Source organism: Acanthochromis polyacanthus, chromosome 9 (genome assembly GCF_021347895.1).
Source record: "Acanthochromis polyacanthus isolate Apoly-LR-REF ecotype Palm Island chromosome 9, KAUST_Apoly_ChrSc, whole genome shotgun sequence".
Taxonomy (NCBI): Eukaryota; Metazoa; Chordata; class Actinopteri; family Pomacentridae; genus Acanthochromis; species Acanthochromis polyacanthus.
The window spans coordinates 32,088,024-32,232,202 of NC_067121.1; the positions used below are offsets into that span (position 1 = coordinate 32,088,024).

At 40.8% G+C, this 144,179-nt stretch overlaps 6 protein-coding genes across 6 annotated transcripts; 4 read left to right on the forward strand and 2 right to left on the reverse strand.

The window, feature by feature from the left end:
- The first annotated feature begins 1,576 nt into the window (after nt 1-1,576).
- fggy (FGGY carbohydrate kinase domain containing) lies at nt 1,577-17,157 on the forward strand. The gene is made up of 16 exons (XM_022193496.2): nt 1,577-1,706; nt 1,971-2,164; nt 3,659-3,770; nt 5,159-5,310; nt 5,569-5,657; nt 6,045-6,160; nt 6,261-6,389; nt 8,353-8,456; nt 10,649-10,756; nt 11,779-11,840; nt 12,209-12,371; nt 12,996-13,070; nt 13,207-13,327; nt 14,538-14,632; nt 16,191-16,252; nt 16,672-17,157. Exons 2-16 carry the CDS (start codon nt 1,982-1,984, stop codon nt 16,751-16,753), a joined length of 1,653 nt encoding a protein of 550 aa, XP_022049188.2. The 5' UTR covers nt 1,577-1,706; nt 1,971-1,981; the 3' UTR covers nt 16,754-17,157.
- A 435-nt stretch (nt 17,158-17,592) lies between these two features.
- Nucleotides 17,593-23,444, reverse strand: LOC110950745 (peroxiredoxin-6-like). The gene is made up of 6 exons (XM_022193501.2): nt 23,334-23,444; nt 22,879-23,006; nt 20,761-20,917; nt 18,803-18,952; nt 18,547-18,693; nt 17,593-18,407 (listed from the first exon to the last, which is right to left on the reverse strand). Exons 2-6 carry the CDS (start codon nt 22,968-22,970, stop codon nt 18,279-18,281), a joined length of 675 nt encoding a protein of 224 aa, XP_022049193.1. The 5' UTR covers nt 22,971-23,006; nt 23,334-23,444; the 3' UTR covers nt 17,593-18,278.
- A 31-nt stretch (nt 23,445-23,475) lies between these two features.
- On the forward strand, nt 23,476-27,692 carry LOC110950744 (polyisoprenoid diphosphate/phosphate phosphohydrolase PLPP6-like). Its single transcript, XM_022193500.2, has 2 exons — nt 23,476-23,938; nt 26,958-27,692. The coding sequence occupies exons 1-2, from the start codon at nt 23,560-23,562 to the stop codon at nt 27,383-27,385; spliced, it is 807 nt and encodes a 268-aa protein (XP_022049192.1). The 5' UTR covers nt 23,476-23,559; the 3' UTR covers nt 27,386-27,692.
- Nucleotides 27,693-29,746: 2,054 nt separating this feature from the next.
- On the reverse strand, nt 29,747-34,727 carry LOC110950726 (myocilin-like). The gene is made up of 3 exons (XM_022193473.2): nt 32,105-34,727; nt 30,972-31,076; nt 29,747-30,867 (listed from the first exon to the last, which is right to left on the reverse strand). Exons 1-3 carry the CDS (start codon nt 32,586-32,588, stop codon nt 30,074-30,076), a joined length of 1,383 nt encoding a protein of 460 aa, XP_022049165.2. The 5' UTR covers nt 32,589-34,727; the 3' UTR covers nt 29,747-30,073.
- Nucleotides 34,728-44,028: 9,301 nt separating this feature from the next.
- On the forward strand, nt 44,029-71,413 carry dnm3b (dynamin 3b). Its single transcript, XM_022193495.2, has 21 exons — nt 44,029-44,360; nt 44,851-45,282; nt 47,903-47,976; nt 48,196-48,345; nt 50,180-50,383; nt 51,346-51,444; nt 52,477-52,637; nt 53,003-53,145; nt 53,313-53,448; nt 54,541-54,608; nt 55,272-55,410; nt 55,572-55,658; nt 56,755-56,825; nt 57,020-57,074; nt 58,611-58,724; nt 62,740-62,849; nt 64,207-64,321; nt 67,188-67,352; nt 67,625-67,860; nt 68,005-68,178; nt 69,707-71,413. Exons 2-21 carry the CDS (start codon nt 45,122-45,124, stop codon nt 69,747-69,749), a joined length of 2,505 nt encoding a protein of 834 aa, XP_022049187.1. The 5' UTR covers nt 44,029-44,360; nt 44,851-45,121; the 3' UTR covers nt 69,750-71,413.
- A 3,376-nt stretch (nt 71,414-74,789) lies between these two features.
- LOC110950738 (SUN domain-containing ossification factor-like) lies at nt 74,790-94,874 on the forward strand. Its single transcript, XM_022193493.2, is given in 28 exon segments — nt 74,790-75,070; nt 78,787-78,901; nt 79,374-79,493; nt 79,780-80,000; nt 80,185-80,292; nt 80,418-80,559; nt 80,647-80,764; nt 80,930-81,054; nt 81,148-81,215; nt 81,315-81,422; nt 83,705-83,810; nt 84,242-84,262; nt 84,740-84,795; nt 85,799-85,881; nt 86,180-86,245; nt 86,349-86,414; nt 86,897-86,987; nt 89,078-89,430; nt 89,433-90,426; nt 90,542-90,629; nt 92,847-92,951; nt 93,339-93,371; nt 93,373-93,469; nt 93,472-93,496; nt 93,808-93,899; nt 94,023-94,078; nt 94,184-94,588; nt 94,590-94,874. Coding segments are annotated over 28 exon segments (3,978 nt in total). The 5' UTR covers nt 74,790-75,005; the 3' UTR covers nt 94,641-94,874.
- The last annotated feature ends 49,305 nt before the right edge of the window (nt 94,875-144,179 follow it).

Below are 144,179 nucleotides of genomic sequence, written 5' to 3' on the forward strand. Positions count from 1 at the left end.
TTTTCTTTTTCTGTTCTTTGATGACAATAACTTTCTGAGCCCCTCTCTGTCTGTACACCTGTGTAAAGACCCACCAAGGAGTATTTTCCTATCAAACTACCACCGTGCCCCGGCCGTGCTTCCTGTTTCTCTGTCAGCTTTTCCCCTGTGCTGACCCGACGGGGTCGCCTTTAGATAACATTGCTTTCCTCTTCCCTGCCTGGGCCAGCTGTTTCCACTGCATGCAGTTTTCTAATCAGGAGCTGGTTCTGCCGGCCTCCCAACAGGCCCTGCTTTTGTTGTACAGAGGTGGGACAGTGCAGGGTCTATGGAAACACCTCCACCCCTTCATGAGAGAAAAACACAGAGAAAAGCTATATGTGCTTGTGTTGATGTATCAACAGGGAGAAGTTATGAATCCCTCCAGGCCTGAGGACACACACATACTGAGGCTCTGAGAGCAGCGAGAGAGACAGATGAGATTTCAAACACTGTCCGTGCACTGTTTGTCGAAGACCATCTGTTTCTTCCTGTCCTGCTGCTTGATTTTTCTCTGTTCCCCATCTCTGCTGATCATTCCTGGTCCAAACACGCTGATCACAGTCAGCGCCGCTTCCTTTGGACAGCTGTTTATCTCCTCTAAGTAAAGAAAACAATATAAAGACAAGGTGGAATGCAGTGTAGAAAGTTTGGCAGATCAGTTCTAAACATGTTTTTAATGGCAAGTCAGCAAGTTCGCTCCTTCCAACGAAGCCTGTTTTGCAAACTGATTAACTGCAAATTTGCATGTGAATATGCAGCCTAAATGATAAAGTCAGCTAAAATGACAAAAAAAAAACATCATGTAGAAAACTAAGTTGTTCAGTGCAACTGAAGACCACACATGCTCTAAAAAAATGTTTTTTTAAACAGTTTTTGATTGTAATTTTGTAAAAGAATTTCACTTAGTTTTTTTTCTGAATCTTCTTATTCTGCTAAAGACAGGTAACAACAAGTAAAATGACAAAAACGTTATTAATTTACATGTTAACCCTAAAAACCAGACCAAAACTATCAATAATCAAAATCGGTTTGTTTACAAATGGTTATTCTATTACAACGCCTGAAAATTACATTTCCAATAGAATTACAGTTTTGCTGTATGTAACTCCTTCTGTGAAAAACAAATCTGTTAAATAAACCCTGAAAATCTGGCAGCAAACTGCGAAAAACACACATTAAAAATAGTAAAATATGGTACATTGAAAAACTGTGAAAATAACGGCAAATGTCTGTACAATACTGATGTTTTTAGCTGACTCAATACAGTAAAATAGTGTAGTTTTCTTCATGCTTTCTACTGATTTTTTTTTTTTTACAGTGCATGTCACCCTATTTGCACAAATGCTCAAGACAAAATGGCAATTTGTAGATAGTACAATTACTGTTAATATATTTACGTTAATCTTTTAACTATCAGTATTTTCTAATCTGGGTTCTTCAAAGATTTAAAACGATAGAAAACAAAAAATAGACGGATGTAAACCCACATCTTTCTGCTGAACAAGGTTTTTGCCTTACTTCGGCTTTCATACGACTCTGGAGAAAAAACGCGGCTGTATCCCTTTTGGCCGCTCTCGCCTGCCGTCCCAGCCACCGTCTCCAACTCTCACAAAGTACGCCGCTCAGAAACTTAAAACGATAAAAACTCAATGTTTTCTGCTCTGAAATAAGAATTTAACAATTAGGTAAGTTCGGAGGTTTAGCATTAGTTGATGTATTAACGCCCATTGTGTTTAAATATGTCTGTTTGGTCTATTTTAAATGTTATTCAATGTAAATCACTGGGGTGCACTGTTATCTTCAGCCTTCAATGGAGGGCAGGAGGGTGAAAAGAATGAACAGAAATCACTTCCTTTCAGCGATATTGTCCGTTGAATCAATTTAACCTGCTAAATATCGATACTGTCAGCGCAACCCGGTTAATAATTAACCCGGTTGTCTCCATTCAGCTGGCGTCCTCATGGCAGAGCGGTTCTATGTCGGGGTGGATGTGGGCACCGCCAGTGTCAGAGCCGCCCTGGTGACCAGAGACGGTCAGCTGAGGAGGACGGCCGAGGAGCCCATCAGCATCTGGGAACCCCAGTCCGACCACTATGTCCAGTCCTCCACGGAGATATGGGACAAATGCTGCAAGGTGGTCAAGGTAGGATGACCTCAGGGTGGTTCGGTCAGGTTGCACAAATGGATTAATCATTTATCTTTCAGTTTTAGCCAGTTATTTCAAATAGTTTTAGATAACTGTTCATTGCTTTTACATACAGTGTACAACAGAAGAGAGCAAATGTGCAAAGTCACTTAAGTTTCAAATAATTTAACATTTTTTCACCTTACAATAATTACATTATTTCTTAGCAGACCGGTAGGGTATTAAATATTACCCAAAATTGGCAATGAACATTTTAGATTTGCTGTATGACAAATATGGGACCCAGAGTCAATGCAACAGAAGTCAGTGCACCTTTCTTTACTGAGAAAGTCTTTTATTTTTTCATTACCCTCATATCCAACTTTATTTTGATGACAAAATTAATCCTCCTCAGCATGGGTATCATGAAAGTTGCATGAATTTCTGGAGAAATGTATCTTCTACATTCTTTAGTGCTTATTTTTTTCCACTGATCTGTGCTGTGTTTTTCTCTCACTTTCTTCTACATAAGGGTTATTATTATTATTTATTTAGTTAGTTGTGTTTTATTTTTTTGCTCACTTTCTTCTATATTTGTTTTTTATATGTATATAATTTTTGTTTATTTTATTTATTTTTTGGCTCATTTCTTTCTATATTTGATTATATATATATATATATATATATATATATATATAGTTTGTTTGTTTTACTTCATTTCTTTTGCTTAGTTTTTTCTATACTTGTGTCTTACAGGGTTAAAAATGCTCAATTTGGGTGGCATTCTTAGCCAAAGCCAGGACAGTTTTCTTTTTTTCCTTCTTTAGAAACTGTTATTTGAATCCGTCAGTGTAGTTGGGATCATTTTTTCTTAAATATTCCTTTTCTCCCAAGTTTCTGCAGATTGGAAGTCATCCTGTCAGCCAGTATTTGGGTTCATCCACCGGCATTTATGGAGTCTTCCTGAACAACTTTTGCACTCATGTAGCGCCATTTCACTACACTCCCACCTCTGTGCTTCACTGTCAGGATTATGCATTCACTGTGGTAGTTTTAGCTAAGTTTAAACAAAACATGCCAAACAAATTTATCTTGGTCTCATCTGACCAGAGAATGCACTCCTAATGTACATCTGGCCTCTTTATGCATTCTTTTAAAAAGGGAGGAATGGGTTTTCTTATTTTTAATGTTTTTAATTGTTGTAAAGCACTTTGTGTTGCATGTTTAAAACCGTATGAAAAGTGCTCTGTCTATAAATAAAGTTGATTGATTCAGTACGTTTATCCAACTGTTAATTTCTCAGCTACGTGTCCATGTACCACCTGGCTGAGAATCACAGGGTTCATTCTCATTATTGTAATCATGTAACACACAATGTATGCTGAACTGTGATGCAGTAACTGCTAATGGATTCATGCGTGCCCTCTTCCAGTTACTCCACAGACATTAGCTAGAGTGTGTGAGCACAGAGCAGTGATTTTTTTTTTGGACTGTACTGTGTATTTGTTGCAGAAAGTTATCGATGGTGTGAAGAGCAGCCAGGTTCGGGGGATTGGCTTTGATGCCACCTGCTCCCTCGTGGTTTTGGACCAAAGCTTCCAGCCTGTGCCAGTCAGTCAGGATGGTAGGTGATTCATTTCATTCCATTTTGAGGCATCTGACCTGAATACTGCGTTTATGTACACTTATAAACACATTTTGGGTTATTGAGGATAGAACTGATTATAACTTTGAAATGCTGATTTAATTCAGGTGTTTGTTTTTTTTATACATTTTGATAAGAAAGCCTCCAGTTAGATTGACAATGTGCATTTTGTCGTTTACTTATATTTGATTAGCAATTCTTTTTATCCGAAAAAGTTGGTAAGGGTAATTGTTTTACCTTGCTGACATGTTTCAACTACGTCTGCAGTCTTCCTAAGAGCGTCAGCCGACATGTGCACGTCCGTCCGTCCATACGTACGTACGCATTTCGTTTCCGGAGCATATCTCAGAAACTACTTGAGGGATTTCATTCATATTGCACGCAGGCCATCTCTATATAGTATAGATGTGCCTTTTGGGGTGTATGACCTTGACCTGATTTTCAAGGTCATAGTGAGGCACTCCAAATATTTTTTTGTTTCCGGATCATATCTCACAAACTACTTGAGGGATTTCATTCATATTGCGCACACTAAGCCTGTTGTAATGTAGATGTGCCTTTCGGGGTGTATGACCTTGACCTGACTGTTTTTTTTTGTTTTTTTTATTTGTAGTGAAGATGTATCATTTTGTAGGTGTATCTTCCAGTATATATTATTATTTCTTGCACTTAGAGGTACTATAAGGCGGGGGATGTTTTAAGCGGAGCGTGTTTATTTTTTATCAGGTGACCGGTCTGACAAATCTGTCAGAATCTGTCAAACAAGCCAGCCTACACCCTCCCTCAGCCTACACCCTCTCGCACACCTGGGATTCCATCCTCCAGAGAGTACTGGACATTGGGGGGTGTGGCCGGTCTGACAAATTCTGACAGATCTGTCAGACCAGTCACCTGATAAAAAAGGACACGTCATCACACGTTGAATGACGCTCTGAGGTAAAAACATGTCAGCAAGGTAAAATAATGACCCTTACTAACTTTGTCGGATGAAAACAATTGCTATTCAAATCCTCCAGTTGTTGAGTTTTGCTTGGAAAAATTGCCTTTGTGTAATGTAATGTCATACTTTATTGATCCTTTGAGGTATGTTCCCCTCCTCCACGGTGAGATCGAAGGTCAGGATCAGCTGCAGAGTAGAAGCCTGAAGCTGCTAGTGATTCATGTTTTTTCTAATTAAGCAAGATGGACTCAAAAGCCATCGACAGATACTAAAATACTCCTGCTAAAGTAGATGATTATTTTCGGTTGAGATAATATCACTGAACTTGCTTGTATAGTCACTTAATAGGCCAAATAAAACTAAACATCACTGCATATTTGCCGTCAGTGATGTCAGACATTCACCCTTCCTCTCCTGGCTTTCCCAGGTGACAGCCAAAGGAACGTGGTGATGTGGATGGACCATCGTGCTGCAGAACAGGCTGCTCGGATAACAAACACAGGCCACGGGGTCCTGAGCAGGGTGGGAGGGGTCATGTCACCAGAGATGCAACCCCCAAAGCTGCTGTGGCTCAAAGAGGTGAGAGGTGAGGAGGTCGCCACCACACCACAGATCTCTGCGTGCTTTATTGTCGCTCTTTTTTACTGGCCAGTCAACGTGTACCTGGGGTTGTTTACTTGTTTTTCAGTCTTCCATGCCTTTTCCTTGGGAGGCAGCTGATGGATAGATTCTTGAGAACACATTGCCAAGTGCTTTAGTACACCAGTAGATACACGTGCTGTCATGACCCGTTAATCAGGTGTTTATTTCCACACGTTGCTCTCATCTTTTCATCAGAATCTGAAGGAAAGCTGCTGGAACAAAGCCGCACACTTTTTTGATCTACCAGACTTCTTGTCTTGGAAGGCAACAGACTCTCTAACAAGGTGAGCCTTGTTGGATGATGTTATTATGGCTGCGGTAGATCTTTTTAACCCATATCTGTCAGATCTTGTTTGCAAGTAATTAAAATAAGACTTAAAAAGGTTTCAGCGCTGACAAGTTAGCTACACAATCCTGCTGCTATTACCAATATATTTGCTTATGTACTATTGTGCTGTCATATAGAAATGCAGTTCTTCAATCTAATATCTGTTTAAAGGAAAGAATCTGTTATCTGTAGCAGCGTATTCATTGTAATGTGTCCTTTATCACGGACAAAGTGTTTTTGATACTGAGACCATAACAAGATACTTTTAACTTGTCTGAATAGATATGAAAAGTGTGTTTTTGTTAAGTATCATGTTACTGTACTATTTTGCACTGTCCCTCAGGTCTTTGTGTACTCTGGTGTGTAAATGGACGTACTGCCCTCCAGAAGGATGGGATGCCAGCTTTTGGACCAGCATTGGCCTGGAGGACCTTCTGGAAAATAACTTTTGCAAAATAGGTCAGAGAATCAGACCGTTTAATACTCGTCTTTTAGTTCAAACATGCTTTTAAACGAAGTCTTCTTTAATTTTTTAAACTGTGGCCTTTTCGTCCTCCAGGCAGTGCGTCATGCTCTCCAGGAAGTCCACTAGGAGACGGTCTCACTCAGGAGGCAGCGGCAGATTTGGGTTTGGACCCTGGAATTGCAGTCGGTGCTTCTCTGATCGATGCTCATGCTGGAGGTTTAGGTATTACACAGTTACCAGGAGACGAAAGTCTTCTCTTGGCATCAGTAAACTGACTTTGCCTCGTATATAACAAGGAGGCATAAAGTCGAATGTAGCAGCAATCAGTTAATCGATTTTTTTGTCACTTGTTACATTAATCGCCAGCTATTTTGAGGATGAATTATGTTTGAGTAATTATTTACGAAAGAAAGTCAATATTCTCTAATTCCAGCCTCTTAAATTTACATATTCTCTGATTTGTTTGATCTTCTGTGAGAGTAAACTGAATGTTTTTTGGTTGTGGACGAACATACAGATTTGAGGACGTCATGTTGGACTTTGGGAAACATTTATCCACGTTTTTCCACCATATTCTCAGCAGATTAATCAAAAATAAAATAATCACTGATTGTAGCCCAGGTGTAATATTGTTGATACGTTTTGTTTCAAAAGTTGACATTTTAGTCCAACACAGAGCACCGGGAACGTCAGAATAGAAAAGCTAGTGAGAAAAAATACAACACTGAACATTTCTGAGCACTCACATTTTTGCATTTCTTGTGTGCAAGTTTCAAGTTTTAACCTTGAAATTTCTCCTCAGCAAAGCAATTTGAAAGCGCATAAACATATCTAGATAGGTTGTTATCAGTCTAGCCATTATAATTAAAGATTTTTGAAACACAAATCTAAGTTTGCAAGTGATGGTGGTGCCAGATGAAAGGCCCGTGGTTCACCAAATTCTTACTGGAGTCATTTAAAGTTTACCAGCTCTAATGTCAGCTGTCACATTAGAAATAAAGCAGCTGCAGTCAGGGTACACTGAGTGGTAAAATAAACATTTTAACTAACATGATTGAAAGTTTTCCTCGCTGAGATTTTTACCGGGAAAAAAATGTTTATTCTTCTCAAAGCTTCTCATTACAACAACCTGGTTCTCTTGACTCTTCTTTGTACACGGAGAAGATTCACATGTTGCATCAAACACCTTCTTTTATGGAAGCAAAACACAAAACCTGGTGAAGAAAACCTGAGTTAGAAAGAAGAAACTGATACCCATTGTATCTGATTTTAGGTTTTGTTGAGCCAGCTTACACAAAGAAAGCCTGGATCTGTTGAACTTGCTTCACCCTGCAGAGGAAGTTGATGAGACTTGATCCACCAACGCAGTGATCAGCAGAGCCACAAATCAGTAGAATATCATGTTCTAAACCAAAAAATATACAAACTGATGGAAAAACTAATGAATCAAGTGTTACCACTGTTCTTAAATGAACAAATATATATCCTAGTGTAGCTTTAAACTTAATGAATGAAGATGGGAATGGCATAATAGAAATGGTTGACATGATAAAAATCTGCAACTCGGATTTAAACATTTTTGACCTATCAGGAAACTCCCAACTTGAATATTTCTGGTGAAGATTAAATTTAAAAAAGGTAGTTTTAGAGTTTACTGTATCCACCAGCACCTTGTTGGCTTCAGGGTAGCAGGAGGCCATTCTCTGGCTCAGAAATCCGAACCATCTGGTTTAGTTCTGCGAGGTAAACTGCTCATGAACCCTGGCCTCCGACCTGCAGCCGTAACCTCTGCCAATCACACATTGTTGCATCAGTCAGAGGTTAAAACACTCTGCACTGTTAGTTGTTGTCCATGTCACAGTGATGTACACCCCTGGCCTCTGCATCTACACTAACCTCCAACCTTAAACTCAAACCAGCTTCACAAACATTTTCCCAGCAGTTAGTGTCACTGCTAAATTCTACGTGAAGGTTAGGAAACGACTTCAAAAGAGTTTAAATATTCGGATCTGCAAATCATTTTGATTATTCCCCGATGGGGCTCCAACAGCAGTTTGGAAACTTTCTTTTAGCTAAAACCAAAAAAAGTCTTCATTATGACACTGAATTTTTCTCCTCTGCACAAAATAAACACTTGATAGTGACTAAGTGTAATGAAAATGTAGCATTTCTTTGCTCATTCCAGGTGTGATAGGTGCTGATGTGACTGGTTTTCAGCTGCCCTGTGAGAACCAGCCGATCACCTCACGCATGGCGATGATCTGTGGGACGTCATCCTGCCACATGGCGGTGAGCTGCATTTAACCTGATTTTAATCTTTTTTGAAAAATACTCCTAAAATTAGCAACAACTTTTCCTCTTTTGCATTTCACTGGAACATACACCCATCAGGCATAACATTATGACCACCTGCCTAATATTGTGTTGGTTTCCTTTATGCTACTAAAACTCCTCTGACCCAGTGGGGCATCGACACAGAACCTCTGGGGATGTCCTCTGGCACCAGTAAATTCTGTGGGTTGCAGGATGGGACCTACCTCGATCAGATTTATCCTGGTACATCCACAGATGCTCAAGAAGATTTGGATCTAGGTAGTATTGTACCCGGGTGAACACCTTAGCTGTGTCGTGTTCCCAGGGCCACTCCTGAGGAGTTTTTGCAACGTGTTGAGGTGCATTGTCCTGCTGAGGGGGAAACTAGTATCAAGGACTGTTACTGACAAGGGGGGTTACTTGACCTGCAGTGTTTAGGTAGGTGGTACAAGTCAAACATCCACATGAATGTCAGCAGAGCACTGCATTAGAACAAGATGTTGTTCACTTCACCTGTCAGTGGTCATGATGTTCTGGCTGATCTGTTTACGTTTAACCAAACTACGTGCGTCAACATGGATGTGGTGTGAACTGTGTGTGACCTTTCTTATTCCTACACACTATCACTCTATGATTAATGTGAAACTTCCTATGATTCATCCTTTACACACAACATCTGTTTCTGAAGAGAGACTTAGTGACTCTGAGGTGACATCCTAATACACACATAAACTCTCTCTACGCTGTTTTAACTGGTCGGCTAAATTAGCTTTCTAAATAATGCTGATGACAGAAACGCTGAATTTTTTCCACTCATCTCATTTTTACATTTGTTGCATTTTGTGTTAATTTTTTAAAATGTATATAGACTTAAATGTGGAATATGTCACTCTAAACCCCTACACTTCTCGTCAAATTCAAAGTCTCAACTAAAATCTGCTAGCTGTACATTCTGTGACCAATCCCAACAACATTATTCCGGCATGTCATCTGCACAGGACAAGAGGAAAAGAAGATAGTGGTGAGATGACTAGCTAAATATCAACAGTCTTCCTCCTGAATTGCAGACTCTACCTTTAAATTTCTTGTCTATGCAGGGCTAATAGCAGTGGGGATCAGCAGGGAAGCTAAGTTTTAGCATATCCTGTTGATCTAGCAGCTTCCATTTTAAGCTGTAGCCTAGCCTAGCCGCGCTAGACAACCCACGGCAACGAATTTAATTCTCTGCCAGGGTGGGTCTAGTTACCCTCCGTAAGGCTTGAGGTTGGATGCTCCTAAAACTGGCCGGACCAATCACCATGAAGTGTAGAGTCAGAAGGCGGGCGTAACTAAGTGACGACAGAGGCGCGACGATTCTGACAGAAACAACCGGAAACAACTAGCCTAGCCGCGCTAGACAACCCACGGCAACGAATTTAATTCTCTGCCAGGGTCGACAACAAAAACGACAACAGTCGTTGAGCTCCATTAGCACCGACTCTGAATAATCTTTCTGTTAACATGTCTGTAATATACTTGAGCTTCACCCATTGACTGTATAAATAAGGCTTCACCGAACTACCGCGTCCTCTGATTTCCGGCGCTCTAGGAGCCTATTCGTTGCGCTGATTGGTTGTATACCTACCCAATTGCTGCAGAGTGGTTTGATAGACAACCTTTTAGCCCGCCTCCCTCCCTGTCGAGCATTCCTAGACCTTTGCGTCTTCAGTGCATGGGTCTAGCACGGCTAGGCTAGGTGTAGCCTGCAATTTTGGAGAAATTTCACTGTAATTCTGCTCAGTAGCGTATTTCGATAGTCAGCATTTGACAGGTTTACCATTCCTCTGACTCGCATCTCCTGTCCTCTTCTCTTTTCCCCTGCACTGTGCACAAGCTCAAACATGCTCAAGACACGTTGGAGTCCTCTTGCGTAGATCGAGCTGAGTCACTTTGTTTCCTGTTGACAGAGCCAGAGCCTTGTACGAACTGTGGATTTTGTTTCAGCACACACACGAAACTGACAGCTAGCATGCTGTGAAGAGATATTCACTGAGTTTGATTTAAAAAGTGTATTAAATTAAAATAAGATATTGTACCTTTTAATTTTTTATGTTACCTCTTTAGTGATGTGCATGCCATCTATGAAAACTAAGTAAACCGTGTTCATGTTTCACCGTCATGTGCATCAGATCAGTGAGCGGCCTCTGTTTGTGCCTGGAGTGTGGGGACCCTGTTTGTCTGCTATGGTGCCTGACATGTGGCTCAACGAGGGCGGACAGAGTGCTACAGGAAGGCTGGTCAGTCCACTGTCAACATTGTTTTGACCTGAACTATGTGCAGAATTCACAGAATTCGCAGAGAACTATATGCAAATACACATGAAAATGTGGACTTTAGCATGCACACACACCAGAGATCACCCAAATAAAATCAACACGTCCGGCCAAATAAATAGTAAACCTGAAAGCAGTTTTTCTCCTCCGCTGTAAATATTTGGCTTTTATATGTCTACAAAAATATACCAAATTTACACATTAATGAGGAACATGAAAGTCAAATTGTTGTCTTTTTTTTTTAAAAAAATGTAGGGTAGCTTTTTTGTAAAAGACTTTGTTTAAATCTGCTCTAGTTTTCTTTAATCTTCACATTTCATTAGAGAGAGTGAAATGGATCATTGCCAAGCCTTTAATGCAAATCGAAATTTTATCCTCCTAAAGCTTGAGTTATGATTTTGGGTGCATTTTTAGTTTTCCTGTTGCTAGTTTTTAGTAGGACCTGACGATTACAAAAACTAAACATTGTCTTTAAGCAGGAAGTAGTTTTGGAATTAAGTGGTATCTTAATGTGGTTGTAGCTTGAGAATAGCTTGGTTTTTTTTTCTACAATTTGTCAAATTTGTATCGCATTTTAAGCTACAAACTTTCTTAAGCATAGCCAAGCAAAATTCAACTCTGAAATTTGTGTCTTTTTCCACCGGCATCCTGTTTACCACTAATTAATGTATGGAGCTTTTTGTAACAGTAGATGGAACAAAAACTGAGGACAATAAATCTAAGTTAAACTAAATTAAGCTTGTTGTGCAGCATATTCAAAATATAATGTTCTTAAATGAGGATGCAAGGCCTAACTGGTTTCTGACTTCTCGAATATGATTTTCTCTTGAATTTTTAACTGTTTGTTCAACACAAAAGCAAACATTTTTGACTTTTTTATGGATTACCTCAGTTAATCAGCAGTTGCAACCTCACAAGACTTCGTGTCATCATAGTGCCGTCTGTCGTCTTTCTCCATTTAAATATATTGCCCTGTCCTCCTACAGATCGACCACGTGGTGAAGGGCCACGCCGCCTACAGTCAGCTCCAGGAAAAGGCCCAGCAGAGGTCAGCTGAAGCATTTACTGCTGCTATTCCCAAAACTGGTTTAGCACAGCTGTCATACCCGTCAGCTTGCTGGATCAGCTGGCATTCAATAATGTTAAGTAAGCTTTAGTAAGATTAGAAGCTCAGTAATGTTGAGCATTCCCCAAGGCTTAGCTATTCTTTAGGAGAAGGCATTATTTAATTATATATTTACTTAACAATTGAAGCATTGCTACAGTCAATGCTCACCGGTTGACATTGAATATTGCATTACCGAGCCACCGTTACTGCTTTCCCTGCCATGACAAGTCAAACTATCTTCAATGAATGAGTTCTCTGTCATTTCTGTTAGTGTCCATGCTACAACATGTTTTATTTTGCCTTCCCAGAGCTCCTTTTACTGGTGAGAATATCTACAGCTACCTGAACAGCCACTTGAGCTTGATGGCTAGCTCTGATTCTGCTGTCGATCTGCTGGGATCCAGTCTTCACGTTTGGCCGGACTTCCACGGAAACAGGTCGCCGCTGGCTGACCCCACTTTGAAAGGCATGGTGAGAACTGAACAGGACTTACACTACACTGTAATATTGTGATGGCAGTGATCTTGACTTTTGACTGAAGTTTAAGTGTATGCTTACGACAAATTTAAAGACATTTTTCAAGGAATTCCTGAGATATTGCGTTCACGATTAAACTGACAATTAACCCTACCAACAAAACCAAACTCCACAAGGTGCCACATTCAGACCAGAGCTAAATTCTGACTGTATAACAAAATATCGCAGTTTGATTCTTTTTGTGCTGATGTTGTATAACTTTCATTAGCATTTCATAGACAAGATTTTCCAGTCCCTCGTGAAACAACCTGAAAAAGACACAGACTTTTCGGAACTTAAAATGAAAGCGTCACAGTTAAGGGTTTAATCAGTAGAGTTAAAGTCATTAAACTGAATTCTGTGTTCAGTATTTTAATTATTGTTGCCACACTGTATCTGCAAATCCAGGAAGCAGGAAGGAGTTCTGGTGATTATTGTTTTGACTGAATCACCGGTGATTTGAGACCGAAGCAGACTTTCAAAGTCAGCTTTTCTTTCACCAACCCTTCACTGACACTCTTCTGGTTGTTATTCACCCCCAAGACATTTTAGTGTGATTGACTCATCTCTGTTCTGCAGGTGGTCGGACTGTCTCTCTCCCAAACCCTGGATGACTTGGCTCTGCTCTATTTGGCCACGATTCAAGCCCTTGCTGTAAGTCCGATGTGGTTTCTGTTTCAAATGACTTCCTCTGTGTCACACTGATCTCCTACGAGCTTTAAGTACAAAAGGAGGTTGTGTTTGTTGTCTTGTAACCCTATTCCTCCCGCGCTGTCTGCTGTGGTTTCAGCTCGGTACGCTTCATATTCTGGAGGCCATGAAAGAGGCAGGACATGACATCAGAACCCTCTTCCTGTGTGGAGGGTTGAGCAAAAACCCGCTGTTTGTACAGATTCACGCCAACGCTACAGGTAGGAAACACCAGTAACTGATGGCATCATTTATTGTTTTATAGCCACAGTAAGATAAAATATTTTCATTTCCACGTGTTTCTGCTACTATTTGATGAATTTTACCAAATGTAGTCAATTTTATTTAAGCAGCCAAACATGACAAATCAAAAATTAGCCTCAAGGAGCTTTACAATCTGTTCAACACAAAACAGAAACACTTCCCCAAACTCCTTGTTTAACTTGAAAGCCACAAAACAAGCAAACAGCAAAGGAAGAGCAGTCATGTAACAGATGTGTGTGCAAAAATGATCAGCATAGTAGATTTACAGCATGGACAAGCAATGATAATATTAACATATATCAAATCAAATCAACTTTATTTATATGGCACTTTTCATACAAAACAGTAACACAAAGTCCCTCACAGAGGATAAAAACAAGAACACCACAATATAAAACACTATGGAAAAACCCGAAACCTCCCACCCCCTACAAATACACACACAGATACACAATCACATATACATTCTCACACATATGTAGACATACGAACAGACATACAGACCCACACATACAAACATACCAACATACACACACCCACATACACCATCTGTCCGTAAGAGATATAGAAGAGACATGGCTAGGCACCGAAATCCAAGGTGAGGAAGAAGCTACCTTTGGGGGCCACGCACACCGAGAGGAGTCATGGACCATGACTGGACCAGAATCAACTCCAGGTGTGGTAGGCCCCCAGGAGGAAACACTGGAAAATCGAGGGACTAAAACAGTAAAACAAATAAATTAAAAATAAATAAAAGGTATGGAAGCTAAAACTGAGGATAAAACAATAGGATGTATAAAGTAAAAATTTATATATAAAATAGTAATAAAAAATGGAAGAATAGAGGTCAGCTTAAGGAATTATAAAAAGTTAAAATGAGTCAGTTAAAAGCCTGACTGCAGATGAAAATTAGCTTAAAGCTATCTCTGGTACAATGCATCAAATGGAACCATTTATGTTTAATATTGTACATGGTCCCTTCTTAAATAAACTCAGAAAGAAAAAAAAATTAAAAAGATGGGTCTTGAGCCTCTTTTTAAAAACATCAACGATCTTCCAGACACATTGGACTCCCCCTATTGAGGCCTGGAAATAGGACAAGATGAAACTTTGATGAATCTCCTATGAAAGCATTAACACACTGGGTGTTTTCGATCTCCTTCCCAGGACTGCCTGTAGTTTTGCCAGACCAGATGGAGGCTGTGTTAGTGGGAGCAGCAGTCCTGGGTGCATGCGCATCACAGGACTACAGCAACATACAGGTAGAAAGACACGCAGACTCACACACACCATAAAGGGCTTAAGCAGAGGAGGTTTTTGTGATTTCATACATTGTTTTGGTTAAAACTGATTTATCTATGAGCTCGGCTGCACACAGACCAGCTTATATACGTTTTTAAAATATTCACATGGGAATGTTGTTACACTTTGGTGTAACAACTTTGTTGGTGGTTCAAGGTGGTGAAAATGACCGTAAGAGTAGAAAATTCTTTGTTTTTAGACATATTGGATTTTGTCCCAATATATATTCCACAAAACTCAAAATTCTGTGTTTGTAGTTGTTTGTTGTGTGATAATAGCATCAATTTTTTATACAGTAACTTGAATGACATTAACCAGCATAACTGTGAAACATATTCAGTGAGAGAAGAGGTACTGTTTGCTATTTTATAATCCGAACTACATTTTGATTTAGGCATGTTGTATTTAACAGCCTCACAAAAACAGAAAATGTTTGTACTTCATATGTTGTGAGTGTAAAGGTTTTGCAGTTAAACAGAAAATAGACTGAAGTAGTTAAGTTTAAATAGTTGCATGTTGCAAATTGAGGTGCATTTTCTGTCTGTCTGCTATGAAATGAGGTTTGAATTCAAAGATAATGACCCAACTAAGAAGAGCAGAGGTGGAGATGTCCTGACTTTTAGGTTGTAGCTTCAAAATACACCAAACTGAGTAGCATCGTTCATTAGACTGCTGCTGTCTCTTTAATTTAAACTTCCCACATTTGAGACTTATTGTTAAATGTTTGCTCCTCAGACTTTTAGTCCGTAATAATGCGATGAAATTACCAGGGTTATCTTCTCAGCATTCCAGTGTGAACCACAGAAGATGTTAACTGTTAACAGACTGTGTAGTACTCTTGAGCTAAACGTAATGGGCAAAGTTAGTGCTGTGCGCCTTACAAAATATTTTAAATCCATTTGAAGTTGATATTTAACTGTATATTGACATATATCCTGTATGCAGAGGGAGTTTGGAATTATTTTGGAGTCCACTACAACACAGCTAAAGGTCAAGCTATGTTCACCTCACACCATCCAGATCACAGATTCACTGACTCAGTGCCTCCATCTGCTGGGTGGAACCACAGTCCAGAGTCTGAAGGCCGCGACGGCTGGCTTCTGTTACAAACAAGAACCCGATCGCAATGCGTTTAAGACACAGAGTGGATTAATGTTTTGGCGGGTCAAGTCATCCTCTCTTGGTGTCTCAGCACCAGAACTCGTAGCAGCCTTTAAGCTCGATATACTAAAAATAAGATGTTATTATTTGGACTTGGCTGCACCTGTCAGCCCATTTTCGGCCATAAATACAACAGCCAGTTGTTGTGTCTGATCCTCTGAGCTGCACACAGACAACCGGCTGGATTTTGTAGGTTTAGACGGCAGAGCACTGCATTAATCATAAACTCTGCCACACCAAAACCGCTGCTGCTGTTGGCTCCTGTTCATAGTTATAAGTAGGTCACAGCCGATCTCAAACCCAGTGTGCATAACATTATTTATTGAAGAATATGTGTCTTTGCAATTTATGTTTTAGGAGGCGATGGAGAAAATGGCAAAAGTGGGGAAAGTTGTTCAGCCCGATCCTGAAGTCCAGAGGTGAGACAGAGGCGCCGTGTGGGATGTTAATGTAAACGGGTCAAAAATGGATGAGGTTCAATGTATTGTTTTAACAATTTTATGAAAAAGGAAGTTAGTTTTTCAGCTACACGGCTTTTATTCTTTCTTAGCATTAATATATTGCCTGCGTCTTCATTTTCAATGTAAGATAGACAGCATTGCTCTTAGATGTACAAAATGAGGTATATCTACATTTTTTTAAGTTTATTTTTCTCTGTTCAGTTTACTTTTCTATTAATTTAAAATGAGAGCAAAATTTATGGTATTAAACTAATATTTCTGCAGTAAAGGTCAGGTTATGAGACAACTGAATGTTTTATTACAGTGAAACCTGAAACCTACAATATGCATCAAATGTGTGTAATCATTTTCTGCATCTGATTCCTTTTTTTCCCCAGCTTCTATGAGAGAAAGTACAAAGTGTTCCTGCAGCTGTTCTCCCACCAGAGGGAGTACCAGGCCCTCATGAACCACAGATGACAGAGCTGGAAGTGACTCTCTGTGACGGTGAAGACACTGGAAACGAGAGCAGACGTCTTAACCTTGCTGCTCATCCGCACACAATTAATGTCCCTTATGTTTGATTTTGATAAATAACTATCCCAGAAAACCCAAAGGGGGCAGTTTTCTGACTTGGAGCATCTATCAAGGGGCTTGGTTGGTTCTAAATATATTGTCAAGATCAAATATGCAGGATTTAAAAATGCTTGGCAGATGACCGCCGATAAGACCTGTTGGGTGTTTGTCTGCTTCACATTGAACAGGAACAAATGCAGCAGCATCAACAACAGCTGACTCAGTGTTTGACTTCCAAAATCAAACACCATCATTCATTGTCATCTTCAAATGCATTCCTAATAAATATTTCAAATGATAAAACGCTGCCTTTCTGTGTCACACCTGCCTAATGTGTTTGGATGTATAATTCAGTGTGCTTGGGTGAGATTCATTTTTAAACTGTTGGTCCCTTTGTTCTCTCCCTTCACTGTATTTTATCCCACAGTATCCTGTTTGTATCACCTCCGCTGTCCTTAAACTCTCCTGTCTGCTGCTCACAGAGACGAGCCTGTTGCCGGCCTTTTCCCCGACATCAAAGTTGATAAGCTCTCCGCTGATGCCGCCGACCCGATGAGCTGGGAACGCCAAATCCTGCACAGCTGAGTTAACACTTCAAACAGAACCAACTTATGATAGAGAGGAGAGCCAAAGCTAACAGACTTCATCAAGGAGTTCCTGAGCAGCGGCGTCCAGAAGCCAGGACAGGGCAAGTGCAAATGTTAGTTTATTGTTTTCTGGAAGTGAATTATGAATCTTCTGTCTTTGGGACGGAAAACATAAAGCTTTTATTGTCCACTGAAGTGAATCATTAGAATACAGGTACAAAAAAACCAAGAACTTCATTGAAATGATCGAGTTTGTCCAATCACTTCATCAGTAAATCACAGTTTTTTGGTAATAGACAATTGTACAAGTATTAAATAATGCAAATGGACCCTTAATGTGTTAAATAATGAAGTAAATCTGGCAAGGAAATAGTTTTCTTTGCTCAAAATACATGAACTGTAAACCACTTGTGCTTGCACTGCATCAAAAAATGGATGAAAAGTGTAAACAATGTATAAGATAGTGGGAAATATTTGAACCAAAATGGTGTCAGTGTTACAAAATACGAGCTTATTCTGCCACACCTTCACTCATACTCATTTCTATGTTCTTTAAATATTAAAAAAATGATTTTCTCAACCACTTTTTCCATACTTTCCTGGGGCAAATACACACATTGCTGCCACTTTTATTGTTGTAGCTGTACTGCACTGCTGTAAAATATATAAATTAGAATAATCCTACTTAGATATTATTATTCATTTCCATTCATTCTGACTGAGTCACCCCTTTGATTTCTGCAAATAGGAAGGAAACCCAGCAGTATTCATGGACTGTAAGACTGAAAACCGCTGGATTAAGTCCAGAAGTGAGTGTTGAACATCAGTGTACTCTGCCTGTCTTATGACTGGGGTGTGTAGCGCAGGTACTTCTTGCCTGAGGGCAGGTCTTTGGTGTAGACGCCAGCTGGGAACGAAGCGGCCGCCTCCTCTTCGGACATGCTGGGAGGAACCATCACACAGTCTCCAGGCTGGAAGAAACGCACACATAGAACAGAAAGAAAAGGCTATTCTTCATGGCAACAGGTCAGTTTTTGTCCCTATTATCTGTCCAGTCAGCTGTTGGAGTAATTGGTGCCAACTGAGGTCACTTTCAAATGTGTGACATACCTTCCAGTCGGCGGGCGTGGCCACTCGTCTCCCTGCTGTGAGCTGGAGTGAATCCACCACCCGCAGGATCTCGTCAAAATTGCGTCCTGTGGTGGCCGGGTAGAGCAGCGACAGTCTCAGCCGTTTGTCAGGGCCAATAATAAACACCTACGCAAATAAAGGAGGGAGAGATGGCAGCTCAGCCGGCTAAAATCTCTGTAGGGATGAGTAGAGATGAGACAGAAGTTTTAAAATTCTGTGTGTTTGTGACTCTCACACAGCGGGCAGTGAGTGGAAGGCCATCTTTGTCCTTCTCGTCTGGGTCTAGCATGCCCAAGGCGACTGCCAGCTCCCGTTTGCTGTCCGCTATGATGGGAAAGGGCAGCGAGCAGCAGGACGACTCCTCACAGTTGTACGCCAGAATGTCCTGCCAGATAAAAGAACAGGCACAGTCCTCAGTTAGCTATGCAAAGCAAGCTGGTGCGCTCTTTGTGCAAATAGCACTGATCAGCTAAAACCTTAAAACAAATATTGTTACAGGAGGCACCTGTTTAGAAGTGGGATATAGTAGGCAGCATGAGCACAGTCAGTTCTTGAAGCTGATATTTTGGAAGGAAACAGGAAAAATGAACAGTAACTGTGATAAAGGCCAAATTATGATGGTTAGATAACTGGATCAGATCATCTCCAGAACAGCAGGTCTTGTGGGGTGGCAGTCACTAATCTTGAGTGGTGAACAAGTGACAGAGTTGTGGGTGCCCGAGACTCTGTGATCCACTTTGGGAGTGATGGCTGGCCTTGGTGGTCTGATCCCAAAGAAGAGCTGCTGTAGCACAAACTGCTGAAAGTCTTGTTGTTGCTTGGATAGCATTAAGATTGTTCTATCGTAGCATGATCTTAATGATAAGATTATGCAGAAAGCTGCACATCAGCGTTCTGTATAACAGCAGATACACAATTTTCTGTGTATGGGGCTGTGTTGCTGCAGACCAGTTCACAGTGCCCATATTGACCTCCTGTTCACCACCCAAAATGTCTACAATGGACGCATGAGCATTGGGACTGGACTATGGATCAATGGAAGAAGGTGGTCTGGTCTAAAGAAATACATACATATGTGTTGTTTAACTGGAGAAGAGATGGCAACAGGATGCACTGTAAAGCAGAAGAGGCAGTGCAATGCTCTGCAGAGAAACCTTGAGTCCTGGCATTCATATGGGGGCTACTTTGACACCTAGCTAAAGAGTTGCGGATCATGTACACCCCTCCATGGCACCAGTATTCCCTGGTGCCAGTGGTCTCTTTTAGCTACATTACAAACATTGTCAAGGGATTATTTGAAGAACTTGTCCAAGAGTTCAGTGTTGACTTTACCTCTAAATTCCCCAGTTCTAAATCCAATCAAGCATCAGTAGGATGTGCTAGAAAAACAAACTTATTCATGGTGGGTTCATCTTGCAACTTCCAGACTTGACCATGTTAGTGCCTGACACCACAGGATACCTTCAGAAATTTTGTGAAGTTCAAGCTTCGATGGGTCAGAGCTGTCCGGGTGGCAGGAAAGGGACCTACAAAGTATCAGGCAAGTGGTTTGTAATGTTGTGGGTGCTACATGTACATCTGTTCTCAGTGAAGGGATGCTTACATCAGGAACAATGCAAATGAAACATACTGTCATGTTAAATGCAATCAAGATGTGGATGGACACAACATCGCATTTAGTAAACATGATTTGCCAAGAGTATCAGCACAACTTTGACACATTAGTATTTGCTAAAAATCATAGAGTTTGTGCAACAAAGACCTCAGACAGTAAAACTATTTGCATGTTGGCGCTGTGAACTTCCCCAAAGGCAAATAAAATAACTATAGTTGATGTAGTCAAATCTTAAAAGAATCAGCATAGCAGAGGCTGAACTATCCTGACTTTTAGCTTCTGATTTAACACAAGTTTAAAAACACAAAATCCTACAGTTCTGTGATGCCAACTCAGTCATGTACAGACCATCTCTCCACATCTTTCAAAGTTTGACTTACTAATCCATTTCATTTGGCTTGCAAATCACCAGAGGCATGCTTACTGGACTGTTTCCTGCAAAGTCAAGGATCACTACCTATCAGCTGTGATGTCAGTACTCCTATATATCACCAACTGCACGGCCGTGTTCATTCAAAACACTCCAAAATACTTTAGAGATTCGTTTACAAGAACCTCTGATGATGCAGTTATAGCACCTTGGTCCAGCCATGGTGATCTTCCAGGCAGTCGATGGACAAGGCGATCAGTTTGACGTTGCGTTTGCTGAACTCATCGCTCAGTCTGGCAGCTCGGCCCAACTCTGTGGTGCACACAGGGGTGTAGTCTTTGGGGTGAGAGAAGAGGATTCCCCATCTGGGATATAAAAAAGAGAGACATTAGTGAAGCTGTGCATAGACACTCTATAACAGGGGTGTCAAACATGCGGCGCGTGGGTCAAAACCGGCCCTCCAGAGGGTCCAATCCGGCCCAAGTCAAGTGTAAAAATTACAGAGAAGACATTAACTGCAAATTCTAAATTTGTAAAACTATAAACTTTAAACAGTTCCTAGGAAATGACAAGTTGTTTTGATCATACAGTCAAATACGAGATTGCTCATTGTTCTTTTGTCATTTTGTGTCTTGTTTTTGTAATATTTTGTCTTGTTTTTGTTGTTTTATCATTTGTCTCATGCTTTTGTTGTTTTCTCGCTTTTGTCGTTTTTTGTCTCACTTGTGTCGTTTGTCTAATTTTTGTCGCTTTGTAACTTGTCTAATTTTTGTCTTTTTTTGCTTTGTTTCGTGTTTGTGTCATTTTTTTGTCATTTCGTTTCTCGCTTTTGCCATTTTGTCTTATTTTTGTCAGTTTTTGTCTCATTTTTGTCGTATTTTGTCCTGTTTTTGTTGTTTTTTGTCTTTTTTTTGTCTGACATTTGTCACTTGTCTCGTGTTTTTGTCATTTTGCTTCTCATTTTTGTTGTTTTGTGTTTCCTTTTTGTCTCGCTTGTGTTTTTGTCTTACTTTTGTCATTTTGTGTTTTGCTTTATTCATTGTTTTCTGTGTTGTTTTTGTCGCTTTGTGTCTTGTTTTTGTGACGTTTGTCCATTTTTTGGTCACTTTGTAACTTTTTTTTTTCTAATTTTTTGTTTTCAGGTTGTTCATAATGTTTTGTAAAAAGATAATTCCTTAAATGTGAACATTTGTACAATGTAGTTTTTTGCACTAAAACAAAGGAAAACTTTGAAGTTGTCATTATTTAAAGGGTATTATGCTGTGATTTTACTGGTCCAGCCGCTGAACTAAGATGGGTTTGACACCCCTGCTCTGTAAGATTTCCCCATCAGGTTTCATTCTGATTCTGTTGTCTCTCACCTAAAACAGCTAACACTTCGACACTGTTCATTGTGGCTGTTGTTTTGTTGCATAATAGGACGCGGTTAAATGTGGGTCTGATGCCAAACTGACAGGATGTGACCTGAGAGTCAAAAATGAAGACAAAGGGGCGCCTTTTTTCCTGAGTTCAGAGGTGTGAATGTGTGCACCAACACTGTGGCTGGAATTGTAGGTCTCTAGCCTGATTTGCTCGGCTGACTAACTGTTTTAGTATCTAACAAACATCTGTGGATCTGGTAACTGATCTAGCAGACTGCCCTCTAGAAAGCAATTCAGGGAATTTATTCCCACCACATCATTAAATTAAAATAATGAACGAAAGGGAAACATTTTTTGGGGGGCTTGGTTGACCTAATAGCGTAATAATTGCATCCACTTAACATTGTGTGTAATTTAATGTCAAATTTCTGGGTTAGCTGTTTTACAACTAAATTTAAGTTGAGCCAACTTAATGAAATTGGCATGACAACTGATTTTTTTTCTTAACTGAGTTCAAGTCCACTGTCTTAACATGCCTGAATAATTTCAGCCAGTTAAGACTGATAATGACAAATGCCTTTAATTTTGAGGGTAAGCGAATTTACCCAACTTAATGTAGTTTGCTGGTTGAACATAATTTCATTAGAAGTTGCCAGAAGTTAAAAAGGTTAATGCAGACTTTTTTTTTGATTAGCCAAACCATACTTTTTAAGAGTATAGATTAATTTCTCCATTCATCCACCACATTATAAAAATATTTCTAATCCACAATGCCATGATTACACGTTTATGGCTTTAGATGTTAGGCGCAGCTTTTTTTTCTAAAGCAGAAGCAACAAAAGCGGTAACAGGAACTGTGCGCACGCATCCGAGCTTCCTTCTTTCCTCAGCCTCTCTGTGCTACCTGAATTCTGGTTTCTAAATCGGTATACACACAGAAATCAATCATCAATGAGTTTACTTACGAGTCACCGAAAAATTCATGGAGTTTAATTGTCCCTTGTGTGGTTTCTGCCTCGAAATCAGGAAATACATCTCCGAGCAGCAGCCCCGGCATACTGTGACCGTGGAGGTGTTCGTCCGTTTAGCAGCTCTGATGACAGACAGCGTCAGATAAAAAGGAGGCGGAACGTCCCTCTAAACAGGCTACAAAAGCGTCACCTGCACAGGACTTCATGATACACCCAGCTGACGTGCATATAGTGTGGCGCGTTCAGGTGGCGCTGGAAGCATTTGGCGCACTTGGCACAGGTTATCCAAACGATTTTACGCACGGATTTAGAGAGTTTATTGATAAGTAAAAGTCTGATCATTTACTCTAAAATATTTTATCTATGCACTTCATAATGGAAATAGATGAGCAAAATGGACCAGCATTGTAGAGTAGAGGTAAATTAGTTTGAGAAGTGATATTTCTTACCCAAATGAAGTTTCCTGTTGGAGTTTGCACGTTTTTCGAGAAAACAGACCCGCAATTCCTTTTTAAGATGCACAATTTCGCGGAGTATTTTTAGTCACATGACAAGAGCAGTCCAGTTCTAAACTGGTAACATTTTAACCCCTAAAGGGGCTTCAGTTTGCAGGATGGCTTGCCTCTGAGCGCAGCAGGATTCAGGTGGCAGATAAAGAAAGTTTGTCGAACGAAAATGTCCTCACCGGGGTCCAGACGGAACAGTTGCCGTGCAGCTGTGTGTGGAAGCCGGGCATCATCCGAGTGCCACAACCGTCGCCGGAGCTCCAGTTGTTCTTACTTTTCCTCCGGAGCGCAACCTGAAGACTTTTCCGTCAGTCTGAGCCAGCCGATATTTACGATAACGCTCCGGTTTTTGCTGGCGATCGATCTGTGGCTGTCCAAGCGGCTCGGAGTGTGCGCCTGTGAGGAGTCTGCGTGGGGCTCCTTAAGGCCCTTGGTGCGCCTGGTGGAGTTCTCCGGACACAGCTTCCCGTGGCTCGTCGGCACCGTGTACACTATGCTGCGTGGAGACAGCGTGGAGGAGCAGGAGCTCATGCTGAATCTGGCTCTGGGTGAGTGAATCTTTCGCTTTATATTTGCACAATTAGTTTGGTATGTGAAGGGCAGACTCAGTGTTGGCCTGGAATTCATTTTCTGCGTTAATCAAAACCACATTTCTAAATCAAGATCCATAGATAAACTAATTTTCACCGTTTTTTTTTTTAGCCATTTCTTTCAGCACTATCGTTCCATTTTTGCCACTCTCCTTGTAGATTAAGCATTACATAGCACAACAGTCTTATGTGCAATTAAAAATATCCAAAGTTCTTAGTCTGATGCCGTCTGTTGTTTGTGCATCTTTATATTTGTCTCCGCATGCCGATGCGTTATTACGCACATTTGTGCCAATTCCAAAGTGAAGCCTTTGGCAGCCATAGGTAGCTCTGCTGAGGTCCTGGTCAAGGCTGAATAATGTTAATGGCTATTGAAATAGAACAACATAACAGACCAGAACTGCGTCAGTCCATCCAGGAGTCCAATACTGCCTTAGCAGGACGGTGTGGTGTTTGTGCGCCCCAGTGATCGAGAAACAGCAACACTGCAGCGATGGAAAGTTTTCTTCTTTGAGCTGCAGCTGATACATGTGACAGGGTTGATGACTTATTTGCACGTGTGGACTGAAAGTTTGTGAATCCTATGGTATTTCGTAAATATTGCTACCAAAATGTGACATAGAACATAAGCACATTATCACACAAGTCCTAAAAGTAGATAGAGAACCCAATAAAACAAATGAAGCATTTTTTTGATATTCAGAAATGTGTTTGTCTGTGCTACATCTACAGATCAGAAGAAAAAAAATACCTGTTTGTTAAATGAAATAGGTCATAGCAGTGACTGAAAACATCTGACTCAAATGTGACCTTAGAATTAACGGCTTACTTCACCCACACACAGAGAGGTAGAATATTAGATCATTTTTCTAAGGAAATAAATGATCAGGTGAAGTAGTTTTGTCTCATTTGCTTTTTCTGGCTTCTCTTTGTCTTCTTTTCAGACTTGTATGAAAGTCTGATGATGATTTAGGTTGTATTTTCACTGAAAAAAGCTTCAGCTGTATTTGTTGACTTGCAGCTTTGAGATCAAGTGCTGCGTTGTTCTATTGTCTGCTGCTGTGGTGAAATACCACTGCTATAGGCTGACACTATGTTTTGGAAATACTGTAAATAGTATAGCTCAGCTGGATGCTATATGGGCCAATCAGACACTAATGAGGTCAAGGGTTTCATTTCATTTCATGAGAGAATTGTTTTCCAGGGCAGTGCAGTGAGTGAAATATTGCTTTTGTTCCATTGCATTAAGGTTGTATATAAAGAGTTCAGCTTTAACATATGCTACCAGTCAGAAGTTTGGACACACCTCCTCATTCAATGCTTTTTATTATTAATGTAGTATTTTCTTCATTGTAGATTAATACTGAAGATTAACACTTTCTTGTTTGCGACATAATTCTGTATATATTCTTTTATAGTGTTGATGTCTTCTGTATTAATCTGCAATGTACAAAATAGTTCAATACAAACCATTGAATAAGAAGGTGTGTCCGTGAAATAGTGTTGAAGACCGCTTTCTAATCAGGCATGTTTTATTGATGCTTTGTGTAATATATAATTTATTTTAATTGCATTTTCCAGCGCAGTCCTTCCTTTATCATTATTTTTGTTCTTTATTTCATTAATGATTGTGATTATTGTTAAAGGTAATTTCATCAGTGACTTGGTTGTGAAGTAAAAACTCATAATTCAATGTTTAGAACTATTTTTACCAAACAGAAATGAAAGACAGTAACCTTTTTAATAAAAGTTCTAATCAATGGCTTATACCTGAAGAAAACATGAATAAGAATAACCTTAAATACAATTTTTGGCTGCAACTTACGCACCATTTATATGTATGTCTGAATAATAAGCGACAAAGAGTTTTACATTTATGCTCAGACCAGTGGAAAGTTGCTAAATTAACAACTCGGTCCTAAATCTGATGAGATGCAAACTAATCTGAGTACGGAACCAAGAGCAGCAATGCTTGCAATCATTTTTTAAATGCCATTATCTTAACATCACAAGCTAAAAATGTTATTATCTTGAGATAACAAAACTCACTTTCTCGTGATAATGTGTTAAATCCTGTCATTATCTTGAGAAAGCAAAAGACCAAATTATCTTGAGAGATAATGTACCCACAAGTAAATGACTTTAATAACTGGAGAACTCAAAACTGAGTGTCGGATTAATTTGATCGCACCTGATTTCAGCCTTAACCCATAAGAACCCAGACCTATTTTTCCTTAAAGGAAAATTATGTGGGATATACCACTGACCAAGTGGACCACCTAGACTGGGGCACTCAAAGTGCTTGTTATACTGGTGTCACCGTGGGTTCTTATGGGTTAAAGATCACAGTCATGACTGTCAACAGTCTCAGCAGGATCACAGAAGAGCTCTTGCCTGTGAAGTTGCAGCCGAGTCACCTCCTCCTCAAAAACACTGATCTAAATGTTAGCTCTCATACAAAGACACAATGCAGTTTCTGCCTGCGTTTGAACCTGACTGGAGTACTGTCTGATGAGAACTCCTTGATGTTACATTTTCAGCTTAAATCAGTTGCTGTAGTTGTCAAAATGTGGGCTGCATGGCGGCTCAGTTGTTAGCACCGACGCCTCATAGCTAGAAGATCTTTCTGTGTGGAGTTTGCATGTTGTCCTTGTGCATGCGTGGGTTTGCTTCAGCTTCCTCCTACAGTCCAAAAACATGCTGAGGTTAACTGATAATTCTAAATTGTCCGTAGCTGTGAATTTGAATGTGATTGTCTCATAGTTGTCAGAATGCCTAGTATGCCTCCTGGGCATGGTACTTCTGATTTTTTGAGAAACAAAGAGGAAATTAGCTTTTGTTTTCTCAATATAATAGCATAAAAAAATGCAATCATGGCTGTTTTTGCCTTCCGTATCTGTAAGCCACTCGATTAGAATAGACCAGCTTCTGGTCCAAATTGAAACCAACATTGCTTTTCTCTTTTTGCACCTCACAGCTCTGGTTTTGGACCTGCTGCTCGTCCGACTTGTGAAGACAATGGTCAGGCGTCGAAGGCCATCCCAGAACCGCTCTGACATCCTTTCCGCCTTCTTCGTGGAGCGCTACTCCTTCCCATCGGGCCACGCTTCGAGGGCGGCCATGTTGGCTCGCTTCTTCCTCGCCCAGCTGGTGGACACGGCCTCCATGCGGGTCCTGGTGGTGGGCTGGGCCGCCCTGGTGAGCCTGAGCCGACTGCTGCTCGCCAGGCACTATGTGACAGACGTGGGCTTTGGCCTGGCTATGGGCTACTGCCAGTACAGCCTGGTGGAAAGGTTGTGGGTGACTTGGGACTGCCTGCAGGACCTGCTGTTCCTGCCACTGAGAGAGAGACTCAACTGGGCTTACAGCGGACTCTGGATGGTGGATTGGAAACATTTAGGTTAGGTGGAGGCGTGTGTCGACCTGTGTGGGGAAAATGTGTAGCATGAGCGTGGTGTGTGTGTGATTCAGAAATCTCCCGCTTCTATAAAAAGTAGCCCTTTTTATTATTAGATTACAGTCATTCTAGTTATATTTCTTGATTTCTATCAGTTTTACATGTATTTGTTTGCATTCTGTCTTGTTTTTTTCTATGCAGCTTGTTTACACAGTAGTGATTGATTGATGATGCATGGACTTAATCTCACCAGGCTAAATGACTATTTTTTATATCTGTATATACAAAGCCAATTAAAGAAAGCTGTGTGTCTTTCACATGTGTCTTACTGAGTTTTTGGCTGAGTATGAATGCTTAAATTCATGTATGATAGTAAGGCCGCTGTGCTTCCTTGCAGACTGGGAGTTTCACCTGTTTTTTTTTTTTTTTTTTTGTGGTTTCACACTTAACTGTCACAATCTAGAATAGCCACTATATTTGTGGTTACACCATTGAGGAAGTCATCTCACACTCACCCAAGTTTCCACCAGCTGCTGCTGAGTCTCCTGACTGTCATTATACTCTAATACACACCATCTCGTCTTACAGTGTTGATAAACTGCGCTGCCACCACCTCCTTTTTTATCATACCGATGCCACTTCCAAAATAAACTATGCTAACACTAAGCATATGTTTGTTATGTTTATTATGTTAAAGAGGCCAAGAGATGACTCGGTTGCGCAAATTGACGCATGTGAGTCTTGTCAATGAAGCTGAAATGTTGCATGAAAAATGCAGATGCAGCCAGCTGTCCCCAGAGGGCAGTCTTTAATATTATTATGGCTGCACGTGGCAGTATATGAGCTGTAAGCTTGGAATAAGGACACTGGATGTGGACTCACAGTTATTAATTTGTTTGCCATAATGCAGATTTGCTCAGGAGTGGGTTTGAACAACCCAATAACTATGAAATACAAACATAAAGCAGTGTTTGAAGGCTTGATGCTTCTCAGATTTAGTCCTATTTCACTGACAGTGTGTGTATCCAAGCATGTCGGGTGCCAGTTCTTTGTTCTTCGGGTGAATAACTGGTTGAACGGCATGTTCAGTTTGTCTGCTGGTTCGCTCCAGTGTTTTAAACTACAACAACAAGGTCAATGGAAATCAGTTTTTTGCCCAGGAGAATATAAAAGAATATATTTTACATTTCACAGTGTAGCGGCTGCAAATAAAGCAGTTTGCGTGTTTGAAAAATATTTACCTTCCGTCTGAGCAGTTAATGTTCTCTGAAAAGAGGTGGACATGAATTATTCTTAAAAAATCTCGTCTGAGTTACAAGTCATTTGATAAGATGCGATGATATGTAGCACCTTATGCAATACCAGTGCGGGTAAATTAAGGAAAAATGACAGAAAAGGATGCATAAAAGAATAAACATTCCTCTGTATTCTGAGCACCTTCATCGACCTCTTACTTACTTATTCAATATATGTTTTCTAATTTGATCTTTTATTGACATGACTCCAAAAATGTGTACATGCTACCTGTGGAATTTCCATTTTATTAGTCAGTGTTGTAGCTTCTTCATTAAGGATGATTTGCTTTAGTCACAAAAGATAATGAAGCCGCATTTGCGATAGGAAGTATATCGATTTAAAGAGTCTGACTTCCTTCTGCAAAATTCAAGCTCCACTTCGAAATTCAGAGGTCGGAGTCAGGCCTGTTCAATAGCAGCTGTCAGAGGAGCAGACTTGGATGGAAAATGCTGCAAAGCATTCTGGTTGTTGTAGGATGTTCTCCTTTTAAACAATATGGACTAACACTGCTGGCTCTCTCTCTTTTCTCAGATCGCAAACTTTCCACTAAATGGCTTGCCTCGAGTAGGAAAATTCCTCTTTAATGGTGCTGCCTGTAAATGAATCTGTAGGTCCAAGCTGATTCTCTTTCTTACCTTGATTCTAAACAGTTGAGTCTCACACACATTTCTGGGTCAAGTGTTGACACACAGGGTCAAAGGTTGGAGACTTTTGCTACAGACCTGCCACAAGCTCAGTGGCTCATATGCAGTTTTTATTATTCAGCCTTGTGCATTTAGTAGGTATTGTTTGATGCTTTGTGCTACATTTGGTGCCCTCATGTGGTCTAGTCGGGCCATATTTATGAAATGATAAAGCATTAAGTAGGATACTAAGTCTGTTGGAACAATGTTTTGGAGAAATTCTCTGTTTTGGTGTCATCCAAATAAGCTTAATCAACCTCTAGAATTTAATATTTTTGATACCTAGTGTGCCTCTGTCACTTTTGAACTTCACATTGTCATTGTGAGTTTATCAGGTAGTGTAATATTATTTTTATTATTAACCCAGTGACACAAACAAGCAAAAGTATGTTACTTTTTCAACATTTTATTGAGAACTTAAATAACACGAACATTTATTAACAGATTACAAAAATTATTCGGCCATTGCATCATGGTTACAGTTTAGAATTACTGAGATCAGCACGGACTCTTATCATACAGCAACACAAATCTGTTTTATGAATATTTCTTGTCATCACATATCTTATTTACAATATTAATTAAAAAAATGATTTTGTAGTTCTAAAACACACAGATATGACAGTCTTGCAATAATCTGACCAACTGAAATAATTACGCATTTCATCTCTTTTTCTTGTTCTTGCATCAGCACAGTCCTGTAAGCAGCAGTCATCTTCAGCTGCTGGCTCTGCCCAGTCTGACGTCATAGGTGACCATGTGGTAGTTGTCCCAGGCGAACAGCTTCCTCTGGGCGTGGTTGTAGTCCACCATGCTGTTGTAGCGGTACTTGTTCTTGAAGGGCACGGACACAGCTTTTCCCACGCTGGTCGCTGTGTCAAACACGTAGTTGATGGTGGTGTTGGGTGCCGTGTAGCTGGCCACCGTGTACAAGCGTCCACACACCATGAAAGCGTTGGCCACCGTGTTCTTCCTGATGTTGGTCTCCCAGCTCTTCTTCACCTCCAGGCTCTTGGGGTCTAGCTGGGAAATCACAATCGCGCCCTTTGCTTTGCTGGTGCTGTAGATGGCCCACAGGCCCTGTTCGTCCACAGCCAGGTCGATGTCGGTGTAGCCGCCCCAGGAGTACGGGTGCTGGCCACGGAACCCGGCGTTAGGCAGGTCGATGCGTGACGCCACGCTCTCAGAGGCCAAATCGTACCGGATCAGCGTACGGCTGCGCCTGAGCTGGTAGTAGAAGGAGCCTTGGTACAGGGTTGCTCCTGTGCTCTCCACAGGCTCTGGCAGAACCAGGACCTTCATCGGGAAGCCTTTGGTGAACTGATCCATGTCTTCGTATACAAAGAGCTGACGCACATCTTTACCCACTGCATCGAGGCGCCACACAGTCTTGTTGGTGTAATGAGGGCCCTGAGCCTCGGGATCCTGCAGCCAGACTCCATACTTCCCTGTAATGCCATCAGCCTTTCTGTGCATCACAGGCTCTGCCACTGACAGCAGCTCTCCACAACCTGAAGAAGAACTTAGACTTCAAGATACAGCTCTCAAAGGCATCTATTTGCGTTAATACGAGGTTGATTTCAGCAGCTACATTGACTTCAGTAGAAATCACTACCTGTGAAGTTGTGATTGCCATCAGGAAGGAGGTGGGATGCAGGAACCTCCGTCACCTCAGCCTTCATCTCCTGATATCCACCACTCCCCAAATCATATGCAGGATCTGGAAGAACAGAGGAGAAATTTTGTGAGGAAAGAAAGCACTCACCGAGCAGGAATTTTAAGTAAAACATGGCAGAATGTAACAAAACACGTGGCCACAGTGAACGTCAAAGTCTCAGTGCCTCATTTATTTCCCTCAGAGCGCAGCAGGCTTCTGCTATAACCCTGAGATTGATCACATAAACAGACGAGCGTGAGTGACAAAGCCATAAAAGAAGAGGTCGTATTGTAAATTCCTGTCCTCTTACTTGCTGTGGAATTTCTGGGATGTGGAGAGAGGATGATGAAGCAGACACAAAGACACTCTGGAGACTCAGATGGCTCAGGAGAATTCATACAACAAAGCAGCACGTTCACGTGAGCATTGCCAGCATCAATTCTGAGGATTCTCTTCCACTTTTGGGTATATATTGGGTTGGGAAGATTGCCAGATTTAGACTACAACTTTACATGGAGACAACTTATCTGCTCAGACACGTCTGACTAAACAATATCTAATCTTAACCAAATCAGGGAGTCCTGACATATCTTTATCCTGCAACAGTTGTCTCTTTCATGTACATATTAGCAGGAGAGAAGGCCTGAACATGCTCGCAGACTTAATTCAAAGAAGTAAATAGGAGCAGGGTTCAGAGGTGGTAACCTGTAGGATAATTTGAGGCGACTCATAGGATCTATGGGATGATTTAAGGTGGCCGCAGTCGACAGTTGCAACCTGTATGATGTCTTCAACTAACAGCTGCAAAGAAATTCCGTAGTAGAAGGAGAGAGAGTAATTTTTCCTTCGCGTTACTCAGTCTGGGACAGTGAACTCCAACCTGACCTGCTGCCTCTGGAGACTTTTCATAGCCCAAGTCAAAGACATTTATCTTCTCAGAAAGAGAGAATGGCAGCAGTTACCACGTTTAACTTTCCATTTAAATGTTGTTCCCTATTAGCAAATAGCACATTTTAGTGGTTAGTGGGAGCAAGTAGTCTGTTTGGGTTGTGATGTGCATGTGTTTTGCCTTCACTTGCTGATGTACATACCACTAGCAGGCCTGTTTTCCTGCTGAGCTCCCCCTGAGGTGTGTGTCTGCTGGCAGGGATTCTGCCTGAGGCTCTCTGCCTCCTGCCTCAGCTCCGCCAGCTTCCTTTGCAGATCCTGAACCTGCGTATTCAGACGCTCCTTGTCCTGCTGCAGCTGGTTCCTTTCCTCTGTAACCTGGGAGTAAGCCTCCTGGAGACCCTCCTCGTCTTTAGGCCCGACCCCGCTACTGGTGCCTCCGTCCTGTCCTGCTATCACCCGGCTGACCAAAGCTTCCAGCAGGGTGAGCCGGGACAGGACTCCATCTATCTCTGGTTTTGTGCTGCTGCCGGGGCAAGTGGACTCTTCTGGTGAAACCACCGTGAAGGTGTACTGGCAGCGTCCGGTCGAGTCTTTGGAGCGGTGGAGGGAGGCTCGATCTTGGGCCTGGATGTGGCTGAACAGAGCAAAGCAGGACAAACAGAGGAGGGACGCTCTGAACCACATTCTGGAGGATCTGACTAGTTTGGGGAATTAGCAGAGATGCAGTCGTTTGTCTTCCTCTTCTCCTGTTTAAATGTTTCTCCCTGGTTTTCTTTCCTAAGCTCTTCCCACCTGAGTGTCCCCGGTCAGTGCAGGTCAGTGTCTGAATCCCAGCAATGCCACTAGGATATTTATACAGTTAAGTGTCAGGGAGAGGGAGGGGACAAGGAGCGTGGCAGGGAATGAAACAGCCAGGGGGTGTGGAGTGTTTATGCACAGCTCCATGTGTTTCTTCTCTTTTTTTCTTTTTTTTTTTCTTTTTTTTTTTTGCTCTTGGTAGCGTGAGGTGCACCGAGAGGGATAAACAATCACACAGTATCAGTGGAAAAGCACAGAGTTTGATCCTCCTGGGAAGAACTCTTTCATTCTTTCATGTCCTGGCGGTTGGTATGTCTCAGCATCTTTTTATATGTCTAGCAGCTGTCCGTTGTGAAGCTGTTTACTTCCTCTGCGACTGATAGTTTTGCTATTAAACCACTGTGTGATAAACAGTAAACTCAGAAAGTATTTGGGCAAGCTGGCTCTTCAGAAGAACTGAAGACCCGCTGGTATGTTTCTGCCTCCACTGCAGATGGGCAGGATGTCTGGCACAGGAGGCAGTCTGGCGAGGAATGGAGATGTGGTGTGGCGACTTTTTCTTTCTTCCTACCAAATCCCATAATTTCGACAAAATCAATGTGCCAATAAATACAGAGACTTAAAATCATTACTGCCCCGCTAATGGTCAGTGAGGGTGTATTTACTGCAGGCAGAGTGGTGCTTTGGCAAAACCAGCATCTTAGTTTGCTGTGTTTGGAACTACACAGTACTGAAGAAGTATTCAAAAACTGAATTTAAAGTTTGAAAAAAGACACTTTATAGGGGGAAATAACCCTTTTTTATCATCAACATGATCCCATCTGGCTTTCAGCAGCATGAAGCCCACCTGTGTGTCTGCTGTCTTCACGTGATAAGTCTGGAACTTGATCTGGCCCCGTGTTAGAAAGCAAGAGGAAATGGTAAATACATCACCGAGGGAGTTAAGCACAAGTACGCCTGTTGTAGGTGTACAAAAACATCATTGTGGTCTCCAAGGGACTAAAAGCCTCACGTTTCTGTGATAAACTGGTAGCCATTCCTCTCAGTTTTTTCTTAATGCCCTCCATGACTCCTAAATAATATTTCATGTGAATAACCAATGAAGAACCAGTTTTCCCCCCAAACAAGAGCCCAAAACGAACATCTGTGTTTGGTCCCACATGATCAATCTGCTGCCTAGTTAACCTGTCTGCTTTACAGCCCATGGAAAGTCACTGGTCCTCTGCAGTGTTTTTACCACTGAGGTGTATTTTTCTTATGTAACATAACGACTCAGGTGTCCTGTAAAGAAGCTGGCACCAGCTCCTCTGTAGGCCCCTAACAGAAGACACAAGGAGCACATAACCGCTTCCACAGGCGATCATGCTGTATGCCGAAGCAGCTCTACTGGGGACCTCGGCGTTTGTCTGCTGAAGTGCTCAACATGCACATCTTCAGCTAAGGATTGTAATGTAAACTCACAGTGTGTTACAGTAGTGAGTGAGGTAGTGGGCTTCCATGCAGCAAAGCCTATTTTTATGTGACTTTCTATGTATGTGGTGACTCCTAAACACCAAATTTTACTTTAATTTCCATATAAGTAGCTTTATTCCACACTGTCTGACTATGCTGTGCTGCTGCAGAGTAAAATATTCAGACCCAAGATAAAAAAAAAAAAAGCATTTAAAAGGCTCCATCACATTGGAATGTGTTTTGTGCATCATTTTTTTTACATAGATCTCTCCAAAATTGGAAGGGCATACGACAGCTTCGATATTTCAAAACTTCCATATGTTTACTTCTATATAAAATAAAGTTGTCTCAATTCAAAATAATGTTTAGCTGCACTGAAACAGTTCTCAGTGATTCTCCATCATTCAGTTGGATTTAAGAGGCCAGTAAAATACTGCCTCAGAAGGAAATGGTCTTAGCTTGAATGGTTTTGCTTGAAGGTTTTAAATATTAAATTGAATTTAAGAACAATAACTTGAATATTCTTTTTCTATCTTATCTGTAAAGTCTTGCAACCCCTCCAATTTTTCTATGGCTCACGGTTTAAGTTCAGGGTCAAATAGTTCCACACTTTTGCAAATAGTGGAGAGCAAATGGGAAAATATACACCGTGCTCATGTCTATCTGTTGGAAACAAAGTTCCAGCCTGCAGCATTTCACTTTGGTTTTGCATAAAGACACCACACAGGGGGGAAACAGGTAGTCCCAGGGTTTCCAGTTGGAGTCTTTATGCCTTTAAGGAAGGGATGTGGAGCTAAACGGTGTTGCGAAATGGTATCTTGCATTTCTACCATGTTGAGGAATGGCAGCTGAAGGATATGTCTGAGCATAATTCAAGGAAAAGCCTATGGGCTTTTAGTTATGAAGAGTGATTTGATAGGATGGGCAGAAAAACAGGATTCAGATGGGATTATTCAAGAAATGGTTTGACATTTTGGGAAATAAGGTTAATCACTTAATCATGAGATGAGAGGATTAGTGCTCTCATGGCTGTCCAATATGAAGACACAACCACAAGATTTAGCTCAGTGTAGTAAATAGAAAGCGAGCGAGTAATTCAAACCCTTGTTCTACAAAAGCAGCTACCTGTCAGGCCATGGATGTGGGACCTTTGGAGGGGTCCTGTGGTGTCTTGTTAGCAGTGGATCCATTACATCCTGAGGTTTGCAGAGTGCAGCCTCCGAGGATTGGGTTTAATCCGTCATAGACTGTGGACCGCTGTGGTGTTACCTATAGGTTTCCTGAAAAGCAGATTTGAAGCTCAGTCTAATCGCTCCGGCCCTGGCAATCTTTGAAGTGTCTGACTGTTCTTATCTCCCAGCTAATCCAAAATTGTGCAACACAGTGGCACTTGAGTGAATCTCAGGTGGGTCATGCATGACCCCACTAACAGCCACAATCTTAATTATACAGAATTTGTGCCTTAATTTAACTGAATTGAGTAAAAATTATTTCTGTACAGTTGTCATGACGTGGGAAATGAGCTGCACAGATCATAACAACTTTTTGTACCAGGTTGTAAACATGCTTACTTCTGTTGTACAGTTTGGGGGTTTTAACATAGGGCTCTATAGGGGTTGAATCGCTTTTCGAGCTAGCCTCAAGCGCCACTAAATGAACTGCACTACTACTCTGGCTACATTTTCCAGCACCAGCAGTTTGACTCTGGTGAATCCCACAAATACTGAATCGAAATAGAATCTGGGGAGTTTGGAGGTCAGGTCAATATTTGGGCTCTTGGTCAAGTTTCTCGAGTCGCCCTTCAATCATTTTTGCAGTGCAGTCAGGTGCATCATCTTGAGTTTTGTGGCAATGAGGAGATGTCCCTGGGCTGCCGCAATGTTTAATCCTCCTGTTGGCCTGCAGGTCAAAATCGACTCCTTTTAAAGTTTGAAAAATGTGGGGAAAAAAATATATATTCACAGTGAAACTTCTTATGTCCACATTTTCAACATTTTTGAAAAGTTTTTCAACATTTTTTGATGAAAAAAAATGTTTCTTCGAAATTCGCTGGATTTTGGTTGATTTTTTTTTGGTGAATGTTTTTAAAGAAAACAGAAGTTTTACTGATATATATATATATATATATATATATATATATATATATATATATATATATGTAATCATTTTAGAGATTTTTAGGTTTTTTTGGAAGAGTTATCTCATTTTTTGAAAATATTTGTAAGGATTTTCTTGCCAAATTTGGGGGATTTTTTGGAAATAAAACTTTTAGGGGAAACCTTTAAGGAATTATTGAAATTTTCTGAAGGTTTTGCAAATTTTCAGAAATTTGGGGATTTTTTAGCAGAATTTTTGGAATCAAGGAATCAATATTTTTGGTGCACATAAATGAAGATAACAGGAGGGTTGAGTCATTGATGCACGAAATGTGACATCCATAGAAATGCCAAGACCCAAAGTTTCCCAGCAGATCATTGCATTTTAATGAGATGATTAATGTTTTTCACCTGTCAGCGGGCTTCAATGTGGTGTCTGATTGGTGCAGTTATGTCCAAAGGAAAAAAACTATTTTTCCAGCATCCAAAGTAAAAACCTTTTAGAGTCCTTTATGTGCATGACTGCTTATTCCTCCCACAAACACCAGCTACACTCTGACGAAAGAGGAGAAAAATATTAGACATCATAGTTATTATTGGCAGCTATTTTAAAAAAGCCCTTTGAAAATACAATCCCAGAACCCTTGGCAGAACAGTTTTTCCTGTATTAATTCTAAAGAGATGGCTTACTGCTGTATGTGCTTGACTATGAATTACATAATATTACGCAACAGGAAAAAGAGCAGAGAGCAGGGCTGCTGGAGACACTGGCACCATGCTAGAAAAACAAAATGAATGAGAGAAACAGTGTGATTGCTGAATCAGGACACATGGAAAATGGAATACTCCCCATCAGAGATGTTTAGACAGCAGGCCTCTGCAGTTTGAATATTGATTTATAACAGAAAGAAAGTGGGCTTGGTAGCAAATGAAGTGCCAGCTCTCTTACACAGCCATTAAAACAATGACAGCATCTTTTTCCAGTCAATAAATGGCTAATTTGAGCAACACCCACACAGAAGAAATCATTGGCCCGCCAGACTTGCATTTACAGGTGTGAAGCGTTGCATAACGTGTGTTTACATGGCTGCCTGTCTGGCTTGTTGATGTAAAGCGTAACGTAGACGTGAGGCAAGCGGTCCTCAGAGCAGTGTTGAGAGCTCAGCGGTTTAACAACCTCGAGCACAGCCTCCCACCTCAACATTTGGGGGCGTTTTAACATGACTCAGTGCTCTGAGGTAAACAGAGCATGAGCCTGAACTCTGTTTGTCTGAAAGTGTGTTTGTGCTGAAGTTTAAGAGCCAGAGAAGGAAAGTGACACAATCTGGACCCTTTCTATGTGTTATGATGTGATTTGGCCAAGCACAAATGAGTCAGGGTATGTTTGTTTATTAGTAAGAATTAAGGCAATATGATGAAAATAACAATTTCGGCATGTAGATCTGTAGTATAGTGTTCACTACAAAGGCCCAGGGGGGTTGGCGAGATGTGTGTGTGTGTGTGTTTTTTAACCCTCCTGTTGTCATCATTTACAGGCACCAAAAAATATTGTTTCCTTGTCTGAAAAAAATCCAAAAATTCAGCAAAAGAATTCCCCAAATTTTTGAAAATTTGCAAAACCTTCAGGAAGAAAATTCCAATAATTCCTTCAAATTTTCCCTTAAAAGTTTTATTTTAAAAAATCCCCCAAATGTGGCAAGAAAATTCTTGTAAATATTTCAAAAAATGAGTAAAAATCTTTCCAAAAAATCCTAAAAATATCTAAGGTGATTGCATTCACATTCACATTCACAAAAAATCAACTAAAATCCAGTGAATTTCGCTGGATTTTGGTAGATTTTTTTTGTGAATTTTCTTAAGAAACGCTTTTAACATTTCTTTTTTTCCACCAAAAAATGTTCAAAGATTTCCCAAAAATATTGAAAATGTGGACATCAGAAGTTTCAATGTGAAAATATATATTTTTCCCCACATTTTCAAACTTTAAACGAGTCAGTTTCAACCTGCAGGACGACACGAGGGTTAACGCATTAAAAATGTCTGTCTGCTGGGACTGTGGGGTATAATCACAGCGATCACACGCCTACACACATGAAGCCTCGCAGCAGTACAGTAGGTGTTGTTTGGTCTTACAGGTGTTACACCAGAGGCTCTCATTACTGATAGAGACAGACTGGCACGGCTCCAGAGTGTCCTTTATGAAAACACAAACTATGACACATCCAAACAGAAAAGAACCAACTGAGTCTACAGCAGTGAGGCAGCCTTTTTAATTCTGCTTATCAGGTATACTGTAGGAGTCTAAGACTCCTTAGCCTTACTGTAAATGTATTTGTACAACATTAGACATTTTAAACTCATCGTTCATTGGGTTAGCAGTTATGTAGCATGCTAACATTTACAGATTCAGATTAAATCAGGGGCGGAGCTAGACCATTTTCAGGGGTGCTTGAGCACCCCTTAATTTTTTGTAAGCACCCCTAGAATTATTGGGCGTTATTTATTTATGTTTATAATAAATGCTGTAATAATTATTAACAGTGTTATTTATTTTACCGTTTCAAACCAAATGTAAAATCTGGCAAAGCTCTCCCTAATTTGACCCCCCCTTTGAATAATGGTTTGAACCATTAAGAGAGCGCAAGTTCCCCTCTACTCTGCCGCTGCGCTGAATGCTGCTCCCACCCCTGTGTGCGTGTGATGGATCGGACAGAGAGATTGACAGGCTAGTCAACAGAGCCAGCAACTGCAGGTGACTGCAACATTTACTTGGTATTTATACCCTGAAGTGAACTCACAAGTTTGTCCGTGAAATCTGCATTTATAAGCCTGAGTTGTCTAAACAAACAATCCAGCTAGCTAGCTTGCTTTCGAGCTAGCGAATTTTACTCGTTTAGCCTCGCAAATCACAAAATGAAGCAAGCAATGCTTATGGCATGCCAAACATGAAGGTGAAAAAAGGCTATTGTAATTTCACACTGGTGCCATATCATTGTTTTATCAATGTGTTGTTTGTAGGCCGACCATCACAATGGATATTAGGGCATTTTTTTTCCCAAAAAAACTCCAGCAAAAGCTTCAGGTAAGGTTTGGGGGGGCAAAGCACAGAACACCAGCGATGTTACTGCATGTGTTCAAATGTTTATTTTGTGGCGTTAACTCAATTGCTAGCAGACATATTTTGAAAATCAAACTTCAAACGGTCAGCATTTTGAGAAGGACTATTTTGACTGTTTCTTGAACCAACGAATAGTATCTAAGAGAATGACTGAGCTCTGTTATGAATGCAGAAGAGCTGGGTGAGCCGTTGCTTAACATTGGTCAGATGCTGACACAAGTGAAACATAGAAGAGGCAATAAAATTCCACAAAAAGGTTACAAAGCGACAAAAAATTGGACACAAATGAGACAAAAAATGACAATTAAGGAACATATTGGTTCTGTCAAACAGCTTGAGACTATTTTAATCGTAATTGGCACGATATAAATAAAGTTATATTGAAAATTGGACAAAACAAGAAAAAATAGACAAAAAAGACAAGACAAAAAGGAATCACAAAACATCAAAAAACAACACGCAAATTGCGAATAACGCAGAACACAACATGAGAAAATTAAGGCAAAAAAACACAAGCGAGACGTATGGGAAACACAAAACAGCAAAAACCAGAAACAAAACGACAAAAACATGAGACAAAAGACAAAAAACAGACAAAAGAAATCAAAAAACGAGACACAAAATGACAAAAGAGCAATGAACAATCTAGTATTTTACTTTATGATCAAAACAAATCGTCATGGTCTAGAAATGATTTTACATTTATGGTTTTACAAATTTATAATTTGCAGTTCATGTCTTCTCGGTAATTTTTACACTTTACAAAGTCTTCCCCTAGGCCAGATTGGAGCCTCTGGAGGGCCAGTTTTGGCCCACAGGCCACATGTTTGACACCCCTACCCTACAGACAACCGGAAGGGTAAGAAACTATGATTTTGCTGTGTATGCTCTTATTACAAAGTAAGGCCCTATTGCTGCTGCTGCTGCTGCTGTTGTTGTTACTGTAGCATTAGCATATCACACACCTGAACCACTTACAAGAGATCCAGAATGCTGATTTCTGTACACTGGCTTGAGACCAAAGATGATTTACATTCTTTCATTTTAAAGCGCTACTGCAGCCACATGATAACAGTGGGGATCTGGGTTCCTCTGATTCTAGTTTGCCGGTTGTTCCTCAGTCTGGGATCAAGACAAAAAGTGACTTTGCTTTTGAGGCTGTAGCTCAGAAACTGTGGAACTTTCTCCATTTGACTGTGGAAGCTGTGAAAGCTTTCACAAAGCAGCTCAAGACTTATTTGTTTTCATCTCCCCACATGTCTTTATCTGGTTCTCTGCATTTAATGTCTGTTGCTCTGTCGCTTCTGTGCAGTTTAGTATTTTATTATGAAGCACATTTGCTCTTTAAAGGTGCCATATATATATATAAAACTTGCTTATTTACATGGAGACACTTGGTGTATGTGTTAAGATTTCAAATATGAAAAATATGGATATCCACCTGAAATTTCTTGTAAACCGTCCCCAACTAATATCCATGTCTTTGTCCTTTGCTGCATTACATCATCTAAGTACACAGTGTGGCACTAATTGAATACCGGCACATTGTAATTCTAATACAACATCCTCACGAAGTGTCGCCTTCCAGACATGTTGTTTTAAAGTATAGGTTTATGGAATTCCAGTGTCTCTAATACGTACATTCAACCGTTTCAGTAAATCTTTTTCTACCTACTCTACCAACTCCTGTTCCATCTGTGTGCACGTGTGTGTCTGTGCTGCTCAGTATGACTGTTTTGAAGGTGTGTTATGTAATGGGGCCGCTGTTTTTCCCTCATAGATGACAGTTTAACAACGGGCTCCTTCCACTGTACTGCAAGCCAGGCTAAGATTTAGCAGCTATGCCATTAAACTAGCTTGAAAGCGGAAAATTCTGATAAATGTCTAGTCAGCACATTTTTTCCCCCAACCACTGGTGCCATGAAAGGCTTTGAACAATTCAGACCATCTTGAATGGCAGGAGCTTGCATATTTCTAATGATCTCAGAGGCCTTGGAATGCCATTTGAAAGAAGACAAAATGACAACCGGATTCCTTCCTTGGAGACAAATTTGAATCCAAACAGCTGCGTCTCTGTTGGCGTCTGACTTCTCATCGCTGAAAAGAAAACAGTGACCTTACTTCCAACAGCAGCTCATGTTCTGGTACAGCTCATACCGGACGCACTAAGGTCATTTTGTGAGCTCAGACAGCAGCATCCTGTCCAAACAATACAGTGCTGCAGTGAATCATGACTAATGGAAGATTCAGTGCAGTGATGGACCGGTGCATGGAGACCAACATGTTAATAGCTGCTCTTCCTGGCCTCCCACTGACCTGAAGCCAATAATCTGTTCTCCACCAGCACATGACCATCTGTCTCACATTTGAAATGCACATACAATCATAAATAAATACACGTGTCCACACAGACAAAGGCATGCACACACGCACGTGCTCACAAATTACAGTTTCACTTGAGCAGTGTGCTTATTTATTCATGCTCATGATGAATCAGGTACTGTCCTGTAACTTCTATTCTGTGTGTACTTCACACCTCATTGAAAATATTTTTTTGTATCTAAAAATGTTCTGCAAAGTTCAAGTAAATGCTTTCAGCAGAAGGTCTTTTTTTTCTTACCAGAATTTTCTTCTGAAAGGTCAGATAACATTTTCCAAAGACATTCTAAAAATATGTGGTTATAGCATTTTTACACCATTATTCCCAAACGTAAATCCTTTTCTGAATATTGCTTTTGTGAACTTCCTTCCTTTCATGTCACGCAGCATTGTGGAACATTCTTGATGAAATTTGATCATGTAGCAGAATCTGTGACCCTGACAACATCTCAAAACATCCTCTGCATGCTACTGGTTACTTTTAACCTTACAGGAACATTATTTCAAATGATACATGCTCTCAAAACATTCTTTGAACATTATATTGAAAAATTCTTTAAAACATTATTAAAAATTGTATTGCATATCATGTTAGACAATGTTGTGGAAGCACTGCCTACTAGCTGGGTACCAAATGTCAAAAACAAAAACAGCAATACTCATGGCACTCTGCTGGAATAGTTTTTGAGAATTTTCTTGAATGTAATTCTTTTTCAGTCCTACTCTCAGCTAACAAATGGTTCTGCTCCGAATGTTTTCTGACCACAGGGCCCATCACTTACAGGGCTGTATTCTGTGGCTGCTTGAAATGGAAACACACTCATTACACTTAGCAGAGGAGCCTCTTTAAGATTTATGCCCTTGAAAGCATCTCATTAGCATCTCCGACTCAATAAATAATTCCTGGAATGACCCCATCAAGCTCCGAGGAATCCTCCAGGGGCTCGTTTTCACGCTGCCTCTGTTGTAGGTGGACAGGCCAGCGTTGACTCTCTGCCGCTGGTCTAAAAACAGGCCCACCTATATTCTTAAGACTCTAAACTCTCTGACCTGGAGACCCACTCTCCTGTTGGCCCAGATACCTCAGGAAACAGGATGTTTGGCAGGGGATAAAGGGAAGGGTTCAGGGAGAGAGAGCGAGACAGAGAGGGAGAGGTGTTGGATGGATGTTGATGTCACTGGATACCCAGTCTAACATGTCCTTTCTCTGTAAGGTAAGGTCAGGGGCAGTAGAGTCTGAGGGGAACCACGGGGGTCCACTGTGCCACTTTGTATGTTGGTCTTCATCTTAATAGCAGCTCCATCAGCTGCATGAATGCACAGGACATGTAAAGACTTTCCAGCACCTTCAGAGTAGAATTTACATTATTAATGAGGCAGCTTTATTGGACATGGAGGTAATATTACTACTTTTTCCTCTCATACAAAACAATATTAAGGACTGTGGTGCTGGTCTTTTGCAAAACATGGACACCCCCTTTTTTAACAGATAACCACAAACTATGGTCCAAAAGCTGCTGTAGTTTGGTCGTTACTGCCACCTAGTGTTCACTACGCCATCATGTGTTGACTACAACCGGCTTGTGAGGCCTGACCACAATAAAAAGGACAAATGTTGACTGATTCCATTATAGTTTACTGCCTTTTTTAAATGGATCCACAGAGCTTTGTTTTCTGTGCCCCGGATGCATACCGGATCCGTTTTCAATCTCTCAGCAAAGAGCTTTTAAGAGTGAATTAAGAATCATTTCATGGTGTCAGATCCACAAGCTGAAGCACTTGTAACAGGCCCAGATGCTGTCCTGTGAGAGGCTGAGACAGAATGGCAGCGTCCTTTTACGCATGACCGCCTCCACCAGCCTTGGCCTGCAGTGACAATCTGGGCCCAGGCATCACACTTTTGTGTCCACTCAATGCAAACCCTATAGGGCGAGGATGTCAATGCCAGACAGGACGAAGAAGCTTTACGTTTTCATATGCGCAGAGCTCAAGGCGACATACAATGCGTCCTGTACCACGTATGAAAATGATAGCGTTTGAAATTTACGACAGCTGGTTCGTGTGCTCCTACTGCGGGGATCAGAAGGAGCGCATCCACCTCTCTTCTTCTGTTGCAGCGATGCGCAGCCGTGCCGCATGACTCACGACGGCAGAAATGGCACGGATGTAAACAGGGGGCGGGCGCAGGTAGGCCTAACCTGTACCTGCTCAGCCAATCGGGCGCCGCGCTCCTCGTCCTCCTTCCCCGATCCCGCCGCTCTCATTGGTCCTCCGGCGCGTCGATATGCTGTTGTGGCAGCGAGGCGCAGCTTCGCAATTACACCGCGGAAAAAGCGGAGAGAGAGGAAGAGAGAGGGGGTAAAGAAAAAAATATGGTTAATCTGTCAAAGGCGAATCTCTGACATTCAACCGACCGTAACGAAGCCCCACAGGCGGACGCTGTTGATGCGCGGGGGCTGTTTTCGTGGAGTGAAGCCGGTGCGCCGCCGTTGGCAGGTGGTGCTTGTATAATCGTCCGGGGTCTCGTCTTTGCTGCCTGATCTGCGCGTCGTTTCAGCACTGGACAGCGACCGGGACCGTCGGACAACTGAGAAAACAGATTCCTGTGGCGGGGTAGGCGCACAGCAACACACCGACCTGTCACCGGGGTGTCATTTATATATATATATATATATCGCTGGGTGCTGTTTTCTAGTGGGGTATTATGCATGCAGAGGACGATGCTTTTGTTGTTGCATTCATTACGCGCATTTTGTAGAGCCTTTGCGCGCACGGGTTTGTGCAATGTGACGATGTGGAGCCTTGTGGAGATTCAAATGCCCTTGAAAGTGAAGGCTTCGTGTGTGTGTGTGTGTGTGTGTGTGTGTGTGTGTGTGTGTGTGTGTGTGTGTGTGTGTGTGTGTGTGTGTGGTTTTGTGTCACAGAGATAGACGGAAATGGAGGTTATGGTGGCGGATGTAAGCAACTGCGCAATTGTCTGTCCCTGTCTGTTCATATCTCCCATTTCTGCACCTCTCTCTCTCACTCTCTCTCCTCTGTCTCCCTCTTGGTCTCTCTCCTCCTTCTCTCCCTTCTCTCCCCTCTCTCTCCTCTGCTGCCACAGTCGCTCCGACCCTCGCTTGGCTCGGGGGCAATGCGCGCCTAGATGACTTCACTACATCAACAAGCACCGCGGTAGTCCTGGACTAATATAGCAGCCCCACGTCCCCCCCTCTCTCTCTCCCTCACCCCACCCCCTTCTACTCTCTCTCTCTCTCTCTCTCTCTCTCTCTCTCTCTCTCTCTCTCTCTCTCTCTCTCTCTCTCTCTCTCTCTCTCTGTCTGTCTCTCTCTCTCTCTCTCTCTATTCGCTGAGTCCCTCCGTCTAAAGGCACCATGGGAAACCGTGGCATGGAGGAGCTGATCCCGCTGGTCAACAAGCTGCAGGATGCCTTCAGCTCCATCGGCCAGGCCTGCAACCTCGACCTGCCGCAGATCGCGGTGGTCGGCGGCCAGAGCGCAGGGAAGAGCTCTGTGCTAGAGAACTTCGTGGGCAGGTAAAAACTGACCACTAGAAATAGGATAATCCCTTCTCCTTTTTAACCTTGAGGATGACATAAGAGGCCTATGGGGCCAAGCTCTCTTGTGTGAGAGTTCAAACCATCCCCTGCTCTAAGTCACAGCTCACCATCACCTTGTTCCATGCTCCAGTTTTTCTTTCAAAAACACACACACACAACACAGTTTTGTGGCCACCAGTAGAGGAGGGGAGCTTTATTTGGGTTACAGCAGCACCTTTGGGGATTTCGGCCCAATGAGCACTGACTGTACAGTCCTAGAAATATCTGTCAACCACATAAGGATGGTGTCATGTTCTGCGCCGTGTGAAATGCAGATTGCAGCCGTTTTAAAGACACCATCCTACTGTACACGCAGCAGCTCCCACTCCTGAAAACACACATGAATATTCATGATGTCGCCCTGGAATTTAAAACAAATAGGCTCACTTATGAGCAGCTGCATTTGAGCTGGTTTTTGCTGCCAGACAAGGACCCAAAAACAAGAAGTGCATCTAGTAGGGCTGCACAATTTATCACTTCAGCATTGATATTACAATGTGGGCATGCACAATAGTCACATTACTTTAAGTGTAATGCGAAAAAAGTCCAAGTCCCTCAAATGCATCATGCTACACTTTTTTGCTGTAAAATGCAAAAATCTCATACTCAAAATTTCACATAGCTGTTACATATCTGAGCTGATTTTGATCTAATTTCCCTTAACTGATAAAACACCATCCACTCAAATATATAGCTCTTTGATGCACTGATTTGTTTTTTTATTTTATTGATTCTTTTTAACTTTATATACAAGACAAAGTTTGCTGACATGTAGGCTCCACATGTGCACAGCAAAATGAGCGAGGACCAGGAGAAAATAATGAAAAGGATCACGTGGTTGCAAAAAAGAAATGCCAGTTGGATGGAAATATCACAGTTACAGAAAGGATTATGTTTACCACAAACAGGTACTATGTCAACAGCAGTTTTTGCCATTATACGGTGCCACACTGCTAATTTGTGTGACTGTTTTAATCAGTTCCACGAGGCTTATTTTGACAGGTGCAAAGCTAAGTCTGAATGCTATCCAAAGCAACAACACTATTTTGGATGCCTTTGCTAGTGTTATACTACGTGAGAAAGGTTCCAAACTGTTTTTTAAAGCCTTTTTAAAAATGTATTTCAAATTTACAGCGCAGATGATACCCCTGTAGTTATCCTGGAGGCATTGAAGTCATTTGCTGACAGTTCCTGCATTTGCTCATATTGCAGATAAACCAAGCATCACAATGTCAGTTTCTTCCAATATCATGCAGCCCTACCATCTAGATTCCACCCTGACATTTATTCTTTCTGCCCACTAGCTACCACTGTATGTGTCTGTATGAACCTTTCTATTCTCACACAGTTACACTGGATGTCTCCATGGTTTCCATATGGCTTGTGCATTTCAAAGAGATTGAGGAGCTTTAAATGGATGGCTAATCATAATGTCCCTCAGTGTTCTAGTAATAAAGGGAAGCGCTAATCACTTAATCTCACAATTTGCTGGAAAATTAACTCTATAAATTGATGACTGATTGAAATGAGCAATAGGCCATAATGTCTTCTGTGGCACCGGAGGGATTCCTTCAGAGTTACTGAAGTTAGGCTTTAGACCCCAAGTATTTGAAAACATGCATCATATGATGGAATATGGAGTTTTAGATTAGATTATTTAACAAGCAGTGAGGGTCAAATAAAAGATTCATTAGGTGAACTGTAAAATCCAGTGTAGAACCTGTCAGTATATCTGAGCTGATTTTGACCAATTTCTGTGTCACTTTTTCAAATTCATTGAAGCGCCCCTCTAACTGACTGGAGGACCTCTTTAACCATCCAGACACACAGTTACAACCAATTAGCTTGATTGTCTCCAGTGTAGCCAGATATTGCATGTCCATGCATGTGTACAGTTCCAGATGGATGCATTGATTTAGTCCTGTTCCAGTCCTCATTGAGAGTCGTGATGCTGAGTAATGGTCCGTCTGTCTAACACTGTCCATGAACAGCGCTGAATGGACAAGTAGTAGGCAATTTTTAAAAAACTTGTCCCACTTGAGAGCTTTCCGAGGGTCGATATGTGTTAAAAAGGTTCCTTGGAACTGACCTTGAACATAAGAGCTAGGATTTCAGGTGTGTTGCATGCTTACTGAGCACACACACATTCAGTCTGTGTGTGGGAACCTCCAGGAAATGTTGAAGTCATCTTTTTTTAAAATGAGAATGCTCCCTGTCAGCGAAGCAGCTCTTCATTCTAACCTGCTGTTTATCAGGTCAGATTGTTCTGCACTCGGTTGCAGTTGCAGCAGCTGAAAAGCACACCAGTTACTGTGTTTCAAAATGGCCCCTGTTCGGCTTGTTTTCCACACTGCAGTACATGAATGACACTGAAGGCTCCACAGTAGCTGACATGCCATTATAAAGGGTATAATTATAAGAAATTTGCCCTTCAAGACATCAAAGGAAGAAACCTCAAGATGAGGTTATCATTATGCTATCTATAGCCGCTCTTTGATAAATGTTTACCTTCGCTGTGGTTTGACGTAATGAAGTTTGATTGGCTGTCTGTCCTCAGGGACTTTCTGCCCCGTGGATCTGGTATTGTCACCCGCAGGCCCCTGGTTCTGCAGCTTATCAGCGCTACTGCAGGTGGGTGCACGCATATTTGCACACCCACACATGCTAGCATGCACACATTTGCACAAAAATACTCAGTCAAATACACAAATGCAGTCCTCCCTCTTTTCCTTTTTAAATGGTACTGCCCCCCCCTTGGCTTTTATTCCCTCTCACACTGGCATTATTTTCCTCTCAGACACACGCAGCACAGCCATTAGTAATCTCTGCTTTTCATTTTCTTCCTCTCAGAATGGGCTGAATTTCTCCACTGCAAAGGGAAAAAATTCACAGACTTCGATGAGGTTCGCCAGGAGATCGAGGCCGAGACGGATCGTGTCACGGGGGCCAACAAAGGCATTTCTCCTGTCCCCATAAACCTGCGGGTTTACTCCCCTCACGGTGCGAAAGGAATAACTTGTTCATTTCACTGTCAAGTTAAACTATGCAGTAACACTTCTGAATCTAATTAGACTGTAACAAGCTGTGAGTCATCGTAGTCTCATTCCTTGTATGAATAAGAGTCCTGGGTTATTACAAACAAAGAAGATGGTTTAGTTTGTGAAATGATAACATTTGAGTGAATCGAAGTGATGTGAAAATGAGGCCGCTAAACGGATAATTAAAATGCTCTCAGTTGATATACAACATATTCAAATAAGCTCTGCTGATGTCCTTAGATTGTTTACACAGTAAGAGTGAATGCTATTTTCCAAAACCAGGGCCTTGAAATGAAAGCGATGTGAAATAATGGACTAATTAATTCAGCTTCCCGCCATCTGTGATCCTCCGTCACTTGGCAGGCTTCATTAGAATGAAACTGATAGTGTGAATGAGCTTATATATTAATTCTTTTCAATTGTCTGGTTTAAAACTGAAAGCATGGTCTGCATATCTTGAAATGCTTAGATACAGATGACTGGCTTATTGACAATTAATGACAAGACCCTAAATATGTCATTGTAAAGTGACGTTTTTATTCTGATTTAGTTTTGCATATTAAAGTTGTGTCCCAGTGACATAAAATATACAGTATGGTGGATATACAGTTTGCATAATTAGATGTCTATGGCTCCTAAAACATTTCAAGAAGCTGTGCTCTTGACAGTTGTTAATACTCAGCTCTAATGTAGCCTGACGTCTATAAATGTCAATGAAGTGGAGATTTATGCACCAAATTATTAAAATACATTGTCACATAAGCTTTTTTTTTAAACATAAAGATTAGGTTTTTATAAAATGCTTACACCAGCTAACAGCTAACTGTTGTGTGGCCTAGCTAACGCATAAAACTAGCTAGCTTGCTAATAAAATACCGTAACAGTTGGGGTTAATTAACAGAAGAAAAACTGCAGAGTAATGTGGCTAATTTATCTGACCTGACTCAAGAAATGCTATTTAATAATAGCATAAACTGGTAAAACTTTGAATAAATCAAAAACTGCAAAACATTATTGCAATAATGCTAGGCCAAATGCATTGATTTGGTTAGTATAATAACATATTTCCTTGTCTTTCTTAACAGTAATATCTACATTTGCAAAGGACTGACAGTTATCTAAGTATTATGTACCCTACCCCATACCCTAAACCATATTTGAATGCTAATATAATACTACAATGACTAGCTAACTAGCTATAAATTCATGATCAAAAGTAGCTGGAAGTTCTAAAGGAATGAGATCACGTGTTTAGCAATGAAAGTACAAATAGTTCTGCTGCTGGGCTTACTGAGGTGCCAGTCAGAGACCATTTGCAGTGGACTGACCGTTATCTAGGTTAATTATGCAGCTTAACCCCAGAAAGCTGTTATATTTGGATGTTTACATGATGCCACATTGACTAGCTAACTCAATGACATTGAGCTTTATTGATGCAACTCATGATAAATTCATAGTCAAAACTAGCTAATGGTTTTTAAGGACTGAGATCACATGCTCAGTAATAAAATTACAAATTCAACTCAATCTTATTTCCTGAATCCCTTTATATAGCTGTTAGCGATAACTTGCAGATTTATATTTGGTATATGGGCCCTACCTGCATTTCTAGTAATTTCTGAACAGATTGAGAAATACGGTGAAAATGTTTTCATGCAATGTTCTTTTTTTACTCTAAGTGTTGTTGCTGCGGGAAAGTATAAAAGCCAAATTAATGTGATTAAAATGACGATTGCAACAGATCATAGAAATGTCAGAAATCCCGGTTCTTATGTTGCATTCTCCTCTTCTTGCAGTGTTGAACCTGACGCTCATCGACCTTCCGGGGATCACTAAGGTGCCAGTCGGGGACCAGCCTGCAGACATCGAGCAGCAGATCAGGGACATGATCATGCAGTTCATCACCAGAGAGAGCTGCTTGATTCTGGCCGTCACTCCGGCCAACAGTGACCTGGCCAACTCTGATGCTCTGAAACTTTCAAAGGACGTGGATCCCCAGGGTAAGACAAGGGCTTGGGAGAATAAGAAGGGGTTATTGGGCGTAAAGAAGGCTGCAAGGACGTAGAAAGAAGAACTGAAGTATATTAGGCCAAACAAAGTTGGTTTTTGGGCCAACCAGACATTGAATCTCTGTCAGCTGGCTGGATGGTGCTGTGTCTGACCTTGTGCTTTGACCTCTCTGAATGTGGAATCAGAATTTCCCTGCAGGGATCGATCAAGTGTCACTTTATTATTAGAAGCGAGGGGCAGAGAGAGGAGGAAAATGGAAGATGAGGAGGACTCGAATCAAATGATAAATAAGGAAAGGACAGATAAAAAGAAATCTTGAAGAGATGAGTGGAAATATAGAAACACAAAAGAGGAGAGGCTCAGAAAAAACTGAGTGGGATGATGACGAAGGGTAAGAAAGGAGAACGAAAACAGCTTAATTTAAAAGGCACGATTTTGACCTTCAGACAGGAGAGGAGGAAGAGAGTGAATTAGCTAGAAAAAGGAAGGAGAGAGAGGACATGGACACAGTGACCTTGTGGGATGGATTAATGCTATTAGGCAAGTAGAGGAAAGTGAAGCAAAGCAGGAGGGAAAAGAAAGAGAAAAGATGTAGTATTTGTATGAGAGTAAAAAAGAAGACAGTAAGAAATAGGAGGAAGAGCTGTATGCAAAGCTTGATTAAGACCCAAAGCCCCAGTGAAACTATGTCGTATAACAAAGAATAAGTAATAAATATTTGGTAAATTATCATGAGCAGCAGATGTGTGGAAGTCTCTGTAGGTGTTTTTGCCATATGCTCACTATGAGGACTGTCTAATTCTGTAATAAATGCAGAAAATACTCATATCAAAGAAGCAGATTTTTAAGATTTTGTGCTTAAAAAATGACCCAAAAATATGACACAAAATAGTGCCTCCGAATCTTTGCTACATCCTTCCTCATTCTGTGAGTTTCTGATGCCCTCTTTCAGGTCTGAGGACTATTGGAGTGATCACCAAACTGGATTTGATGGATGAAGGCACAGACGCCCGAGATGTGCTGGAGAACAAACTGCTGCCACTTCGAAGAGGTGTGTTTTAATTTAGTTTCACATTTAGATGTTTATGAATTCAAACTTCTCCCAACTTAATTGAGCAAAATTCATGTTAATGCTCAAACCACACTGTATCAGTAGAAATACTAAAAAAAAAGATACTGTTGCACCATAAAATGTAAATGTAAATTTTGACTTGGTGGTTTAATTGTAGATTTTTGTACACCAGATATGCCTAGTTCTCACAGTTATTTTCTGTCTTCTAGTTAGTTTTAAATATATTCTGTATGAGCTTTGATGCACCAATTTTATAAATTCAGAGTCAAAACTAGCTAGTCGTTATTAAGGATTGAAATTAAAAATAGTAAATTCTGGTGCATAACCTAGCTAACGGAAGTAACTGATAAAACTAGCTAGCTTGCTAATAATTTGCAATTGCGTCATTTAAGCTAGCATTATTGTGGCTTTTTTTTTGCAATTTGAAGTATTTAAAGTTTTATCATTTATTTATTTATCATTTATCGTTATACAAGCAGACTTTTAGTTAAACGAGGGCTTTTATGTGTGTGATTTTACATGTGATTTTATATGTGTGATTTTATGAGCATTGTGGCTAAATATCATGGGGGTTTATTTTACTGTATTTTTATTTTATTGTAAAGCACTTTATGATTTTTTTTTTTATCAGTGAAAGGTGTTATATAAATAAGCTTACTTACTTATCAGTTTACACTGTCATTAAATGGCTTTATAATCAAGTGTGTGGTAATATTCTGTAAATTTACAGTCTATTTTTATTAGATTTCAGTACTCCTTAAAGCTTTTGTTGCTTTTTTTTCTCTCTGCAAACCTGCATTTGCGTGCAATGACAATTAATCTGACTTGGCTGGACTAGTGAGCGGATTTTCTTTGATTATTTAATTGTCAAATGTTCCTCCTGTGTTCCTTCTCTCAGTATTAAAATCCTCTGCCCTCGTTTTACCTTCTTTCACCTCCATTCCTTGCTACTTGTGTCTTTCCAGGGTTCATTATTTGTCTTAATTTGCATCCTTGTTTGTTCACTCCCAGGCTACATTGGAGTGGTGAATCGCAGTCAGAAGGACATTGATGGAAAGAAAGACATCAAGGCAGCTTTAGAGGCTGAGAGGAAGTTCTTCTTGTCCCACCCGGCATACAGGCACCTGGCTGATAAAATGGGCACCCCTCGCCTGCAGAAAGTGCTCAACCAGGTGATCACAGATTTACTCACAGTGCTTTCCAACAGAGCACTTTACATAATTAATAAGAGGGCGGCCTACTTTTTTTTCTTCTATTGTACAGCACATCAGTGTGGGTGATATGAAACTGTCAGTGGGAGGAAAGCGCTCTCACTCTTTCAAGTTGAGCTTCTAATAATTCATAAATCCACTCAGGCGGGCTTTCCGCTCTTTCTCTGCTCTGTTAATACACAGTGCGAGCGTTTGATTACATTGAAATATACAGTCCTGATTGCTGAAGGGTCCTGTATGTCCCAAAGGGCAGTGATGTAATCTGCTTATCAATGGTCCCGTGTGATTTTAATTTGTTCCATTTTGCCGGTTTTGTGTCTCCATAGCAACTGACCAACCACATCCGGGACACCCTGCCAGCTTTCCGCAGCAAGCTGCAGTCCCAGCTGTTGGCTCTGGACAAGGAGGCAGAGGAATACCGGGGATACCGACCTGATGACCCGTCTCGCAAAACCAAGCAGCTGCTGCAGTCAGTACCCAATTTTTCTCACAGCAAAAACATTTACACTAGATTTTGTTGAATAAACAAAAGCTCAATCTGCCTCCATTCTCTTTTCATTAGCTTATATTTTAGATGTCAGAAATTGTTGTTGGTGTTGTATTTATACACCATTTATTTGTTATTTTGCGTTGCAGGATGGTGCAGCAGTTTTCTGTGGACTTTGACAAGAGGATTGAAGGTTCGGGGGATCAGGTGGACACGGTGGAGCTGTCTGGTGGAGCGAAAATCAACCGTATCTTCCATGAGCGCTTTCCTTTTGAACTGGTCAAGGTGAAACTGCACATAAGATAAGATGGCAGTGCAGAAAAACACAACTGGGTGCAATTATATGACCTGTTTCAAATGCAGATATAGACCCCTGATAGTTAAAATCAAATTTTACCTTGTTAACATGTCCATATGGTGTTTTTTATGTGCTAGAAGACATATGAGTGAAATAAGCAGTCAGTGCCATGGCTGAGCATTTACACAGTCAAAATGCAGTATACTGATGACAGTCTCAGAAACACAGATTCAGACTTTGGGCGCTACAAACGTAAAGAACCAATCCTGTCAGCGTATATAGTGGAGCTTTCTGTGTCATTATTCCTCTTCAGAAAATACTTTTGGTTTAGACATGTATGGCTAACTCACTCCAATATTTCAGCTTGTGATAGAGTAGTGGAGCATTGACATAAATTGTAAGTGAGCTGGTGTGCTTGAGCTGCAGCAACTGGCAGAGGAGGATCTGTACATTGTGGACAAAGCAACAGTGCACACTTATATCAGCAATTTTAAGGCAGACAGGGTTCATTTTCATCAAGAAAAACATTTTGTAAGAAATTTTAATCCACAAACTTTTTATGGGCTTTATCAAGAATCGCACATGGACTTTAAAATGACCCAAAAGTGAATCAGGAAATTGTGACTATTTACAGAAAGTAATCTGGATTTTTTTCATACGTTATTCGTGCAATTGTTTTATTGTATACTCTGTATATTTGAGTCTCTGCTTGAATCCGATCATGTGCAATTTTCCTTAAAAATAACAGAGGACATTAAGACACTGTCCTCAGTTGTAGCTTTGTCCCTAAATTACTTCCTGATCCCTGAAAACAAAGAAAGCTGCTTAGAGAGCAGATTTTTTTTCCTTCTCATTGTAAGAAAATGTTTTCTTTGTCAAGAAAAGTTTGAAAGACAAACACCAAACTTTTTTTCCCTTTGTTTTTTTTGTCATTTGTCTTATTTCCTCTGAACCTCTCCTTCACGCTATAATTGCCTTTTATATTCTCTCTATTGTGCCTTTCTTTTGAATTATCCCTAAATAGCTGCACAGTTATCAAAGGTTATTAAAACTGTTTCCACCTTGGTTTTGTCGTACAGATGGAGTGTGATGAGAAGGAAATGCGCCGTGAGATCAGTTATGCCATCAAGAACATCCATGGTATCAGGTGGGAGTTTTGTCTAAAATGGCTCTCTATTTAAACTCATTTTTTCCCACAATCTGTTAAACAAACAAATGCACAATTATGCCACATTTTTTTCTCAAATTTAAAAACAAAATTACTGCCTGTGTACAGAAGAGATATTAAAATTGTTATGATGAATATCATGCCAACAGAATAACAAAATAAAAATACATGCGTTTGGTTTGCCACCAGCCCGGAAATACAGGGTTTGGATGAGAATTTATGTACAAGGGTGGAGCATGTTCTCTTTTTTGCTTTTATTTTTTCTTCAATCCAGGCTCTCTCTCTGAGTTTCTATATTGATTCAGCAGCGGTTAGCCACCGCGACCAAAAAAATTGCCACCCAAGCTGGAGAGAATCTGGCATTTAAAGAAACACAGAATTTTTAGCTTGAATTCCTTCCAAAAAAACAAAAGCAGTTCTGCAATGACACAATAGTAAAAGTTTTAGGAATGATCCCTTTTTGTCGTTGCGACCACATGCCGAATCTGTGGTTGCAACACAAATCAAAAGCAGGGTTAAAAACGGAACCAAAACCAGCACTACTACTACAACAACAAAGTGCATCTAATTTTACCATGTATTAAAGTAAACATTTTTCACTTCTCATCATTTCTTTTCTTGTGTTTTTTTTGTGGGATCCAGGACTGGACTTTTCACCCCAGACATGGCGTTTGAGGCCATCGTGAAGAAGCAGATTGTAAAGCTGAAGGGGCCCTGTGTCAAATGTGTGGACATGGTCATCCAGGAGCTGATCAACACCGTGCGTCAATGCTCCAACAAGGTAACGCTCCGGATCACGTGCTTCCTCGTCCTGCCACAATACACCGGCGCATTATTTCAAGTTGAGAAAATGACGGGACACGTAGAAAACGTCACTTTTCTGTTGGGTTATTTGTTACTGAATATGTGCATGAAGTGATAATCTTTGTGACGTGTTTCCAGCTGGAGTGCTACCCCATGCTGCGTGAGGAGACAGAGAGAATTGTTACCGCTCACATTCGAGATCGAGAGAGTCGGGCCAAGGACCAGGTAATACACATTTATTCATAAGGAAAATCCTGTGGCAAGTATTCTCATCTGTGCATCCAAAACCGACAGCAGCAGCCAGCAGATTTACATTACTATGAATGTACATACCATACACCAATTAACACATTTGTAGAGGTAGTTAGATAGTATTGAAAATCCGCCTTTCTTGCTGAACGTCTGAAAAGATACTTGTTGATTTGGTCATTTTAGGTTTCTTTTGTTCATTTACTCTGTGCCCTAAAAACCCCAATAGTCTCCCCGGGCTTCGTATTCTTAACTTTTATGAAACGTTAAACACTTATGAAACATAACTTACCATTACTTAAAAAATGTTTGTTATTTTACAGATTATTCTGTCAGCTAGGCTAGACTCCAGCCCCCCCCCTACAGAGGATAGATAATAACTGTTAAAAAAAACAGCCCAAACTTCTATTAATCTATATTTTTACAAATGGTAATTAATCCTTTCATATTTAACATTTAAATGCAGACTTTTTAAATTCACTATTTGAGCAGACAATGCCACTATTTATATTGGTTTTAAAATTAGCAAAAAAATGTTGTTGTTTTTAGAATTAAAAATTATAAATAATTATTTTAACTGTTATTTTACAGATTTTTCCTGCTTTGTTAAATTACATAAAATATCTAGTGAAGTCCCAGAACAAAATGTGTTAATTTACATGTTGACTGTAAAAAAAAAAAAAAACAGACAAAAACTGTCTTTAATTTCTTATGACCCGAACTTCGGTTAGGCTTGCATTTTACATTTTTTCTCTGTATTTAGGATAAGAAATAACCAATAGATACAATAATAAGATAATATATAATATTGATTATTTTATTTATTATATTTTATTATATTTTTTATTATGTTAATATTAACATTTAACAGTGTTTTAGGAATAGCAATTCATTCTGTTACCGTGGTGACCACAAAATTATTCTGTTTTACTGTATTTAAATCAGTCAAATATATCAATATTTTACACCCACTTGCTGTTATTTTCACCACTTTCCGTCATTTTCAGTGTGTTTTTTCTTACAGTGTGTTTTTCCCAGCATGTCATAATGATGGATGTTTTGTGTGTTTCAGGTTCTGCTGTTGATTGACATCCAGCTCTCTTACATCAACACCAACCACGAAGATTTCATTGGCTTTGCTAAGTAAAGATTCAGCCTCTTAGCTTTGCTCCACCATGATAAATCCTTTAGTATTGTTGAACACGTCAGTCCAGTAAAAACAAATTCTGAGAATGTGTTTTGTTTTTTCTTTGCTCCTGTCATGTTTGTGTCCTCTTTGTTGACCCTTTTCTCTGCCGTTTTCCAACCACGTCTGTTTTGTTGTTTCTCCGCCGCAGTGCGCAGCAGAGGAGCAGTCAGACTAATAAGAGCCAGAGTTCAGCCGGAAACCAGGTGAGCATTTATCATGTCGTGTGTTACATACAAACAGTGACGCACAAGGTCAAGAGAGTAATGCGCACCCACACAGCAGCAAGATGGCAGAGAGAATACAAAGATCTGATGCAAAACACTCTGTTTCACTGGAGCTTTTGCATTGCACAGAATTAGTAATATGCATTTTACTCTGCCATTTTTTTCTTTAGATTCTGTTATGATTCATTTCTCTTTTAGTGATGCATGCTGTATTATGATTTAATTGGACACCTGCTGTGAACAGTTTGCTTCTTTGGTTTTAAGCTCAGTTAAAGACTCACATTGGGTTCTATTACTTTTTGCCGCCATCATCACTGGTGTTGTTGTTGTTGTTGAGACATTTCCCTTTTGTTTGAACCCCTTCCTGTGTCATCAAGGTGCCACTTTGCATTTCATCCCCATCCCTTAGTGAGAATCTGAGCTGCCCTCTTATGGGTGTCTGTTGGTGAGTATCGCTCATTGTGGGTTATGGTTTGCAATGTCATTTGTGCCTGCAGTAACAACTCTGCCCATTGTGTGGTGCTCTCCAGCACTGCCTCATTAAAAAAACAAAACAAAAAAAACAACTGTCATTTTCTCATTTTCCACTAAGACAGGTCAAGAATGCTCATTGGCTCTGTAGGCTACTGTTGGGCAGAGGCTTTTTCTTTACAACATGTTGCACTAGAAAAGTTGCCATTTTTTTAGTGCCACTGGGTGTCTAAAACCCCCACATTCCTTCCTGTTGCAGGCCTCCTCTCCTCCCGCATCAGGCCTGATTGTAAGAGCTTACTCTCTAACTGTTTACTCTCTAACACTGCCTCCACCCACCAAGGCCTGCAGACTACAAGGGGTTCCCAGCTATAACACTGAAAATTTCATTTGGTTTTGCAGCTACAGCATCACCTCTAAGTTTAAAGGTGTAAAAAATTCAATTTCCTTGAGTATTTTCTGACCGCTTCAGCCACACAACAGCCCTCCCTGTAACAGAAAGGCTTTGTAATGATTTGGGTAACCTCCTTAGTGAGTCTTGGGCGGCGCACGACTGACAGTAATCTAACCTAATAATCACTTGGCACTGCGCCCACGGGCCTGTATGTGCAGGGCTTATGGGGTTAATACACCGCACACCGAACGTGCACACAAGTTTTGTTGTGTTCTCGAAGCACTAAACACAGTGGTCACTTAACAAGCTAACACGGGGCTCTGCTTTGTGAACACAGTTCCCTGAATGAAACCGCACTGACACACGGTCACATGCTCGGCTCTGGATGAGTCACAGACACGATGACACACCTAACCCGACCTTCACACACATCTCATCTCGATTCATGCTTTGATGGTTTACCGCACCTGGACTAGTTTTAACCCTGATGGATTTGTTGTTTTAGTGGCGGATGAGTCGCTTTTTGTTCGACTCTGCAGATTCTGAACTCTTCTTTTTCTCTTTTTGCAAACATAGTTCAGATTTTTTTTTTAAAGTTGCTTTTAGGCAATGCATCTTTCTTTAACTTTCTGACCTTTCCGTCCCCGTAGGTCATCCGCAAAGGCTGGCTGACCATTAACAACATCAGTATTATGAAGGGAGGAGCCAAGGAGTACTGGTTTGTGTTGACTGCAGAGAGCCTCTCCTGGTTCAAGGATGACGAGGTGAGTTCAGAGCTGCTTCAATCAACATTTTTTATTCTACCGATAGAGTCATTTGATTTATCGGTTGTCGATTAAATGACTCTCTGTAATATGAGGGGCCCCTTGTAGTGATGAAATCAGGCAGAAGTGAGTTTCAGCATCTTTTCTGTCACTGTGGCCTGTATGACCTATAATTTACTAGTTTAATTCATTCTCACTGCTATCTTCGTATTGCTTTTTGGCCACAGCGGGCAGCTGTTTTTAGCAAAAACGTAAGTGACTTTAGCAGCAGACAAAGTGTCACATATTTCTGTGAGGATTTAATCTGATTTTCTTTTTCACACAGTTTGATTCATGTTTCAGATGTTAGCCTGAAAGTGCTGAGGATGAATGTTCTTTGTTCCTCTCTTCCTATATCTTTTGGATTTTTCTTTATAAATGTAGATTTTTTTTGAAAATCAACCATTTATATCAGCCTAACGTTGTGCAAAATGGAACCAGCAAACAATTTTATACACAGCACTGGTGAATAAATGACTCGGATCACTTTTTAAAGTGGAATTTTATTGCTTTTATTTCAGCTTTCAGTAATTCACTGATATCAAAGACAGACCAACAACAGCATACTGGTTTTGTAATTAGGAACACCATTAGCCTGCATCGCCAGGATGCAGCATTTGGTCCGTCCTGCTGGCTTTTTCTTGGCGGGCTGATGTCTATCTGCCTGTCTGTGCCTGCTGTACAGGTTGGAGGATATTCTGCACAGCAAGTGTAGATAGGCAGACACACTGCAACTCCTTCAGCCAGTCGGTGTTGTTGCTGCTCTGCTGTTTGTTTATTGGACCTTGTTTAGTCTCTTCCCGTGGTACAGTTCCAAGAGAGATACTCAGAAAAGAGCAAAAAGAGACGAGCCTTACTTATCAAACAGATTTCTACTTGTGGTTCCAGTTTAGTGTGTGTCAGCTCATCTTTGCTATTTTTGAGCATTTAGACATTGTTGAGGAGTTCATCATCACCACGATGGAGCGTTTTACTGCATGAATCACACGTGTGAAGAACTTGGCAACGGTTCTGTCATTCACTCGTTCTTTCCATTCATTTTCTCTTTTGTCTTGGAGTCTTCCCTCTTTTCTCTGTTTCCCTTCTCTCCACCTTCTTCCACTGGGACTTCAGGCATTCACGTCTTACTTTGCAAATTTGGAACAGTCCCAATCCCAACCGAAATGTTCACTCGCAGACACCCAAAATATATGAGAGCGCGCTGAGCCCTCAGACAGCAACGTGGGGCTGCACAGCTTTGGGTCTTACAGATTGTCATTTGAGACGTTAGTGTGGTAATGTAGGAAATTATAGACTCCGCTGGCTTCGCCTTGTGTATTTCTGTTTTACACTCCGTGAACTTTCTATAGTCACATGCACGTGCACACGCGTGGATGCACATGCACACGTTCGCTCGCCCACCTCCCTCTCTCTCTCTGTTAATGTGGCTGGCAGTTACTTTGGAACTGCTCGCATTCTTGGCAGGGAAATCGTGAGCTTTTTTATCCAAACATCAGCCTGCAGTGTTTCAGTGGGGAGAAACCCCTCTATTAAATATCAATACCCCAACTCAACCCCCTCCCTTCTGCTTCTGACCTTCAACTTCCTAAGTAGCTATCCCTTCATGACACCGGGTCGCTGTTTTAAATCTGCAATATTCCACTAAAAAGCTGCACATCCAACCTGTGACTTCATACTTTTGTCACAAATGAACACAAGATCTCAAATAATCACTCATTTAACTGAATGGTAAAATGTGAATTATCATTTGTGTGCATACATTCTCTGTGCTCTGAGGATTTTGCTGATATATTTATCTACAAATACTTCCAGCTTTCCACAGTCATTTGACACCATAGCACTCTAGTATACATCATTGTTTTGTGCCTTCCCATCGCCTACTTTACTTAACATTCTGACCACCCACAGAAATAGCTTCACTCGAGGTGTCTGACTGTATTTTCAAACTCCACTTGATTGATTGGCCTCTTCGTTCCTCTGGCCTCTGTTTGATGCTTTGCAGCCACATTTGCTGCTCCTCCCCCCCTCCCTTCCAGTGGACCACATCTTCATCAGAGCACCAGGCTAGCAGTCTGCACACTTACTCATTCATGCCATAAATTATGTTGAGCTCGCTAGTTTTGTGAGTTAGAGCTTTAAAGCTTTTATCGCTCTGGCTTGAAAGTTTTAGATTTTGACGCCCCGGTTCTTCACAGCAACTTGTCAAATCTGCAGTTAGTGTTGAAAATTGGTGAAACACGTTTATTCCAAAAAAAAAAAGAAAAAAAAGAAATGAAAAGGAAGTGGTGAGTGTTAGAGTGCACGTAGGACAAAATACAGATGGATACAGATCAAATACAGATTATAAATAGATTAAAAAGGGGTGAGGAGGAAGCAACAGATGCAAAATAAATTGGAGACCTGAAATGGCAATAGAGAGACAGAGAGAGACAGACTGACAGAAGAGGGTCCATGCCCAGTCTAACCAATGTGCAGACTACTGTACACCAGTATGACAATGAACAGGTAGTCTGAACACTGGGTGGACGGAGCCGGAGTTAAGAGCCAGGCCTTGTGTGCTGTTTTCTGCCATTCCAGATGCTCGTGGCTCTGTCGTCTGTGCCCTCCCTTTCGCCCCTCTCCATTTTGGCAGCAAGGATCCCGTCTAACGAAAAAGCCCCGCAAAAGCGCGATTCGCTCTCTCATCCGAGTTCGCCGCTTTCCCCCTCTCGGCCGTCGTCGCACATCTCTTGGCCTGTTTGTTTGTTTTGGTGGGCGTCTGAGCTCTGGGTCCCCTCGCGGTCCGTCTTGGTCACGCCGGCCATGAAGAGTATCCAGCCTTGACGTGGCATATTCGCTCAGACGACTGGGACAGACTGGCTGCACGTTCAGGGAGGGGATATTACAAAAAAGAGGGAAAGAGAGAGACGGAGGGGGGGGGGAGAGGGAGTGAGAAAGAGAGAGGAAGAGGGAGGGGACCCGTGTGACCATATATGGGCCGCAGTGACCCCTTGGGGAATACAACTCAGAAGGATCTGCAGAGTTTTCTTGTCTTCTCTTCTTCTTCTCTCCTTGTCTGCTTTCATTCTTACCTGCGACCATCTACCATCACTTTCCAGACCGTCGCGCCAGATGTGGGCTTTCTTCTGCAAATCTTTTGCAAATCCACTTTGGTGTTTCTTCTGCCTGGTCTCTCCTCCTCCTTCAGCCACCGTCTCTTTAACTTCTCCCTCCTTCCCTGCCTCTCTGTGTGCTGCTAAGCACTACCAGATGTTGAGTTTTAACGCCAGGCTGTCATTTAATCTCTCTCGCTCTCTCTCCCTCCTTCAAAAAAGAAAAAAAAAAAATCAGGCAGGAAGTGGGCCCCTCTGGAATGGAAAGAAAAAATATTGAAAAAATATTGAGGGGGAGGGATAAAAGAAAAAAAAAGACAGCGTTAAGAAAGATGGAGGCCGGGATGAAGTGTAAAATGAAGAGCAACCTAAGGATCTGTCACAGCTTCTCGTTGAATCTGTTAGAGCCTCGGCCTCAGTCACATCAACACTGTGTCTGAGCGGTGCATTATCAGGACCTCCACAGCTCTTATATATATCAACGTTTCCCCGTGTCTTTACCAGAGTTTCCTCAGCCTTTAGCTTCCAGCTCTCCTCGGCAAAAACGCACCGTGAAGAACGACTGTGTCTTGACCCACACTGTAATGACTTCCACATGTGCGCTCCTTCTCCCGTTTTCTTTCTCTGTTTCTGCTTCTCCTTCTTCACCCACTCCCCCCTTTTACCTCCCACTCTTATTTCTCCGCCATTCCTCCTCCCTCCTGTCACCCCCTACTCTTTTCTCCTCAGCCCCTCTTTCTCCTCTCCGTCTATAAAAACCTGATTTCACCTTTCATATATTGCATTTGTTTGAATGAGAAATCATGAAAATAGCAGTGACAGGTTTTTTGTTCTTAGCTGTGAAAGTGATCGTGATCCATACTTTCTGCTTCTCCCATTCACAGGAGAAAGAGAAGAAGTACATGCTGCCCCTGGACAACCTGAAGGTCCGCGATGTGGAGAAAAGTTTCATGTCCAGCAAGCACATATTCTGCATCTTCAACACAGAGTCGAGGTCAGCTGCAAGGCTTTCAAAAAGCAACTTTTCTTTAGCCTTTGTCATGTTTTGATCTGCAACTGGCTGCATAAACAAAGACTTCTGAGAGCAAACACATGCAGCAGACGCAGGCCTTTGTGCAGAGGCTGAAATGTGTTTTGGATTATGTGTTATGTACAGTATGTGTGCATGCATAGACTGCATGCACTGATAGAGCCGGGAAGTATTTCCACTAGATGTGCAGCTCAGTTTATGAAGTGTGTCATTTGTAGTTTGCACAAAATGCAAAATCAAATGTCATAATGCCAAACATCTTACAGTGAAATATTAGAGGGAGAAAAACTGAGATCCTAATGAGCCGATGATAAAAAGACAGAGAACTGAGGAGAAGGATTTTTTGAGGCCTTGATCTTGCTTCCTCTGCAGTTCCAGAGCATCTTTTCATAGAAACACGCTGAATTTCATGCAAACAGTCCTGTAAATTGATTGTTGTTTTTCAGCGTAAGAATGTAGTGTCTTGCAGATTCGAGTTTAATGAGACCTCGTTGTGTTTGTTTTGGAGAATTTGATTTATTTATCGATGCTCTTTTCCACTCAACATTGAAATGAAAGGCTCACAGGTTCATCTACAAATGCAACCTGCAAGATTAGGAGACGTGTATATTTTTGGGGAATGCAGTTTGGTCCTTTAGGAATTCACTTAATAGTATTTTTCTCATTTAAAGCGTGACGATAAAGTAATGTTTAGTATTCGTGCCTTCCTATACCGTGTGGGAATGTGATTAGATGTAGACTTGCAGGCATTCCTGAATATAGGATGGCCTCTCTTTGACATAAACTGTTTGCCTGAAGAGGTTCTAGCCACAAAATTTTGCGAATAAATGTGTTTTTGCGAGTTAGACATTGTGCGAGAGTCAGTCTGAAACTCAATCATATAGAGGAAAACAAGCAGCTGATTGCAGGACTGTAACTGATCCAAACCACAGTGAATCTGTGTAAAAATGTACATCATCATGCCTGAGCTTTGGCTGATTGTTGCAGCGTGTCCTGTAGAAAGAGCAGTTCATTTTCTTAATCCAGTTTCCAGGTCTTCTTGGCAAGAAACTCATAAATTGTTAAACAACAAAGCATCCCACTTGGAAAAAGGCACATATGCTAATAGACCGTCAATACTTCCAGATGGCTGAGCTTTATCTGTTTTGTTGGGCAATTTTAGGAACAATAAGGAACATTGCTAAATAAGTATTCGTAAATTGCTCTGATTGAATTCGAACACTTTAGTGCTCAGTGCATTCAACAGATGTTTGTGTGAATTGTGAGGTCTGCTGTGATTTCCACTCACTTACATTATGCTCTCCCGTCTTGTGGTGTTCAGGAATGTGTATAAGGACAATCGCACTCTGGAGTTGGCCTGCGACTCTCAGGATGACGTGGACAGCTGGAAGTCTTCCCTCCTCCGTGCTGGGGTCTATCCTGAGAAGACCGTTACGGTTAGCAGACTAATTTATGTTTTCCTACTGCTGTCTTGTTTTGCTAATCTTAATGTTGACTTGTAATTCCTCTGCTGTGTCTTCGTTGCAACTATGTACTATAATGATTCCTCAGCTCCTCGGTCTCTGTTTTTATGGAGTCCTTCATTTATAACATTATGTTTATGAGGGTTTGTGTTTTTACTGTTGCTTGCTTTCTGTTCTGTAAAACACTTTTCGTTGCATTCTATTTGTATGAAAAGTGCTAAACAAATACAGTCTAATTGATTCATTTATTCGTTAATTTTGGTGCTCTGTTCCGTCTGCCCTCATCACTAATAGCCCTGGCTTGTTAATTTTCATTTTCATTTGATTTGCTCTTATTTATTATGAAATCAAGACATTTCAAAGTATTTGCTTTGGAAAACAATGTATTAGTGTGCTCACATTATGTACTATCCTTCATATTTATTGAATGTTTTAACTCACAATTCTGCACAGTAGGTTAACTATGTTAAAAACGGTGAGCAATACAATGTACAGTGGGTACGGAAAGTATTCAGACCCCTTGAAATTTTTCACTCTCTGTGTCATTGCAGCCATTTGCCAAAATCAAAAAAGTTCATTTTATTTCTCATTAATGTACACTCAGCGCCCCATCTTGACAGAAAAAGACAGAAATGTAGAATTTTTTGCAAATTTATTAAAAAAGAAAAACTGAAATATCACAGGGGCTGCACAGTGGACTAGTGGTTAGCACTTTCGCCTTGCAGCAAGAAGATCCCGGTTCAAATTCTGGGGTGGGCCTGGAGTTTGCATGTTCTCCCTGTGCATGCGTGGGTTTTCTCCAGGTACTCCGGCTTCCTCCCATAGTCTAAAAATATGCTGAGGTTAATTGGTTACTTTAAATTGCCTGTAGGTGTGAATGTGAGAGTGATTGTTCGTCTGTATATGTAGCCCTGCGACAGACTGGCGACCTGTCAGCTGGGATAGGCTCCAGCACCTCCCGTGAGGATAAAGCGGTGTATAGAGAATGGATGGATGGATGAAATATCACATGGTCAGAAGTATTCAGACCCTGTGCTCGGTACTGAGTAGAAGCACCCTTTTCAGCTAGTACTGCCATAAGTCTTCTTGGGAATGAAGCAACAAGTTTTTCACACCTGGATTTGGGGATCCTCTGCCATTCTTCCTTGCAGATCCTCTCCAGTTCTGTCAGGTTGGATGGTGAACGTTGGTGGACAGACATTTTGAGGTCTCTCCGGAGATGCTCAATTGGGTTTAGGTCAGGACTCTGGCTGGGCCAGTCAAGAACGGTCACAGAGTTGTTCTGAAGCCACTCCTTTGTTACTTTAGCTGTGTGCTTAGGGTCATTGTCCTGTTGAAAGGTGAACCTTGGTCCCAGTCTGAGGTCCTGAGCGCTCTGGAAGAGGTTTTCCTCCAGGATATCTCTGTACTTGGCTGCATTCATCCTTCCTTCAATTGCAACCAGTCGTCCTGTCCCTGCAGCTGAAAAACACCCCCACAACATGATGCTCCCACCACCATGTTTCACTGTAGGGATTGTATTGGGCAGGTGATGAGCAGTGCCTGCTTTTCTCCACACATACCGCTTAGAATTAACACCAAAAAGTTCAATCCTGGTCTCATCAGACCAGAGAATCTTATTTCTCATAGTCTGGGAGTCCTTCATGTGTTTTTTGGCAAACTCTATGCGGGCTTTCATGTGTCTTGCACTGAGGAGAGGCTTCTGTCGGCCCACTCTGCCATAAAGCCCCGACTGGTGGAGGGCTGCAGTGATAGTTGACTTTGTGGAACTTCCTCCTATCTCCCGACTGCATCTCTGGAGCTCAGCCACAGTGATCTTTGGGTTCTTCTTTACCTCTCTCACCAAGGCTCTTCTCCCACCATTGCTCAGTTTGACTGGACGGCCAGGTCTAGGAAGAGTTGTGGTCGTCCCAAACTTCTTCCATTTGAGGATTATGGAGTCCATTGTGCTCTTAGGAACCTTGAGTGCTGCAGGAATTCTTTTTTCACCTTGGCCAGATCAGTGCCTTGCCACAATTCTGTCTCTGAGCTCCTTGGGCAGTTCCTTCCACCTCATGATTCTCATTTGCTCTGACATGCACTGTGAGCTGTAAGGTCTTATATAGACAGGTGTGTGCCTTTCCTAATCAAGTCCAATCAGTTTAATTAAACACAGCTGGACTCCAATAAAGAAGCAGAACCATCTCGAGGAGGATCAGAAGAAATGGACAGCATGTGCGTTAAATATGAATGTCGCTGCAAAGGGTCTGAATACTTCTGACCATGTGATATTTCAGTTTGTCTTTTTTAATAAATTTGCAAAAATTTCTACATTTCTGTTTTTTTTCTGTCAAGATGGGGTGCTGAGTGTACATTAATGAGAAATAAAATGAACTTTTTTGATTTTGGCAAATGGCTACAATGACACGGAGAGTGAAAAGTTTCAAGGGGTCTGAATACTTTCCGTACCCACTGTAAAAGAGCCTCTTAAATTCAAAATGTGTCTCGTCCGTCGTAGTAAAGAGACAGTTTTTTTCAGCTTTGCTCTTCTGTAGGTTTCCAACTAAGTTTGTGATCCAGTACCACACTTAGAAATTTATTTTCATAAGCTCTTTCGATATTAGTATAATTGATCTTTATCTGAATTACACAGTTTATTGTTAATGCCTGATAGTGATAATTTTTAAATTATTCTTTATTTTAATTTATTCATATATAACAAGGCAAAAACGGAAAAATGTTCTGCATTTTGCACCAAGTTATCTGAAATTAAGATTTTCACTTCATAGCAGCATGTAAGCACTGTCTTTCACATAGTCTCCTTTCCTTTGCAAAAGATTTTACTCTTCTGTCTCTGCAGGTTGAGAGTGAGACCACCACCACCTCAGATAACTTCTCCATGGACCCTCAACTGGAGCGTAAAGTGGAAACTATCCGTAACCTGGTGGACTCTTACATGGCTATTGTCAACAAGTGCATCCGGGATCTCATGCCCAAGACCATCATGCATCTGATGATCAACAATGTAAGAAACAAATCACTTAAATGTTCATTTACATGGGCTGTGAAGACAGAGAGATTACAACTAATAATAGTGACAAGTAGCAGTAGCTTTATTGTCATTATGTTGAGGTTAGACAACAACATAACTATATTTGGACAGTGTTCCAAAGACAATAAAAATTAATAAATAAGGTTGACAATGCTTTTGTGAAAAAATGAGCTGCAGACAACCTGCGCTTACTTCATGTTCGCATTCTTGATTCAACTTCCTCCACTACCTCTTCCTGCCACCAGGTGAAGGACTTCATCAACGCAGAGCTGTTGGCCCAGCTCTACTCTGCAGGTGACCAGAACGCCCTGATGGATGAATCCCAGGAGCAGGCCCAGAGGAGGGACGAGGTGCTGAGGACCCACCAGGCCCTCAAGGAGGCGCTGGCCATCATCGGTGACATCTCCACCTCCACTATCACCGTCCCCCTGCCTCCACCTGTGGACACCTCCTGGGTGGGAGGATCCAGTGGTGGTCGAAGGTGAATTAAATCAATTACACCCAATGCTGACTGTGACTATTTGAAATGAAACCAAATGATGGTACTGTAATTTGAAAATACAATTTTTAGCTGAGTTCTTTCTTCTCCAAGCATTTCTCTGTTACCATATCCTTCCTCCTCCAGGTCTCCTCCACCCAGCCCCACTGCTCCCAGGAGGATGTCTTCAGGCCAGCGCCCGGCTCCCCGAGGGGCCCCACCACCTCCAAACCGCCCAGGACCCCTGGGGCCCTTCAATAACAGTGCTGACAGCCCTCAGGCTCCCAGCCGCCCCAACAGGGCCCCTCCTAGCATCCCCAGGTGAGTGCAGCCTTCACCTTCACTGCTCTTTTGATGTTTTCAAAACGCAATTTCTCATTGAATCCGTGAATTACTTTTTCTGACTCAAATATGGAAGCAAGTACAAATTATTACATTTCAAGACTTACTCACTTATTCACTAGGTTATTTATCCAAAGTATATACACAGTGTATATTGTACATCTATAATTGAGAATGTCCCATTATTTATTGAAAAACTAAAAAACAAAGAACTCTGCTAACAGTATAAACCATTGAGCTCCTTCTGATCAGCTTAAGCCTCAGCTGCTCTCAACAACTGCTTCCTATCCGCCGTTAGATTAGCGTTAATGCTTTCTAGTCATTACATTAAATCTACTCTACAACTGTGGCTTCTATAGAAAGTCACACAACAACATTCAGCAGTAGATGCCATCTAATGTTAGCACAGGATCCCTGTTAGCTACAGAGTTTATTAACTTTTGTATGTATTTAGTTAGTTTAGTTGGACTAAAAATTGAATACATGTGTAGGAAAATGAAAGACAAAACCAATTATTTAAAGAAAAAAGTTTTTTACTCATAAAAAAATCACATTTTGGGGAAAGTGCTTATTGATTTTCTCACTGAGATGGGAAGACTGACACAACGGTTATGTTTGTGCTTTACTGTAAATATGAAATTACCATCAGCTGCCTCCTTAGTGTAGCAAAAGGCTGTAAAAAGCTAGCCTCACTTGTTTTCAAGACAACAAGATTTGCCTTTAAGAACCTGTAAAGCTTATTGATTAACAAACTGTGTCTAATCTGTACAAAAGCCTGCATTTAAAAATGCTTTGCTGTGCTATTATATTGGAGTAATGAGCAGAACCAGACTAGTTGTTTTTTGTTTTCCAGTCTTTGTGCTAAGCTAACTAGCTGCTAGTGGTAGCTTGACATTTGGTGTACAGACATGTACTTAAAGGCAGAATGGTAGCCAGCACCTCACAGGAAGAAGGTTCTGGGTTCAAACCTGCTTTCTGTGAGGAGTTTTCATGTTTTACAGCTGCTCTAACTTCCCCCCGTCATCCAAAGACATTGCGTGGTACGCTAATTGGATAATCTAAACTGTCAGTGGGTGTGAGAGTGTATGGTTTGTGTTTACCCTGTGGTGTACCAGACTCCAGCCCCCCTTCACAGGAGTGTAGCTATTAGATAGATGGAAGGACTTGAACATAGCATTAATCTACTCATCTAACTTTAAACAAGAAAGCAAATGAGCATATTTCCCAAAATGCCCAAATTTTCAAAATCTCAATGGTGATGCTATTTTTGGTTGCTGTATGTGAGCCATAGAGGAGATTTAACGCCCAGTATAATGTGTGGATAGTTATTTCAAACAATAATATTCCATTTTTCTGTGTCTTATTCATAAGACAAACATCTTTTATTGCTGTGTAAACACAAAACAATTAATCTCTTTTCTAATCTTTTTTTCTATTATCTCCTTTTATTTACCCTTCCTTCTCTGTGACACCTCTACATCACATCATTATTTACTTATTTCCTCAGTCGGCGGCCCCCGCCATCTCCAACAAGACAAGTCCCACCATAATCATCTAAAGGGGTTCCTCCTCGCTCCCTTATCTCCTCCCTTCATCCACTCCATCCCCTCCTCTCTTAGCCATGGCTCTGCTGTCCTGGTCTCTCCTTTAGTGCAGACACTGAAGTCTTTGACCCCTTTGACCCTCAACTTCTCGCCAGGTGACGATGTCCATATATCTATGTACAGTATGGTACTTGTCTTGTGGTGTATGTGTATGTGCGCTTGTTGCTTGCCTGTGGTCCAGGTTTGCTTAGCAGGTCCACTACCCAGTATCAGTCCCTGGAGCCTCTTTACCCCCCCTCCTCTTCACAAATCCCTCCGCCAAGTCAGCCACCGACCCCACTTGCTGCTTCTACATGAAAATACGCTCAGCAGTCGTACTGCCCTACTCATTCCAAAATGCAGCATGGCACATAAGCTGCTTTTATTGCATGGGAGTGCGTGTATGTAGAGTGTATGCGTGTGTGATTTGTGTGTATGTATAAGGGGGAGGGACTAATTTGCCTATATGTAGGCCGAGTTTGATTTAGTATTGTATTAATTTATTGTATATGGCCCTCCACGCCCTCAGTGTTAATTATCAGCTTGATGTTCTCTTAGGAACAGAAGTTGTATCTTAGTGTATGTGCGTGAATATGCGTTTTTTGGTGTGCGAGTAATACCGTGTATGTGTGTGTGCGTGTGGGTATGTGAGGACACGTGTGCATGTGCCGTCTGTCTGCACGTTTGTTGGCGTTTCAGTTCTATTTGTTTTCATGGTCAAAGCTGTTAATGATGAATCATAAAACCCTCGGGGGTAAAAATTCAATGTTGGACTTTTGTGAGTTGTTCCTGTGTTGTAGTAGCAGCCATACACACATAGCAAGGCTGAGGAGCACCTTCAGTATTCTCTATATGGAAAACAGCCTCAATAATGCATTTAACCTTGTCATAGGTGTCCACCTGTGCTGTACCAATGGTCAAATTGTGACCCTCGCAGCCTTAAGCTCTGATTCAGATGCTAGCTAGGGAGATGGATGGGACTCAAGAAAAAAAAAGGGACAACTTCTTGTGCCCAAACACTAGTTCCTCCTTGAAACAATGAACTTATCTCCATTTAGCCTTTTTCTCAGGTTTGACTCATGCACCTCCATGCATATCACAAACTCTTCCTTTCACCCTCTTCTAGCCTCTTCTTTCCTCTCCTCACCAACACTGAAGCCGGTCAGTCAGCGTTTGCATCAGAGCTTAAGGTTTCTATTGTCATTGTTCAAGTGCTTCTCTGTCAGTTTGTTATTGTGTATGTGGGCCTAAACTGTGTTCTGATGTATATAGGTAATGATAAGGAGATACTGTACCTGTGGACTATAAAGACCTCATCAAGGATCCTAGCGCTTTAATCGTTCTCTGTGTCTCTATTCACTTAATGCTCTCTTCTTCTCCGATTTAGACTGCCTTACCGGCATGAATTACAATTCTGTATTGCCAAAGCTAAATGTAGAAGGAAAATTGTTAAGCTGAAAAAAATAAAATAAAATAAAAAAATCCGCCGAAGACCAACAACAAAATGGTTCCAGTTGTAGTGAGATGGCATTGATTAGCAGAAGGCATAATAATTAATTGGGGAAATGCATCAGTTGTTATTTTCTGTGTCTCTGTATCGCTCCTCAATAAACTTCTTCCTCATAATGTCAGATTTTGTCAACAGTCTTCGTTATTTGAACTGCTGGGTTTTGGAACAGTTTGAATATTTTTGCAGGTCTGACATTCAATAGCGGATTACAGTTACATGATCAAAAAGCTTCGAACAGGTTTTGGTGCATTATTTCATCCTGTGGCTGCTTCTTTTAGCTAAAATGGCACTAATTAGGAAAGATTGTATATATACTGGAAGTCTGCATGATCCAAAGTGTTAGACAGTAAAAGCACAGCTAGTTGCTATCACAACAAAACTAAAGAGAAAATGTTCAACTTAAGAAAGAAGATGATTGCATGGCTACAAAATGAACTAAAATTAGATTGATCTTCAGATTTATTATGATTAATTTCCTTCTTGATTTCTAAACATGTCATCTACATTGTTGAGTCAGTAATCCTGCATTTGTTGAAAACAAGTAGCTATTAATATGATGATAATAGTAATAACAATAATATCTTTATTTGTTTAGCATCTTTAAGAAGAACATTCACAAAGTGCTTTGACAGGTAGAACATAAAAAAGACAAAAATGTACAGAATGGACAAGGCGGTTAAGAGAATATAAAAGAAAGATTAAGAACAGGAAGTCAGAAAGAGGGACTACAAGCAGTGGAAATATTAAAAGGGATAAAAAAGACAGAGTGATAAAAGAGAAATTAAAGAGAACTTTACTTGAAGGTGAGTCTATAAAAATGGGTTTTAAGAAGTGATTTTAAAAGAAATTACTGTTTTGGGGAGCCTTATCTCCTCAGGCAGGTCGTTCCAAAGCTGAGGGCTCATGGCAGAGAAGTAGTTTTCATTCCTTTAATAACTACATCGGGATTGAATCTTTCTCAAAATAGAAATGAATTTATTTAAATAATGCTGTGCAAAGCTTGTTAGTGAAGTAGTGCTGTAGTTCCAAGCAAATATGCCCCTTTTGAGAACAAATATGAGAATGATAAATACTATTTAAAAGTTACATTTCAGTCTGTAGAATTATATCCTGAAATACAGAACGGCAGCTATTTACAGGTACATCTGTGCTCACTCAGTCCAAACATTGGGATTTGTGTGCTACACACCTAGGCCAGAGCTCTAATCATGTATTTGCTTGTCTTTTGTCAAAATCTGTTTCGTAAACCAGAAGACAAATATAATAAACATCTACAAATCATCAAAACCCAAAGGCTTCCAGAATAGACTAAAGCTGCCAGGGGTAAAACAACACAAAATCTGCAGCATTATTCATTTGTGAGGGTTATTTATTTTACAAATTCTGTTTATCATAATGTAGAAAAATCCTTCCATCCATTATCCATACACCACTTAAACCTCATTAGGGTCACAGGGGGCTGGAGCCTTTCCCAGCTGACTTAAGGTGAAGGCAGGGGACACCCTGGACAGGTCACCAATCTATCACAGGGCTATATATTCAAACAATCACACTCACATTCACACTTACGGACAATTTAGAAACACCAGTTAACCTCAACATATTCCTAGACTGCGGGAGGAAGCTGGAATACCTGGAGAAAACCAACACATACACAAGGAGAACATGTAAACTCCAAGCAGAAAGATCCCAGGTCGAGGCTGGGACGCAAACCAGGTGTCTTCCAGCTGCAAGACAATAGCGCTAACCATGTAGAAAAATGTCTTATCATTTAACAGTTTGCAGTTGGTATTACTTCCGTGGGAAATGGAGGCATGATATATTTAGCTCACATGTTCAAAATGACTCCTCATTAAGTAATTAATAACTGAATAAAGTGACACTAAAATAGCCAAAAATACATGTATAACATCAGCTGTCTGGTAGTAACACAATATCTAATATACAGGACTGCAGTCTCCCTCCCTGTTCACCACATGATGGCACCAGAAACCGAGACAAGCGTTGCACAGCATTACTTAAATAACTTTGCAAGTCCGCCACACTGTTATTTTGGCACACTTTTCCAGCACAAATTTAGTGTTGTCATTTCAATAGAACTTCATCAAGAAAAAAAAACAAAATGGTTTGTGATTTCCACACAGTAATATTGCAGAAAATGCCAAATTATGCCTTATTATGATCCCAGAATTTAGAACAGGACACAACAAGCAAAAATAAATAAATAGTCTTTTTTCTACTCTGAGCATTAATGTAGACTCTGTATAAGGAATTGATCCAAATATGAAAATTAAAATTGTACAATTTTATGTCAAAAACTGCAACAAATGTTGTGCTGCAATAATAAAAATGTATCAAAATAATATGTTCTTTGTTGAAGGCCTTTTGCTTACATGTTTTATCTGTGTTAAATGTCCTAGAGTGTCCTCTGTTATTACTACAAACAGGCTCTGAGGTTACAGCTGCTCTAATGTGACCATGCAGCTCCACTCATGAAGGAGATTTCCTCTCTTATTTAGCCCTTTAGTGACACACTAACTCATCGGCTCTCGTCCTCATCAAGGTGAGTTTCAAATGATCTCCTTAACTCCTGGTAGATGCTGCAGAGCTGAGCAGAGAGCTCCCTCTAGTGACCGAAACATGGACATGCTCTTAGGTAAAAGGTGCAGTCAGATGTACTGCAGGATTTCTGATGCGGAAAGTACAAGGTGAACCCAGAGAGCCGAAAACTAGACGGGACAGTTTATTGCAGCACCGTGTTACAATAGATGTTGATCTGTATTTGCGACAAAAGGAAGCAACAAATGAAATCATGTTGCAATCTTGTGTAATGCGACCGCAAATTGCACAATTTGTACAAAGAAGACGTACATATTTAGTTGTTTTTTTCACTTTTTGATTACCTGGGGCTGTCTTACAGACCTTTAATATCTGCATCTATACTGAAACTACATTGATGATGAACAAAATTATCTTGCAGTCGTTCGTCACATGATTGCACCCAGAAAACATTTTACTAATTAAGTTCCTCTTTAAGCATAGACGTAAGTCTCGCGACATTTCAATGCAAATAGTTTTTAAAAATCGGATTTTGCTGTCAAACTGTTATTTGTGTAGGTTATTTATTAAAATATGTTAGTTAAATACAAAATGTATGCACAAATTGTATACACATTTGTTTTGCTATAACTGCATTCTTTCACATTAGCGTTTTTCATCAGCTGTTCAGTCAAACACTACATCCCCGTTTTCCGGTGACTCTTATCAATACAGAGTTTTTGGTCACGTCAGTCATATGTATAACATTACAAGACTATTGCCGTGGTTGTGTGATGTAATTACTATAACTGATAACACCTGAAGACCTCTCCCAACCGGATTTACTGCCTAAATCGAAGAAGCTCCGCCCTGTCGGGAGACCAGAGGAAGCGAAACAAGCGCTCCCTCACACTGCTCGTTCGGTTTGAACTGCGCAACAGCGTCGCCGCCTTTTGATTGGCCGGTTGAAAGCTGACCCGCACTGACAGTCAACAGCAGACTGTGTGTGGGTGACGGCGGCTAGCATCACACTTCACCGTGAAAGTGCTAACGTCAGCCGAACAAACAGGAAACGGCCGGTGAATTTGCGTTACACACAGTTGAAGAGACCCCTAACTAACAGGATAAAACGTTTCTACGAGTCCGACGAGGATGCCTGTCCCGGCAGGAGACGGATGAAGATGACACCGCTGTTGTGGCGAATTGTGTCAGTGTGGCTATGTGTAGCTGTAGTCTGTCGGTGAGTTGGTGAAATTTCCTCCATTTAAAAACACTGCTGTTACTTCTTTTGTTGATAAAATAGTGAATGAACTAACTACCACTGTGTCTGACTAGTGTTTGAGAAGATTTAACTCCATTGCACTGCTTTAGCTAGCTAGCTGACGTTGACATAACGTTGTGATGTGGCACCTGGCTGACTTCTGACTTGTTGTCAGGAGTTAGCTTGACTAGCTGACCACTAACCACTAACCTAGCTAGGTTCAAATTGGCTGTAACAGAGTTAGCTAACAAACAAGTAGTCCTTTTAATTAAGTTTGTGATATTTAACTGTGTAGTGATGTAGCATAATTTGATACGTTTTATCAGCCGCTTTAAGTTAGATATGTCTGCATAAATCTCCTGTAAACACTCACTTTCGAACATACACGTGACCTTTACAGAAAATACCTGACCAAAACAACAAGAAGACTCCCGGTTGTAGGAGTTAATCTGCTGACTCTACTGTACATTGCATCCGTGACTGCTGATTTGATGACCCAAACGCAGACCTGACGTTACCCGACACTACACAGATTTGCTTCATGAGTTCTTGACAGGATTATGGGCCTTTCACGTCAGTCATGTAGGTCCTCTTGAAATCCTGAGACTCTTCGGGCTGTGTAAATCTGACAGAACACCGTAAAGCCAGCAGAGAGGGGGAGAGATTATGTATGATGATTATGTCTGATGATTATGGGCTGTAGCCCCGATGTTAGAGGATAGTAAGAACTCACAACACGCACAGACTGCAATACTTCAGTTAAGGAGGTGATCTGATGTAATATTTTAGTAAGATCTGTGGTGGTGATGTTGGCATGGCCTACTTTCTTCAGCACAGCTTTGGACTATAATTTTGTCACATTGTTGCTTTGTAATATTCACAACTATATACATTTGTTTCCAAGTGGATATATGGTCATACTGCTTCTGTGATCTCTTTAATATTTGAAATCTTTGCCTGAGTGGCTCATTAGCTGGACTGTTTTTATTTGTATGATTTTAACAAAAATGTCATGCAGTAGCTTGGTTGCTTTTAATTTTCTGAGCTACCCAAAAGGAGACAATCTTATTCTATCTGTTTGAGCACATTTAACAGTGATACATTTCAGAAAAACAGTTGAAAAAATAATATATTGTGATTTTTTTAATAGTGGAATATAGAAAGAAGAAGGCTTGGGTTCATGGGTAGCTCATGATACAATACTGAGACAGTGTTTAGTCCACAGTAAAAATGATACATCAAAAAGGATTCCACAACTCCAACGTGTCTCAAGAGACTGTATGTCACAATACCTGTAAACTGTTGTGAATGAAGTTGTAGTCACCTTACAGCATGTCACATAATCTTATCACAGTCAGAGGCCTCATCCAAGGACTGTGTGATGAGAGCAGACTCATGGACATGATCTTTGCACTCGTGGGAGACTTGTTTTGTCCATGTCATTTGTTGCAATAGTGGGCAACCCACTTACATATCCAGCCTGGTCTTTAAAGGCTTTGTTTTTATAGTATTGCATCAGGACTGCTATGAATTAAACACTTGTCCCTGTTCTTGTGAATTCCAATTTAACTTGCATTTTATTTGATCAGTTACATTCTTGAGAAAATAATCTCATGGAGCATAATATGTGGTACAAACATACGCACCACTGCGGAGATCTAGCATGTCCAGCCTCTAAATGGGATGTCGACTGCTTTAATTCTCTGCCTGTAACCAGTTTGTTAATTATTTAGAAAGCACTCAACACCACTCTCACACCAATGGGAGTTACATTATCCCTGTTGACTTTTAATTAGAAAACAAATGTTCTGTTGTTCGCTAAAGTGGTTGTAACTAGTCTAACCTTAGGGCAGGTCAACACAGCTGTCGCACCACCCAGGCTACTGGCCAAGTAAAATATCTGACCTGACATCCAGGTAATGGCTTGGATTGTTGACAAGTCACTGTTGGATTGTGGCCTTTGAGAACAGGAATGTGACAGTGTCACAATTATCTAAAGCCCTATTACAGCTAATTATCGTTGTTTTGCTGCAAAGACTCAAAACACTTTGAATTTAACCATTTTTTCTGGCAGTGTCACCTAACAGAGCACAAGTTACATATTTTATTGAAGTGAAAGAAGGAAGCCCAGCTTCAGCAACAAACTTACATAAAAAAATTCTTCACTCAAATGTTAACATAGTATTTCTTTATTTCATGTACTCCAAAAAAAAAAAGGAAAACGATGAACAACCAGCCTTTTGGTATTCCATTCATTCAGCCTTCCTGACTTAGTTGTGCCTTTCTCCCCAGCAGATTTCTCAAAAGTTTATTTCATTTGATCTTTTGTCTTGTCTTCCACAGTTCACCTTAACTGACTCCTCTCAATGACATTTTAGACGGTGGAAATTATAAGCTGGGAGTGCTTTTTATAGCCCTCACCTGCTTTGTAGGCATCAGTTGGCTTCACTTTGTAAACCTCAGTCGGTTGCTGAGAAGAGCCCAGTTGTTGAGTGTTGCCATGTTTCAAGAGTCAGAGAATTTATCAGCCATGGAATGTCATCAGCTGACAATCCTGATGGTAATTTTTGGCCTGCCTGACAAGTGCTGATGAGTCAGTTCAAGGTGGAGTCTGCCCCTTGCCAGTCCCTTTTCCCTGTACCGTACATTTACACATCCGCCAACATGCACAGGACACTTTGGAATCATTTTGAGTTGATTGGTTTGAGCCACTTTGTGTATTTCCTATTTACAGAGCCATGGCCTTGTACAAACATCGCGCCCACACATAGACCTGAAAGCTCGCACTCTGTGAGGAGATATTTACTGAAACTGACAACTGGATTGGATTAGTCGATCACTTTAACTTCAAGACTTCAAGATGAGTTAATGAAGCTCCCAGACTTTACAAGTAGAAAGGTGTCCAGACCTTTACCACAATTACAGCTTTTTGACCATTTTTTAAAATTATTTCACATACAAAAAGTATAATTAACATTGTTAATGTTAGTCATTAGAGGCTCTAATTTCTGTTTACTGCAACTGTTGTACTTTATTTTCAGTCTTTCGCTTACTTATATAATTTTCACTCTGAGCAGTCAACTTTTCTGTATACTTGTATTTATGCACAAAAGATGAACTCTAAAGATAGAGGAAAAAAAAAGGAAACAGCATAGGCAAAACTCACTGAAGGAAAAGAGGTGAATCATTTGTCATTTTCACCTTCTGAAGTACTGTATTTTCTTTTTACTAAATAGGTGGTGGGTTCAGATTCAGACAGGTGCCCGACACAAATAGGTTCATAAAAGGATAGAAGCAACGTTTAGCAGATATTTTGTGCTTATTATTTAAGGTCCTACAGTCAGCTGTTGAGCAATACACGGCTTGTTTGAGGTGTGTCTTCTGACTTTGACAGCATTCCCTGACTCTGCACACAGATAAGATTAACGGCTACATTGGGGTACAGGCCACCTGGACTTCCTCAGTACGTCATACTGAGACACTGGGCTGCGGCTTTCTTTGGCTCTATATGCCACTGCTTTCAAATAGAGTGATAGTTTGTTTGATTCAAGAATTTATGCATTTCACATATTCTTTTAATCTTAGGGCTTTTTCAAGATTCCAATACAGTTTCTGTGACACAGTTATCCTTCATTTTTTTGACAAATTGGCTCAGTGGTTTTATGGCTCTGACTGTGTTTTACTTTCTCTCACAGGTACCCGAGTTGTTATGTTGGTTGCACAGAGTTGCAACAAGAGGCCCAGAAGATTGTATCGTCGCAGGAGACCAGTTCAGAGGACGAGCCAGGGGAAAAGGCTTATCATGACAAGGTAGCTTTACATGATACTATACTACAACCCACCCCATGACTCAGAGGTGTGACTGCTTAGTGTAGGAGATGTTTTATATGGCAGGGCTCCTGACTAACTTTTTCACTGGTAAGACTCGTGCGACCAACTTCCTCATTTGGCTGCACCTCCCACCTTGTTTCAGGCAAAACACAGCACCAGCTGAACATTTTCTTATCGATAGACCCCACAATTTCCCAATGTTTCCTAAACGCTTCACATCGAAGGCTGCTGTAGCTGCTGCTTGGAGGCTGCTCTCTTCCACTGTGGTTAACATCGTGACCACTTGAAATTTAAACTCGCACACTTTAAAAAAAAAAGGTCACAAATGCAATATGTCTATTTTTGTGCTTGTTTATTTTGTGAATGTTCTGAGACTTAACGGATTGTCTTTTGGATTCAGTGATATTTGTTTATGCATGCATTAATGTGTGAGTGATGGTTTTTTTTCTAGGTTGATGAAAGCTGGGTCTCACCTGCACAGTCTGTCTCAGAAAATGAGCAGCTGATAGAGGATCATCACCAGAAAGAAGAACAGATGGCAGGAGAGGTGGACCAAAAACAATATGTGGAGGTACAGTATCGATATAGCATTTATGTAAATTAAAACAAGGATTCAGTACTGTAATTTCAAATACATACCTGTGCTATGATTTCTAAAGGCTTTACCTTTGGTTTCCACAACAGTTTCAGCCCAGGATAAGCATTCATGTGCGTCCTACCGTGCACTTCTTTTTATCGATTGTTCCTGGAACATTTTGATCTTTAAGTGTTTTGTTGATCGGTCCAGCCCTAGCTAATGGGCCAAGCATTTTTCATGTTCGTCCAGGAGCTCAAATATCTCTCTGTTTGTCCATCAGGCCTTTGAAGCAGAGGAGCCTGCTGTAGAGGTAGAGCTGGAGGCAGAAAAAGGAATTTCACAATCTGAGCAAATCACAGAAGATCAACATCCTGAAACTTTGGTCACTCAAGATCAGGACTCTGCCTCCGTGCTGCCTTCCTCAGACTCTGTCTCTGGCCTCTCTGTTGATGATAAAGAGGACCCCAGCACCCCTAGACCTCAAGACAACACCCCAAATGAGTAAGCTACTATTCCCTCGAATGTCACTGAAGATATTCTTTGTTTGTTTTACAACTGTTCATTCAGTTATATGTAAAAATGACAACAGAAAATGTGATGTATATGGCTTTGGTTTAGTATACTGTTCCTGTTTCCTGTTGTTCTGGATGTGTCGTATGCAAAATGTGTTGTTTTATCATTTCAGTGTTTCAAGAGATGCATCTGATGTAGCTGCTTCTGAGGTCCTTGATTCTGACCTGACTCCAGCTGACTGTGAAGAAGAAGAAGAGGACAATCCATATGACAATGAAAGGTAGGCACAGTTAATCATATATCCTCCAAAATATAAAAATAACTCTGTTAGTTGTGGTGTTCATTTTAAAAGTCAAATAGGACTCTTCCGTGATGCAATCATACCTTTTTTTTTTGTTACTACAGCAGCCCTCCAATAGTTCTGGAGAACACTTCCAATGCTCACACTACAGGCACTAAAACCAACACTGATCCTCCTATAAGTTCTCCGGCTGATCACAGCACTCAGCATCTGGATACCAACATATCACACATGCTGAAAGAGAAGGTAAGTAGCGCTGATATGATGTGGACTATTTTCCTGTCTCTACCAGAGGACGTGTCCCAGCTCTCGTTTTCTCATTATCTCTGGCAGGACTTGAGCTCCCCTGTCAGCACAGACACAGATTCCAGTGTGAGCGGCAAGGACCCGGAGGACATCCCCACTTTTGATGAGTGGAAGCGGAAAATGATGGAGGTGGAAAAAGAGAAAAGTACGTTCACCCATTTATTCTACTAATGAAGTTGTGCTGAAATATTCTGTGCATCTGTATCACATTGTAGTGATTCCTATTTCACATGAATCTACAGAATTGTAAAGAACGGGTTTAACTCCTTACATCTTCTGTGATTTTTTTTTTTTCGTTATTTATCTGTAGCTCAGTCTACTCACACCTCAAACAATGGGGCTCCTCAAACTGTGAAGAAGGTCCAGAAGAACTTCAATAACTATGCCTCAGTGGAGTGTGGAGCCAAGATACTTGGCGCTAACCCAGAGTCTAAGGTTAGTGATGCCAGGCTTTCATACAGAATATTCAGCCTGTCCTGATGGATGATGACAAATGCAAACCGATACTGATTTATTTGTTTCTTACAGAGCACTTCAGCCATATTGGAGGAGAACATGGACTTGTACATGTTAAATCCCTGTAGTAACAAAATCTGGTATGCAAGATATGTGTATCCCCCTAAATGAGACCACTTATTTTCATCTCTGACTGTAGTCCTTTTTCTTTGTCTAAATTCTCTTTCTTTGTTGCTTAGGTTCATTATTGAGCTCTGTGAGCCCATCCAGGTGAAGCAGCTGGACATCGCTAACTTTGAGCTCTTCTCTTCTACTCCGAAAGATTTTCTTGTGTCCATTAGTGATAGGTATGTACTGTATCTACTGAGTTTTGATACAGTAAGGTCGTACACTGTATCTGCTATATCTTCGATGAAGCAATAAACACCCTAGTAAGGATGTTTTATTTATAAATGCTAAACCAGAGGCAAATGAATGAGCTTCACTTTCTTGAAGATGTTTCTCATTTGATTCTCAAAGGGCTTCTTCACTTCTCATTGCTGGCTTTTAAGATATTGTGGGCTTAATTAGAACCCTGTGAGTTGTCGGGTCGTGGGAAGTGAAGTGTGTTAAACCGTTTGTGGAGGGATCTCAGGACTGCATTGTAAGTGGCTGATACACACGTGGACAAAATTGTTGGTACCCCTCAGTTAAAGAAGGAAAAACCCACAATTCTCACTGAAATCACTTGAAACTCACAAAAGTAACAATAAATAAAAATTTATTGAAAATTAAATAATCAAAAACAGCCATTACTTTTGAATTGTTGATTAACATAATTATTTAAAAAAACAAACTAATGAAACAGGCCTGGACAAAAATGATGGTACCTCTATAAAAGATTGAAAACTATTTGACCAGAGTGACATGATTAACTCAGGTGTGTCATTTAATTGACATCACAGGTGTTTCCAAACTCATAATCAGTCAGTCTGCCTATTTAAAGGGAGACAAGTAGTCACCCTGCTGTTTGGTGAAAAGGTGTGTACCACACTGAACATGGACAACAGAAAGCGAAGGAGAGAATTGTCCCAGGACATCCGAAAAAAAATGATAGACAAACATCTTAAAGGTAAAGGCTATAAGACCATCTCTAAACAGCTTGAAGTTCCTGTGACAACAGTGGCTCATATTATTCAGAAGTTCAAGACCCACGGGACAGTAGCCAACCTCCCTGGACGTGGCCGCAAGAGGAAAATTGATGACAAATTGAAGAGACGGATCGTTGGAATTGTATCCAAAGAGCCCAGAGCAACCTCCAAAGAAATTAAAGGTGAACTCCAAGGCCAAGGTACATCAGTGTCAGATCGCACCATTCGTCGTTGTTTGAGCCAAAGTGAACTTCATGGGAGACGACCAAGGAGGACACCACTGCTGAAAAAAACTCATAAAAAAGCCAGACTGGAATTTGCAAAAATGCATGTTGACAAGCCACAAAGCTTCTGGGAGAATGTCCTTTGGACAGATGAGACCAAACTGGAGCTTTTTGGTAAGGCACATCAACTCTATGTTCATAGACTCAAAAAGCAAGCATACGAAGAAAAGAACACTGTCCCTACGGTGAAACATGGAGGAGGCTCAGTAATGTTTTGGGGCTGCTTTGCTGCATCTGGCACAGGGTGTCTTGAAAGTGTGCAAGGTAAGATGAAATCTGAAGACTATCAAGGCATTCTGGAGAGAAATGTGCTGCCTAGTGTCAGAAAGCTTGGTCTCAGTCGCAGGTCATGGGTCTTCCAACAGGACAACGATCCAAAACACACAGCCAAAAACACCCAAGAATGGCTGAGAGAAAAGCGTTGGACTATTCTAAAGTGGCCTTCTATGAGCCCAGATCTGAATCCCATTGAACATATGTGGAAGGAGCTGAAACATGCCATTTGGAGAAGACACCCATCAAACCTGAGACAACTGGAGCTGTTTGCTCATGAGGAGTGGGCCAAAATACCTGTTGACAGCTGCAGAACGCTCATTGACAAATACAGAAATCGTTTAATTGCAGTGATTGCCTCAAAAGGTTGTGCAACAAAATATTAAGTTATGGGTACCATCATTTTTGTCCAGCCCTATTTCATTAGTTTGTTTTTTTAAATAATTATGTTAATCAACAATTCAAAAGTGATGGCTGATTTTGATTATTTAATTTTCAATAAATTTTTATTTATTGTTACTTTTGTGAGTTTCAAGTGATTTCAGTGAGAATTGTGGGTTTTTCCTTCTTTAACTGAGGGGTACCAACAATTTTGTCCACGTGTGTAGGTGGTCTTGTGGACTGCTTCCTCTGTTTGATGTGACTCGTTCCAGTGTAACATAGATTGGTTATTTTACTGTTCTTTCAAACCATCATTCAGTGAGTGTCCTTTGTCCTTCAGATGGAGGTAGACTTCTGGAGTGTTGACCTCTCCTGTGTTGATCCATAAACTTGTGCTGTTGCTGCTTTTGTTGTAGCGCTTAGATATACCGTGACCTGGATGACTAAAAGTCTTCAGACACAAGGGATTTTAATTTGATCTTTCTTTAATTTAATGATCACGCCTTTGTTATTTCCTTGTCATAACTTAACTAAACTGTTTATATAAATGTGCTCCTGCAGATACCCAACCAATAAGTGGCTAAAGCTGGGGACGTTTCATGCCAGAGATGAACGCACAATTCAGAGCTTCCCATTGGATGAACACCTTTATGCTAAATATGTAAAGGTGAGCACAATTTTATTTATTTTTTATTAGTGACGCTACCACTACATCTGTCTTTATTCTTTGCTAAATTAGTGCTGTAATCTTTCAGTGCTGGTAAATGTTTGACCTTTAACATCTACCCAACATGCGCAGTGTTTTTCTGGAGATGTTGTGTGTGAATCTCTTTGAGTGGAAGTTTTGGCTCATTTGCTTTTATCCTGTTGCTTATCATAGCAGTCAGTGAGGTCATTCTGGTCTGCAGAGTGGCTATAATAAGACTGTACTGTAGGAGGTCTTGCTCTTTTCTTTAGCGTTGCTCATGTTGTACATTCTTCTGAATAAAACTGTCAGCCAAATTCCGATAAAAGCAACATGCTCTCTTTAGTCCTGTTTTGAATGCATGTTTACATCTCCTTAATTTTTTCTCTTTTTTTCTGTTTCTCTTGCTTCAGATGTTCACCAAGTACATAAAGGTTAGCCTGCTCTTCTTGTAGTGCTCTGTGTTTGGGTGAACTGAACATGGAGGAGAATGTGTTTTGTGTCTTTCAGTGTGGTGTGATCAACATGTAACAGATCTAGCTTGCTATGCTGCCTGCAAACCATTACAACTTCAAGACATGCTGTCTGAGAAGGCTTTTATCACACGCTATAAATATTTTATAACCCATTTAAGTTGTCATTCAAATCATCAAACATTCTGCCAGATTATTTAACTCATCATGTACTGAGATGTTTCTGATGTTTCTCTGTTGCAGTAACTCGCTGCCAGTCAGTCCATCAGTGTTTCACTCCTGTGTTCTGATTTTACAACCAAACACAATCGACGCTTTGCTGTTTGTCAATAACTGCTGCGGAAAGTGTTGATTTGTGTGGGTTTTAATATGGCAACACATTTTATGAAATAATCTAAATTTCTTGTGGGTTTTTGTTTGTTTTGTTTGTTTTTCCAGGTAGAGCTGGTCTCTCACTTTGGTTCTGAACATTTTTGCCCCCTTAGTCTTCTAAGGTACGTAACAAATAGGGCAATAAAACACGCTTTTAACACGTAGCACAGATTTGATTCATTACCAGCTTTTAATTTTGAAAGCTGGTAAATAAGGTGAGAGAAATGTTTCCATGGAATAAAAAATAAGAAACTAGTAGCATGCATGTGTGACTGTTTTGTATTCTACTGTTTGTACATGATGTGCATTTGTCAGTCTGTAAATAACTCATTTAAATCTAATGGAGCAAGTTTGCTCGATCTCTTCCACATGATAGCTTTCTGCATACTGCCATACCTCTAGTTATATTTAGCATGAGGTTATAGTTACTGAGCGCAACCTTATGTAGTAGTTTAGACTCTTATCCCCTGGCTAGTTGCTAGGCGGGGGATGCCAGTGGCTGCTGACATCAGATGTATATCGAGTGTGTTGCTGAGTCTGGCAGGTGATTTGCTTCCTATAGATTAGGAGGAGGAGCGTTGAGGATTGTTTGAAGAAGCAAATTTATCTGAATAACTGGAACAAAACTTGAAAAGTTATTCATGAAAATGCTTCCTGTAGGAGGCTGTGGTGTTCAAGAACGACTTGGCTTATAAGCTTCTGCAGAATATTAAAGCAAGACAAGCTTTGACGTCTGGAGTTTGTAGAACATGTCCATGTACAGGTGTGATTGTGTTACTGGGTTGTTTTTCTTCTTCAGCTGCTCGTGTCGTCGCTCTCTGTTTGCTCTTTCTTCTCGTTGTATATACCACTTCTGTAAAATGCAAAATATAAATCTGACGTATGGTTACACATAAAGGGGGAACTGGAAATGTTTACTATAACAGTTACATAGAAATTAAACCTAGACAGCAGCGGTTACTTCTGGGACAGTTTCAGGTATCGCCTCATGAGAAATTGAACACTGGTTTGATGCCTGTGTTTTCACTTATGCTGTCATATTGAGGAGCAGCAGCTATAATCTCTCTCTCCTGTATGATCTGTGTGTGGCTGTGGTTATAAATTGATTTCACGGGTTTTGCTCAGGGTGTTTGGAACAAGCATGGTGGAGGAGTACGAGGAGATAGCTGATCCCCCAGAAAGACCGGATGATCAGGATGATGACTTGGGTATGAACATTTTCAGTTTCTGAAATCCAGTTTGTGGAGTCAATCTCTTCTTTTCCTATTTAAAGTCAACCTAATGTAAGTTTAACCTGTTCAGTAGAGTTTGTATCAGTTATATTTATGATATAGCAAACTCGCGTTGAAATTCTTAAATTTGTTTGTGTGTTGCAGCATTTTCATTTCAATGTACCAAAACTAATGTGATGTTAAAACCACATGTTCAAAGGTTTTGTTGAAGGATGGATGTCATTTATTACATCTAAATGAAAGCTTTGAGTGTGATAATTATAACTCCTTACAGATTATCCCTCTGGATATGCATCTGGTGAAGTCAAGTTAACTAATAATATAATTGGAACAGCTAAAGGTAAGCCTGAAATTTTATCTCTACTGCATTAAGATGAGTACATTGAGCTCAGACTTGGATTATTGTAATAACTTGTCACTCTGGTGTTTCATTTTCTCTTCAGATGCTCTCATGAACATGGTGAATAATATTGCTAGCAATGTTCTTGGGGGAAGTGCAGAGTTGCAAGGTACAGACAACACATCTTCACAGCCATACAAACTTAGTACTGTATTTTACTTTGCCCATAATAAAAGCTTTTGCCTTGGGGCGCCTGGATCAGGTGGTAGAGCGGGTCGTCCAATGATCAAAGGGTTGGCGGTTCGATTCCCACTCTGACCTAGTCATGTGCTGTTGTGTCCTTGGGCAAGACACTTTACCTGCCTTGCCTCCAGTGCTGCTCGCACACTGGTGTATGAATGTTGGTGGTGGTTGGAAGGGCCGTAGATGCGGATTGGCAGCCACGATTCATTGTACGTGCTTTGAGTATGCATGAATAGAAAAGCGCTATATAAATCTAATCCATTATTATTATTGCCTTTTCAATCATGTACAGCATCCACTAATGTGACATTTGTTACCTTATGTTGATAAAATGGGGATGCTTGTTTGACTAACTGTAATTCTTTGTGCAGCTAGTCCTCATTAATATTTCTTATCTGTGTTTTAAAGGCAATCTTTCATCCCAAGAAGTGAATGTGACTGAGCCATCACAACAGCTTGAGACCTCCACTGAAACTGCCACTACAGACCTTACTTCAGTGTGAGTACCTGCCAGTCTTCTAACACTGATTTAGTGTTGCGCCACTACTGTACATCTACATTGCCCATCATGCAATTTACCAACGGGTGAGACATTTTGGTTTTCCTCATGTTGGTAACTAGGGATGTGCGGACTAGTCGTTTAATCGGTTAATTGTCGACTCATTTATTAAACGGTTAGTATTTTACTAGTCGGTTAAACGCTAGTGTGCCCCCCCCCCCAGGTCCCGACCGTGCGCCACCATGCAGCTCTACGCTCGGCCGTGCGCCGCACACTCGTCCCGTCTGGGCTACCTGGTTGATCCTGCCAGTAGCATATGCTTGTCTCTTTTTTCAACCCCCGCTATCCCCCTCATCATTAGCGGTGTTTTGACCACTCCAGCTACACCCACCACGTCCCTTCCTGCCACCCCGAAGCAAAGCATCGGCTCCACTATGTGCTGCTTGGACTGTCATGGCGCACCGACCCGCTGCCGTTACGCACAGACGCAGCGGCACTTTCTGTCTCAGTGGACGACTGAACATCTTCATCAGAGGGTGAATATTCCTCTTCAGAATATGAGTAAGCCATTACTTGACAAAGTACTTTGTCAGCGTTGACCAGACCTCTCGGTACGGTGAGTTTTCTCACTCTAAAATGTGCCGTCTTGCGCTCTGATACGCTCCGACGGCGAGTCTCATCTCCTCGGTTTTCAAACTCTGTAAACTCCAAAACTTTGCATGAAAACACGCCCACAACTGATGCTCAGATTGAAGTTCCAGATGTCCGCCATCTCCTGGTGTACAGTACATGAGGCACACGAGGCAGTATATTTGAAGCTATGGCTTGTTATGTTCAGCAATGTTACTTGTGGCAATATTGCGACTTTGGCGCTTAAAGGGTTAAATTGCAAGTTCAATACTAATTTCCGAACCGACTAGTCGTTAATTTTATTGGCGACTAGTCGGTTCGGAAATTAGTCGAAATTCCCATCCCTATTGGTAACAGCTAACAGGGCATAGAATTGCAAATTAAGGTGGTTGAGGGTTATACCTGTAAAAACATTGATCTTAATTATTGCATATTTTAATGAGAACATGATGGGAATTATTGTTAAAGAGACTTGAGTTTCTTGTGCATTTTAGTCTTTAAATGGCTCTTATTTAAACCCTGCCTTTTCTGGCCTGGGTTTTGAAAAAGAAAAAAGAAAAAACTCACAAGAACTCATTTATTTTTTATTTCTAAACTGTAAGGTTTATTGGGAAATGCTGTAATGAAGGTTAATGTATTGTTTTACTAGAGATGTGGATGTCAGTCTTTATAGAAAATTAACAAGACAATTTGAAATAACTTTAAAATTGCAAAACAAATCCGATCATCTGCTACTGTTTTCATTTTAAAAGTTGCTTATCCAGGGGATGTTGAAGTGATGATGTTTTGCACGATTCCTCCCACAGTCCAAAAACATGCTCAGGTTAGTTAGTGACTCTAAATTGTCTGTAGATGTGAATGTGAGCGTATTTGGTTGTCTGTCTCTATGAGTAGCCCCCAAGACCTATAAATTGATTATAATGTCTAAAATTGGTAGTTTCCCTTTAATGTGACTGATAATTTGAAGTATTTTCTGAGTTCAACTGAATATTTCAGTTAAAACTTTATTCTTACTGTGGAAGGAAAAAGCAAAAGTGATAAATATAGCCTTAGGTTGTGACATGCTGTATGACCTCTCTGAAGTCCACATGAAAACTTATGAAAATGTGCTTGCAATGTGTCTCAGTATAAGTATATTTAGATGTTATTTCATTTTTCCTCCAAAATCTTACATGGATGCATGCAAAAGTAATATTTCAAGATACCTACAAACCAATGCTCGTACATCATGGTTCCTCAAATCTGAAACCATGTATTTATTTTCTTTTATCTGGAAACTAGTATTTCCATTGTGTCCATATTTCCATAGTGTAGCCATTTCCCATTTGTGAAATAACAGGAGGGCGTTTTACGTGCTTTAGATATTTTGTAGTTGAGCTTCAGGTGTTTTCTGTCCTTGGTGGCTGTTGCATGATAATCCTCCTTAACTGTATCTAATACTATATTGTCCTTCTCTGTAGTTCAGAAACTGAAGAAGTACAGATTCCACCTGACCCTGAGATCCCTGAAACGAGAGACCCTTCTTCAGAAACCTCTTTGCCAGAAACTCCTATCGATAGCAGCAAGCAAGAGCTCCCCCTAGTGGAGGAACAAAGAGTCATTCCTTTACAGAAAGATGAGGAAGAACACATAAGCTCTACGATCATTCTTCTGGACAAAGAGGACGAGTTGGATGAAGACAAAGAGAAACGGGATCATCATGAACAACAACAACAAAGCCAAAACTACTGCTTTCTACTTCCTTCCCTTTCCTCGTGCTCTTGTGCAGCCTCCCTCCAGGAGTATTTCCAGCAGCAATGTTCAGCCTCACTATCCAAAAGAGGAAATGCCAAAAAATGGATAGAAAGCAAGCGATTACACCCATCCAGACGCCAACTTGGCAGCTAACTCTGTCCCCCACTGCCTGCCCTGAACCTCAGCAGCACCACACTGAGGTACATCAGCCCCATGAAAAAGAACAAGCTTCTGAGCAGGAGCCAGAGAGTGAAGCCATCGCGTCAGAAGCACCGCAGCCTCCAGGGAACACAGTAGAATCTGAATCTGAGCCTCCTCCGCTGGAGCCCAGTCAAACCTCGAACCTCCCCAAACCGAGTGCCACTGATTCATCCTTTGCCAAAGCTACCCCTATTGTGGAAACACCACAGCTGTCTTCTGAGGAGCCAGTAAAGGAGCCAACACCACAGAAGAGCCAGGATGTGCTGGCTGAGGAGAAGCATATTGAGCCTTCAGCTTCTCTCAGTGACTCTATCTCTATAAAACCCACCGTTAGTGCTAAAGTGGACGAAGCGTCAGCAGCACCAACAGAGGAGAAGTCTAATGTTGATATTACTCAAGAAGAAATAAATACAGTCATCCAAACCCAAGTTAAGACAGATCTGTCTCCAGTTCTTCTCCCCACCATCCCACCTTATTTAGAACACCAACCTGACCCACCAGTTGTACCTGAAAGCAGCACTGCTTCCACTGAAGTATCCCACCCTTCTGTAGACACTGTCGCAGAACCTGAGCCCTCTGCTGGTCCTCCAGCCATCACAGATGCTAAAATGGAGGATCTCGCAGAAGACATCTCTGCATCTTCAGGTGGCATCAATCAGCCACCTCGTCCGTCTTCTCCGACTCCTCCTTCTCCTACCTCACCGTCCCTCTCAGACATCTATGCAGAGCCGCTGAACGGCACAGAGCAGAATGGGAACCCAGTGCATGGAACCAACCAGAAAGAGTCTGTGTTCATGAGACTCAACAACCGCATCAAAGCCCTGGAGATGAACATGTCGCTCAGTGGGCGCTACCTGGAGCAGCTTAGCCAGAGGTGAGGCACAGTGGCACACAACAGCTGTGTGCAAAAAAGGAAAGAAGTAAATGTAAAGATTATTGTGTGTTTATGAACTTATGATCGTAACATGTGCACGATCCTTTACGTCAAGATATCGAAAGCAAATGGAGGAGATGCAGAAGGCTTTCAACAAAACCATCATCAAACTCCAGAACACGTCTCGAATTGCAGAGGAGCAGGTGAGCAATGAGCAGATAGCTGCTATGTAGGATATGCTTTTTACCTGACTTTGAGATTCCAAAATACAGAGGCAGCCATAATAATGTATGCACACACCAGATTTATTCAGACATCACGAGATTAATGCAAGGTAGCTTTGGCCTCTACAATTTACAAGAGGTGCTCAGAATGGTGGCCATTTGCTTCCAGACATTTATGTGTACGGCAAAATACTGCAAACTCTAACTACATTCACAAGGGTAATACCATCTGTTGGGAAAACATTGTACAGCAGTACACAGTGTTACCGTAATTTGATCAAACTGTATAGAAGTACTTATGCAAATTAAATATTTATGCAAGTTTTTCTTTTCCTGATGTCTGTATATATTATTTTGGCTGACTCTGTATTAACATATTTATTCATAATATGCTTAAAAATCTTACTATCTTGAAGAACAATAACCAAGAATTGGAGTTGTTCCTTCTTTATTTGTGATGTATGTTAAAGTTTTAGTTTTTTTATTATTTCATGCTGCAAAAATCAATATTTTTATGTCACCGATGGCTTAAAAGCCCTCGTGTAATGCGAAAGGTTTGCTGGTAGTAACATACAGGTAAAAAAAAATAAGAGAGTGAATATTGACTTAGAATCATCAGTTATGCAGAAGCACAACTCCACATGAATGCTGTTGTTTCATATCACCAACATATAAAAGTGTTTGCTTATTCATTCAGCCATATCAATAAGGGCTGCACAACTGTGGTCAAGATCACCATTTTTATCATAATTGTTAACAGCTATATCTTTGGCAACAAAACTTTAAAAAAAAATCTTTCATTTACTTTTATACTTTCTCTTTTTTGATAAAGCCCTGCTCTCACTTCTGTTTTCTACTACAGTCCTGCTAATGTGCAAATCTTTGCATCAAAATTAGATTTTAAAATATGATTCCTCCTCAACTGAATTCAGTCCATCTCGCAGAAGCAGAATTTACATGAATCCTCCCAAAATGCCTCACTTGCTCAATTTGTGCTAACTGCTTACTACAATTTACAAAATGTCCTTAATCACCTCACATGCAGGTTGTAGCTAAAGTGAGATTTGCCAAAGCTGAAACCAAGTGATTTTTTTTATTTTATAAGCAGAGTTCACATCTTATACACCCCCTGTCAAAAGTTTTAGGACACTGTCTCATTCAAATAAAGTAGAACCTGTCCTGCAACTTTTGACAGGGGTGTATTTCATCATATGGATGTGATCAGGGCAGGACTCTGATCATACATGTAAAGTTTCAGGCAGATTGGAGCATGTTCAGGGCATTTACACAGCATTTGAAATTTCATGGCGAAGGATCAAAATTCCAGAGGCCGCCACGGACACGCCCTTTGAATTTGGAAAAAGATTTTAATAACTTTTGCTCATTAAGGCCTCCTGTATGTACTGGCCGAATTTGAGGTGAATTGGAGTTTCCCCCTAGGAGGAGTTCACTCTAGAAAAAAATGAAAAATGGGCAAAATCTGACAATCAACGCAAAATAGCTCACTTCCTGTTGGGTTTGGAATGTGGCTGTCACTGACTTTTTTGTTCAGCCTGATGTGCTGCATTTGTGTACCAAATTTGGTAGATACACCCCCTGTCAAAAGTTGTAGGACAGGTTCTAGTTATTTGAATGAGAAAGTGTCCTAAAACTTTTGACGGGGGGTGTACATCTAAAGTACAGTTGATCATTTAAGTGTGGGAAGCCAAACTGTGTATATTAATATTTGATTAGTTTTGCAGCCTTATTATCAGCTTTATAAGATGGTAATTTGTCAGTGTTGTTTAAAAATTCCTGGCCAAAATAAGAACCACTTAAAAATGCGTTAAACCTCCATTCATTAGTCTTATGCCGAGTCGTGGGCGGTTGGAGCCTTTACCAGCAAAATCTACCCTGAACCTCTTGGGCAAAAGGTGGAGCACAAGCATCACAGGGATAACACAAAGAGACAGATAACCATGTGTGCTCACACTCATGACTAGCTCAGAATCACTGAACCTGAAGCAAACCTGCAGAAACCCCACTGTGAGAACACAGAAACTCACAGCGAGCGACTCGTTGGAGACCGTGCCAACCACCACACTGCACACGCTTTGCTCAGTGTTTCTTCTTGGTATTTATTGACATCCCTTTGCATTGCCGAGATGTGATTCAGAATAATGGTTACATAATTAGTTGTCCTTTTTTCTCCCATAGGACCAACGTCAGACTGAGTCCATTCAGGTGCTGCAGGGCCAGCTGGAGAATGTGACTCAGCTGGTTCTCAACCTGTCTGTCAGAGTCAGTCAGCTGCAGAATGAGGTAGATCCAACACTCAAGGCACAAAGCCTTCACCTGTAGTCAGGTTTTTTTCAGCCTGACACCATACTGAGTAATATTAGTCTTTTCTCAGAACAGAGTCATCACAATCACTTTCACCCACCAGGCTCTTACACATGAGGACAATCTTTCTTGCTTTGTACTTAAGTGAATGCATAAAGACATGCCTCATGGTGTGATTTAAAGAAATTGTGGTGCAAAGATAAAAGACCAGATGTTAATGTTAATTGACGTGCAAAAAAAATCAGATTCTGATTGTTCCCTTGTGTAAAATTTGTACAATATTTTTGAAACATTGCTTTTCTGTCCCGCTCTATGCCATAGAAGATGCTGCTGCTGCTCTGCTAATGAGCTTGATTTGTTTTCTAGGTGTCAGACAGGCAGAATTACCTGCTGCTGTCCCCTTGTGCTGTGTTTGTGTCTCGGCTTTCTGGTGTGTGCCAACCACTGCCGCATCTCCACCGTTCCTCCAGCCGTAGAGCCAGAACCACCCCTGCCAAGAGCTACACCTTCTGCTGTCCTGAAAGGTAGAAAGACGAGCCCAGAGCGGTGTTGGCGGTAGAAAAGAAGTGCCTCGGATAAATTTATGACTGAGGAAAAAATTATAGCATGAAGTAGAGATTTGAATAGCAGCTTCAGATGGGCTGTTACGGCTAATGGGCAGAGGTTACAGTGCCTTGAATGGCCTGTACACATTAAGCTGCTTTATTGGTACAATTATTCACCAAGAACATCGCAGCTGGAAACTTCAATGATCACACGTCTGTGACTGATGTGTTAATAAAGGTGCCACATGCAGTGTTTTCCTTCAACCATTACTGTGCTGTTTTCCTAATAGGCAGCTCTCTTCTGGTGATGAGACGGGCTTGAAGAGAAGTGCATCCTATCCACTCATACACTCTGAGTCATTCCAGTTAGCCACCACTGAAGGTAAGGCTGCACAGCATAAAGAACCAAGAGAACGTAATAGTATTAGTAAGTCTTGAGAATCTGTCTTCTTAAAGTAATCCGTTAATGTAAACCATTATTTTAACCTGATTTTTTGTGCAACAGGCCCAGAAATGCTGCATATAGAGGAGACACAAAGTCTCTGCTCTGTGAACAGAAAGGTGTGTAGCATTAGTTGCATTAAGATGTGTTTGAATCAGGTTAGCAAGATTAAATTGGGTCTTATGCTTCTCCTCATACTTTCTTACCTTCTCTTTCCCTCACAGAAGAGGCGTCGTAAGATGAAACCCCTGGACAAAGTGGAGACTCTGAAACCCTCTTTTCACGCTGCTCCAGAACTGTGTAACGGAGCTGTAATATGTAACGGTGTGCCTGTCACCACTAACCCCACCCCCATTACACAAAGGTTACTGCAACCTTCCTTTAGAGACTCACCATCAGAAGGAAGCTCGGAGGGATCTTCTCATTCAGACGACCCCTCTTTCTGTGGCATCTCAACCTGCTCTCGGATCTGTGACGGCCTCCCTCCACCCAAGGGCCGGGCGGAGAAACGGGCATTAAGACGCAGGCGTCCAAAGCCCAGCTGTGCAGTGGTGGATATGCTTCATGTTCCTCGGAGGGACGAGAGTGAACCTTTGCCCATTGCTACCATACACGACATCATGAAAAGGAAAAACTGAGCAAAGCTCTGGAACATTTGTGGCGCTCTCAGGTCCGGTCTGACTTAAACAGAAACGAAAACTCCACTCCTTCTCACTGCTAGACTCTTTCAAAAAGAGGATGGCTGTACATTTCTGTAGCCAGAGGCAGCTTTCAGCTTCAACATGAGACAATCCATTTATTCTTACTGTTTGTTTTTGTTCATGTTCTGTGTTCGGTTCTCGTCAGACATTTATATTTGTTATATGTCAAATCGATGAAATGTCTTCCCAGCTTTCCATTAAAGCTTTTCCCTTTTGTTGTGAAACTTTTTACGCCTGTAACTTCTTCGCTTTTCTGTCTTTTAAAACATCTATCTCAATTTTCAAACTTTATTTCATCTGATCACAAACAAAATCTCCCAAGAAATCTAGAAAGACATTAGCTGTTGTCAATTCCCTTGAAAACCAGAGCATCGGCGGTGTTAATAACATTAATGCGGGATGTAAAACGCAACTAAACAAACAAGCGAAACATTTGTGAACTCCTGAAAGTGGAAAAATAGAACCCAAATGTCATTTAAGGTTGTGTTAAATTCGATTAACTCTTTGGGTGAAATACAAACAATCTTTAATTTATGATTAAAGCCAACAGCCAAAGTTGTTAAAAAAAAAAAACAGCCAGAAGAGCTCTTCTCACAAAGGAAAAGCAAAAACGAGGCTTTGATTGTTGACCAGTTTTAGATAACATTATTTAGTGCTTGTACTTGTTGTATGTAGTTGAAAACTGAATCCAGGAGATTTAATTACATCAATTTGTGGTTGATGACACATTCCTGGGTCAACTAACGGCAACAAAGACTAAAAATTGTCATAAATTCTGCAGAATCTAACAGGTCACAGGATACGGCACAACAAATTTAGTGTGCCGCTGCCATTCACTTTGTCATGTGATTGGCTGAGGTAATTTTTGCGATTATTTTCTCAGTCTGTATTTACACATGCATAGTGATGTGGAGCCTGTTTGTATAAGACAGCAGCTTTATAAAAAATAAAAAACAAAGATGCAACAAGGTCTGCAGTTCAATGCTAAACTGAACTGCAGTAACCTCCTTATATAAATGAGCATTCCTTCCGTCCAGCAGGGGGCAGTGCAGTCTGTGTAACCCACACCTGGTTGACTTTATTTGATCTCCCTTCTCCATCAGTTTCCATGTGATGACTCATCAGTCAGGATGAAAGTAAATGAGTGGAAGGGCTAATACTGCTCTCCACCATGTGAACTCATTTGCTTTGTGCTTCTACAAAGCCGCTGAAGCTGCTGTCCTTATTATCCTGCTTGTGTTCTGCTGTTAAATGAGCTTGTTAGGCTCCGAAGTGGAAGAATATCCAACCAAATGTGCTCGCTCGCTTTTGTCGTGCACATTTGTAGTGCGTCACAGAAAAAACAGCAGTGAGAACAAATGTGTTTGAAGAAAAAAAAAAGGACCTTTTTGATGCGAGGCCCCCCAACCAAAGCATTTATCCAATCTGTCCAGCTGTGATTTTCAAGTCGCCAAAACTGGATTATTTACTTTGCAGCTCACTACGTCTCTTGCTGGCTGTGGTAGGCAGGGTCAGAGTGGTGCTGGATGTGAGAAATTAGGTTAAAACCTCTTTATTCATCTGACCTGGTTGGATAGCAGGAGCCTTTCAGAGATGAGCGTGCCTGATGCTCTTTTTTTTTCTCCTTCATTTTGTTAACAGAATTCCTGGGTTTCTCTTTGCCCTGCCTCGTCCCAAAGATTATCTGTAAATGCAGGGCTGCAATCCTCTTTTCCCAGGCACTCAGTTTTTTTTTTTTTTTTTATCCCAGCTTTGTTATGGACTGGATATTCTTAGTATGCTGTTGTATGTATGTGTGTGCTTTTTTCATTTATTCTGAAGGTGGGTTCATGGTCTGTGCATGCACGTGTACGTTTAAATCGGCCTCTGACAGGATTCCAATTCATCCTGTTACGACCGTTGCTCACCTTTTTCCTCCAGTCTTTGTATGTCTGTGATGTAGCGCTAGATTTGTAAAGCCCAGCATCCATACTCTACCTTTGAGGAAATTGGTTTGTTTTTATTAACCATACGGTCAAGGTTGGTGGGTTTTGTTTTCGGCTCAGTATGTTAAACTCTGGCATACAATTCGTACACTGACCCCAGCAGATCGTCTACACGTCAATATGATCTCATCAAGGTTATCTTGGCTTGCCCTTGGAGAGTGAAAAATGATGGCGGACACGGTTCATTTGGTTTAGTTCAACTAAAATACCAGTCCTGTTTTTTTCACCAGCAGCTATACTACACCAGTAGATGGTGTGTTTCAGTCACAGTCCAGGTGTGGGTCTTGTTCGGTCATGACTATCAGAGACGCCCATCAGAGTCTCTCCTTCACCTACTTACCCACTCAGTGACTTCTACTGTGATGTGTCTCAGCTATCCCAAAAATTACACTGCTATGCATCTAAACTGCAATCGCAATTACATTTTGAGGAGAACATGTTATGTCATTGGGCTGCACAGTGGATTAGTGGTTAGCATTTTCACCGTGCAGCCACAAAGATCCCTGGTTCACGTCCCGGCCTGGGCCTGCAATCTTTCTGCATGGAGTTTGCATGTTCTTCCTGTGCATGTGTGGGTTTTCTCTGGGTACTGCGATTTCCTCCCACAGTCCAAAAAACATGCTGAGGTTAATTGGTAACGCTAAATTGTCCGTAGGTGTGAATGTGAGTGTGATTGTTCGTCTCTATGTGTAGCCCTGTGACAGACTGGTGACCTGTCCAAAGTGTCGCCTGCTTTCACCCAAAGTCAGCTGGGATAGGCTCCAGCTCCCCCGCGACCCTAATGAGGATTAAACGGTTGTATAGAGAATGGATGGATGTTAGGTCATTATGTTTGTTTGTGACACATTACAATGCAATTGTCTTTGACTTCACTTTAAAGTATCCTATTAATATTACTGTTTTGCTTTTTTCAATGTAGGAGATTGTTGGATCAGACCACATGGAGCGGTCAAATGCAACATAGGCATCATACAGGGTGACCCAAAAGTTTGGAAACAAATGAAAGTCTATAATCCAAATAATATGATGTTATTTCAATAAAATCAGTACCACAGATATATTCAGAAGAGTAACAGATTAGTGTAAACAAACATATTTTGACATGTTCTTGTTTGTTTCTTATACAAAGTTGTGAACGTTTCCACCAACTGGTTACACTGGTATCTTCTGGAATGTATCTTCATTCACGCTTATGAAAATTTAAACTGTCAGATACTTTACCATCAGAGTTTTGAAATCTGACACTGATGGCCTGCATTTTGAAGTTATGCTCCAGCATACCTGTACCTTATGGTTCTATTCATTTTCTTCCGAGTTATTGCACTCGGCAGATACTATGCTTTTAGGTTATTTTTTATGCTATAACAAAAATGGGTAAAATAAGAGTGAATTCATGCACCCCCAACTCAAATAGACACTGCAGTTAAACTTTGTTTCCAAACCTTGGGTCACTCTGTATATAACAACGAAACAAGGACCATTTCATTTCACAATTTTATTTTTGATACTTCAACCACATTTATTTTATAGTATTTACATAAAGCAAACATTTAAATGCAGGACTTCTACTTACAGTGGAGTATTTTCACAGTGTGATATTAGTACTTTAACTTAAGTGAAGGATCTGACTATATCTCGCAAGTGAATGTTTCCCACCAACGAATTGTTCATGACACCATTTTAAGAAGCTGTTATTGGGCATTTAGCAGGCAAGTTGAGGTCAATTACACTGAGAGAGTCCTCTGAGCCTTTAAATCCACTATAAATCATGGTATCTCAGCCTTTGTAGCTTCTTCTTTAAACGTCTCTGGCGACGTCCCCAACTATAAAGCACGTTGCTAAATCCCCAGAGCATCCCATTAATAAGTGTTAATGTGCTTTTGTCTGAGACGGTCCGTTGAAAAACTGACCCATTTAAAGTTAACACACTATTTGTATCTACATATCCTGGGTGTAGAAGGAAAAACACAGGTTGATTCGAGGTGTGAATGAATCTGATCAGATGTGTTGCTCACATTGTGGTTGAATCTCAGCCCCTGCAGCAGGTTGAAAGGTCAAATTGTGCGGTTTACATCCTGACACTGTGTTTCATGTGGCCTTATGGTTTGGATGCTGTAAGAATGAACTGGTCGCCATCTAGACGACGACATTCACTCCAGTGCCTTTTCCCATAACTGTTTTTTTAAAGCTCAATCACTCTCACCTCCACATCCATCTCTCCATTACCTGGTTTCTGCCTGAATCCACTTTTCCCTCCACATTTTCTTACATCTCAGTATTGACTCACTCACACCTCGAGCTATATTTTTCTCCCACTGCTCCCTCCTCGTCCTCCTTCCTATACTGTAGCTCTCTCCTCTTCCTCCATCTCTCTCTCTCTCTTGGTGTGGGAGGGGGTCTCTGGGTGAGGAGGAGGAGTGGAGGATCCCGTCAGAGTGAACGCATGCGATTGGAGGAGAATAATCCTCTGAGTGCTTTGCTTTCTTAGATTTTTGTGAGACGGGAGTAGGAGGGGAGGAGGGTTCTTTGATGTTCTGCGGATACCATTTGAGACCGCGGCATTAAATGCGGATTTACAGTTTCTGTCATAGATTCTCCCACCTCCTCCCTCCACTGTCTTCCTCATTTTCCTTCCTTTTTTCCTTCCAAATTGCTCTTCTCATTAGATCTCCATGACCTCCTTTCCCCCTCCGTCGCCCCCTTCCTCCCTAGCGCTGGACGTAATAAACAAGTTGTAGTTGTGATTTAGAAGCTGTTAAATCTTCTTCATGGTCGGGCTACAATGGCATTCTGACAGGGCCGTTTAGCAGGGTGCTTAGCAAGAGGCCGATAAGACGTTGGCAGCCACTTGAAATCAATTCGGCCATGCCTTACTCTCAGTAAGCCCACTGTCACTAAGGTCCTATTCCCATGCGTCTGTGATTAAGCCCGGTGTATGGAGCCGGAGCAGCCATTCAAAAAGCTGCAGCAGACGTGCCACATTTGATAAGTCTTTGGTTGGAGATGCATGTGTATGAATAACAGTCTCCTCCAGGGAAGCTTCTGCTTAATGTTTCATGGACTTATTTCCTCTATGCCTCGCTGACATCTGAGATTTGCTGCCATCTAATGCAACACACAGAAACATGAGGTGTTCCCTGTGATCGTGGCTCGACTGACACACGAGCCCGAGGTGCGTGAGGGGTAACAATCAAGATACTTTCACATTACACTAACATAAAAATCCTGCATTCATGAGGTAAGAGTGCAGACATACAATATGGAGTAAACATTCTCTGGGTCACTCTGTGTTCTCATGCGAAGCCCGCATGGGTGAGACACAGCTGAGACACACTCACTCACAGATGAAATGTGACATGTTGACTAAATACAGGAGAGGATGCACACCATTCAGCCTGGAGTAAAGAATGATCATGCATGACGTGCACTTTCACAAAAGCATGTAGACTAACCTTTCCCCGCTGATGAATGAGTCACAACCCAGATGCCAAAGGTGACCTTACACGGTGTGTGCCTCCAACTGGAGCCCAACTCTGTTTGCAGACTTTTAATACCACAGCTCATCGTGTTTTTATTATTGAAGGTCTCATTCTGACTCCGTTAATGTGGGAGATTTCAATTAAATTGATTTTTACTCTTAATTGATGCATATTATTGGCACATTTACCACATCAAGTGTCAACGAATCAGCTAATTCTAATGAGGCTAATTGCTTTTGTCATTCATTAATTGATAGTGGGTAATTAATAAAACCTTGAAACTATCATAGCACTCAGCTTGAGGGAACACCTTCATTAAGGCAAGCTGAAAATAAAGATGCATTTCTAGCCACATATTCTGATATGATTCCCTGTAATGATACTGACAAAAGCCCCTTCTCCACCAAGCTGGTTCCAGTGCTAGTTGGGAGCCTTACTTGGCACCAGTTCTTTTACAGTAACCTGTTAAAGATTTCTGTATCATTACAAGATAGCAGCTTGGCGTCACTGTAACTATGACAACAGGTGAATACTACGTCAGCTACCTGCTGACGATCACATGATTGCGATCCGTCTTAAAATCCACCGTGAGAATTCATACAAGGAACAAATGATTAAATTGTGGGGGTGTTCCGCCCGCTACATATTTCGGTAACACGATTCGGTATCTGTACATAATGTACACATTAATAACACACACCTGTGCTCAGCGCAAGGTATTTTTTATTCAAAATTTCATCCGTCAGACATGATAAAATGACTGAGCAGCCTTGATGGAGTACTGTGTTCTTTGAGTGCTTTTCTTGTGGATTATTACAATTAAATGAGAACACATTTATTTATTAAATACCAACTGAGGGTGTCATATATTAAACTAAGGGTGCAATGCATGCTTATACACCCTTTAGATCCAAGTCTGTGCCACTGCTGGCTAGAATTATTGAACTAGAAAGTCATACACATCATGTATAACCACCGGTTGTCAAGCTAGCTAGCTACAACTCATTTACTATTTCACTCTATAGATTGATTGTGTTCTGAGCTGCATTGCCCTTCACACTGAACACAGAAAAGCTCACGGTTCTCCTGCAGATGATTCAGGAAGGCTGGCTTTAACTATATGTAGCAGCTGGTTATAGATCAGACTGTAGCACTGAGTCTGTGATTATTCCTGAGTTGTAAATGCTCTGGGATAGCCTGCTGCCAGACTTTGTTGCTTTCCTCTCACAAGCGCAGTGGGCGGACACAGCGCCGGATTTCTGGAGAATCTGGAGCTCCCCCACTGTGTTTGGATGCTATTAATGGAAACCATGAACGAATCAAAGCACCTTCAAAGTCTGGCAGCGACTACTTCAGTCACAAGTCTTTTTGTGATGAATTCAAAAGGTGTGGATGACAGAGCATCTCCTCTTTAAAGCAAGCATTTGTTCAGAGCACCGTTTGTTTTCCTGGTGAACAATTGTTGAATTTGCTTTGTCAGATTACACACATTTGAGACTGTACCCAAACATCTGCACAATGGACCAAGTGGACACTTGCAGACTTGGGTAGATGATGAAATTTGCATGAATGCATAGACATGAAGAGAATTAATTAGCCCTAAGTTGGCCCAGAGTATCGGTTTGTAATGTTTACTGCAGAACAACTCATTAGGGGATTAACTGATGAAGATAAATCACACGGTTAAGGAAAGAAACAGTCCTGATATTCTTGTGTACAGTTCCAAATGGACATCTACAACTCCCTCAGCATCCATTTTAATCAGTCATGACGTACAACCCTTCTACAGCATCTACAAGTCATCAAGAACAAACTCATCAAGACATCAACATGATAAGAAGTACTTTAACAGTTATTTGCGGTGTACTTAGATTTATTAGTTTAGCTTGTATCCCATCCACTAACATGAAAATGATGGAGTTTATGAAGTAATCTGCAACCAGACAATATGTCTCCACCCCTGGCTAACCCGTTGCGCTTCAGTGTCCCGCCCGTGGTACACTTTGAGATCTGCATAAGCAATTTGCTAAATGTCTGAAACTGCAAACACGATTATACAAACACTATACACCAATGGAAAGCTTAGATTCTCATGAATCCGCCGGTATAAACCACTTTCAGATGTGATTACCACAGCGGGTAATATAAACACATTTGTCCGACAAACAACGAATATCCATCCGTTCTCTATACATGGCTTCAACGCACACTCACATTTCCGGGTTCATTATTACACACAGATGAAAATATTCCACAAAAAACGGCCATAATCCAACCTTGGACATCCAGGCGACACAAGCCAGTAACATATTTTGTCCAAAACATGTCTTGAAGTCGGTATATACTCCACGAATAGGTCGTTTTCAAGGAAATGCACCTTGCGATGCGCGTCCAATATTCCCTGTATTTCTCGTCATATTTTTGTTTACAAATAGAATATTAGCGATTTTTTTGTACTGAAAATGGCTGGAATTGACTGCAGCTTAACTATACAGAGTGACAATTAGGTCACTGGCGCAAGATGCTGGCAACCATTTCTGAGATATTTAAGGTCCATCTGCCGCTTCAGAGACGACACCGCTCACCCACTTCACTCCCCGACACATCCCCTTAATGTAACCTTAAACTAACCCTAACTTTACTGTGATATTTAGTGGACACCTTATCTTAAGAGCACGTCTTCACCCCGTCACTTTTGTCCTTTGGCAATTCCGTCCATCCGTTAGCTACAACCGCTTTATCCAGTTGGTCATATGGGGTGAGAGGCAGTTTACATCCAGCTCACCAGTCAATCAGAGGACTAACACAAAGAGACAGACCACTGTGCACGCTCACAGTCACAGACAACTTAGAATCACCAATTAACCTTCTGTGCAAGTCTTTGGACTGTGAGAGGAAGCCAGATCATCTGATTAAAACTCAAACGGGCACAAGGAGAACATGAAAAACTCCACGCAGAAACACTCCAGTCTGCCAGCAGGTTTTTTTCTCAATAAATTATTATCATTACAAGACTGGAAAGGAAACATCTCACAAACCCTTATACAAGAGCCCTGCAGTGAATTGTAGCGAAGCTCAAGTTTTTGTTTCCTCTCCCATCATTTGATGTTTCACTGATCATTTTTGACTCCACGTTGTTGCTAAGCAAGCATCACAATGCACCAGCAATATAGGCAACGACTGCACAGTCTCATGTGTCTCTGTTATGTGCTAATTACTATTTAAATTAATATGGCTCTCTTGTGTAACTGCCTTTGTAATTGTGATTCACGGCATAGCAAACAGCATAAAATTATGTAACGTGGCTCGGGGAAAATCAACAGAAAGTGGTGTATACCGTGTGTGTCAAAGCAGGAAGGAAAAGAGACTGTGTGCTGTTTCTGCATTTGTTGAGGTTCTAAGTGTCCCTAAAGGCTGCCTTTTACCCAGGAGTTAGATAGAAAAATTATAGGCAGAAAATGTCTTCCTACGCAAAAAGCCTTTTTTTTTTCCAAGAGTGTCTACACATGAGGTGGAGGAGAGAAAAGCCATGTTTGAACCGACAATACGTTTAGCGTGGTAGACAAGACAAACAATGTCTCACGAATTCCTTATTACTGAGTAGATTTCCTTGCATAGCAGCAGTTTGAAGGCCACTGCGCTGACCCTGACATCCCACCAACCTTGAGGGCGAGCGGTCCCGTCTCGCTCTGATTGTCGCCATGGCTACACACAGCAGGGGATGGGGGGTCCAGCAGATGAAGATGTGATGATTATGATGATGATGATGATGGCTGTGTTGGTTGTCATAGTTTGTCCCCGGGGCTTCTGGTTTCTCGCATCAGGCCCACCATCCTCGGCTCATGACCTCTGTCACCTCCCCTGAGGAGACGCTGGCCAGGTGAGAAAAGCATGCAACAGGAATTAGAAGGACCAGGTCGACTGCATGCGCGCTCCCCCGAGCAAGGTTGTGTTTGGCTGATATGTCTGTCCTCTCTGCTCATTTTCTAAAAACACAGCAGCCCGGTTTTTTTTCCTTCCAGCTAAAGCAGGAGCGGAGATGCACTTTGTGATATGTAATGAGAAGAATAGTGTCTCCTAATGAGGTTTTTCTGTCTAGTCGGGGTGAGTTAACTTCAACTTTAGACGCAAAATATTGTGTTGACACATTTAAGAGAAATTGCCGAGATAAGACTGGAGAGTTATAATAGTTGTGCTTTACAAGGTTGCATACAAATTCATGCGAAGGGAATTGTGATTACACTTTGTATTAAGAGGTCCATTTTTACACCATTTAACAAGCTTTTTTTAATTTTTAATTTTTGCAACATTGAATAAATGATCACCTTAACCTTTTAACACTCGCTGGCCTCAATAAAAATTCTGCTGCTGTATTTTTAATGGCAAAATCCAAAGGTTGTAACACCAAAATACACTGAAAGTCACAAAAGTGAAAGTAGTCATCATACAGAATGGCATATTTCAATGATGTATATTATATTATTAGATTAATATTACTGATGCATCAATGTTTTAGCTTTTAAAAATACTTTAACTACTTTATGTAGTTTATCTGTTGGGTAACTTCTATGTTTTCCCCTCTCAGTTTTTAATAAAATTTAATTTTCACCAGTGGCGGTTTTTCACGGAGGCCAAGGGAAGCCTGGCATCCCCAAAAAAATATGCAAGAAAGAAAAAATATAAATAATCTTCACCACTATGTATTTTATGTTTTATATTTTTGTCATTCCTTGTTGTCAAAACACTACATCAGGCATTTCTGCTTTGTGAGGAGCAAAACAGCGCCCCTCTTGTCAAGCTCTTTTTGTGCATTACACTACGTCTCTCATGCCCTCTGCGCTGTCTGTCTGTTCAGAGGCCAGCTTCACCTTGCCTCCCTTAGAGAAAAAAACAGCCCATATTAGCCAGTCAGATTGAATGGTCGATGCATCATTAAAAAAAAAACATAACGGAGGCCAGATCAAATCTGGCTTCCAACCAAACACAAACTGTGATAAACAATACCCACACTAATGCAGCTGTCCCGCCAGGCGCCAGCAAGCCCACACAGCAAGTATAGCCATCAAGCTAGCCAGAGAATGGATGGTGACAGGGACCTTGAGTTTCTTGTAAAAAATGACTTCACAAAACTTCCTTTTGAAGTTCAACTACAAGTCAAAAGGGACGGTAGGCCAACTCCAAAGCTCAGTCTAACTAAGTGTAGAGCTAATGGAAAAGCTCGCTCTTTTTGTGAAGCTAACTATGCCAGAAACGAGTGGCTAACGGGAAGTGTCAAGCTTAACCGGCTTTTCTGCTGGCCATGTCTCCTATTTGACCGGTCTACCGGCTCCCTGAACAACCCCTGGAGCACTTAACCTCTTTTTTTCCCTGAAATGAATGAGAAGTCGGTAGAATAAAGGTACTGTAACAGTAGGCTGATTTGTTTCCATGAAAATAACAGTTAAAACACCGAATCTAATTTGTTGTTCACACTGACTTCCTCTGTAATTTTGGTCACGGACCGCCACTGATCTTCACCTATAATATTACATCATAATTGCCCTGCAGAGTATATTTTTATTACTAAACAAGTAACTATCTTACTTTAAGTTATCAAATAAATGTAGCTAATTAAAAAGTATACTGTCTGTCTCAGAATCATAGCCAAGTAACAGTATAAAGTAGCAGAAAATGGAAATATCTCAAGTACAGGAAAAGTACCTCAAAATTGGTTTTACTACTTGAGTAAATGTACTTAGTTACTTCCAACCACTGCTGGCAGCTAAAGGCTTCTTAACCCTTTAGCTGAACAGCTGCAGGTGAAAATAATGCTGGAACTAGTCAGACTGAACCAAGTAGTAAAGTTGTGAGCAATACAACCAAGACAATGAGCTGAAACACTAAAAGTTATTTTACAACTGAAAGGGTCTGTAGAGTTGTGTTAATTTTCTGTGGGTTCATTAAACAGCAGGGACATACTCAAGGTTTAACTTAAGTTGCCCAGTAACAGGCCGTTTGCTCTTCCTGCCAGAGTCCGTAAGTTTTGTGGCCCATGAAGTCAGACTAATTCTTGAATAACAATAAAAGTAAAATGAAATTGTAATCTAATTCTTGGGCTTCACCACTAATCACTGAGTCGAGCCACTGTCAGCATCACGTCCATGAGCGTTCAGCTGCTACACTAAAGTGTTCAGTTGTCTTTGTGCATTTGTTGCAATGAGCAAGCACAAAACTGGAATGATTGGAACTGGTGAACCGGCAAAGTGTATATGAGGTACATGCTAATTTCAAAAGTAGTTCTACCATGACCAAGAAATTTTAAATCGAAAATGCTGTCGAAAATGGTGTTCCTAATTGTGATTTCAGTAATTCAATTAAAGATGAACCACAAGGCAAAAGACCAGAGAGTGAGAGAGAATACTGAGCATCAGGAGGCATGTCAGATGGCTTCTGTATGTGTCAGGGTTTAATATTCAAGTTATTTTAAAAGGGCCAAACTAGTAACAGTGGGATAAAGAGAAAGATGGATGCTGAGAAAGTGAAGCAATAACTTAAATTTCTAAAATACATTTTAAACTTTTTAATTTACAAGGTGCATACAGTATCAACTGGGTCAATATACAATTGTGGGACTTTTTGTATCTTAGTTGACATTTTTGCTGTTTTCAGGCCTAAAATCAACATGCATCCAAGCATCACATGGCATTTTTACATGAAGATTCTTCTAAATATTATATATACATTTGAGTAAAATTGAAATTTAAAGTTATTTATGAAGATATTGTCATAAACCTGTTGACATGCCATAAATCCACACTTGACTCACACACTACTTTATATTAAATAACTCAGAAAGCCTTGGAGTCTTGCCAGTCTTTTCTTCAGGAGGAAATGACATCATGTGGAGCAGGTCATGTGATCTGGAAAAAAAACACTTCCTCGAGAGGTGTTTTTGTAACGGGGAACTTAGATGGAAGTGATGTCTCGGATACAGATACAATTTGTAATTTTAAAATTATAAAATTTAGATATATTGCCAAAAAAGAAATATCTGTCATGATTATCTCAACTTAGTGAAAAGAAGACAATCAAAACAATTTTTCAATCAGCTCATTTTATAATTAGAAGGTGATTTTTATTAAATTTGGACGTTTTTTTTTTTTTGGCATTTTAGTGATATCCAGTCATTTTTTATTAATAAGTGATAATTTCCATCATAAATAATTATGGAATTTGTAAAGACATGATCATAATGAACATAAAAAACTTTTATTTATTTATTTTTTTTATAAAAATGTATGCAAGATATATCCCATGGACTTCAAAAATCCCTCAATTATATATTGATCCAACTCATAGTCAACTGATTTCAAAGAGTTCCTGACTTTGAATTTTAATATAGTTTTTTTTTATAATTAATGTTGTGGAAGTTCAGCGATGTTGAGAGAAGATGAGGAGGCAGACAAGAGAGACACACTGGAGACTCAGATGACTTTGATTGTGTAGTATGTTTACTGATATCAGGAGAAGGGACATCGACAAAACAGCAGTACATGTGAGCAGTGTCAGCACCAGTTCTGAGGATCCTCTGATCTTTGGGTAGAGATTGTAGTTGGGAGAAAGTCAGATTTAGATTACAGACTGCTAAGCAGACAACTAGTCTGCTAAGTCACGTCAGGACAGACAATATCTAATCTCCTGCAGCATCTGTCTGTCTAAAATGCATTATGACCTTAGGAAGGGGAATGACTCATTTTATCTTCACAATTAATAGAGCCACTGCACCATGTTGAAACAGTGTGATCACCATACAGGTGTTTAAAACTGAAATCGTTTGATTGAAGATCTAAATTAAGGTGCAAACAGTCATATTAGCAATAAAGTGAATTTACACTCACATTGTTAATTTTTTAAAATGTTGTGACTCTTGCAAATTCTAAGAAAGTTACTAAGCTGAACTCTATTTGGTAGTTCAGATGTAGTTAAATTGCCGTATTTTGCACTATCCAGATATGTGCTGATTGGTGACACCTAAAATCTGGGTGTGGGAGTTGCACTTTTTTGAGATTAGAGTGCTCTAAAAAATGTCTGTCCCCATCACATAAGCTGTACATAAAAGATGAAACAAGGTTGAACAGTGAATTCAGAGTGTAAGCGCATTCTGTCAAACAGCCAGCAGGCGGCGCCCGCTCTGGTTGCAAAAAGAAGTCTGATTGTATATAAACCTATGGGAAACCGACCCTACTTGTCACATTATTTATGACCTTAGCAAACATTTTTCTGATGAATTTATGGACTCATTTGCTTTTTCAACGTCTCCCATAATTCAGACTGACATTCATTTAGTAAATTATGGTCCTATTTAGAGTAAAACAGATCATAAAGCAGGATATGCTTTGGGTGTGGGTACCTTGTGATTGATGGTTGTAACCATATCACGTGGTAGTGTACCAAAGTTTTCAGTCGGCTGCACCTATTGCTCGTCATGTCGTTTTCTTGGAGATGGAGACAGCCAAGGCGTCTGTCACCATCTATCACAGGCTAACTCTCTCCTAAAACAGGCCCATAGCTGCCAGTATTTCCTCACTGAACCTTGATTGCTCTGACCAACTGTGAATCAGCCACAAGCACACTGCTTGAAGCCGGGCAAGATGGATTCTCATGATCTCTCAAATCTTGCAAGAATCCTGCTGCTCGCAAGATAATGATCCTTCATCAGTCTGGACAAAACCTGCTGCCGTCCTCAAATGTTTTCATATCTATAGTGCTTCATTAAATTGCAGCGGTAATAACTTGCCCAGGAAGTCACCTTGGAACACTGATGTTTCATATCCACTCTGGCAATCTCCCATATCCCATCAGTGGAATAACTCCAAATCTTCCCTGCGATGGCCCATCACAATTTTGGCTCTCTGCTTTTTGTCCCTGATGTTAATGTTCACACACCAGACCTGAACTTTTCAAGATCACAAATAAAACCTCATTCTTTTTGTGGGTTACAAAGAAGAGAGAATTATTTGCAGAACTGCAGGAGCAGCAACCTGAATAAAAACCCTTTAATTGATATGTATCTGGAGTGATCCGAGCCCCACAGTGCTCTCTGAGACCATGTTAATTAAAGCTCTCTCCCTCATGTTTAGTTTTAGGTGATGCAGAAGGATGCTGTTAGTTGGGTTCATATCCATTGCTCTTGTATTGTATGTTAATGCCATGTCGGCCCTCAGCTCATACATATTGTAATTGAGGATGATTATTTTGGTTTAAGGCTACAATGAGAAGTTGGTAGAGGAGAATACATCCCTGCAGGTTTTTCTATTGTGTAAACACAGCCACGTGTGTTCTTTAGTTACGCAATTACACAGAAACTCTGATTTGCACTCCTCATGTGAAATGAGACATTGTAACTGGTGTAAATTCATTTTTACATCATTGCGTTATATATTGTTGTTTAAAAAAAGTAAAGCAAGAGGATTTGATCCTCATTCCATTTAAAAGGACCATGGACATAATGGCTCAGAAACTATTTGACTGAAGACATTTGTGTCCTCCTGGTTTAGCTGATCCTCTCACTGTCTTTAAGTGATACCACCATGAGGTTGATCAAGTTTTCAATGACATATCTTTTTGATATGTAAATTAGTACAAATAGTTTAATTTCTGCAACACTGTGAATTTTCAGCATGTCCTGTAGTTTTATTTAAAACCAAACACTTGGAAATCTAGTGACATTTCCATCAGCCTCTTGTGTACTTCAATTGTCACTATTCTGGCAATCCTGATATGCCAAAGTTAGATACGTAGTAAACACGATCAACCTGCTAAACATTGACAACTGCCTGCAAAACACCAGTGTTAGCATCATCATTATGAGCCTCTGTAGACTTTTAACCGTCCTGATATCTTTAAATTTGCTAACTTCTTGACCTTGGGGTCAATTTACACCTCCAGTAACTGTCATGAATGAGGATGTGGTGTGGCACTGGGATGTCAGCATCGCCTACGCTACTCACTATTTTGTGACCACTGGGAGGTTAGCGTTTGTGATTCTGGCATGAACCTCAGACTGAAACAAAAGTAAATGTAATATACTGTGTCAGTCTGCAGCCAGGATAAGACCAACTTCATGTTGTGGATCATCGCTGCTGCTGAGAGGCGGATTTGCAGCTAACACTCTGAGAACAAACATCAGTTTTCACCGAGGAAGAGCTTCAGCCTCCAATCAGGTCAGGACAGAAGCAAAACAGGAGCATGCTCATTGTTTCCTTGATATTTACAGGAATGTGCACCATGAATTCAATCCCTGAGTCTGATAGAGAACCTTGGGCCGAAACAACCTGAACTGTAACATGATGGCATGTCGGTGCTCCAGTTGCACTGTGCGTCTGATCACAGCACCGTGATTTTTAATGTATTTTTTCAGACGCAACATCATAATCATCACTCTTCATCTGCCCTACTTCTCAGATTGCCCTCCCTGCAACTTCTTCCTCTGCCCCAAAATGAAATTCGAGTTGAAGGGTCACTGTTTTGACACAGTGGCAGAGATTCAGCACCCAATGCAGATGGTGTTTGACATAGTTACGTAATAGGACTCAGAGGGAAGCCTGCATGGCAGCAGAGCTGGGAGCGCTGTGTCGCTGCACAGGGAGGCTGCTTTGAAGCGTATGTTGGCCACTTTTAAATCAGGTTCCGCTATTGATTTTTGTAGTTGTATTCTCTCTCTCTATTTCTGATTGCACCTCTGCAACTATTGCACAACTACAACAAAAACATACAAATCACCATAGAGTCTTACTGATTGACCAAGAATTGGAAATAACGATGCTTTTGTTTTTTAATGGCTGTCATCATTTCTAAGTACAATTTTTTTGTCACTGATAGCGTTTGGAAAGAAAAACTAGCTCAGTTATTGAGGATATTATGTTACCCCTGTAAGCACAATTTCTAATGTTTGGAAAGATTTTATTATTAAGGAATTCATCATCATAATCTCTGTAAAAATGACATAAATATGCTTTACTTACAAACATAACACAATAAAATGAGCTTTCCCATTGTTTTCAGGACTGTTTTATACTAGTGGAAGTGTTATGGATGCACATGTGTACAATAAGCATGCAATGTAAAAAAAAATAAATTAAAGTTACATTGACACAAAAATTAGTCACCAAATGAGTCTACCCTGTTATTCCAGTGGGACTCTCATAACTTTCCATTTTAATAAAATAATGTGTCTTCTGATCATTAAGGGACTAAAAAGGAACACTAAATGCCTCATTCTTATCAGAGGAAGATGCCTAAAAATTTGGCTCCTCCTCAGCATCACAGCCTGTCTCGTACACTTTCTCCTCCATTTTCTTCAAAAAGCTGGGACAAAACCTTATTGGAAGAAAACCTTTGTTAAGAGGTCATTTTCAGCAGAGAGAGAACATAACACTGTACAGCACCAGGAGAAATGGTTTTAAAGGCTGTTGTTCAAGGCTTTGCATGTTGGCTCCTCCTCTGTATTGTGTGATCTCTTAACATAGTGGCGTCGCTCTCGCATTAATTAAATTAATTAAAGCAGAAGAGAGTTTTTGAATATTATAAAATCACATGTTACAGTGATTTAATACCACCTGAACCAAACAAAACGACTGTGTGTAAAATGCTTGTATTGCTCACATTTTTACACGGTCTGCAGTCAAATTGACCCCAAAGAACAGCGATGCATACGGAATGTGCACAAGCTATTAAAAACGTGTCATGATGAGCTTATGTTTACCCAGTTCCCCTGTTAGTTTCAGAAAAGTCTTTAAATATGTATGATGTCAATTATTTATTTACAGGCATCAAACGCTGAATGAGGTCAAACTGACCCCAAACGTGGTAGGGGGTGAAGGTTGGATTTACTCGATCAGGACGAGGTATTTCTACAGCTTACTGTGCAACAACACTGGAAAGCATTTAAAGCTGTTTTAAATGGTTTCACTGGATGGCAGAGCCTCAATACAAGCCGTCATGGAGATGCTATTAGCCGCAGACCCACCAGAGATGATTCTCAACATTAAATTTGGATCTTGTTGGGCTGCTGACTAACACTGAATGTGACGTTTTCTTCTCCGCTTCAGTTTAAAGTCTGTGGAGAACACACAAATGCATACCTGTCAGTTATCGCAAAACCCGTGGAACACAGGTCCTGGTGTTGATAGCACGGAGTCAAACCACATCTCCACTCATCAGAGTTGCTGCTTGACCACGTTGCATGCACATGACCATGGCTCCATGGGCTTGCACCATGAACAGTCTTAGAACATTTTGATCGACCCTAGAAGTGTCAATTTAAGAACCTAAACTGGAAAGTTAGTCGGAGATATGGGGTTTCCAAAGCTTTTCACATACCAAACGCGCACTTTGAAAAGTATCCCGGCCTGTTTTGTATTGATGAAGAAAATAGCACACCTTTTACTGCTACTGTCACATGTCACCCCCTCCATTCCATTTCCCACAGTTATCCACAATTCTTTTATCCTTGTTATTTGTTACGGTCCGTCAGACCTCTCACCATCTTTTGTTGTCACACCTTTTCCATTTCCAGATGCTTTGATTGAATTGCTCTTTGTTCTTTTTGTCTTACCCTCTGTTCCTGATTAGCTACTATACACAAATTAACCACTATTTACATACAGCTCCCCTCCCTACCCTCTGACCCACTCTCTGACATCCCTATAAAACGGGTCCTCTCAAAATGCTCTGGGTCGGCTTACCTTCACAGACTCATGCTCTGTGTTGGTCAGCCCACCGTATGCCGGAATAGTAATAAATACCCCACTACAGCAAACTTCGAAGGACTAAGAGTGAAATTTCTACATGTAGTGGAAGACTGCCTGCATGAGTCTCAATCTAAGCCATTTGATAAAGCTTCATGTCATCTCTAGAGTCACATGTCCTCATAAGGCACATGGTCTTGTCTTTGCGCATGCACTTGCATGTATACATCCATTTGTGGTACATGTTCGAGGTTGCATGTGTGCACATATTCACCCCCGCAGAGACTCTCAGTCTGTTGTACGAAGCGCTGTCCTATTTTTTAATCGACATCCACGTCTTTTGTGGCAGTTTTCACCCAGAGACATGCATGGAACAGTTAAAATGTAAACTGTGCTCGCAGACAATAGCATGAGCTGTCGAATAAACTTCCCCCTGCCAACATGATTACTTCAGTCTTTTGCCTTTGGGTCCAACTTCATTAAAACAGTGTTAATCTTCTTGTGTTGGAGCCAATCAGAAACAGGCTGATGACTTATTTTGGATTTCAACTCTTTGGCTGTGAGTAATCGGTGCTGTGTGAGCGATGAGTGACGTCATAGCTGCCCTTATATGACACCGTGTCCCTGTGTGGGCTCTTTGCAAACAACAGGCCACATCGCACATCAAGGAAAGAGTGTTCCTCTGACTCATAAAAGACCATTCACAAACCCTGTGCGGAAGGAACAGCCAGGGGATGCAAGAGAAATGAGAGACTACAATAGCTGTGATGCATCATGGATGGCTTAGGCTGCTCAGTCGTCAGCAGAAGTGTTTTGCTCCACGCTGAAGCAGCTACTATGCTAACAGACTCTTAAGGGTCGCTCTCTGACATACCCCATAAGCAATTTAATTCCTCCAGAGTTACTTTGTGCTGCAGTCCTATCCACTTGAGGGCCCTGACATCATTAATCCATTAAACTTTAAATTCCAGAGGATTTTTAGCCCTCCTGCTCCCAGATTAGCAGTTCAGTGCGTTTCTGTGTCAGTTCACTGGGTTGAAATTAATTTCTCGACTAATTTAGTATTTGCACGCCAAAGCTTTTTATCTGCGCCGAGGATAAGCTGCATCACACTGCTGCTGTACTTGCAAGCAGGTTAGATGTTGGAGAAACGTACTGCGGCCGCGTTCACTCTGCAACACGAGTGTATTATTTCAATTCTGGCATCAGTTCTGCTCGTAACAACTTGCACGCAGTCGAAAAAAATTGCCATTTTCTATTCAATCTGTGAATTCATGATTGTACAATACCGTACGCTGTGACATGTCAACGCAAGAAAAGCCTACATCAGGATGTAGACAGTGAAACATGATAATTTGCACAAGCTTTTAACCACTTTCTCTGAATGTCTGCTCTCACTGTGAGTACTGTATTATACAGGACGACTGCTCTGGATGAGTGCTTGATTCACTGCTACTGGCTGCTTTGCCCATTATGGATAAGCCTCTCTGACACGCTGATGTAGAGGCTACTGCTTTCATATGCTGCCATATGTACGTGTGTGTGTGTGTATGTGGTGTGGGTGGCATTGGCTGTAATGAGGGGAGATGATGTGGGCACATGTGTGATGATGAGTGACTCTCTCCGCCCTCAGTCCCCTTCCCATCTATGGTGTGAGTCACTGTGCCTCCCCCGACGCCCCCCCCCCTCCCCTTCACTCTCCAGAGACACACAAACACACACAGAAAACAGTTTTGTGCCGACATGGGACGTCTGGACTGTGTCCCCGCTGAGCACCAACCGCATTTGACATCGCTTCATCTCAGCGTGACTTCAGTTCACAGGGGTCGGAGGCTGCCATAAGAGCATATCACAGCAAAAAAAAAAAAAAAGATGGTGCCTCCTCACTCAGCCGCGGATCTGCCGCCAGCTCGCAGCCTCTGAAAAACATGACAGCGTTTGAAATGCACATCAGCGCTGTTGTGACACTGACTAAAATTACAGTAAATTACCACTTTGTAGTGAGGTGTAATAACAGCATTGCTAGTCGTTGTTCCCATGACGCCGGCTGCGCTGCTTCTCTGGTATGGGGCCCATCTGCCGGCAGAGATGGCGTCTCTCGAGGCGTGCACGAACACGAGGTGCACTCTGTTATCACGGCTCGCTCGCACACACACATCCTCGCCTTGAGGTGTGAGAGTCGTGATAATGGTGTGTCTTGCAAACCCAGTCATCACGTGTCACTTCTGACAGTCGCCGCTCGCCTCCTCGGCTTTGAGCACACAGGCGAACACACACCCACAGTCACAAATATGTGATTGTTGTCACAAAGGTATGAACAGTAGAGAGGAGACGGCTGACAGGTTGTGATGAAGCAAACACGCAAACCACAAAAGTGCATCGAAATTCAGACATTCAAGAACACATCCAGCATATTACAATCACTGCTTTATTAGTATGTCTCCTTCTGACCCTCAAAAGAAGAAATTATAAAAGTGTCATCATCTGTTGATAACACTCGGGATACAATCCCAGGTCTTGGAGCAGTTTTCCCAAAAACTGGCAATTGTGGAGCCAGTGTTTGGTGCTGTGTAGTTGGTTGGAACTGTGTTTTCTCTGCCATCATCCCTAGTCATCCCTAATCCTGTGACTGCAGCTGTACACACAATGGGTAATCCCATCATGACTCAATTGTGTGTGGAAATAAAGACACACGTTGGCTGTGAAGAGGAGAGTTATTTGTTGGAGCTCAAAGGGGGGCAGGGTCTGTTGTTGTGTGTTCACTGGGGGAGAGTGAATGGTATTAAATGTTCACCTGCCAATACATCTCTGCCTGGACAGGCTCCAACGTGGCTCCTGCTGCCACTAAAGAGTGAAAAAGGGTCTTTTTTTCTATCCTTGCCGAAAAGACGATGTCACTCTTTTGAAAGAATTAGGAGTTAGTGGATAATACGGACAAACGCGCATGCTGTAATGTTAACAATACACCTAACCGTGGCAAACATCGGCTTTCCTGAGGGGTGAAAGAGCTTTTTATCCGGTCTGGGCCTTCTGCAAAATTTATCATTCAAGAGACAGACAAAAGTGAATTAGAATATTGTTGCTAGCAGGTTATGTGCTCAGCAGAAAGAAGGAGGAGGGGGGGAAAAAAAGCTCTGAACTGTAACTGGTAATTGCAACACTATGGCTGGCAATTTCACAGAGGGATTTCCTGTTTACAGAAGGGAAACCTTGCACAGCTTGGAAGCTCGACACGACCACAGGCTGTCTGCGCTGATGCCTGTTTTGCGGTTTATGCAGCTACTGACCATGCTCGTACGTGTCAGCCTGCCGTGGCTGCTCCTGCTTCACTGGATTCTGTGCACTGGCTCAGATAATGAACAGCCCAAACCCAAGGGGGACAATTAGCGTCTTAATGCGTCTGATCTGATAGACGTTTGCTCTGGTGAGTGGAAATCCTGCGGAGGAGTTGAGCGGCGCCACGCTAAGGCCGCCGCAGCCTCCGAGGCTGGCACCGTGACACAGAAAAGGATCAAACTTAAAACATAAGCCTTCTGTCTGACACCGCTGTGTCTCTCAGCTGTACAAGGAACGCGAACCCCACTATGCATTTGGGATTCGCTGTCTGAACATAATTTTTTTTTGGTGCACTGTTCATCCCCACAGATTCCCACTGCGCTTAACACTCGAAGTCAGCAATTGCCTCGAGGAGCCGAATCCGGTACCTTTGTCTGGAAAACTCCCTCGACACCCCAATCAGTCAAAGAGGCAGGGCAGACGCTTGGAATTTTAATCAAAAGGGGAATAATGTATTTGTAGAATTTGAAAATGTGCCTCTCAAACAAAATGCTGCCATCCCTCTTTGATATGGAAAAGCTACCACTCCTCCCTCCCTGCTTCATGAATTAAATTATTTTCCCTGTCTGTACAGTCGGATCGCCCGGGGCAGTGTGACCCTCATTATATGAGTGGTACATATGAGCTAAAAGCCTCCACTTCTCTTTATGTGCCCTTCCATTTTTTTCTATTTACTCTCTCCTGAGTCTCCTGAGCCCCGCTGAGCAGTGACCGGCTGCTGCTCGCTGCTGACAGAGAGTTAAATAGGCTGCATGGAGGTCTTTAGGTTATATAAAATTAACAGCTGAGTGGAGTTAATTACACCATAGTTCTCCATGTGAAGATCGCCCCATATTGTGCTTTAAAACCCCGCAGCAAAAAACAGAGCAGCGACTCGCTCTGCTGGAAGTCAACATCATACCAGCCGAGTTTCTCTCAGAAGTCTGCCATGTAAAATCTCACTTGCTGTTTGATCTTAACAACTTTCTGTTCCTGAGCGCCTTAAGACACTTTAAGGCTCTTTCTTCTACTCCAATAAGTTTTAAAGAGTTTTTCACATTTTTTTTGCCAAATGTTCATGTTGTATTTTGTCCATTTCCTTTGATTTGAGCACAGTAGTGGTTTAAAAAAAGTATTCTTTCAAAAAAAAGATAGCTTTTTACGGTATATAAAATAAAGATGACTGTGCAGCTGAATTTGTAGAAGATCCTCGTAATGCATAATTCTACATATTTAGAATTTCTGGACAAATACTTCTCAGATTGTAGTTAGTTGTGGGTCGATATAAGAGTGTATTATATTTCTATGATTTTTTGTGCTCTGTGCTGTCTGGCACGTTTTTTAAAAAGGGAATGCAAACAAATTTAAACTCAATTAGTTATTAAATCACCACCAACTATTCTGGTATTTAAATAATTTGAGTAAATTTTTGAGGGAAAAAAAGTCAAATTCTTTGATACTAGTCCCTTCTTTTGAATATTTGTGGGTTTACTTGTTTCTCTGTGACACTAAGCTAAATATATTTGCACAAAATGACATTTGATTACATTATGTTGGGCTTTGGGAAACACAGGTCGACATTTTTCACTATTTTCTGACATTTTATAGATCAAACGACCAATATATAAAATAATAACTGATTATTCAACTTCGAAAGCGGTTTGTAGTTGCATGCTTGCTCTCTCTAGCTTGTCCAACATGTAGAAGAAGAGCACAGGATAGCAGAAAGGAAAAGAAAATGGACAGTTCTACCTGAAAAGAAAGGAAGTGTGGTAATAAATGAGAGACACCTGTGAGCTGAGCTGCTGCTAACAAAGGAAGCATGAAGAACAATGGAGAGAAGTGGCAAAAAAGAAAACCAGGAGGCTTGTAAAAGAACTATACAGCTTCTAGTCAACTGTGGAATCTAGAACCAGTTTGTTTAGTGAACTGGTCCATGAGAAACTGAAGGATATCAGCTGATCTCAGGAGCAGTACTGGATTAAGCATCAGACAGCGGCCCGTATGTCGGTACCTTTTGTTGGATTCTGGGTAAGCTAAGTCTCCTTTTTTTGTTTCAAATCTCCAGGCTTCACTTACTTTCCTTGCCTCAGTTAAGGATTTATAATCTGTCACTGCTTCTACATCCTTAGCTCATCACCAAAACTGAACTGAAGTTGAGTGAAACAACTGAAATGAACTTTAAAAAAAAAAAAAGACATAAAGCTATATGTAGCCTCATTTAAATAATGAAATCGAATCAGTGGTTGTGGTTTATTATGCGCTGATTTGTGGCAAGGGAATTAAACTTTGGATTTTTCTTCTAGTTAGCTGTAGTTTAAAATGACATGTAGGAAATAGCTTTTTTTTTCCCCAGTCTGGTGTCCAACTCAGTTTGAATAATTTGAATATTATGGATCCCCCTAGCCTACAACATAACCTGAGTTTTAATGTTTCAACATGAACTGCTTTTAAAAGGATCAAAGTTTGCAAAAATGCACTTTATTACTCAAATAACCTGGGTCACAATTTCTCCCACGGTGGCTCAATTCACCCTCTGTCTGCCTGCTTTAACCAAAGTTTTGGAGCTCTTTACACATCATTAAGTCTGTAAGAGCAAATACATTTGTATGCATCTTTCAGCATACTTCATATTCTTTTATACAGTAAAAGTACAAACACAAAAATGAAAACATGCCTGAAAAATCTGATGTACAGGAACAGCAGATAAACCTGAGAAGTTGTGGTACATGTATCTGTATTCAGTTTTTGACTTTTTTCCTAATCTTAGATTTCTTGTGATATATTGAGTTGTTTAAACATTTATTTAGATTAGACCAGACATTTAGAAATAAAATTCACTCATTGAACCCCAGCTACTTGCTGGCTTTTGTTGGACATCAAAAGTCAAAAATGTTTGAAACCTCTGGTTTAATCTTTTTCTGTATTTTGTATCTTAAAAGTTTGCCTCTTGTGTAAGATCTTCAACCTAAAAGTAACTAAAGCTGTCAGATAGAAGTAGTGGAGTAGGAAGGACTAACACTTCTACATTCCATAAAGTTATATCAATTGAAAATATTTAAACACTGCAAAATTACTTTACACAATAACAAGTTTAATATTACAGTGATTATTTAAGGGTTGAGATGTTCAGCTGTGATATATTTTGTATATAATTCAAACAGCATCTTCTTCTTCTTTCCCTTCACAGCATATGGCTTGATTTTCACAGGAGGGGATGTTTAAAGGCATTATGGAGGATGTTTTTTTTTTTGTTTAATTTGTCTGATTCACATAAAATGAATATACTGACCTTTAGTGGACTTGTATGTATGGTTTCTAAAAGAATAAAAAACAAAACAAAACATCAGCCAATCAACACGCTCGGACCGAGGCGTTTGCTTTGCTCCCTTTCCTGTCAATCAAAAATCTTCCGGCTCAGGCCGAGTTACGTAGATTACGTGCGCCTTGGACTTACGTGTTTTCTGTATGTGTTGCTTTGGTATAGCTTCGTAGTTAGCTGGCGACTTGTTTTGCTCATCTTTTTTTTACATAATGGCAGATAAAGATCCAGGGGGACCCAGCCGTAAAAGACAACTTCACGAGTGCTACGCAAGTTTCTGGAGGGGGGCATTTCTTTGTAAATGTTAAGAGGGGGGAGGTTAGAGGGGGGTGAGGGAGAGGTTGTATGTGCACATGCGCATGCTACGTTCAAAGTCGTAGGAAATTAAATCTCCTCTAATGCCTTTAAATGTATAAGAATGACTAATGTTCAGGTTTCCTACATTTAAAACGTATAGGAACCTTGATTTATTTTATTGAGATATGCAATTGGACCATGCCTCTCACATTTTATTCTCATGATGTCTAAAATTTAGGATTAAATTCAAGATTCTGTGTTGCTTTGAGACAAAACGTGATATTTGCCCCTTGTTGCCAATTAATGTTGGTCCTTTTAGGCTCTCTACACGTGAACATTGCCTTTAAATTCAAAGCCCTTTTAAGGCTACTTCACCTGATCCTGCCTGAGACCGTGTCTTATATCAAATCACTCTTTGATATTGCTTTTTACTGCATTGTGTTACCTTTCTGTCCTCTTTATTTTTCTTAATATTGTTCCTCGTCCCTCCCTGCTACTTCAAAACTCCATAATTCTCCGTTAATTGGAGTTTTGTCTCTTATGTTTGCTTTTGTTCCTAATTTCCTATGCAATAAAAAATAAAAATAGCACACATCTTAGCACAATTATCTTCATGCATCATAAAAACACAGCATGAGTCTCATTAAAATAATATTAGTGAAAGGATATTCAAGGGGATTTTATGGTTTAGATGAGGTGAGCAGAAGGATGTAATGTATTTTAGTTCTGCTCTAACAGATACAGTATGTCTGATGCTTCAGGTTGTGACACTCTGGAGTAACTGTTAGCGAGAGCATATGGCGGGCTCTTACTCTGGTTTGTGAGCCCTTTAATTAGCCCAGCGATCCAAAATGAGGTTACTGCACTGAAGGAAAGACAAATCGAATCAAAAGCGCCGGGACGAGAGAAAAACCGTGTGTGTGGATGAGTCGGGCGATGCGGGGCGACGGTGGGGATGGGTATGAGAGTACCAAATGTTATGTAATTCAGGGCCTAATTATGTAAGGGCTCAACTGTGTGACTGTAAGGGGACTCAAGATCCCCCCCATCCGTGTGCACACATGCTAATCATTGTTCTCCTCTAAAGTTCACGGCTAATTGTTTCTCAGGAGAGGTGCCTGGCATCCTCTGCTGCTCCTGCTGTGGAAGCAGAGATGGTGTTGCATGCCGTGTTGTCAGACATGCACAGGAAGGACGGCACAGCTTCATTAGGCAGGTTTCCCCCAGTGCACTTTAACATTAAAGACAGTGAAATTTCAGAAGAGCTGAGCAAGAAGTCTTGTGAGAGTCCAAATGAACCTAAATTGCATGTTTTTTACTTTCATCCCCTACTGTACATGTGTGTTCATATAAATTACATGTCTTGTGCCCTCCTTAGAACAAACACATGAGAAACCAAAACACAGAAATGTATTTTTTTTTCTCCCTAGCCAGTTCAGATATTCTTTGATGTTTTGGTTAGGGGTGCGATATCATATTTTTTGACTTGTAGAAGGCTGCTATGCAACTCAACAGAGGCTTTGCTTACTGTGTCTATGAAGCAGAACTCGTTTGTACAGATTTAAGTCTTGTACAGTCACACTTCTTATTCACTTTGAAATTGGTGACATCCTCTTTCCTTCTAACACTCACACAAGGACACTCATCATGTCATTCTCTTTAGCTTCTGAATGAGCAACAAAACATTACTGAGGTAGCGCTGCTGTGATAACATCCGTTTGCAGGATAGCTATAGCTAAAAACAGACATGGAAAGGTGGAATGTGCGATTCTAATCCAACACACTTCTGTGAAATTAAGTGACCAACTGTCCATTATGTGTGTAGTAAATGAAGTGAGTTCAAGTGAATAACGCAGCACTATTCCAGTGTGCACATTCATGCTCATGAAGGGACTGAAGGGAGAGGGGACATAAATGTGGCACATGCTATCTGAATAGGTTTACTAGTTAAATATCAATCTTTTTCCAGAATTCACCTTTAACATGAAACAGTATAAAAACGTCTCTGCTTAGTTTGGATGCTGATGTGGTCTTTTCTCTTCTCTACTATTGCAAACAAAACATTATCTGCCCGAGGCTTTTAAGATTTTTTTGTATGCATTTGGTCAAAAAACTATGATTTCTTTTGACTGAAATGAGCAATGGGATTTAGACTTTAACAGTGAGGAATAAAAGGTATAAGCTACCTTATCACATTAACTGACATCCAAAAATGCATCCGGCAGAAAATGTTGCCTCCAAACTTTGAATGCTGCACAGAGACCCAGATGAGTACAGTACTGTGAAGAATTGGCGTTTTCACTTTGGCTGAATGTCTGTATATACGTGTCAGAAAGCCAACATCATGCACAATGGAACTCTACATGACACCTGTCAAGAAAAGGAAATGGCTCTTTTCTGTCTTCCAATTCCCCTGCTCCATCAGGACGGCCTTGTTCCTTTTCTCACTGTTGAGAGACAGAAGATCACAGACTCTCCTTTGTCTTACATCTCTCTTTCATTCACGCTCTCTCTTCCTCCTGCACTTTTGCTCTCTCTTTTGCACTCTTACATCTCTCTTTCGTTCCTCCACTCTTTTGTCTCGTTTCCTAGCTCCTTGCACCGTCTTGCCCTTGTTGCCTTCTGTCTCTTCCTGTTTTCTGCTCTCCTTCTGTCTGTCTCTGGCCTACTCCAACTCACCTCCTTGCTCTCGTCTCAGCTGCTCTGGGATTGTCCCTGATCATTTGACATCAAAATATCTTCTCATCACTCTTGCCCTGTGTTCCCCCTTATCTCAACCATGTAATATTAAAGTCAGAGGGGACACCCCTGCTGTTTTCTGTGAGAGCTTGTTTGCGGCAGAGGAAAAGAGACCGAGAGCAGGAAAGGGGAAAGCGATGTCACCCACAGCGGAGCCAGCGAGATGAATGCACTTTGACTAAATCTCCCCTTTAGCCACTTATTATTATTCACAAAATCCCAACCCTACTCTACCGCAGCTCTGAAACTGCATACAGAATGTGAAGGATGCATTTGTTGAGAGTCAACAAACAATGCTTTTATAAGGCAAGGTTGAGATTGAGAGCATGCCCAGGCCTTTCAGATTGATTATGTACATAGATTACTACTGTACAGCCGGCACAAAAGCTACAGATTGAGGCGCTTCAGGGGAGACGAGCAGTTACTGTCCACGATTCTATTCCTGCCAAAGACCCGTGTTGTCATACTCCTCTATTTCGCCCCGTATTTCCTGTTCCAGCTGTCCAATAGAGGCGAAAATATGCCAAAAGCATTGTTGGAAAAAAACAAAATTGCTCATATGAATTACTGATTTCACATTTGGCTCGGTCACTGGATCTCATGTTTCTGTTTGACGGGTGACCAACTGTTTTTGGGAGGAAATGAACCTCTCAGATTCACCTATCAACAACAGCCGTGGGGGATTTTTAGTGCAGTGTGGCCCACCAGCGAGGCTACATTGCAGCACATGTGCAATTAACACAGGACAGATGGTCCAAGTTCACGTCAAATCAATGCCGGGGATGAAGTGATGGGGAGGGAAGCCCGGTTTGCCCCCTGGGGCCCCCGTGGCTTCACTGTCACCGACGCTCGGTTCAATTTGACATGTTTGATCAGGTGACTCCATGCTAGTGTATCCGCTTTGAAATTAAAATTCATGCCAGAGAGCATTAACAGCACCCCTCTGTGTTTTGTAACACAGGTGGATCCACATTACGAAATCTATAATTTTAGATTACGCTCATACATTATGCATGTGACATGTCATTAGTGAAGACAGGTAGGGGTAGGGCCAGGGGGTTTTAATGAATCTTTCAGATGATGATGATAGGAGGATTTGCATTTGCAGTAGGTGACATTGTGTTTGCTCTGGAAAATTGGTTGAGATTAAGGTTGGTGGTCATGGTGTGCTTGTACCAGCTAATACAGTTAAAAAGAACAGGCGAGTGTCAGGCTGTGGTGTGTGTTCTGGGATCCTTGTATTTGGTTAAACGAATTAATCTCTGCGGTAATCCTGACCTTGTTAAATTAATTTCCATGTCAATGAAAAATTTAGTAGTGGTTGCTACTAGCACTGATTAAATACAAATATTGCAGTCTGTGTCACACATATTGCTTCTCTTTGTGTTTGATCATCACGTCAAATGGAAGCTTATTGTATTATTACTGCAGGAATTGATGAATGCTTGTGCGATATGATTGAAGGCTTCGGAAAGAGAGGGTGTTCTGAGCAAAGATGCAACTATAAAATCTGACAATCGTGGGGAAATTTCAGTGAAAATGACAGAAAGATATGGCAGGAGGGAGTTGATGCTTGAAAACATGCAATATAGATGGCTTACATGGAGAATCTAACGCTGCTTAATAAGCTCTCGCGCTAAAGGAGCTGTCAAACTCTGAGAGTGGAATATTGCACATTGGCACAGGGAGCCACGTATTAATGCATTCACCACACTAACATGCTGATGCTTGGCAGGTGTAATGTTTCATAATGTTGTTGAGTTTTTACATGCGAACATAGTGCTGTAGTACTCAAGAGGGTTCTTTTTGAAAATCTGTGTCTCCTTCCTGAATTGACTGCATTTGTACTCCTAGACAAAAAGATCTATTTCAAGACATCCCTGCTTCAAATTCAACCATTAATTTATTCTCTAAATTGAAATCTTTCTTGCAGTTAACGTCTGTCATCTTTCCCCGCCTCCCTTTGCACGCACTCCAAGAATATAAAAGCCGGAGACAGAAAAAGAAATGAGATTGAGTGAAATTATCCTTTTACCGTCTAAACCAGAAATAGTTAAAAACATCCAAAAACAATGGCATATAAATTCTGCAGTGCAATGCTTACTTAGATAGCTGGGACTGCTTTGAACTTTTGTAAGCAAAATAAGCATAATGGAAAAGTCAGCTTTGGTCTCGGTCATGACTCGGTTTTGGTTTAGGTGGCCTTGAAGGCATCGTTACGTAAAGGTGAGAATAATGGGAGCGTCATTACTTGTGTGTGTTTTGTTGTGCTGGAGGAAAAGTCAAAAGAGCACCATGAAAATATCATTTGGAGATCATGAATATCTACCTGCTTTAACAATATATTTACTAATTCTTGGGTTGTTTCAATTTTAACCTGCGGTCCAAACGACTGCACCGGGTGGATATCAATGTGCGTTTGTCGTTGGTTTTATTTGTAAGTGAGAAAGAGGAAGAAATTTAATTAACAGCTAAATAATACATGGTTTGCTGTTTATTTGGGTCCTCATTAGGTTCTGCCACAGCGGCTACAAGTCTTCCTGAGGTCCTCTCCGTCTCAAAATACATCAACAAATCATTTATGAACCTGATGTCGAGAGGCGGGACCACTAAGAGAAGAAACCACAGTGTAAAAAACCTGCAGGCTTCAAAACTGGAGGAGGTGTGTTCGGCCAAGTGTGCACCTGGAGCATGCTTGTTATTTTCATAACATTCCCGGGGTTTTGAACCATGACTTCACTGGACTCGGATATTTAACACCAAGTTCTACTGTGATGTCAGGAGGTGTTTGGTGGAGGACATTTGGTGCAAACAATGTAAACTGTGGCGTGATGGTGTGTGGGTAAACAAAAGAAGTTGCTCTCCAAGTGTGGCATGTGTACATAGACTTGTTTTTTGGAGACGACATAATCATCACTTGCCCCAGGTCTCTCTAATCACCAGGTTTGACTGCTTGAGAATCTTCATCTTCCATGAAATGAAATTCAAGTTGAAGGGTTGCTGTTTTGGCTAAGCTAAGGTGATTCAGAGCTTCACAGATTACACTTAACATGCCTTCATTTTATGTCTTTAAGGGGATGTTCCAAACGTGACAGCAATGTTGGAGCGGTGCATTGCTATAGGTGGCAGCCAGATTTTAATCTGGTCCATTTTTTGATTCTTCTAGGCGGAGTCTCTGAACTTTCGGATTGCACCTTGAAGAACAGCAATAATCCAAGCTCTTTCAAGTACAGTCAGTCATATAGTAGGTAAGAAGCACTTTTATGTGTCTCTTAATGGTGTGGATGGTAGCTGAGATTACTTTGGAAATAACTGAATGTTTTAAACGATTACTTTATGAATGAGGAATTGCTTGTCTTGATTCCCAACATGCTACTACATGAAAGACAAGTTCAGTGGTTTCTTAAAGCAAATTCATTTCAAAACTGACTCAGAATGGTAAAATTTTATGCTGACCTACCACTGACAGCCAAACCAATACCTTCATTTCAGATTCTGTCACTCTATGGTTTGTTATTTATAATAATGTGAAGCCTTCCTCTTCCTTCCACCATCAAAAAAGACATCAGAGGTCATAAACTGGTTCCTCCATTTGCTACAGTCTGTTAATTTCCTACCACAGGCTGTAGTTTCAAATCAAACAGCCTTCACCAAGAAGAACAGAATATTTATATCTCACCCTCTGCCTGTACAGCGTCAACGCTGAGCAGCCGTGATTATAACTGAAGTGTTGCGATAATGACCTTGCTTCGGGTGCTCCACAAAATATTAATTAGAGGTTTGCTGTGTTTATGAGTCAGCTGTGGTCGTTACGCAACCCGGGCAAGCAAAGCAGCTAACAGTTTGGATGTGAAATCAACAACAACAAAAAATAAAACGCAAATCTGTGTGGTTGGTCTTTGTGCACAAAATGAAGCAGCTGCTGGAGAAACCGCTGCACCATTAGTCAGTACAACGATTTCTTGACACATATTCATCAATAATGTAAAAGCTGTGTGATGAAAAATCAATACCCTATGAAAGAAGTGACAGTCTTAATAGAAGGCTTGTTGCGTGACTCCATCAGAGCCATGATTTTCCTTCAGCACCTGCAGTCAAAGAGGATGCTGTTTGCAGGGGAGGGGAGGCGTCAGCATGGATAGCATTATGAGCATCCTCGCTAATTAACTGTTTCTGTTTCCCTAACCAAAGCCTGCAGTCTGCCTCGCTTTTACTCCATCATTCTTCCCCTCCTCTTGTTCGACAGCCGACTCTGATTTGTATTCAGGTGGCTTTCTCTGCTGCCTGTGTGTGACTCTGCAGAGCAGGTGTCCATGGCTGTGGCTCAGACAGTGATAGCCCACTGATAAGCTGCCTCGCTCAGCCTCAGAGATAGGCACAGACCCAGTGTTTTCCACTGACAAGAATGACATGTTTTCAGCCGCTGTTTTGGAGTTAAGGAAGGTCATTTAAATGCAGGGAACATAGTTGCAAATCCCCCACAAATACATACTGTATTGAAACACGGTGGCTATTTGTAACTGCTCGGTGGTAAACAGGACTTTTTCTGCTATAAATGTGAGTTACATTTGCACATTTCTTGCCGAGGCTTTGGGTTGAGGGAGTAGAGAAAGTTTGCTTTGATCAACTTGGACTGGAATACAGCTGCAACTAATGATCATTGTCTACGAATAAATAATTCATTAGTTGTTTGGTCTATAAAATGTCTCAAAATAGTGAAAAAAAAATCTTTGTCTCCAAAAGCCCAAGATGGCTATCTCAAAAGTCTTGTTTCGTCCTCAAATCAAAGATGTTCAGTTTACTGTCACAAATTAGGAAATAAATCAGAAAAATGAATACTTAACAAGCTAAAAACAGAGCACTGAGACTTTAAAATGATTAATCAATTACCAAAACAGCTGACTACTAATTTATAGTCGACAGCTAATCAATAAATGGATTAATCATCGGATCGCTACCGAAACTGTAAAATAACTACTTCTACTGCTAAGGTTAATTCCTAGACACATACTGTATAAAAACCTATTTGTAAAATTAACAATTTAACAAGATGTGCCTAATATTATGATTTTTAGGTTTGCAAACCTAAAAAGTTCTTGAAAACTAGATTTTGCTAACATTTAAGTGTTTCCAGGCTTTCTGCTAAGCTAGGCTAACCACAGAGGAATTACATTACTTTTCTCTAGAAATCTACTTTCTTACAACTGATAAATCAAAAATTAATCACATACTGTGAAACTATTAAATGGTAAATGGTCTGTATTTATATAGCGCTTTACTATACCTGAAAGATACCCAAAGCGCTTTACATTATACATCACATTCACCCATTCACACACTGATGACAGATTAATTAATTATCTAGAATCATTTCTCTACTACAACCCAAAATAATAATAAAACAAGATCTTACTAGGTAACTTGGTGAGGTTTTAGAGTCATTGGTAAGCCAATTTTGTTAACTTTCTGACATATTTCTTTCCCCTGATCCAGGCTTTGTGCCGTGCTAAGCTAAGCTAATCACAGAGGAGTGGTGTATCTACCCCAAAAAGCCAAATAATTAAACATTGGATACTTAGCTATCAGTTAGACATGAACGAGGATTTAATAATGCACCCCTGTCGAAAACATCAGCAATATATATATATTATATTTACTCGCTGTTCATATTAAAGGACCTGTCAATCAGCTCGTCAGGATCAGCAGCTGCTTCCAATCCTCCTTTTGTCTTTTGGGGGTGTTTGATGCACAAAATGCACTTTTAATCCCCCTGAAAGCTCAGCTGGCGGTGCAGCCTTATCTGTTAGCAGGACTCATGGACCCACATCCCACGAGATGCCGAGTATTTCCCAGGAGAACTCTTGTGCAGTGATATTGTGCGGCCTTACCCTGCCATCCGGCCTGATACCACAGCGATTATCTGCAGTAATCTTTAATAACGTCCCAGGGAGGAGGACAGAGCGCAATAAGCTGCATCTGCTTTTCCAGGCAGTGGCCGAGCAACACGAGACAGACGGAAGCAGAGAGAGATGCAGCGTTGGTCTAAAGGTGCATCTTTTAACCTCAGCACTGGATTAAAACTGTATAAAACTGCAACATTTTGCAGACAAACTCTGCACCAGAATTGATTTAACAAAGCCTCGGGGTCATTAACTCCTTCTAAAATGTATAGTGTATCATTACAAATAGGAGTCAAGGGTTTAGGGGAAATAAGGCTTAGAAATAAATTTGTTTGGGATTTGAGTTGTTTTTTTTCTAACTAACTTTGTGACTTTGGTCACAGGAGCAGTGTTTGTGCCAAAGTTTCTTTAACAAATGGGGCCCCAGGGTTTGTCACTCCCCACTGAGCTGCAACGCTAATGTCAGTGTGTGCATCTGGGTGTATAATTGAAAAATGACTACATATAAATTAAAGATGCCAAAGTAGCAGCATGGTAATGTGATGTAAGTGGAAAGCGAAGGAGAAGTGGTAAAAGACCAAAACACTAAAAATTGCAAACTGAACCTGAACTACAGCTGCAACATGCACTTTAAGCAGGTCAACAGAGAGTGAACTTTATTGATGAAGTTGATTTTGTGCACTTGAGAGGCGAGATCCAGTGAGCGATATATATAAAACTGAGAAGAAAGGACTTGAGCATTAACTTTAAAGCTGCTCTAACCAATAGTGCTAGATTTACGGTGGTTCAAATGCCTGCATGAATTGTAAAATGTGTTGCCCTTCAAATCACATCCGCAGATAATTATCACCCAACTCTGAAGATCCCCACAATCCTGCTGCAGCTTAGAGCATTTCTTAATGTTGTGGATTTATATCCCACAACTTCATTGTTTTGATTATTACTCCATTGAGACAGGAAGATACAGAGGTGTGGCTGACGATAACAGAATGTGTAACTATTATGAGCTAAATGAGGTGGAAACCCTCTTCATATTAGATTTGTTCATTACAACAAGATACACGACAAATCATTTTCAAACAATTCATGTTTCTGATTCAGATATACACACGTGGACAAAATTGTTGGTACCCCTCAGTTAAAGAAGGAAAAACCCACAATTCTCACTGAAATCACTTGAAACTCACAAAAGTAACAATAAATAAAAATTTATTGAAAATTAAATAATCAAAATCAGCCATCACTTTTGAATTGTTGATTAACATAATTATTAAAAAAACAAACTAATGAAACAGGGCTGGACAAAAATGATGGTACCCATAACTTAATATTTTGTTGCACAACCTTTTGAGGCAATCACTGCAATTAAACGATTTCTGTATTTGTCAATGAGCGTTCTGCAGCTGTCAACAGGTATTTTGGCCCACTCCTCATGAGCAAACAGCTCCAGTTGTCTCAGGTTTGATGGGTGTCTTCTCCAAATGGCATGTTTCAGCTCCTTCCACATATGTTCAATGGGATTCAGATCTGGGCTCATAGAAGGCCACTTTAGAATAGTCCAACGCTTTTCTCTCAGCCATTCTTGGGTGTTTTTGGCTGTGTGTTTTGGATGGTTGTCCTGTTGGAAGACCCATGACCTGCGACTGAGACCAAGCTTTCTGACACTAGGCAGCACATTTCTCTCCAGAATGCTTTGATAGTCTTCAGATTTCATCGTACCTTGCACACTGTCAAGACACCCTGTGCCAGATGCAGCAAAGCAGCCCCAAAACATTACTGAGCCTCCTCCATGTTTCACCGTAGGGACAGTGTTCTTTTCTTCGTATGCTTGGTTTTTGAGTCTATGAACATAGAGTTGATGTGCCTTACCAAAAAGCTCCAGTTTGGTCTCATCTGTCCAAAGGACATTCTCCCAGAAGCTTTGTGGCTTGTCAACATGCATTTTTGCAAATTCCAGTCTGGCTTTTTTATGAGTTTTTTTCAGCAGTGGTGTCCTCCTTGGTCGTCTCCCATGAAGTCCACTTTGGCTCAAACGACGACGAATGGTGCGATCTGACACTGATGTACCTTGGCCTTGGAGTTCACCTTTAATTTCTTTGGAGGTTGCTCTGGGCTCTTTGGATACAATTCCGACGATCCGTCTCTTCAATTTGTCATCAATTTTCCTCTTGCGGCCACGTCCAGGGAGGTTGGCTACTGTCCCGTGGGTCTTGAACTTCTGAATAATATGAGCCACTGTTGTCACAGGAACTTCAAGCTGTTTAGAGATGGTCTTATAGCCTTTACCTTTAAGATGTTTGTCTATAATTTTTTTCGGATGTCCTGGGACAATTCTCTCCTTCGCTTTCTGTTGTCCATGTTCAGTGTGGTACACACCTTTTCACCAAACAGCAGGGTGACTACTTGTCTCCCTTTAAATAGGCAGACTGACTGATTATGAGTTTGGAAACACCTGTGATGTCAATTAAATGACACACCTGAGTTAATCATGTCACTCTGGTCAAATAGTTTTCAATCTTTTATAGAGGTACCATCATTTTTGTCCAGGCCTGTTTCATTAGTTTGTTTTTTTAAATAATTATGTTAATCAACAATTCAAAAGTAATGGCTGTTTTTGATTATTTAATTTTCAATAAATTTTTATTTATTGTTACTTTTGTGAGTTTCAAGTGATTTCAGTGAGAATTGTGGGTTTTTCCTTCTTTAACTGAGGGGCACCAACAATTTTGTCCACGTGTGTAATAGGTATTGAGAGTGGAGCTTTAATCACATTCCATTTGATGATGTTGATATTGTATTTTCTTGATATTTTTCTAAAGCTTTGAAAAGAAGGGGAAAAATGCATATGGCAAATAGTAGGCTGGATGGATTGTTGACTGTTTGATATAAGGCGGACCAAATCTAAAATATTTATAAAATAGATGCAGATGTAGTATTTGTCTTGTCTAGATTTCTGTTTTATGTCTTGGGGATTGTCTTTGTGGATACATTTATCTGTATGTCTAAAGGATGTGCATGAAATCATAATATTTAGCTTATTGTTAGCTAATGTGTCCAAATAATCCCCCAAGGGATCGATCATGTAAATGAACAAACATGAAGCTGGATCATTCGTTCATTCATTCATTCATTCAATATCTGCTGTCATCTGTCTTGACTCCTGATTCAACAAAAAGCAGTTTTCTGGAAAAACATGGCAGATACAGTGAGACACTCACTAGTTAAAGTTGAGAATAATTTAGCTGCTACATAGCAGTTGGTGGAGCCCAAAACAGAGCTAAAAGGACACAGCTCTTTCCTCACATGTGCATGGTAACATTGTGGCCACCCAAAATATATTAATCCAGGATGAAAAAGGATGTACACAAAGTATGCTGAAGTCACTTTTTTTTGTTTCCTTATGGCACAAATGGATTTTCCTTTTTACTATGTGAAGTGCCTTCAGATGACATATGCTATAAATTGGCTCTATGTATATTCGATTGAATTGAATCTGTATTTTAAGACTAATTGTCAACAGAGTGGTGTAACTAGGAGTACCTTCATACAGAAACTTTACCTATCAGATATGGCCAGATATGGAGGTATCCTTGCTACTTATTGTATCAAAGAGGTTCTGTTTTTAATGTCATTTGGTGGTTTGTCAGGATTATGCTGAAACCAAAAGGCTGATTTTAATGAAATTTGGTGACAAGGCATGGATAAAGGAAGCTTTGGTGGATATCTCAATTGTTTTGGAAAATAATCAGATATTTATGATTGGTCAGGCTGCTGTTTCACATATGTTTAGAGAATGGACAGTTGGCCGTAGGGAAGGTTTGTACTCTTTGAATGGCTTTTTAGTTTTCTGGTGTTTTCATTAAATGGTGATGAGATGAGGGAAAGTTAAAGTTTGTTCAACCAAAGACCTCTACATCAACCTCCCTGTGGTGTTATTTAAAAGTTCAGACTTCGTTCCTGTTGCATACACTCTTTAGTATGCTGAATATTCATGTTGGATCTCCAGGTGTGGGGGGGAATGCTGAGTGCGGTGTGTTGCTGCCACATTTCTACAATTTCATTGAGAAGACACTTTTTTTTCCAAAGCAACATATATCTGAGAGTAGAGACAACACAAGCAAGGATCTAGTCAGGAGAAAACAACCTGGATAAGTGCCATGAAACAAGTTGAAGTGTGGCAATCGGACCTTGGTGTCTACTGGCAGTGTGGGAGATAATAGGATTTTATTTTTCTTTTTGGAGTCTGTGAAGCGCAAAGGTGTTCACTGAAGAGCTGGGTTTTAAGTAGGGATGCTGATATTGGCATAAAAATGTAATATTGGTCAATATTGTTAGCGTCTTTTTTGCCTATCATGAAAACCAATAAATTAATGCCTGGATTTCGCCGGCATTTACTGGCGTGCGAATGATGACATCATCAAACTGCATCGTGAAGCGTGTAAACAGAAGTGTGGCTGCAGTAACAAGCTTGCTGTGCCTAACTAGCAATATGTCTGTGGTTTGGAATTATTTCCAAGCCAACGGATATCGTTATCGGTTTAAATCAGAATCGGGAACTGAGAGTTGAACAATATCGTCATATCGGTTATTGGCAAAAAAGCCATTATCGGACATCCCCAGTTTCTAGTCTTTTCTTAGAGACTGAGAGAAACTCTGCAGATTGAACAGAGTTTGGTAACTCGTTCCACCACTGGAGGAGAAGACTGTAGCTATGGACTGGCCTTGTTGTGGTGGTTGTATCTGGTGCCTTTTGTTGACCGAGTCAGCACAGCGACTGCGGTAGGTTTGCTTGAAAATTGTTAATTGAATCTTGTACAAAAAGAAGCAACAAAAAATGACCCAATATGCCATTTTTCTAATGTGTGAATGTCAACCCTGGATGACACGGCATGTTGTCTACATTATCAGTAGGGGAAAAATGGGACAACAATCCAGAACAAGCACTACCCTCACCCTGACAGTATTGATTATGCTGGGGTTGAGAGTGGGCGTTCGCAGGTGATTGTGAGGTTTGCAGCCATTCTGATGGGCTCATGTTTCCCCGTCTGTGATCTCGGATGAAGATTCATGGTGGCCACGACTGCTCCGTGTCCGTCGCGAATCCGGGAAGGATATTTATGTTGACAGCGCTCCTTCTCCCACCAAGCCCAGGAGGAGGATCACACAACCTGTCACTCAGATTGATGTCTCCCCTGACGGCACAAGTTAAAAGCAAAGGAGGAGAAGGTAATGAAGAGAGGCTAGAAGATGGAGAATGCTTCCAGGGTTCGAGACGGATGAAGATGATCTCTCGCTGCTGCATCATCGGTATTCAATTCATCGCATTGACATTCGCACATGCACAAAAACCATACTGTACGTACTGGGAGTTGTACCCAGAGCACCGTTGTGTGGAACAAAGCTGCTGTGTTTCACACAGGATTTGTTGAATATGTCTTTGATGTGTTCTCCTGTTCACAAGAGGAGAAAAAAGTGGGTATTAGGAGGAGCTTGATACAGTACGGATCAAATAAAATGAAAATCAAAAGGCACGATGAAATGTTGTGAGCACGACCTCATTGTGTGTCGCTGCAATATTTATTATTGGAGATGGGCAGCTACACAGAGTGCTGTGACTGTTATCCAGTCACATCATCTTCAAAATGGGACACAGAGTGTTTTTGCAGGTACGTTATTCAAGCACAACCATGAATGAATTTCCAATCTGTGCGTGCTTTGATATCGGAGATGATTTGTTTTCATATCATGGCCCCGCATTGTGCAACAGAGATTTTTTTTCTTTCGTTTTACATGGCGAGTGCCTCTACATAATGATGAGAGGAAACATAATCTAATTTCTACTTTCATTTACAGGACAGATTGTTGAAATAGAGTAATAAGTACCTCCTCTCCTCTCTCTCTCTCTCTGCCTATTTCGGCCTCTATTCATTCCTTGAAGAATGCATTGGAAACTGCGCAAATGAGAACAAGTGAACAAATGAATGTTTCATGAATGTTTTTCATGATGAGAAAATGCAAATGAGGATGAATGAATGAATGAATGTTTAATGAACACTTGTTTAATGAAAAGGACTTATTAACTAGAGCGCTGACTTAGCACAGCGCCGCAGCCCCGGCCGACCACGCGTGAAAAGGATCGTATTATATTTTGGCAAAAACGCTGCCACAATACATTTAGATGAATAAAGCTGCTGCTAATCAGTCGGACCTGATTGACAGGACAGAAACATATTGAATTAGCATTTAACTGTCGCTTCCCCCTCCCCCTCATCCGCCTCTATTTGTTTTGGATGATATTGCACAAACATGCGATCTGATGAAGGCAAATTGGACGAGCTTTGCCAACAGAGTCCCATTTTTTGGCTTTTGTGACTGAGCAGGGGGATAGAAGCCCACACATGAGGGAGATATATCATTTGCCTCATTAGCTGCTGTTGTCGTATTTCCACACATCCCACGCAGAGAGGAAGCAAACAATATTTTTTAATTTGACCCTCATGTCCTCTAGAAGATGCTTGTGAGGAGTTGTGTATGTTCCAGTCATGTAGGCGTGTGTGTTTTAGCAAAGGGTGCTGACTTTTGCATTCATGTTTCTGCATAATTAATAAGTGTGTACTCAAATGAGGAAAACCATGTATGTACAGTCTGTATGAGTTTGAGTCTTCCTAAAACTGGAATCTTTAAAGCCAGCGTGGTGCAACTTCCAACTTCCAATGCATTTTTCCAGAATCAAAAGAGGTAAACCTGGAAGGAATGAAAATAATAGGACAGAAAATGTCTGAGACATCACACCAATGACAGATTTTATTTTATTTTATTTTATGTATGGACAAAAAGATCCTTTAAGGCTGTGAAGTCCATTTAGTGCAAAAGTTTTGTTTGTTGTCTTCTAATGTGTTCTTAAAATCTGTGGTTCCAAAAAAGGCACAAGATGCAATAAAGTGGTATCTTAAATATGGTGTCATTCATGATGGGCGAGTGTTTGGGGGGATGCTTTGGCGGGGAAGTTGTTTGAGTTGCTGTCTTTGCTGGTTAGACTTTATGCAGCGCCTATGATAAGAATTCACCCTCCTTGGAAGTATACATTTGACTTCATTGACATTACTTTGTAGAAATCTGTTTTCACTTTGACATGAAAGAGACTTTATTTGGTAAAATGTTGTCAAAAAAGCTACATCAAATTGGCCATGATATAATGTTAAAGCAAAAAAAAAAAAATGGCGGTGGGGGACGACTTCCGAGAGGGATGAACCCTTCACATAGGAACTGTTTGTTTAAATCTCCTACTAGTACATGATGATGCCACCTTCAGGCTAAATTTGTGATTTATTTCTACACGCATTATACATGTCAGGGGATAATTGCTGGAGCCTTGTGAAAAGACTGTGAACTGTGGAGTCATACTGAACTGTACATATTGAACTGTCGACATGTTTGTGTCCTGGATGTTTTGAACACACCAGAAATCACGGCTCGATGATGCTTTAGAGCTGTACTTTGTATGACTCGTTCCCATAGCACTGTAACATTAGTATCAAGTGTTCTCCTGCTGAACGGTTGTTACACCAACTACACTTTGATTACTAGTTGCTTATTTAACTTAACTACTTATCTTTCTTTATATCAAATTTCAAAGATCGTCAAGATGAACTGGTTATGTGGAGACCTGTATTGATAGAGAAGTAATGATCACTACCAAGGCCTTCCTCTGCACTGAACGTTTAACACCAGCTAGTTTTGCAAACTTTCATCGGTGATCACTGAAATTCACAGATCTGCTGCTGCTACTGGTGAACGTGGCTGAATGGATTTTCCTCCTGTCCCAGTGGCATCTGCTGCCCCCGTCACAAGCCCACCAGTGATGGTAATTAGTTCACTTCAGTTTATTGGTCCAAAGCTGCAAAGTGGCGGAAATAATCCATCCATCCATCCATTCTCTACATACTGCTTTATCCTCACTAGTGTTGCAGGGGGTGCTGGAGTCTATCTCAGCTGACTCGGGCGAAGGCAGGGGACACCCTGGACAGGTCACCAGTCTGTCGCAGGGCTACATATACAGACAAACAATCACACTCACATTCACACCTACGGGCAATTTAGAGTTATCAATTAACCTCAGCATATTTTTGGACTGTGGGAGGAAGCAGGAGTGCCCGATAGAAAACCCACGCATGCACAGAGAGAACATGCAAACTCCATGCAGGCTCAGGCCGGGATTTGAACCGGGGATCTTCTTGCAGCTGTGCAGTCCCAGAAATAATCTGTATCCACTAATTTCAAATCTAACCTGCTCAGTTCTGTTTAAATAACCTTATGTACATTTGTGGGGTTAATTTGGATCAGACACAGCAGACATACCTTCTAGATTTCAGAGCAGAGAATTCTGCTTATTTTTTTTTCAATTTTTCCAATCTAATTCTATTAACTTACCGATTTCTTAAATTGAAATCATTCAAATTTCATTTTGTAGTTAATAACAGGTTCTAAGAGTTTTCTGTGATGTGATGAACTTTATTTTACTTTAAAGTCCACTGTCGACGTGAAAGTTTACAGGAAGCCAAAAAGTGTCAGTTCAGTTATGCCATGAAGAAGACAACACACACATTTCTGTAGCTTTCAAAGGAGCTTTTGCCTTCAGTCAAGGTCAACACTTCTCGTTAAATATTGTTCTTAACCTCCACCTGTTCTCTCAGTTTCTCAGACTGAAATCGGTGCAAAGCAATAAAAGTGTGTTCTGCTAAAAACAAGAACAAACATCATCTCACCCTGTTCTTTACTGAGACAAATGAGCAACACCCCATCTGACTGCAACGTTACAGATGATCAAGCCATCTTTCCACTCATCTCTGAATTCCTCCTTTTATCTCAGATTTGGATTTTGTGGAAAAAATAAACAGTAAATCCAAATCCAGGCTACAGCACCTATTAATGTAATAATTTACTGAATATGTGGTGATAAAAAATTCATCTCATCTTAATTGATGATGTAGTAAAACCCAATAACGCAATCACTGGATCAATAATGCAATAAAATGCCCTGATTGATGCTGTAATAACATTTTTAATCGATACTGTAATATTGTTCAGGTTTGTCGGGTTAATGTGATGAGAATTTAGTATCAACAAGCATTCACATCAGCTTCTATCTGCTACACACAGTCAATAAAAACAAATCTGGCCTGAAGCCGACCACCGATATCTCACAAATCTACAGGAATTGTGGCTGTGACATTTCATACTGTACCTTGCCCAGTGATCTTATCACACTATGAGAACACGTCAGTGCAGTGTGTAGCTAGAGCTGGAGGCATTCTCAGTTTAGAGATCCAACTAAAGAAATGATTGGCTGTTCATTTTATTTTAACTTAATGAGGAACACACAGAACATTTATGCAAATTATCCCAAAGTGCGATGCTATTTTGATAGAGAAAGTGTAATATTACATCAGTATTGCAGAATATGTTAACTGATATGAAAAGGTGATATCAATTTGACATTGAAAGTAACCTAATAACCCTTTAGGACCAGGTGGAACAAGCATTTCTTACTTGCTATGTGCACTGAAACAAACCAAATACAGACAAATCTTCTTTTCTGACTTAAACAGGAAGTAAAAATCTTATTTCTATTTTTATGTTTTTGTTTTTTTTATTTTAAAAGAGAGAGAGTTCAGTTTTGTCTGTGTTGTATCAAAGTCTTTGTCCACTGAATTAATACACACCTTAGTCAAGTGTGGCTTTAAAGGACAGTGATCAAACAGTGATCAGTACACAGACACTCCTTTAACCAGTGACTATAAAAGTCCAGCTTAAATGCAGCTTTACTCAGCTTTATCCAGTGCCAAAAATGATAAGAGAAAGATGAGCATGAGCTGCTGTCATGCTGGATGCTGGTATGTCAGTTAGAGCTGCAGACAGACACTTGGATGTCCACAGCTTCACTGTTTGTCATTTAATAAATCATTTCAGACGGTACGGTCAATCTGCCACATGTTGCTCCGGACGGACGTGTCTGACAGCATGACTCTGTCCCCCAAAAACTCTGTCATCTTCTGGAAAAGTGGAACAAAAGTCCACAAGCAGCATCGACAACCTCATTAACTTTGTGTGGTGCAGTTGTGTGACTCGTATTTATATTTTACTGTACATTGTGGACCATTTTTCTGTATTACATTTATATTTTTGTCAGGTGTCACATACAGCACATGCAGCTGTTATGACTGCTTACGTACAACCCTTCAAATGAAATGGTACGAAAAGTTGTTTCGTTGGATTGTGGTTGTTATTAATGAGGTAGTGTTTTACTGGAAATCTATGGTACAACATGTGAAGAGGAAGGCTTCTCTAGTGCTGCTCAGATGGTTTTCTGACCTAAAAATCTGGATCCTTTTGCAGCCCAGTTAAAAATATGTCTTAATAAATTGATGCAATTAATAAATAAATAGCTTGTTTTTTTGTTTGTTTGTTTTTGTATGTAGGCATTAGATTTTTTTTTTCAGATTCCTGACTGTTTTTTCTCCAGGGAAATGCATCAGGTAACATGAGGTTTTATATGCTAATTAGCTAACATGACAGGATTTGATAGAAGAGGAAGAACAGAAACAAGGAGGCAATGAAGACGGCAAATGATTTGACTTAATGACAGGTTGTGTTTGTTTCTTATTTCAAAGATGAGAGAAAATGAACATAGAAATATACTGTGAGAATCCAGGGCTCCATCTACTAGAATATAGGGTGTACAGGCTTCACTCCCAGTTCATCATCCACTCTGTAAGACCAGGATTTTGTTGAATTCCTGCCCAACTTAGCCCAAAGGCCAGTTTACGCTTTCCGTTTCTGCAAAGATACACGTGATGTCAATTTCATTTACCACCCAAATCCATGAGGAATGTCCTCACTACAAGCGCTCTGACTGTGCATGTGCCAGCAAAAGATGTGACGCTTAGAACAAATGTTTCATGCGAGGAGAGAATGTTGGAGGAGATTCTCTGTCGTTCACACTTTTATAATTCATCACGAACAGAGTTGTAGTGGAAGTAGTCGCTGCAGGACTTTGGAGGTGCTTTGATTTGCTTTTCATTGACGGAGCCCTAACACAGTGCAAAAGATTCTCAGTTCGCCAGATATCCTGTGCTAGATCCATTAACTGCGCCTGGTGCATCTCAGGAATATTCAGTGACACAGTTATCAACGCAATCTGTAAAAAGCCGCTATAGTCTGTAAAAACTGCCCTCTTTGTTTGATACAAGGGGTAATGCGACTCTTTTCGACGACGTGGAAAGCATACATTGGCTTTACCAGTAATTCATTCTTTCTAAATCTAATGTGTGTAATATTTTTAAATTCTTAAAACACAAAATATACAACTCTGGACTGAAAATGAACAGAGTATTACAATATCCATTAAAAATATTACATTTTCAGGTCCAAGAAGAAAAAAAACACCCAAATAAAATTTATTATATTACTTGTAAAGTTTTCATATTACAGTTTTTTCTTATTTTACATTTTGGATTAAGGTAAGAGCAGATTCTGTTACATTTTCAGCCATTTATTTTATTGTTGAGTGCTGCACAGCTGTCAAAGCATCCCCTCAGAAACACATTACATACAGCACTATATCCATGTTTTTCTATATTTTTAGATTAAAGCCTGATAAACATTAAGAGTGATTCATCATATGTCGTTGAAATGTAAAGTGAAGCAGCTTGACAGTTCATCCGTACATCTCGTCCTTCAGGTTTACCAGCAGATGTAAAAAAAACAAAAAAACAACACACACACAGGCTCATCATGTAGCGATCTACTTTTATAATCCCTCGGTGAATTTAAACCTTTTAGCTCTAAACGGAAGCATATTATTCCAATAACTGTCATTATCCCTCGTATTAGCCGGGCAGAGAGAACGCACCAAATGGCAAGGGCCACTCAGTCTCCTGTTTGACCTTCCTGCACTAACACCGGCTGCTCTCTCCCCCCGCTTCCATCCCCTCTATCTCACCCATCTCCTCTCTCTCCCCTGTTGCTACAGTTGCGTTAGGGGGAAATGGGGCTTAACAAAAATATTGTCAAACTGCCTGGAAAGCCGAGGGGAGGAAGCTGGGCGAGCATATCCAAATAGCCTTCATTTGAATTGCTAATTTGAGCTCCCTCCCCCCCCAAAAAAAGAAAAATAAAGAAAAAAGTGTTGACAGAGCTGAGAGCAGCGCAGAGGAGAGTAGGTCCTTAATAAAGCAACAGTGTTAACTCTTGGGTGAGCGGCTTCAGAGTGAGATCAAAGCTTTTTAAAACAGGGCAGACTTAAGCTTCTTCGGGGGACCTTTCTCACCCGTACACACCTCTCTCTCTCTCTCTCTCTCTCAGTTTCCCACTAATTCTGTCCCTTCAGTCGCTAGCCTCCGCAATCCCCTTTTTTCACAGCTTGGGCTTTTTGGATGAGAACCGCCACTTCCTCAAAGAGCATGCAAATGTATGTGCAACAGAGACAGAAAGCGAGGCAGCGAGGAGAGGAGGGTGGAGGGGAAGAAAGCGAGCTTTGTTAGAGATGTCTAAATTGGGTTGCCTTTGTGCAAATCCACTGATCTCTTTCAAATGAAAAGGGAAACATGTGCTTTTGTCCCACTAATAGGCTGTCCACATACCATGAAAAGGTCTGCATTGCGTCTGCATGTGAACGTGTTTGTGTCAGTGCGGTGTGATGTACACGTGTGTTCACGTGTGCGGATCCTCCCGTGTTGTGCAGATGCATGGAGGTCGGACAGGAGTGACCCTCACATCAAAACTTACTCATGCGGAATAGGAGTCAGTCACCGGTGGAGACGCACAAAAAAAACAACTGGTGGGAGAAACACAAGGACATTTACATATGCAGTACAGCACTTCTTCACCTCTATGTGTATGGTAACAAATCATTAATGCAGACTGTAAAAGTGCTCTTAAGTCAGCAATAATGAACCCTGCTGCTGAAATAATGGAATATGGCAGAGGTGGAAACATTTCGCCCACCAGATTCACTCTTTACTGTACCAGAAGGTTGTACAGTGTGTTTCTGTGCTTTTACTATTCATGCTCTCCGCAGGCTTAAAGAGGAACTATCTCAAGCACATCATGTATTTTTGATGTTGATCTTCTAGTCACATGTTTTTGTCTTTGAGAGGAACTCAAAGTTGGTTAATAGAGCTGTCGCGCTTATTTAGCTTTATGCAAACCGGATCTACAGTGGTGGAAAAAAGTTTTCGGACACCCTTGAAATTTTGCACCATCTTAAATATTATCTTAAAATATTTGTATTACAGTGTTTTCTGTGTGTTTAAAAGGTGCTGTTGCATTAGACAGACACAAACAAGTACAAATTATGGTTTTGTTTACAAGAAAAAATAGCAAACGTAAATTCTAACAAAAGGAACCAAGACTCAAAATTTCTTATTTTTATGGAACCAATCAATTTCAGTTTTTTAATGGCTGTTTTTTTTAGGATTTGTTTAGCATTATGGCTGTGATTGTACCAAAAGAAACTGCACTTGAAAACCTAAGAGTGACTCTTCATGCAATATACATGCAAATGGGGTGTCTGAAAACTTTTTTACACCACTGTATGTTTAAGGTCTGCAAATATGTCAGAATTTATTCAGCATTTTACATGGCTATTTTAAAACAGTCTAATGGTAATGAGAGACAAACTCCTCTTTACTGAAAGTGGGATAGTGGAGCTTGTATTCTGCACACAAACTGATCTTGGACATGTTAGTTTGGAGCAGGAGTGGCGGCTTGCATTGTGCAGAATGCAACTCCAGTGTTGTTTCTTTTAAGATACTGTAGCTGGTACCTGTAATATGTATTTTCAGGAATTCCTTGAGTTTTGCTCAGTTACAAAGTGTTAGAAGCTGCACCGCGTCTCTGCAGTGATGAGTCTTCGGCTGTGCTTCCTGGAGTCAAAGGGGCAAATCAAACTATAAGCTCACCACTGGGTTTGCTTTTCTATTTCGATAGGTGTAAAGATGAAGCAGGAACCTCTGGGGCTGAACAATGCAGCCATTGCAGAAGTGAGAAAAAACTGCAGTACCATGAATGGCCACTTGAGGCTGTGTCAAAAGCAAATGGACCTCCATAGACCTCCATGTTAAAATGGCTAACTTTACAGCAGAAATAAACATGTTTACAGTCTGGTACAAATGCTGGTTTTGGTTTCTATAGTCAATTTCCCATTCATGACAACTGTACAGGAGGTGAGGATTTATGTAACTCATCTGTTTAAATCACATTAGGACTTAAATTTGTGCATAATTAATAGCATAGCTGTTGAACCTCATGCAGGACTGTTTTCTTAATCCTACTTCTCCTGGATTTTTCACCAAATTCTACTACCACCTACACCCATGAGCATTCATGTCCGCACAATAGAAAGGAAAGTAATTTCCTGTCTTCTCTCATCCCACAGAGAAAACAGATTAATTTACTGCGTAGTATCAATGCAGAGGTGTAAACCTCTTTGTGATATTGTGGCAAATTTACTATTGCATTCATACGGATTTCTTATTCTAGAACAATAAAGCACAACACAAACCTTCAAAAGCGCCGTTTAAGAGACCTATGGGTGATGTGACGAAGAGTTTGTCTTCTTTAGAGTCTTGGGTGGAGGTGGTGTGTGGTGGTTTTGTTAAAAGGCACATGCAAGGTACATGCAAAGTGATGTAACTGGCAATGCATTTTTGTAGCTATATCTAGGAATGAGTGGTCCTAAGAGCAAGACGCCCAAACTGTGAGAGACACGGTTGTTTTGTGTTTCTTTGTGGTTGTTTTACATCTGTGTCAACTACAAATCATGTCTTTTTGTGATTGCCTTGTGGAAATTATGTACCTCTTTGCAGATTTTTTTGTGCCTCTATGTGACCATTTTGTCTCTCCTTGTAGTTGTTTTGTGTTTCTGTGGTCATTTGTTGCTTTTTTTTTGGTCATTTCATGTCTTTTTTGTGGATATTCTGTATCTTTTTGTAGTTGTTTTGTGTCTCTTTGTACTTGTCTTGTGTTTTAGTGCGTTTTTTAATGGTAATTTTATTGATTGACCTATTTCTAGCTAAAATGTTCAGTTTACAACTTAACTTTAATGTTTACTGTATTACTGTGCCGAGGTACGCAGCAGTGTTATGTGACAATTGGCGTACGTCTGTCTGTCTGTCTGTTTGCAACATTACTCAAAACCGGACAAACGGATTTGGGTGAAATTTTCAGGGAAGGTCAGAAATGATACAAGGACCAATTGATTAGATTTTGGCAGTGTTGCGACTTATAGTCTGGATCCACGAATTTCTTAAAAATTTCTGCATCATTGTGAGATAGTGGCACGGCGTCACTGTACCTATGACTAGAAGGGAACTGCCTGCTGACTATCGCATATTTGTAATCCTTCTACAAATCAACCGCTGTGGACTTATGTCGGAAATGATATGACTGAACAGCCTTGGCGGAGTACTGTGCTTTCTGAGTGCTTTTCTTGTTCTGATTGCTGTGAGGGTTTATCTTTCAAATCTGCTCTTCACCCATTTAAAGATTCTATGTTGTGACTACACTGAACGAAACAGAGGCATATTTTTTTTCAGGTTTTGTTTGTCAAAAATGAATATAGAAACCTGTGAGCTAAAACACACAGACGCACAACACACTCATTTAAAAATATGTACCCCAACAAGAAGCATATGTCCCATACAAAATATGCAGCTAATTACAACATCTGCATTTCTACGCTATAGTCACAAAC

What these genes read in the sequence shown, in the direction of transcription:
- fggy (XM_022193496.2), top strand. Translation starts at nt 1,982, where the DNA reads ATGGCAGAGCGGTTCTATGTCGGGGTGGATGTGGGCACCGCCAGTGTC. An exon ending in AGAGTGCTACAGGAAGGCTG is followed by an intron (nt 10,757 to 11,778) that starts GTCAGTCCACTG and finishes GTCCTCCTACAG; the next exon opens with ATCGACCACGTGGTGAAGGG. An exon ending in CAGGAAAAGGCCCAGCAGAG is followed by an intron (nt 11,841 to 12,208) that starts GTCAGCTGAAGC and finishes TTGCCTTCCCAG; the next exon opens with AGCTCCTTTTACTGGTGAGA.
- LOC110950745 (XM_022193501.2), bottom strand. Translation starts at nt 22,970, where the DNA reads ATGCCGGGGCTGCTGCTCGGAGATGTATTTCCTGATTTCGAGGCAGAA. An exon ending in CATGAATTTTTCGGTGACTC is followed by an intron (nt 20,918 to 22,878) that starts GTAAGTAAACTC and finishes TTTATATCCCAG; the next exon opens with ATGGGGAATCCTCTTCTCTC. An exon ending in ATCACCATGGCTGGACCAAG is followed by an intron (nt 18,953 to 20,760) that starts GTGCTATAACTG and finishes TTTATCTGGCAG; the next exon opens with GACATTCTGGCGTACAACTG.
- LOC110950744 (XM_022193500.2), top strand. Translation starts at nt 23,560, where the DNA reads ATGTCCTCACCGGGGTCCAGACGGAACAGTTGCCGTGCAGCTGTGTGT. An exon ending in CATGCTGAATCTGGCTCTGG is followed by an intron (nt 23,939 to 26,957) that starts GTGAGTGAATCT and finishes TGCACCTCACAG; the next exon opens with CTCTGGTTTTGGACCTGCTG.
- LOC110950726 (XM_022193473.2), bottom strand. Translation starts at nt 32,588, where the DNA reads ATGTGGTTCAGAGCGTCCCTCCTCTGTTTGTCCTGCTTTGCTCTGTTC. An exon ending in GGAAAACAGGCCTGCTAGTG is followed by an intron (nt 31,077 to 32,104) that starts GTATGTACATCA and finishes CTGTTCTTCCAG; the next exon opens with ATCCTGCATATGATTTGGGG. An exon ending in TGGCAATCACAACTTCACAG is followed by an intron (nt 30,868 to 30,971) that starts GTAGTGATTTCT and finishes GTTCTTCTTCAG; the next exon opens with GTTGTGGAGAGCTGCTGTCA.
- dnm3b (XM_022193495.2), top strand. Translation starts at nt 45,122, where the DNA reads ATGGGAAACCGTGGCATGGAGGAGCTGATCCCGCTGGTCAACAAGCTG. An exon ending in AAAGGACGTGGATCCCCAGG is followed by an intron (nt 50,384 to 51,345) that starts GTAAGACAAGGG and finishes GCCCTCTTTCAG; the next exon opens with GTCTGAGGACTATTGGAGTG. An exon ending in AAGAACATCCATGGTATCAG is followed by an intron (nt 54,609 to 55,271) that starts GTGGGAGTTTTG and finishes TGTGGGATCCAG; the next exon opens with GACTGGACTTTTCACCCCAG.